Source organism: Antechinus flavipes, chromosome 2 (genome assembly GCF_016432865.1).
Source record: "Antechinus flavipes isolate AdamAnt ecotype Samford, QLD, Australia chromosome 2, AdamAnt_v2, whole genome shotgun sequence".
NCBI classification, from domain to species: Eukaryota; Metazoa; Chordata; class Mammalia; order Dasyuromorphia; family Dasyuridae; genus Antechinus; species Antechinus flavipes.
In genome coordinates, this window is record NC_067399.1 from 501,911,688 (window position 1) to 502,049,955 (window position 138,268).

At 36.2% G+C, this 138,268-nt stretch overlaps 1 protein-coding gene across 3 annotated transcripts; it reads left to right on the forward strand.

Annotated features, from left to right (window-relative positions):
- The first annotated feature begins 32,282 nt into the window (after positions 1-32,282).
- FUBP3 (far upstream element binding protein 3) lies at positions 32,283-111,896 on the forward strand. 3 transcript variants are annotated; one of them, XM_051980201.1, is made up of 19 exons: positions 32,363-32,548; positions 45,362-45,470; positions 80,297-80,330; positions 82,824-82,873; positions 83,320-83,391; positions 85,052-85,109; positions 86,733-86,895; positions 89,338-89,436; positions 91,724-91,828; positions 92,281-92,383; positions 92,926-93,026; positions 97,576-97,717; positions 102,367-102,527; positions 103,335-103,408; positions 103,756-103,836; positions 104,040-104,116; positions 108,024-108,095; positions 109,096-109,223; positions 110,487-111,896. In XM_051980201.1, exons 1-19 carry the CDS (start codon positions 32,462-32,464, stop codon positions 110,493-110,495), a joined length of 1,725 nt encoding a protein of 574 aa, XP_051836161.1. In that variant the 5' UTR covers positions 32,363-32,461; the 3' UTR covers positions 110,496-111,896. The 3 variants fall into 3 exon arrangements, with proteins under 3 accessions (XP_051836160.1, XP_051836159.1, XP_051836161.1); XM_051980200.1 differs by lacking the exon at positions 110,487-111,896 and having other exon boundaries at positions 32,283-32,548; positions 80,300-80,330; positions 109,096-110,480; XM_051980199.1 differs by lacking the exon at positions 110,487-111,896 and having other exon boundaries at positions 32,289-32,548; positions 109,096-110,480.
- Positions 111,897-138,268: the final 26,372 nt, after the last annotated feature.

The window sequence follows — 138,268 nt, forward strand, 5'->3', positions numbered from 1 at the left end:
TATTTGCAAAAAATGTCCAACACCAGAGTTGATCCTGAAGCTCAACCTTGCCTAATTTAGCATGTAATCACCATCATCCCCACCCCCACATACTGCAGGAAAAGGGGACAGAACTTTGGCATGTTATTTTGAAAGGTTGCCAACCCTTGGCTTCAACCCATAGCACACTGCAGCCATATCTGTCCTAATTCTTCGTTCTGCAGTTTCAAGCCCAATATTTTTGCTGTTCTGTTCTCAGTGATGACACAAATCAGCAGGTGACCATCCTCAGTCTAATTACTCCCCAAAGTTTGGAGATTGTTGTTAAGATCATGAGGATTACAAGTTAGTTGTTAATGAAAGAGTTATTCTAACAATAAAGAGCAAGACTTTGCATGGCTATTATTTAACAATTATAAGACTGTAAAACTTTTTATTCCTGTTAGATTGTCCCTGTCCTTCTCATTGAGCCAAGCACAAACAGAGAGATATACTGGAAATAAAGAATCTGCCATTTCCTAGACAAGCAACTCAGGGAGGCTTTAGCCTTTTGGGAGAGGAGGGTTGTTTAAAATGCTGGAGGGAAATTCATAAACTTTTGGTTTAAGCATGGAACTTCAGAAATCATGATCTATTTTCAGTCAATCCCTCCAAGGTTTCTCCCTCCCTCCTTTCATCACATGTTCAGTTTTCTGAATCTGAATTCCCCTGAGGCATTTTGGTGGTTTAACATGATTGAATGGAGATGTTGTGTTTGAAATATCCTATTATGACATCTAACCTGTCTCTCTTTCTAGATGACAGTATGAGATGCCAGTTACAAACACCAGTTGCCCCATGGGGGCTGACTCAGACCAGTGGTTCCTCCTCTCAACCTCTGAACTTATGGGCAGCTGCCAATTTCCTGTGCACCTGCTTTGGAACTGAAAAGCTGCCTCTTGCCTCCTGCCTCCCTGTCCATTTGGCTAGAAGTCAGTTGTAAACCACCAGGAAAATGAGGGGAAAAAAACAAACTCTCACCTTGATCTCCACCTACATCTTAAAAACGCGGAAGACAAATAAAAAGCATGATGCATTATAACTTGGGAATATGGCCTCTTTCCATTACAGTTTAACAGACCTTTATTAAGGGCTTGCAGAATGTCAGACAGTCAATAAACATTTATTAAGTGCCTGCTATGTCTCAGGCCTTGTGCTTGGTGCTGAAGATACAAGGACAAAAAAGAAAGCAGTCTTTACCTTCTAAAAACTTACATTTTACTGGGACAAATAACAGGTACACAGAGAAGCAAATAAAAAACAAAACAATATCACTGGGATTAGGGGAAGAGCACATAGATCTGAGGGAATTAGGAATTAGGAAAGGCTACTGTTTAAAAAGAGTAAAGCAATTTTTCCTAACTGCTAGTTTGGATATCTTTGAAGATTTAACCAACAAGTCTCCCAGCCAGTTGTAGCCATCATTTCCCATGTCAGGATGGAATCCAAATCCAGCCTCAGACATTTATTAGCTATGAAACCCCTGGGCAAGTCAGATCCCCAACTGTAAGATGGGGTTAATAACAGCACCTACCATATAGGATTACTATAAGGATCAAATAAGATGCTATTCATAAAAAGCATTTAATGCATACATAACTTGTAGTAGATAGTTTGTCTTAGGGAGAGGAGAAAGAAGAGAAGACAAAAATAGAAATCAAAATCTTATAAAAGTAAATGTCAAAAACTAATAAATTTTAAAAATAAAATTGTATTCTTATTTTGTAATTTACAAAATATTCTGATCAGTTTGGTTTTTCATTAAAAAAACATTTAGTGTAGCACTTGGAATATAATAGGTGCTGTAGAAATTCTTATTCCCTTTCCCTTCTCAAAAATGGTCATACCATTTGTTACAGCAATTCCACTGTTAGGATTTTATCCCAAAAACCTTATGAAAAAGGAGAGAAAAAGACATATTTATTGGAAAATGTTCAGTTCTCTTTTATTCATAATAGCAAAAAAATCTAATTTAGCAAACATTAATCAAATATCTTCTATGTTCTTGAGTAGCTAGGCATAGCAGAAGGGAGGGATGTTGGGGAGGGGAACAAAAAACAGACAGTTTGTGTCCTTAATCAGTCAACTAGTTAATAAGCATTTATTAATTACCTACTATATGCCAAACACTGTGCTAGGAAGTAGAGATATGAATAAAAAGACAGAAACAATGTTCTACTGAAATCTACAGTATATACTTAGGTAAATAAATATAAGAGATACAAAAATAACCATAAAGAAATTTCAGGGGGTATTAACAACTGAGATAAGCAGGAAAGGGGTTTCAAGAGGCCCAGATGAAGAAAAAGATTATTATTGTGAAAGAAAAAAAACAAGCCTCCTAGATTGGTCAGAATGTAACATGTGAAAAAGTATGGAATGCTGGAATGTTCAATTAAAGATTGAAAAGGATTTAAAAGTCCAAACAGAATGCTGACTTTTATCATTGTGGTAGCAATAAAGAGCCACTAAAACTTCTAGACATGGAGAGTAACATGGTCAGTCACAGTCAACCTGGAAGCCTAATGATGGGATATTAGGATATTAATGAATTAGAATGCTGGAAGTACCCAGACAATAAATATGAAGAACATAAGGAAATATGGAAAGCCTTAGATGAAGTGACAACAAATGACCTCAACAGAATAAGAACAGTATGCCTATTGACTACAGAAATATGAAAAGAAAAATAAGCCAAAGGCAATGAAGATTTAATACAAAGGGACAGAGAGCAAATATTTTTTGCACTTATCTACCAATCAGCAAGCATTTATTAAGCACCTACTATGTGCCAGACACTTTGCTAGTTGCTATGGATACAAATACAAAAAGCAAAATATTCCCTGCTTTGAGGAGCTCATGTTATATCAAGGAGACAATGTATACATACAAAATGATACACAGGATAAACATATGTAGAATAAATGTAAAATAAATGTAAGATATAATTATCTTGTGAAGGATGGACCAGCAGTTAGGGGAGATGCTAGAGATTATAGGGAGGCACTAGAATTGACTGAATAGGCTAGGAGGAGTCAGATAGTGAAGGGTTTAAATGTCAAGCTGGGTTGTTTGCTTTTATCTTAGGTACAGCAGGAGCCACTGAAGATTGTTGAATTGAAAAGTAGCATGAACAGATCTGAAAACAAGAAAGATTATTTTGACAGAGTTATGAAGAATGGATTGGAGGAGAAAGATAGATAAGATGACTGCAGCAGTTTGGATAATTTGCTCTGGGCAACCAGGTGCCAGTCCTGAACACAGGAAGTCTCATCTTCATGAATGTAAATCCACCTCAGACATACATTGGCTGTGTGAGCCTGGGCACGTCACCCTGAATGAAAGACCAAGTCACTCCAGTATCTGCCAGGAAAATCCCAAGTGAAGAGTCGGATACGCCTGAGCAACAATTAATGACATAGTTTGGGCAAGTATAGAGGGTATATTGAAGTGGTACCAGTGGGAAAAAAGAGAAGGTGTGGTGTTCTTTTTCATCTTTAAAATATATAATATGATGATTCTCTCTGTGAGAGAAGATTTCTCGAGGAGATTTTCTGGAGGCAACTTTAGTATCAGTTCAGATCAATAATTACCCCAAACACAGCCAGGTGCTGAAAGTTCAGATCTTTTATTGTCTCCAATATAGCCCGGTTAGCTTAGAGGCCTATCTCTCTGCTTGGTTCCAAGAGCTCCTCCAAATGTCTCCAAATCCAAAGGTTTGTCCTTCAGTCCTCCAGCCAGCCAAGTGGAAAATGGAATGGATCTCTCTTGCCTGGAAAGAGGACTTCTGACTCTCAATCTCCAATATAGCCCGGTTAGCTTTTCTTAGAGGCCTCTCTCTCTCCTTGGTCCTAAGAGCTCTTGCAGCTTTGTCCTTTGCCTCTGCTCCCTTCAGCCTCCAGCCAGCACCAAGTTGAATCTGTCTTGCCTCCAAGGAGCTCTTGCAGCTTTGTCCTTTGCTTCTGCCTCTGCCTCCATCCAGCACCAAGGTAAAAGTTGTAATGAATCTTTCTTGCCTCCTAGAGAGGGCTTCTGGCTCTCCCAGAGTGCTCCTCTCCAATGTAATTCAGCTGAACTCTCTTCTGCCACCAGCCAGCCAAGTGGAAAATGGAACGAATCTCTCTCCAATTGGGCCTCTGCTTTCTTCTTATATATCAGAGAGAGGGATTATGGGTTTTCTCCCACAGTGCTCTCTGGCCCTAAGAGCTTCAAGGGAGGTGTGAATTCACAAAGTTACACAGTTAACTTTGTGAATCTCCCATACTTGTGAACTCCAATGAGTAAAGGTGTGAACACAAGCATTGTATCAATTAGTTCTACTTAGTACCTTGTTTCAGGTTCTGGCCCAAAACATCAACTCTAATGAGTTAGCACTTTGTAAAGATTCCAACAAGAAGGGAATGAGGTTTGAGTGTCTTAGCAAAACATACTCTATGATGTTGGAAACAGTTCCATTTATTGGCCAGTGTCTGCCAATTGACCAAGATTCCCAATGAGATGGGAAACAGAGTCAGCTCCCTCTTCTTTACTCCTCCAAACAACTTGATGGTGGCACCTCACACGATGGGACTTCTATCATATAACTTCATATCATGTCTCTTTTTCTCTGGCTAAGCTCCCACAGTGCAGTTCTTTCAAACAGTCTTCATATTGTATTAACTTAAGGCCATTTGTTTATCCTGGTTTCCCTCTTCTGAACTCTCTTCAGCTTAGCAAGGTCCTTCTTCTAGTATGTCATACAGAATAAATAAGTATTTCCAATTTATCCTGCATATCTCTTTTGTTTGTACATAGTTGTTTGCATGTTGTTTCCCCCATTAGTCTGTGATCTTCTTGAGACCTTTCTTTGTATTTCAGCTCTTAGCACAATGCTTGGCAGAAAGTAGGTCCAGAATTAACTGACAATACTACACTAGACATTGATGAGTGCAGGGTACAATAGAATTTTCATCTCTCTAAACCTAAACATAAACTAAGATCACAGGCTTTTTTTATTTTCTGCTGTCATATGTTTCTATTGATTCTTAATAAATTTATAATCCACTAAAATCCCCTGATCATTTTCAAATGGACAGCCATTTAGTGGAACTCCTTTTTCTTGTACCTGATAGGTTGTACGGTTTGGTTTTCTTTTTTCTTTTTCTTTTTTTTTTTAAAGCCTAAGCATAAGACTTGGGGGATTGGAGACACTGTTTGGGAATTGAAAGAGGTTCAGGGATCACCCCAAGGCGATCCTTCCTATATCCCTCTCTTCATACACAGCCACCTCTCTGTTTTGAGGTTTTATCACTTTTCATTTGAACTACTGCAATTGCCTTTTAATTGCTCTCATTGATATGTTCAGGGTAGCAATTCCTAGTTCCAAATAATGTGCTTGGGGTTTAGCACTAAATGATGAGATAGGCACCAAAAGCTGGAGTTCAGTCATAAGAAGAATTCACAATGGCAATTCTCTTAGGCAAAGCGTAGGTTTATTTAGGAAAAGTTACAGACAAAATGAAGAGATACAATTGACACCAGGAGTGGGAAATATGAAATAGAGTTAAGAGAACATATGTTTAGATGCCAAATAGTTTTAACCATTGACAATGGAAAAGACAAGTTCCCTAGTGGCACTCACAATTAACCAGGAAAAAGGGAATACTCCATGAGGAAGGAGCATGCCCTTAACTGGGAGGCTAAATCCATTAAGGAGTTTAGTATCCTAAAACAGTTACTTAGCTATAAGAAGGAGAAAGACACCATGAGGTATGGGGGAAGGGGAAGGAGAGATGAGAGAAGAAAGATAAAACAAGGCAGAGTGGCGTGATGGGCTGTAACCCCAAAAGGGATTCAGCAAAAATGGTATGGGTCATAGTCAGATTTGTAGGGGAAATTTAACCTCAGGAGTTTGGCATAAACTGGATTTCTGTCTGGATACAGCAAAGGGAGGCTACCCAACAACCTCCACAGGTACACTAAGCCCCATCAATATCCTTATCTGCTTACTTCAGGAAGTAATTTTATCAATACTTCAGGCTTTCTCTGCAAACCTCACCTCAAAACCCAAGACCTCATCATTATGGCCTCAAATCTCTTCCCATTCCAATCTACCTTCCATATAATTGTCAAAATGATTTTCCTAAATTGTAAGCCCGATTTAGCTTCCTTCAAGACAACTCAAATCCTATCTTCCACAAGACTGTGTATGTGTGTCTGTCTCTGTCTCTCTCTTTTGCTCTGTCTCCTGTCTCTGTCTCTGTCTCTGTCTCTGTTTCTCCCCACTCCTCATCCTTCACAAACAATCTTTAGTGTTAACACTTAGTTTCACATTTGGGGGAAAAGTCAAAGCATCAGAATGACTCCAGTCATAGAGAAAGGCCTAAAAACTAGCCAGGTATCAGACTATTAAACAGGGGTCTAACCAGCCTGGGGGCTCATTCACATGTGGCACAGAGTAGATGTCTCAGAGAAGTGGGCCCCCTTGGCTAGAGTCCAGATCATGCAGCTCCATTAAGGCCTGGCATAGGCCCTTCTTCAGAGTCTTTGTATCCAGGGTACAGCCCCTCTCATCTTAGGCAGATTTCCACACAACCTGGAAGAAGACTGGGCCCTGAGGTTTTCCTTTGCCATATTTTGAGAAAAGCCCTACACCCCCAGGGAGGGTGAGATCATCTTGGCTGAAATAAAAAACTGGGAACAAGTAGGAATAAGAGGCCCAGAGGTGAGGCAGGTGAGAGCAGCCTTAGCCTCAGGGGAAAAGATGTGGCAGATCTGGAAGGTGGAGTCCATGGCAAGGGCCGGTGGCAAAGGAGGAAGCTTGTCCCTGAAGCACAGGGTTGGCTGCCAAGGAGGCCATGTGTCCCTGAAACAGGAGACTGGTTGTGAGGAAGGGACTGCTTCAGAAAGGAAGCAAGGAAAAGGCAAGTTGAGATGACTAGTCTCAGAGGTTGGCTAGCAGACAAGCTGAGATACCTGGCTTCAGAAAGGTAAAGGTTTGAAGCAGAGAGATACACAAAGAGTAAAGACTGAGCAGAATACATTATGCTTTAACTGAATGTACCTAGTTATTTTCATGTTGTCTCCCTTTGAGTTTTTGCCTTTCCTTGTATCCTAGGATTTAGCACAGTGCTTATTTAATAAACTCTTGTTAGTTGATGATTCAAAATAATTCCATTTAGGCCCTTCATTTTACTGACGAGGAAACAAGCCTGGAGAATAGGAGCAATTTCCCTCCCCTAGTCCAGAGGAACAACTCCTTTGGAAATTAACTGAAATTCTTGACCTCACTAACATCAAACACCAACTAAATGCCCCAAGCAGGAAGATATACTTAGCAGAGGCAGCAATCTACCCTTTGGGAGAAACAGGAGGTATGTGCCAAGCAGGCCAAACCATCACCCAACTACAGCCACCGTTTTCTTTGTTCCAGTGGAGCTAGCCTCAGTATCTTAGGCCCCAAAGCCTCTCAGATAGTAACATCCTTGTCTCTGGCCATTGACCAAGTTTCCAGCCAAATCTCCTCAGCCATTACACAGGGGAGCACCTGTTAATTGTCTCCACAGCCACAGCTACTAAAAACCCAGACCAGAAAGCTCTCTCCATCAAAGTCCTTGGCTCTGTCAGTGATTCAACACTAGAAATGGACATTGTTCTATCAATGGAATGATTCTATAGAAGATAAGTTTTGCCTCACAGCTGCACTGGCGGGACCACTGGGCCCAACAGCTAAGCTCTTGTTATGCCACAGTTCTCTTTAACTGTCCTGACTCAGTTTCCTTGTACAAGTTTCCCTTGTCTCAGTCTCCCTAATTACTCCCCTAAGCTGTAAATCTCCCTCTGGTCCATGAAGGCTGAGGACCAATTAGTCTAAGGTTATAAATTGTTAGCCCAAGCAAGATAAATAAGAGAGGAGACCTCCTGATTATCTTCTGTCCTCAAGAATTTATTATATCCTTCTAAAATATTTCAAGATATTTCACTGACATCTTTATCTCTGGGTATTCAGACATCCTGTCTCTGGGTTTTTTTTTGATTTATAGCCTTTTCCAGCTGGACAGTGGCTTTCCCGTTCTTTCCCTCTTCTTTGTCTCCAAAAGGTATATAAAGGTTAGAGATTCTCCCATTCAGCACTGGATAATTTGAGACAAGAGTCCTGTCCAGTCAATCTTACTCTCCCATTAATAAAATATTAAAAACTCTCTAATCTCTCTCCTGCCTCAGTTTCTCCGGCATTACACTCTCTTACACGAACTTCCAAATGAACTTCTTGAGATCAGGGACCCTTAGGATGAACTTAGCCAATGAGTTTATCCAAATGATAAAATGTCCTTAAATTTCTGTGGCATATGTTGGGGGAATTGAAAAGCCACCTCCTACTGCTGAGGAGAAATGAACTTTTCTTTGGAAGCCTCTGAAACTTCCTGCTTTCAGTGTTTAGTTATTATTCCTATCAACCAGTTATTGTCTCCATAGCCTCTAGGTCTTGAGCAGAGCCAAACATAACAACCATTCTATGGAGCAACTACAAAAAGTATATCAGACATCATGAACTAAAATACACCAGCTAGTCTTTATCTGAGAGTGTTGGCTAGACTTGTGCCACTAGGGTTATGTGTTAACGTCTGCATCTCTATTCTGACTTAACAAGTGGAAACTCCCGCTTTACAGAGCTTCTGAATCAGAGCTGAAAGGACCATCAGAGGTCATATAGTCTCATCCATATCTGAACAAGAATCCTTTTCCCAATATACCTGACAAGTAGCCACAAAGCTGTTCCTTAAAGATGGAGACATAATTAGGCATTCATACAAATGGTTCATTTGAGAAAGGAGGAAAGCACACTCATAGACACTTGTTTTGAGAAGACAGTCTGTATCCCAGAGAATTTATTCCCTTCCTTCTCCTTCTCCCCTTCTTGTCCCACCCCCAGGGGTTGGGCCCACAGAGAATGACATCAATACATCAAGAAGGCCCTGAGGATAGTGATCAGGAAATGATCATGCTATGTTTGACCTAGACCACAAGGCACGACAGGGGCATGATGGTCTCTTCAGGAAGGAAGCATATCCTCCACACTCCTTACAGGTTATAGCTCTATTAGAGCCTAATTATGACTTTGTTTGATGCTCTTTAGTGAGGGGAAGCCTACTACTACTCACTTCTGAAGTGGTGATTTTAGAGGAGTTTCCAAGTTATTAGGTGGGAGAGGGTAATTTCAGAATAATGGTTCAAGAGATGTGAAATAATCATGAAAGACATTTATCACAGGTCACAAAGGTTGCCATTTATTATGCGAAATAGCTCAGGGGTTCGAACACATTTGACTAAGCAAGAAAGAATTCTATAGGATTTAACAACATTATTCATAGGAGAAAAAAGCAAGGGCAGGTCTAGGGAATAAGGAGGATTGGGGAGGAGTTGGGGAAGTGCCAGGATGGAAAGCCTGGGAGGAGCCAGGGAGGAGCCTCGTTGACCATCTAGTGATCTTGACTGGAAGAAATAGAGTATGCTCTTTTAGATAAGTTAAAAGGAATTCAGCCTACATTTGTGTAATACAATTGGAAAGGTATGGGTAGCTTAAAGTTACTGATTAAAGTTCCTCTTCTAGCTACTACTTTCTGAAGCATTCCATTCTCTTATTGTACAACAAGCCCACACCTACATTTCTGAAGTTTCTACCCATTGCTCCTAGTTCTAGAATATAGGGCCTAGCAGGAAAAAAGAAAGGTTATTCTTTTTTCTACCTGACAGTTTTTCAAAACCTAAAAACAGTTATCATTCTGTTCTAAATTTTCTTTTCTCCAAGATGAGCATTCCCAGTTCTCTCAATCAGTCCTTATATGCTATTGCCTCAAAGGTTTTCACATCCCAATTCAAATCTCACCAACTCCTCTTCCCAAATTCTCTTTTAAAACAATTTTTTTTGGGGAGGCAACTGGGGTTAAGTGACTTGCCTAGTTTCACAGAGCTAGTAAGTATCTGAGGCCAAATTTGAATTCAGATACTCTTGACTCCTGGACTATGGCAACAACCCCTCTTAATTGCAGTGACTTCTTTTTGTTAATTATATCCTATTTTTCCTGTACATAGTGCACTTGTTTTGTTTGCATATAGTCTCTCCCATAAGATTGTAAGCTCTTTGAGAGCAGGGACTTTTATCTTTTTGTATCCCTAGCACTTAGCACCAGGTCTAGTACATAGTAGGTGCTTAATAAATGTTTATTGATGGATCCTAGTCCATGCTAGTTTCTTAATAGATTTCAGTTTATCAATTTTCTTCCTAAAATATGGCACTCAACTGAATGCAGTAGGCATTCCAAACGTCCTCTAATCAGAATGATGTGGTGCAGCCCTTAGGAAAGATATAGCAATAACCTTCTGAAACTAGTGGAGCAACAATAATGTGATACTTAAAATCAGGCATAGAATAAAATTGGGTGCCTACCACTCAAGCTAGTGATGTTCCAGGCCCAAAAATATACCTCCGAAAGGTCTCCTCCCCACTTCTTCTCTTGAGCTTTGCCCAGAAAACTATGGGCTGCTCTTGTGTACAAAGTCAGAACCAGATTACTCCTCAACTCTACCTCTAAGCCACAGAATTATCACTGACCTAAAGCACTTGGTTTCTCTAACTTTTCCCTATAAATTTATTTTCCTACTCCTAGTTCTTTGCAATTTGGGGGGAATTTAGCTCACTTTAATTGGCATTACAATTATAATAAACTTTGCCCCTTAACTTGGAGATGGGTCTAAGCCTGCAAATTCTTTTGAAACAACTTGTGACACTGACCCACATTTTTGGGGTCCCCCTTAAGCAAGAACAGAATATAGCTATACGATTGTCTTCCTAGTCTAGGATAATATGTTTATTTTAGAATATTTTTAAGTGGAAATAGAATATTTTTTTTTGTTGGGGAGGTGGTAGAAATTGGTTGGTTACTCCATAATATCAGATTGATTCAAGGTCGTGAGCAAAACCAATTTAAAAGATAAACTCATTTGTAAAATCTTCCAGAGAAGGGTGAGAATGATTATTTGTAGCATTGCTTATTAAAAGCAGAGAAAAGCTGTAAGATTTAAATACATCTAAATTGTTTTTTTAAAAACCAGTTTAAAGTAAGCTTGGCAAGACCTCTGATTAAGTAATATGATTCCAAGAGTATTTGAAGATTAAAATGGAAGTAGGACAACAAACAGGAAAAATGCAAAAGATCTGCAAAGATTTTTTCTTCTTCTTTTTTTTTTTAAAGCTTTTTATTTTCAAAACATATGCATGAATAATTTTTCAATATTGACCCTTGCATAGCCTTGCTTTTCAGATTTTCCCCCTTTTTCCCCCCACCCTTTCCCATAGATGGCAAGCAATCCAATATGTTATACATGTTAAAATATATGTTAAATCCAGTATGTGTAAACATATTTATACAGTTCCCTTGATGCACAAGAAAAATTAGATCAAAAAGGAAAGTAAATAAGAAAACAAAATGCAAGTGAACATCATCAAATAGAGTGAGAATGTTATGTTGTCATCTACCCTCAGTCCCCACAGTTCTCTCTCTGGATGTAAATGGCTCTCTTCATCACAAGATCATTGGAACTGGAATCAAAAGATTTTCTTTAAAAAAAAAAAAAAAAACACAACTTTTCACCAATGAAGGCAGTAGAGTCATCATACTTGAACTCAAACATATTAATCCTGAGTGTATTTGTAGAGTCAGAAATGGCAATAAAGAAGACAAAGACAGAAGAAGTTGGCAGATTGAACCAAATAAATATAAAGGATTTCCTTGCTGGTGGTAATACTATTGTAAGTGCATTTAGGGGACCCATTCACAAGTTATCAGAAGGAAAGATATCAAAAACTTAGGGGGAAATAAGTCTTTTTATTAATACTAACAAAAATGTTACCAATACCTTCAACTACTAACATATATAAACTACCTTTCTGCTAGAACAAAACCCTTGATGACAGTAATTGTGTTTGTAGGGACTAAAAAGTTTTTTTTGGCAATTGATATGCTTCTTGGAACCACATCTTTATCATCTCACAATTGACCGAAAGATATAGAGAATACAAGATTTCCCCATAATTGTTGTTTATTATTTTAAAAAGGATTTTAGATTCAGTAAATCATAATAGCTCTTTAAAGATTTTCTTATAATAAACTTATAAAAAGATGCTTCTCGGAGCAGCTAGGTGGCATAGTAGATAGAGTACCAGCTCTAAAGTTAGGAGGACCTGAGTTCTGGCCTCAGACACTTAACACATCCTAGTTGTGTGATCCTGGGCAAGTCACTTAACCCAAATTGCCTCAGAGGAAAAAAAAGATGCTTCTCATATGAATACCAAAATTATTAAAGATTGTAATGTTCGGGTTTGGAGAAGTGATGAAGGCAGGATAGCCACCATAAGGCTGATCAAAAAATGAAATGTCTCATTTTCAGTCCTTCTCAGCCCTTAAATACCTTGGTATGATTATATCATTACGGCATAGTAAATATGTGTGAACTAGAGAACCATTACATCACACATGCTAAATACTAAGTATATGTATACTAAAGAACCATCATCTCATCAATTCCACTGAGTTAACAACTTGTTGTAAGTATCCTTGTTTCAAGTATACTTCTCCAGAGTGATTCCTTGGGAGATCTAACAACAAAGATCTTTATATAAAGACCCTAAACAAAGCATAAAACAAGGAAATAAAGGGCTTATCAAGGTACTCTCTATTGTGATAGAGATTTAGTGTAGAGCCCAACTTAGAGGATTCCCTGTATATATGAAATACTCCTGTTTACAGAGGACATTGCGTTAGTTGTATCAAATCCCTGAGCAATGCAGTGCCTTGAAAAGTTCTATGACTATTATGACCACTTGAAAGAGTTGGGCCCAACCTTTGCCATTGAAAAGATCAAGTGGATGACAAGTCTCTCCAAATTTTGGCATGCAGTTGCCATCTATAATGCAGCAACAATCTATAATATTTATCCATGTGTGTATTTATGTGTATGTGTGTATAATATACAGATATATTTATATACATACATGTATGTGTAACTATGTTTATACATTTTTGTATATGGAATAGATAGTATTAATAGATGAATAAGGTCTAGAATTAAATAGGAGGAAAAATGCCTTTGGGAAATTGCAAAGTGTCTTTAATAACCCCAAGCTTCTTGCAGAAACAAATCTTATCTTTTTAATACCAATATTTTGCTGGTATTTTTTTGTAGCAAAAAGAACACAATGGTCTCTGACAAACTGAAAATGAATCTCACAAAGAAGCCAATGAAGAACTTCAGAGAAAAATAAGAGTTTACTGATATCATCAAAATATAATAGATGCTGGACTAGTCATGTGGCAAAGGCAAAGGCTAACAGGTAGGTAACCTGGTGCTCTACTATTGTCTTCATAATATCAAAGGGAAATGAGGAAAACTTCTAGCATGTCAGGTGTGCCTCTTGTGATGAACTTGTGAAGAAATGTGTTGGAGGTCCATGGACAGGTAACAATATACTGGAGGAGGGAACATTTGATCAATAAAATTACATATCACTTTAAGTGTATAACACTGCATCTTCATATTATTAAGTGGCACAGTAGATTCAGTGCTGAATCAGGAAGACTCAAGAGCCAGTCTTGCTTCAGATACTTACTAGCTATGTGACCTTGGGCAAATCACATAACCTCTCAGCCTAAGTTTACTCATCTGTAAAATGGGAATAAATAATAGCACCTACCTCACAATGTTATAAGAATCAATTGAGAAAACATGTTTCAAGAATTTTATAAACCATAAAGTGCTATATCAGTGTTCACCATTATTATGTTGTGTTTTCAGTTCAATAATCTTCCACATCTTTTTTCATATCTGGGAATTTTATTGGATTGAAACAAATAGCTGTGTTTTGTATTTGGGGAGCTGATTTTTCAATTTCAAATTGTCCTCTTGCCATCATCATCATCATTGAAACTGTTCTACCTTCTAATTTATTTCTATACTTCCTGTCCTAGCCAGAAAGCAAAAGAAGCAGAGGATCTTTTCTGAAGCTGTTTTCACCTTTATCTTAAAAAGAGCATTTTTGAAAATAACTTTAATTGTTATTTTGAATGAACTGATCAAATTGTGTTTCTAGAAGTAAAAACAAATCATTAGTTATTATAGAGAGGGCTTGAGGTCACATTGGCTGTGACCTTTATCATGGTCAAAATATTGTTTTAAATTATCTATGGATGTTATCACCTATTTTATTTGTTAGTAAATTATATATGTATATTTAATAATTTAAATGTTTATTGATTCATAGATTTATTGAATCATCAAAATAGTAAAAGATATGAAAAATTACTGTTGGAAAAGGTTTCTCTAATCCAGCAATTGAATTAATAACAAGAGAGTGCAATTTTATTATTTAGAAAGAAAATATCCAAACATATCTCTTGAGATACCCTATAGACTGCACTAACGTAGCCTGAGACTATGAAAACCTTGTCATAATAGAATTATGTGTCTTTGATACATTTTTATGTATATACATTCTCTCATTTGAATATATCCTTCTTGGGTGGGGGCTATTTTGCTTTTGTCTTTGTATCTCTAGCACTTAATACAGAGTCTGACACATTATACTTAATAAATGTTGTTGATTCCTGCTTGATAATATTGTCTTATTCTCATCTCGTTTGATGGAGTTCAAATAGAAACTATACTGAGACAGTTGTTACTCTGCTATTATTCTTTTGTATTTAATATTCTATAGGTGGATAATTTTTAATTGAATAAACATAATTATGTCAGTAATTAAAATGTTATATAAAATATTATATACAATTTATAAATGTAGTATAGTATAACTACAATATTCTAATTGAATTAAAATATTCAAATGTAATCTTATCCTCTGAGAGTTCATTGAAATCATCTTTAAAACAATTCCAAAAGCCAACAGGATAATGAAGATGATATCCTCTTCACACATGATTTTGATTTTAGTCTCTTCTGCTAGGTCTCCACATTTTGAAATCTTTTCATTCTATTTTTCTTGGGGATTATGAATTTTTGGTGTGATAACATCTAATAAAACATTCCTCTTGAGTTTTTTTGGATTGTCATTTTATCTGAGCAATTGTGGATAATGCAAGATTGATTTCTATTGAGGGAGGATGTAAGGAAGGGGTGGGTGAAAAGAGGTAGTAAAGAAAGAAGAGAAGAACAGAGGAAAGGGAGAGGGGAGTTCTAGTAAGGCTTATTTGAATACTTCAGGATATTTTGCAGCATATAGTATAGTGATTCTTGTTTATCAATCCTTGAAAGAGAGCTTTTGGTAGATGATTCTAGCCATTAAGTCATAACTTATAGGTATTTAGTAAATGCTAAATTTTTCCACCCTACAATGATGATAGAGAGTTTCTATCATTTTCTTAGATAACCTGCCTAGGTCTCTATCCTCAAGGATAAGCCTTTTATAATTCATGCTGGTGAGGAGCTAATCCAGAATTGCCATCATAAGAATATTCACAATTTACATTTTTTTTTTGTTAACATTTTATTGATGTTGCTAGAATGTAGATATTGCTCATGGAAAATCTTTTAGCTTTTACTCTTGGATCTTAACCATTTCCTAGGCTCCATTCTGAGGTAAATAATTTTCTTTTGCATTAGACATATCCAATGGTATAAACTTCTTGTTAGCTTTTGGTATTGCTCATTGAAGTCATGACTACTAATTCCAAAAATATTTCCATGGGTTATTGAGGGAGGGGGTATGGCTATACATTTTATTTCTTCTTTTTGTTGACAAGATTTTAATATTTTGAAAATCTATCTTAGGGTTGTGAACCCTGTGTTTTATGAATATTCTATTTTTTTTCTTACAGTACCTTTCAAATCTCTCATTATACATTTAGGAGTTTTGAAAGCATACATTAAGATTAGTATTGCATATATGTTCTGCAATATGTTGTGTTTTTGTTTTTTTTAACATATTCTTTCCATTCAGCTTTGACTTAAGGATGCCAATAAATCTCTTAACATATTAAGATATAGCTTTCTCTTTGATAGCTTTATGCACAATGTGTCTTGCTTGGAACATTAGTATTGCCTTTAACCATTGTTTCAATTTGACCTCAAAAATTATTATTGTTGTTGCTTCTGTTATAGTATCCCCATGACATTGGTTATAAGTATTATAAATACTTATAAATTCTGCCTTATTCCCATCTATGGTGTACACTTTATATGTTCTTAAAATACTGCTGTTTGAAAAAATTGTCAACTTTTAATGGTTTTCTAAATTAAACAATGAAAATATAAATAAAACAACTTTGACCAACAGCAATTAATCCAAGCACTAGAATAACAACCCCTCTTCTACCTACCTCAAAGATTTACTATGAAGATCAAATGAGATCATGCATGCAAAGTGTTTAGTAAATATCAAGTTCTATAGAAATGTAAATTATCATTTACAGTCCCTGGGAATCCTATAGCTCAAATATATAGAAATAGGGCATAGGTTTGTAAAAGAGTTTCTAATAATCTCCCAGAATCATTGTTCTAAGGTCATATTCTCAAACTTACTTTGAAGTTACTTACCAGCAACACCCTTACCTCCCTAAACTGAGGAATACTAAGTTATCCATTGCTGTTCTCTATTTCGGTCTTCTGAGTCATGGCTATTTCTAATCATTCAGATACCAGTTTGGGAATTGGGACTGGGTATTAACTTGGTCTGCCTCCTTTTATTGCTAATTCTTTCCTACTTTATTTTCCTTATTTTCTATGGTCCTAGATAACCAACTGCTTCTCTCTCTTCCTGAAGAAACAAAGTGTTTATAGGATTGGGTTGTAGAGGGCCACAGATAGTAGGGGAACTGTGAGCAAGGTATAAGACCCTTCAGCCCAGAGGAAACCTGCTGACAATGTCTGGTTTGGCTTCCCATTTCCCAATTGTATATAGCCCCAGAAAAATTCAAAGACACATTCCTTTTCAATATTTAGGATATGAAGATGCTTATAGTATAAAAACTTTCTTTAAGAAGAGAGAAGTTGAACACCTTAAATGATTTTCAGAAATTGATAGGAGATATCCAATGGGTATGTCCAGTGTTAGACTTAACTACCTATCAATTACAACCATTATATGACATTAAAAGGGGAGGTGAGAACACCAAAGGGAAATGGGGAACCAAACCAGACATTGTCAGCGGGTTTCCTCTGGGCTGAAGGATCTTATACCTTACCCAGAGTTGCCCCACTATCTGTGGCCCTCTACATCTCAGCTGTTGAATATAGGGCTTCACATCCAGAACCTCACGTCTAGGGTGCCACATTTAGTATCCTATGTTTAGTACCCCACATTGGGCACCAAAATGCAGTGTTCAGACTAACTCTCTGGAGGATCTTAGGACCAGCCTTGGTGTTAGAGGAGTGATGAAGGAGGCAGGAGAGCCACCAGGAGGATGGTCAAGAATGGAGTCTTTGTTTTAAATCTTCTCAGCCCTTAAATACCTCAGTATAATTACATCATTACAACACACTAAGAATGTGCCAACTAAAGAACCATTATCTCATAAATCACACTAAGTGCTAACTATAAGCACCCAGCTGCAAATATTTCTTGCTTCAAGTAGAACACAGGTGGTCATGCCCTCCTTGATTTCTCAAGAAGGGAGGTGGGCACCAAAGGGAAATGGGGAGCCAAACCAGATATTGTTAGCAGGTTTCCTCTGGGCTAAAGGGTCTTATACTTTACCCAGAGTTCCCCCACTATCTGCGGCCCTCTACATTGGCTAAAGAGGAAGCTCAAGGGAATTAGACATATAGTTTCTTTAGGTTCTAAATTCTTGATCATATGATAACCTACTATGTGCACATTGCTGGGCATACACAAATGAAAAAAAAGTACAGTTTCAGGGGGCAGCTAGATGGCACAATGGGTAGAGCACCATCCCTGAAGTCAGGAGGACCTGAGGTGTTTAAATCTGGTCTCAGACAGATAACACTTCCTAGCTATGTGACCTGGGCAAGTCACTTAACTCTAATTGCCTCAAAAAAAAAAAAAAAAGTAGTTTCTGTTGGAGGGGATGGAAGTATAACATGTTAGACACTTTAAATTATAAATACAAAAGAGGATAAGAGTGGTTTGAAATTTTTAATTGATTTCGACATTTAAGTCTCTATTTCAAATGTTTAATAACCATCAAGTTCTATTTAAATATAAATTATCTTTTAGGATTCTTGGGCATCCCAAAGCTCACTGATAGTGAAATAGGACAAGATTTTGCAAAATAATTCCTAATAATTACCCTGAACATACTAGGCATATGCTAGATGCTAGAAATACAGAGGGGAAAAAAGAAAGAACTGTCCTTGTTCTTAAAAGGATTATACTATATTATATGAAGAAGAGGCGAGGAATTATATGTTTATATATGTGTGTGTATATATAAATATAGAGTGTATTCAAAGGAATTTCAAGTTGTAGAGAAGAAAAACTAATACCTGGAGGGATCAGAAGATAAATAAGCTGAGAATTGAAGGGAGCTAAGTTACATGAAGCAAAGAAGAGAGAAGAGTATGAGGAACTGGAAACTTGATTTTATCAATGGAGCCCCATCTTCTGCTAAGGTGGAGAAGGGAGATAAAAGAAAGAAGTTTAGGAACAGTCATTGTTGGAAGTGGTAGGAGAGAGCTGGTCAATCAGGCAAAAATAAAAATATTGCTGTGTAGCAGTGAGGATTAAGTTGAGATCATTTAACATATATTTTCTATAAACCTAGGCTACATGGTTATATGATTCTTCCCTTTCTTATGTTCAATAGTACCTGAGTAGAAGAGGAAAAAAAAATACTAAGAATAACTCAAGACTAAAAGGGTTGTCAAGAGCTTCAAGAATAGAGGAAACAGTAAAGAGGTGACACAGTTAAAGAATAGGGAGAATTCAGATGTAAATCCATCTGGTCCTGGGGTTTTTTTCTTAGGGAGTTGATTGATAGTTTGTTCTATTTCTTTTTCTGAGATAGGAGTGTTTAGGATATTTACTTCTTCCTCTGTTAGTTTAGGTAAGCTATATTTTTGGAGGTATTCTTCTATTTCATTTAAGTTGTCGAATTTATTGGCGTAAAGTTGGGCAAAGTAACTCCTAATTATTGCTCTAATTTCCTCTTCGTTAGTGGTGAGTTCTCCCTTTTCATTTTTAAGACTAACAATTTGATTTTCCTCTTTCCTTTTTTTAATCAGATTTACTAAGGGTTTGTCTATTTTGTTGGTTTTTTCATAGAACCAACTCTTAGTTTTATTAATCAATTCAATAGTTTTTTTACTTTCAATTTTATTGATCTCTCCTTTTATTTTTTGAATTTCAAGTTTAGTGTTTGATTGGGGGTTTTTAATTTGTTCCTTTTCTAGCATTTTTAGTTGCAAGCCCAATTCATTGACCTTCTCTTTCTCTATTTTATTCAAATAGGCCTCTAGAGATATGAGATCCAAGAGCAAGAGATACAAAGAGAAATTCCATTCAAAATAACTGTTGATAGCATAAAATATTTGGGAATCTACCTACCAAAGGAAAGTCAGGAATTATATGAGCAAAATTACAAAAAAGTTTTCACACAAATAAAGTCAGACTTAAATAATTGGAAAAATATTAAGTGCTCTTGGATAGGCCGAGCAAATATAATAAAGATGACAATACTCCCTAAACTAATCTATTTATTTAGTGCTATACCAATCAGACTTCCAAGAAAATATTTTAATGATTTAGAAAAAATAACAACAAAATTCATATGGAACAATAAAAAGTCGAGAATCTCAAGGGAATTAATGAAAAAAAAATCAAATGAAGGTGGTTTAGCTGTACCTGATCTAAAATTATATTATAAAGCAGCAGTCACCAAAACCATCTGGTATTGGCTTAGAAATAGATTAGTTGATCAGTGGAAAAGGTTAGGTTCACAAGACAGAATAGTCAACTATAGCAATCTAGTGTTTGACAAACCCAAAGATTCTAAATTTTGGGATAAGATTTCATTATTTGATAAAAACTGCTGGGATAACTGGAAATTAGTATGGCAGAAATTAGGCAAGGACCCACACTTAACACCACATACCAAGATAAGATCAAAATGGGTCCATGACCTAGGCATAAAGAACGAGATTATAAATAAATTAGAGGAACATAGAATAGTTTATCTCTCAGACTTGTGGAGGAGAAAGAAATTTGTGACCAAAGATGAACTAGAGACCATTACCAATCACAAAATAGAAAATTTTGATTATATCAAATTAAAAAACCTTTGTACAAACAGAACGAATGCAAACAAGATTAGTAGGGAAGTAACAAACTGGGAAAACATCTTTACAATTAAAGGTTCTGATAAAGGCCTCATTTCCAAAATATATAGAGAACTGACTCAAATTTATAAAAAATCAAGCCATTCTCCAATTGATAAATGGTCAAAGGATATGAACAGACAATTTTCAGATGAAGAAATTGAAACTATTACCACTCACATGAAAGAGTGTTCCAAATCACTATTGATCAGAGAAATGCAAATTAAGACAACTCTGAGATATCACTACACACCTGTCAGATTGGCTAAGATGACAGGAAAAAATAATGATGAATGTTGGAGGGGATGCAGGAAAACGGGGACACTGATGCATTGTTGGTGGAGTTGTGAACGAATCCAGCCATTCTGGAGAGCGATCTGGAATTATGCCCAAAAAGTTATCAAACTGTGCATACCCTTTGATCCAGCAGTGTTTCTATTGGGCTTATACCCCAAAGAGATACTAAAAAAGGGAAGGGGACCTGTATGTGCCAAAATGTTTGTAGCAGCCCTGTTTGTAGTGGCTAGAAACTGGAAAATGAATGGATGCCCATCAATTGGAGAATGGCTGGGTAAATTGTGGTATATGAATGTTATGGAATATTATTGCTCTGTAAGGAATGACCAGCAGGATGAATACAGAGAGGCTTGGAGAGACCTACATGGACTGATGCTAAGTGAGATGAGCAGAACCAGGAGATCATTATACACTTCGACAACGATATTGTATGAGGATGTATTCTGATGGAAGTGGATTTCTCTGACAAAGAGACTTAACTGAGTTTCATTGGAGAAATGATGGACAGAAACAGCTACACCCAAAGAAGGAATACTGGGAAAGGAATGTGAACTATTTGCATTTTTGATTTTCTTCCCGAGTTATTTTTACCTTCTGAATCCAATTCTCCCTGTGCAACAAGAGAACTGTTCGGTTCTGCAAATATGTATTGTATCTAGGATATACTGCAACATATTTAACATATATAGGACTGCTTGCCATCCTGGGGGGGGGGGGGAAGAGGGAGGGAGGGGAAAAAACGAAACATAAGTGATTGCAAGGGATAATGTCGTGTAAAAATTATCCTGGCATGGATTCTGTCAATACAAAGTTATTATTAAATAAAATAAAATTTAAAAAAAAAAAAAAAGAATAGGGAGAAGATGAAGAAGGATACATTTAGAAGGAGTAAAGAAGAGAGAGAGAATACAGAAAAAAAGTTTGTAATCAGAGAAAAAATATGAATATCTTAGATCATGGAGGTTAAATAGTCATGAACGATGATAAGATCAAAAGCATTTTGATTCCCATTCCAATGAGGAAGGAGGGAGATATTGGATGGGGGAAGGGAAGTAAAGATAAAAATCATGAGGTTTGGAAGGGCATGACTGGCAATAGGATAAAAAAGTAAGAGATTTCAGAATATAAAATTATATAGATTTGAAATAGTTCACCAAGGAGTCGATATAGGGAAAGGAAGGGAGTGCTGGAGTAATGCACTGGGAAATACAGATGGGGTAAAAATGGAAAACATATAAGGGGAAAAAACAGAATTAGGGGTCCTAAGGCATTGGGAAAATGGAATCATAAAAGATTATGATCAGATAAAGGAATTTTGGAGTTTAAGAAAATAAAAATGTTGAAAAGTTAAATAGGAGCTGACTTAAGAAGGTGGCTAAATTGAGAGACCTGGATGTTTGAGGAGAAACAGCATGTATTCTGTTCCCATGTAGAAAACACAGCAACAACAGGGATAAAGGTGGAGAGGAAGACTGTGAATCAGACACAGTGAGTTTTTTTTTTTTTTTTTTAAGGGAGATTTTTCTAGGAGACTGCTAAACAAAAGCAACAAAGTTGCAGGTAATCCACTGATAAGTGGATGAAGTAAAGCTCCAACTACCTTCAAAGTATAAATCATACATAATTTTTCCCACGAGACCTTTTCTGATCCTGCCAAATTTTCATACTTTCTTGAAATTATTATGTATTATTTTGTATATACTTTTTGTTTATTTATTTGTATATATGTTGTATTCCCCAATAGAATGTAAGCACTTCAAGGGCAACAATTGTTTCATTTCTGTCTTTCTAGTCCCATCAAGAGAAGATGTTGACCTACATTGGTATAGGGAGTTTCTTTACCTGGAATCATCTACACCAATAAAATTACAGGTCTGGTCCCTATCCCTATTCCAGTAAGCAGGAGCTCCACCTAAACTGAGCTTTGTGGTAAGAGAGTTATGACATGCTATAAAAGGGACCAACTTGAGCAATAAGGTTCCCTTTAGAGACTAAAATTAGTTATCTATATGATCAAGATAAGGCATCAAGACTTAGAATCAAAGGAACATTAGAGAACATCCAATCTCTTTGAATATGGGATTCCTTTTTAATATCAACAAATCTTGTAGATCTCAACATTATTTATAGTTATTGAATTATTAGCATCCATTATCTGAGAATCAGTCAGTTTTCATATTCAACTTTTTGTGACTTCTTTTTGGGGGTTTTCTTGGTGAGGATACTGGAAAGATTTGCTATTTCCTTTTCCAGCTCATATTATAGATGAGGAAATTGAGGCAAATAGGGTTAAATGACTTACTGAGGGTTCAAGGCCAGATTTAAACTCAGGAAGATGAGTCTTTTCTATCCACTGTGCCACTTAGCTGATAATTAAAAGTTATCCAAAACTCAAAGATTCTTAAGTGAATTTATATTTTTCCTTAGTCCTAGAGACCCAACTATTAGGCACATGACACCAAAGATGTCAAAGACAAAAAGATACACCAACACATTAGACCATATATACCTGAGTGACCTTGTATACTATTTTGGTATAAATGTGTATGCCATATACACTAAAAATGTTCTTAGCAGCATTTTTATAATAACAAAAAACTAAAAACAAAGTAGATGCCAATCAGAAGAGAATTAAATAAGTCATGCTACATGATTATAATAAAATTATTGCATTGTGAGAAATGAAGACTATGAAGAATTCAGAGCATCATAAGAAGACATATGAAATGATACAAAGTAAAGTAAGCAGAATTAGGGATCCACACATAATCACTGCAACAATATAAGTGGAAAGAACAAAAAATAAAATAAAAATAATTGTCATCATCAAGCTTGATCTTGCAAAGATAAGGGATAAAGAGGTACAGGACATTGATATATCCTATCAGATTCAGTTGATGTGTCAGTTTTACTGAACTTTTTTCTCTTTCCTTTTTAGCTTCTTACATGTTTTATGCATAATAATAGATAGAATTCTGCATAGAAGAGGAAAGGATATGTTTGTAAATAAAAATGATAGATAAAAATATCAAAATTTTAATAATATTTACTATTTTATTAATTATAAAAGCATCCACATGTATTTGGAAAAAAATTTTTTAATATGTATATGTATATATACATATCATTGTTTATTTAATCTATGTTAAGGTATATCAGCTTGTATCTCACAGCAAATATTTTGTTTTGAGTTAGAGATCACATTTACAGAATTTCATCATCTATAAAATTATTATCTCGACTCACTTCTAGCTCTAAATCCTAGAATCCTATAAGTTTGATATGCATATGGATTCATAGAAAGTGTGCAAGAACTCTCTTTCCTAACATAATCCCCTCCTTTTACAGAGGAAACTGAAACCATGGCTTTCTCAAGGTCATAGAGAGCTAAGACGCAATACAATGTTTTTTTTTTCTAATAATCTTCCTCCTATTTTACATATAGACTCTAGAAATCTTCCCCTATGATCTAATACTGTCTGTCTGGGCTCCTATCAGATATTTCTCAGAGATGGAAGCTGCTAACTACTCCTTACAAAAAACACACACTAAAAAAATATCTCTGGCTCAGAGATCAGAGTCCAGTTTAATAGTTAAAGGCCTGTTAGAGAGGCCTCTGACACTCTCAGGTTGTGTCATGTTCTTTCTATAAATATTTATACGGAGCTACCTGAACTTCAAACATTGCAGCAGAAGGAAGATGAAGGAGAAACTGGCTATTTCTATCAATCAGCAAATCGATTTTTACTGAGTGCTTGTTCCGTGCCTAGCACTGTGCTGAGTGTTGTGAAGGAAACAAAGTTCAAAACAGAAGAGAGATCACTATGGGTTAGAATGGTCAGGAGGACCTCATGGAGAAAATGAGACTTGAATTAGTCCTTGAAGGATACAAATAAACCAAAAGGAATGAGAAAGTAATTCTAGCGTGAAAAGGGAAAATATGGCCTAGGTCACAGACAGGAAAGTACAAGATATTTCTGAGAACTCTAAACCAAAGAACCATACATTTAAAGCTGACAGAACCTCAGAGGTCATTTTCTAGATAAGGAAACTGAGGACCAGACATGCTAAACAATTTCCCTAAATACTACCATGCAAACTTTCTAGGTTGCAGAAAAATGTTTGTGAAGTATAATAACAAGAACTAATATAGCACTCTGAAGTTTGAAAGCACTTGACTTACATGATATCTCAATTGAACCTTACCGTAGCCCATTATTATTCAGTTTACAGATAAGGAAACCAGTTCAGAAACATTAATTGATTTGCTTAGAGTCACACAGCTAATGACTATCTCTGGGTTCTCTTAAGTTGGAGTTGAGCTCTTTATCTACCAGGTCCTCTAGAATTAAAGAGTTGAGCACTTATATCTACCACCTTATCCTCTCTCTAAGATGCCTTGGGGCCAGATTGCTGATTAAATATCAAGTTTAAGGCCATAAATAAAGGCATCAAAGAACCAAAGATTGTATTCTTTTCAAAGCACAGACTGAAATAGAATTAAAGTGATTGTGAGGAAAATGCTCAAAAATACTTCAGCATTATAAAAATGTGAGTTGTTATTCTTATTCTCAGGGAAGGAAGTGTACTTGTCTTGCATAAAGACCTTTCAGTGTTGCATCTACTGATCAAATACTCTATTCCCACACTTGCTACCCACTAATTCAAACTGAACCCACTTTCCTGTTGATAAGAAACAGATCAATTGGCCAAGCTCCCCATTCTTTTACTTTTATTTCCCATTATTCTCTTTTAGATTTTTAAAACATCTTGTGTGTTTTACAATGCTTACAAGCACTGTATCAAGTGTTTTTGCTGAACTGTTTTTCTTTGCTACAAAAGAAGACTCAATTTATAGGGTGCCATTTCCAGAAATGACTGAAGTAAAAACATAAGGTATAAATAAAACTTATTGACATAAAAAGTATGTATAAAAGGTCTGTGATCCATAATTTAGTAGGATCATATCACAGAATTTCCAGCTAGAAGGGTTTTAGAAATAATTTAGTCGAACCCATGACTTTATTGGGAGAAAACCGAGGCTCAGAAAGGTTATATTAACTTGCCCAAGACCACACATGTAGCCAGGCTTCAAACTTAACATAATGTACTTAATTTTTTAATTAATTGGTTGAACTAGATTTTCTGACTTCAAATACACTTTTTTAATGATTATACTACCCTATTTCTTTTATTATTATTATTATTTATTTTTTAAAATAATAATAGCTTTTTATTTTCAAAATACATGCAAAGAGAATTTTCTTTGCACAATCTTTTGTTCCAAATTTTTCTCCCTTCCTCCTTTTACCTCTATCCCCTAGATAGCAAGTAATCTAATATAGGTCAAACATGTGCAAGTCTTCTAAACATATTTCCACATTTATTGTTTTGCACAAGGAAAATTAGATCAAAAAAGGAAAAAATGAGGGGAAAAAAAGGCAAGAAAACAACAAAAAAGGTAAAAATGTTGTAATGTACATTCAGTACCCATAGTCTTCTTTCTGGATGCAGATGGCTCTCTCTATCGCAAGTCTATTAGAATTGCCCATCAAAACTGATCATTACATAATCTTGTTGCTTTATACAATGTTCTTTTGGTTCTACTCACTTCACTTAGCATCAGTTCATGTAAGTCTCTCCAGTCCTCTCTGATATCATCCTGCTGATCATTTATTATAGAATATATATTCCATTACATTCATATACCATAATTTATTCAGCTATTTCCCAGCTCATTGGGCATCCAACAGTTTCCAGTTCCTTGTTGCAACAAAAAGGGTACATGTGTGTTCTTTTTCTCTTTTATGATCTCTTTGGGATATAGATCCACTAGAGACATTACTAGATCATTGGGTATGCATAATTTGAAAATCCTTTGGTAATACACACTTTTTTATTGTTTACAAGATAATCTAGTATGCTTCAGGGAAATTCTAGATGTGGCATCAAGGGGCTTAAATTCTTATAATTCTGCCACAATCACTTATTACCTATATAACACTGGAGATATTATTTCCCTGCGCTGTGCTCCTTTCTTATAAAATGAAGGGATAGGCCAAATTGACCCTTGAGACCTCTTCTAGCTCTAAATCTATTAAAAAATTAAAAGATGTTAAAAACATATTTTAAATTTCTTCAATCATTTCACATTATCAAACATTTACATAACAGTACAATATCCAAGAAAGATTACCTAAAGTCATGAGAAACCTAGGTTTGAATCCCACTGGGGATATTTACCTCTTGTGTGATCTTAGGTCAGTTTCATCATCGGGAAAATTGAGCTTTTACCTCAATCAATAAATCAGCAAGCACATATTCTATCCACCAAGTGTTGGGCACTGTGGTAAATAATGGTGATATAAATATGAAAATGAGTCCCTCAAGGGACTTACATTTTATAAGAGGAATAACACATTCAAGGTAAATACAGGCTATATGCAAAATGAATTATAGAATGATGGAACTAAAAGGAAGAAAAATTTAGAAAAGGCCTCTTGAAAGAAGTGGCACTTGAGAACCAGAAACTAAGTGGATGCCCATCAGTTGGGGAATGGCTGAATAAGTTAATGTACATGAATGTTGTGGAATATTATTGCTGTATAAGAAATGATCACCAGGATGATTTCAGAAAGGTCTGGAGAGACTTACATGAATTGATGCTAAGTGAAGTGAGTAGAACCAAGAGAACATTGTACACAGCAACAAGTTTATGTGATAATCAACTGTAATAGACATGGTCCTTTTCAACATTGAGACAATTCAGGACAATTACAATAGACTTGTGATGGAGAGAGCCATTTGCATCCAGAAGGAGGATTGTGGGGACTGAATGTGGATCATAACATAGTAGTTTCACCTTTCATGTTGTTGTTTGCTTGCTTTTTTCCCCTCTTTTTAATTTTTTGATCTGATTTTTCTTGTGCAGAATGGTATGTGAAAATGTGAAAACATGTTAGAAGACTTGCACATGTTTGACCTATATTGGATTACTTGGGGAGGAGGGAAAGAGAAAAATTTGGAACATGAGATTTTGCAAAGGTGAATGTAGAAAACTATCTTTGTATGTATTTTGAAAATAAAAAGTTATTATCAAGAAAAAAGGAGAGAAACATCAGACACCAAAAATGTTTAATGATATAAAGTTTGCATGGAGAGAGTAAAAAAAAAAAGTGGCATTTGAGCAGATACTCGAAGGGATCTAGGGGTTCCAAGAAATGAGGAGGGAAAGCATTCCAGGATTGGGGGGGGGGTGCATCCTAAAGAAAGGCACAAGAATCAGAATTTGAATATGGAGAATCATGTATGGTGTATGTATATGTGTATATATAGAAAGTCTGAGGGGAAGTACTATATAGTTATCCTAAAAAGCTAATCTAGAGCCAGATTGTAAAAGGTTTTAAAAGCCAAAGTTTGAACTTTAACCCAAAAGCAATGGTAAGCCACTAAAGTATTTTGAATAGAGGAGTAATGTGATCAGACTTGTGCTTTACAAATATCAATATGATAACTGTGTAATTAATAGGGAAAGACTGGGAGACCAATTAAAAAGCTATTAGAATAGTCTAGGTAAAAGGTGATGAGAGCAAGTCTTGAGTGGTTGTAGTATGAATAGAGAGAATGGGATACATGTGATCTTAAGAAAGGGGAATCAACAAGTTTTAGTAACTGATTGGATACAAGGGTGGTGACCACAGCAGCATGTATACTGATCTTGGAATCAGAGGGCTTGGGTTCAAATCCCATTTTTAAAGCTGATTGCCTTTAAAATTTTAGGCAACTTCCCTGGGCCCAGATTTCTCTTCTAGAAAACGAGGTCCTTTCCAGCTGTGGATTTACAAACCTATGCCTTCCATGGTGTAAGCCTTGGTGATTAGGAAGTCAGCAATAGAAACAGGGAAGTTAGAAGGAGGAAAGTTGGATTGAGGGATGGGGATGAGGAGGATGGGGGAAAGGGAGGAGAGATAATGATTTTGGTGTACAATTGATGAATTTTAGATATCCATGGGAATTCTAGATGAAGATGGATTAGCCCTTGAGATGGGGGGGGGGGGGAGAGAGAGAGAAAGAGAGAGAGAGAGAGAAGAGAGAGAGAGAGAGAGAAAGAGAGAGAAGGGAGCAAATTTGTTATCTAACTGCACAGAGATAATTGAATCTATAGAAGATGATTAGATCTCCAAAAGCTAGTAGAGAGAAAAGTAGAGGGAGCAGAAGAGAGCTTTAAAGTACAAATGAAACATGATAATGAACTAGCTAAAGAGATTGAGAAAGGATCAATTGAAAAAGATCCACAACAGATGTGTCAGGAAAATTCAGGGAAAATGCTTTATAAATCTTAAAGTACTATATGAATAAGTACCATTACCAACTGAAATATTAAAGTAGCATATGAAGGTTGGTAATTTGGGTCACTATAGGAATTCAAAATTTTTATATTCAAGCCCTTATGCACTCTTAGGCAATCAAGAAATACTAAAGAGAGGATCATAGTAATATGTTAGATACTGAATTATCAGCTTTGGCATTAACTAGCTTTGGGACTTTAGGTTATTTCTCCTTTTAGGCCTCAGTTTAAAAGAATTGGACTACATCAAAGATTTTTAATCTGGGTCCACAGTCTCTTTGGAGTTCAAAGAAAGATTTCACTTTTCTACAATCTGGCTTCTAACTTCATCATTCATTCAAAACAGCTCTCTTCAAAGTTAATAATAATCTCCTAATGCTAAATATGGATCCACTGGAGAAAGAAATGGCAAACCACTCCAGTAAAATCCCAAATCCCAAAAGAGGTCATGAAGAGTCAGACATAATTGAAGTAATTGAACAAAAATAACAACATATTGCCAAACCTAATGACCTTTTCTCAAATCTCCCTCCTTTTTGACCTCTCTGCAGCCTGGGATATTCAATATTTTCTCCTGGTTTTCCTCTTTATTAGAGTTTCACCCCACTCATGCAAAGTGACCATGGATGTAATACTGGCTTCTGCCTTAGATGCTTTAGATTTCACCTGCTCATTTCTTTAACTCTCGTGGATTCAATTATCATGTCTGGGCTGATGATTCCCAAATCTATTTATCCAGTTCTACTCTCATTACTGACCTCCATTTCAAATCTGCAACTGTTTATTGGACCTACCTGTCCTATTGATATTTTAAACTTAACATGTCTAAAACTAAATTCATTATCTGTCTCCTTAAATCCTACCTTTCCTGTTAGTATTGCAAATATCACCGTCCTCTGAGAGTCAAAACATAGTTTCAGCTTTGACTCCTCACTCCCTACATCCAATCTATTGTCATGACCAACTTTGATTTTACCTGCATAACATCTTTGCCTTCTCTCTTTCTGATACTGCTACTACCCTGGTGCAGATAATCAGCACACTGGTTGGTCTACTTGCCACAAGTCTCTCCTTATTCCAGCAGTACATTCTCCAATAAGCTATCAAAGTGATATTCTAATGAATAGGTCTGACCATGTCACCCTGCCCCTTCAATAAATTCTACTTTATTCCTTATCATGCCCAAAATCTAATATAAAATCTTGTGTTTGGTTTTCAAAACCTTTTGTAATGTGTCCCTCCCCCTGCCTTTCTAGTCTTATTACTTATATCCCTCCACATCTCTGTAATTTAGTGACGCTGATCTCCTTCATGTTCCAACAAGACACTTCATTTTCCCAACTCTTGAACATTTTCACTGGCTGTCCCCCAAATTCAGGGTTCTCACCTTCTTCATCTTTGCCTCCTCATTTCCCTGTTTTCTTCAAGTCCCTGTTAAAATCCTACCTTCTACAGGAAAGGCTTTCCCATTCTTCCTAAATCCTAGCACTTTCTGTTTATCCCATATATAGTTGCATATTGTCTCACATTAAACTGTGAACTCCTAGAGGGCAATATCTTTTTTTTTTTTTTTAATTGCCTCTTTGCAGCCCAAGGGCTTAGCATAGTGCCTGACTCCACCCTAGTGCTTAATAAATGTTTGATTTCCTATACCTGAGAAATTCACTAACATTTGAGGTCACCTACTTCAGTTGTGGACCACTCTGATTATTAAGAAATTTTTCCTAAATTGATGATGAACTAAACCAGCCTTTCTGAAACTTCTATCCCTTGGTCTTTGTTCTGCCTTCTGGAGTCATATAAATGCTTCTCTTTTAGCTCTAAGTCCCTTTTCTTATCTGTTGAATCTATTTTGAACTAAGTGAACTTGGATATTTTACTCTAAGACTATTTACTCTAAGGCTCACATCCTGAAACCTTTGTCTAACAGCATTTTGATTCAGCATAGAAACAATGATCTTACTACAGTGTTGAGTGTTCATTAAGAACTCATTGCCTGTGAAGAATGTGTAAAAGGAAACCAGCCCTCTTCTTGTCTATGGTATACTGTTTCTTTGTGATGTCATAGCTCCAATGCCAGTGACATTCCTGTGCTGTGTTGCCAGGCAACAGCAAGGAGTGATAGACAACAATCCCATCTCAATGCAACCCAATCATGGTGAAAGAATTCAGGCTTTTAGAAGTTCTACATGCCATAACGGCTCAGTAGAACCCAGACAGAACCACAGAACATAGAACTGTTGGCTGGATGTTAGAGACCATTTGTCCAAGTCCCTCCTTTTAAAGATAAGAAGATATTCTTTCAGGAGAAGGGCCTTTGTTGAAATTTATAGTTAGTGGCTAAATTGGAACTAGAACTCATGTCTCCTAGAGATCTTTCAAAAAAAAAAATCTGAGTGGTCTTCAAAAATTACTTTGTAGGTGTGTTGTAGTGAGGATTCTTTTTCAGGCATGAGCTAGACTCTTGTCAAGTCTCAATTTCAAATTGGATTCTGTAATTAATCCAATGTTCTTTTCATTTCACCAGGCTGCTTCCAAAATTTAAGGCGAATTGGCTGGAATAATATTGGTTTTTAGTAAAGAATTCATTCCCTGAACCATCAGTTCATCTTTTCAAACTATTCCTGCCCAGTTATTTAGTTGTAACAGAAGGAGCCAGTGTAATACAAAAAGCACTTGTGCAAGAATCATAGAAATGGAGCTTTTGCTGCATTTTTCATGTTTTCTATTTGTGTGGCTTAGGGCAAGTCATAACTTCTCTTGATCTATGTCCTTTTTTAAAAAAAATTTTTAATAAAGCTTTTTATTTTCAAAACATGTGCAGGGATAATTTTACATTTACCCTTGCATATCCTTGTGTTTCCGATTTTCTCCTTCCTCTCATCTCCTCCCCTAGATGGCAAGCATTATATCCTTATTTCCAAACTGAGGGAGCTAACTTGAACTAGATGGTCTCTGAGCTCTAAATACACCTGCTAAGTAAACAGTTTATTTCAAAATATAGGCCTTCGAAAGAGCCAAGCCTTTGGGACAACGTCATGCCCACCATGGCTATTTCACCAGGTTCAAATTAGTCATGTCATAATATCTTATCGACAGGAATAATCACGCTATCACCATGTCGTAACACTATGTCGCGACAACAACAGAGTAGAAGGTTGAGTCACGACATGCTTCCTCCTTAAAAAAGGGGCATTTCCTGGAACAGTTCTCCAAACCTAATAGGCCACCGTCCCCTTGCCGGCCTAACCACCTGTAGATCTTCCCACCCCCAGTCTCGTTCCGGTCCGACCGAGATCACGTGCCTGTGACCCCGCCCACCGTCCTGCTCGAGTCCAGCCGAGGGCCCCCTTGCTTCCTTTCCGGCGGAAGTGGAGCGATTTTCCCTTTCCGGCTACGGGTCCCCAAGCGGAGCGAGAAGCAGGATTGGGGAGCCGAGTGGCGGCGGCGGCAGCGGCGGCGGCGGCGGCGGCTGTAATGGCGGAGCTGGTACAGGGACAGAGCGCGGCTCCGGTGGGGATGAAGTCTGATGGCTTCGTGGACGCTCTGACCCGGGTCCGGCAGGTACGGCTAGGCGCGGACTGACGGGGAGCGGAGAAGGCCAAGGCGGGGCCGGGGGCGGGGGACCGGGGCTAGGCCGCGGGGGGCGGGCGGGAGCCGGCGCCCTGACGGGGCCTGGCTGCTCAGCGTCCCGCAGAAACTGCAAAATACGGCGCCGAGGCCTTTGGTGAAAGGAGGCCTGAGCCCTGGCCTGCTTTGTGGGAGTCGACTGCTTGATGCAGCTAAAAAGCCCCTTGGGGTTGTCTCCTGCCCAGCAGGACTCAGGTTCCCTCCCAGGGCCGGTAGCTTGAGGTGTAGACCTCTGCGGGAGGCGGGAGTTCTGCGTGAGAATTTGGGAGCCAGAAGATTTTAGGAACGGAAAGAATATGGGGCTGGGAGAAGAAGTAGAACAGAAGAAACAACAAATATTATCTGCAAGTCTCAGTGTTATAGTAGAAATAGTTTTAGAGTTTTTAGACTAATCCGAGAGAAGCAGTAGGATTTGGAGCTTGGAAAGAACCTTGGTGATTTCTAGTACTGTGTTTTTATTTTATAGTTTCTTTTCTCAGGCTTTTTCCATCTCTAAATCCTATGATTTCATAGCCCTGAATCTGGAATGATTTTTCCCGTATGATAGAAAGAAAAGGGAAGGGATTGTTTTCGGAATGGGAGGGGCAAAAGTATGTAGGCAACCCCTCAGGTAGGAATTTCCTATGGCATTGTCCCCCTACTTAGTGGGAGAGTTTTGACAAGATCAGAAATATCGGTGATACTGACTCGCCTGACCAGATAGTTTTTTGACAACAACGTGCATCTTGTCAGTTAAGAAAACTCATTTTATGAGATGAGGAGGCATATAGTTTAAGTTATAGATGCCTCAGTTACCTTATCTATAAAAAGAGGGGAATTGCATGATAAATTCTTAAGAAAATCTTCTTACTCAATATCCAATAGATGAATGAGCTAACAGCCACAGATACTGCTTGACTTCTTTTAGGATTCTTAGAGCAGAATGTGTTGTGTAAGTGTGTAAAATTGCCGTACAAGTTAGCCCTAATAATGGAATTTCTTTTTCTGAGTGTCTTTCCTGTATATTCTTCACACATTCATCACCTCTTCATATTTAATTGTAGGTGCACTAACTGTTACTTTAAAAGTTGGGCTAAAACTGATTATTGCTTGGTTCCCAACAGAAAGCAACAGGACTCATTGTGTTAGAAGAATGTCTCCACTCTGGCGCTTGAAGATGTGGTCTTTACATCTCTTTCCAGTATTCCAGGGGAGGGAAATCTTCCTGTTTCCCAGATATTGACTTTTCATTTTAATGTTGATGTTCCTGTAGACATTATGTCGGATCCCAGAACTTTCCAACCCTGTGGTTCCAACTAAAAATTTATCTGGTGCACTGTTGCTTACTGCCTAGTCTCCAACCAGTAAAGTAGTGAGTATTCATTTTGCCTAGTCTACAGAGCAAATCAGTGGCTGTCATGGATGAACATGCCATCCAACTCCCTTTTCCTTCTGCCTCTTTCAGCTTTGCCATCAAGTTGCAGTGCTCTCATCTGCAGTACAGGGTCCTGAACCATGTTTCTCACTGGCTACTAATATATAATGGCTTTCACTCTGTGCTGATGTTTTGACAGCCACCTTGTTGGCCTTCTGAGTTCGGGAAGATTATAGCCATTGCCCTAAAGTGCTCAGAACCTCAGGTACAGAAGGCCTGTAGTTGAACTTAAAAAGCATTTTGAACCATTGAGAAGACTTTCTGCCTCTCTTGAGCCAGTGGTTGAGCTTTTATTCTTGGACAACCTGCTCAAGAGGGAGACCCTCTTAAATGCTGACCAGTTATGGACTGTTGAAGCAATGTTGTTTACTACTAGCAATGAAAACTTCATTGGAAATGTTCCCAGCTCTGAAATGCACCATTGACTGGAGTAGTAATAAGCCCAATGGAGAAAATTGCTGTGAATGTATTACTTCTGTATGTTAGCAGCTGAAAGTCGATACTATCTCCAAGGACTTGCTGACCTTTAAAAAAAATAAAACACAGGTTTGTGGGTCATTTTAAGTTTATTTTAATAGATTTGCATTGGTCAGGAATTGAATGTTAGAAAATCAACAATAATATGTGGCTTATACTAGATTTTGCCTTAAAGAATTTTATGTCTTTATGTGCATCTGGTCTGTAAGTATTCCTGACTGAAGCACAGATAGGTCCATCTAAGGAAGACGTGATTTCACCACATGCCACCCCCATTTTAGAGCATGGGGGGAAAAAAACACCACAAGTTTCCTTCAATTTTGCCATAATTTTTTTGCTAAGTAGCTATGTAGTCCACTGGTAGAAACTAAATTCTTAAGACTAAGTCCATCTAAGTAAATTCCCTTATATGTTTTATCTGCTGGAATATGGGAGTGGGGAAGAATAAGATTCATGCTCTGCTATGGTCTGTAGGAAGTTTCAGTATATCAAACCTAATAACTCACTTATTTGGCACATTTAAGGTTTCTTAGAAATCATTTGTACCCTTTCTTCTAAAATAAATGAATTGGTATCCTGTTAGCTCATTTTTAGGTCTTTAGGTATACTTTGATACCATGTTTAAAAAGTGTTATCCAAAATTGTCCATATTTAGCTAAGTCTACTAATTTAAATGAGTCACATTTGAGGCAATTTAATCATTGTAAAGAGAAGTACTGAAGTATATTACTTGATTTAGTCGTTTTTATCAAGATCTCTATTTTGGCAATGATATTTGTCAGTGATTGTTAAAATTATCTAGATGCTCAAAATAATCTATTTCCATCAGATTTTGCTGGTTAACTAAATTAGAGTAAGATACTAATGAAGTCATTGTAATGGGTTCATCCCAGGATGGCTCAGTTGGCTTCTTTGAGCTCCATGACCACAAATTGTGTTTCTAACCCTGGAAATTGCTACCTTACAGAAATATCTATTGGTAGTCATAAGGCAAAGGCATACATTTTTGTATGACATAAGACCTTGTATGTATTGCTACAAATTTGTTTGTTTGTTTGTTTGTTTTTTTAGTGAATGAAAGTCTCAAAGCATGGCAGTATCAATAGGTCTTTATGTACAAACAATAACAGTTACTAATTTAAAGTTGTGATTATCTTATAATAGAGTATAATACTTTTCTATGTACTAGTAATCATTCATATTGTAGGAATTTTATTTGGAAAATTGAATGGTTCTAAAGATTTATTTGTACAGAATCTTAGAATTTTAATGAGTCTTAGAGATGATCTAAAGCATAAATCTTGTGTGTGCTACTAGGTTAGTATTTATAGACCACATTGACTATAGTCAATCTTTCGTTGGATTATCATCCAATGAGCAAGAGGCAGAAACCTTTTTTTTTTTTTTTTTAAAGAAAATAACTTCTTTGACAAAGTTATTAGGTAATTCGGTTTTAGAGTGTAGTTCCTGTGGAATAGAACTTTAAAATTCATGGAAACTCTAGAGAAAATGTAGTTGAAACATATTTGTTTTTCTTAGAGAAAACAAGCTCATAGAATTTGTGATGATGTTTAAGGTTGTTCATCTAGGTAATATCCAAGTCTGAACTAGAATCCAGTTGACTCTTAAGGTGTTTTTTCCCATTAAGTTATACTGCTATTCCTAATTGACATATTTCTTTCCCCCAATATTAGTTAGAAAAGTTGATTTGGAAGGGAGCTGGAGTCTAATTCAAATAGAAACATGGCTGGTGCATGTTGACTTAGAAAATCACAAATTAATATTGTGTTGTGTATTTATTTTATCAAACTTTCCCCGTTTCAATTTAGCCTGGGGCTGGCCTTATCCTGCAGACTTCTAGTTTGACACATCTAAACTAAGTCTTTTTTTTTTTTTTTTTTTTTTTTTTTTTTTTAATTCTGCAGCAGCACTTTTTTTTTTTTTTTTTTTTTTTTTTTTTTTTTTTATAATAAATTTTATTTTATTTAATAATAACTTCGCATTGACAGAATCCATGCCAGGATAATTTCTACATGACATTATCCCTTGCAATCACTTATGTTTCGTTTTTTCCCCTCCCTCCCTCCTCCCCCCCCCCAGGATGGCAAGCAGTCCTATATATGCTAAACATGTTGCAGTATATCCTAGATACAATACATATTTGCAGAACCAAACAGTTCTCTTGTTGCACAGGGAGAATTGGATTCAGAAGGTAAAAATAACTCGGGAAGAAAATCAAAAATGCAGATAGTTCACATTCATTTCCCAGTATTCCTTCTTTGGGTGTAGCTGTTTCTGTCCATCATTTCTCCAATGAAACTCAGTTAAGTCTCTTTGTCAGAGAAATCCACTTCCATCAGAATACATCCTCATACAATATCGTTGTCGAAGTGTATAATGATCTCCTGGTTCTGCTCATCTCACTTAGCATCAGTCCATGTAGGTCTCTCCAAGCCTCTCTGTATTCATCCTGCTGGTCATTCCTTACAGAGCAATAATATTCCATAACGTTCATATACCACAATTTACCCAGCCATTCTCCAATTGATGGGCATCCATTCATTTTCCAGTTTCTAGCCACTACAAACAGGGCTGCTACAAACATTTTGGCACATACAGGTCCCCTTCCCTTTTTTAGTATCTCTTTGGGGTATAAGCCCAATAGAAACACTGTTGGATCAAAGGGTATGCACAGTTTGATAACTTTTTGGGCATAATTCCAGATCGCTCTCCAGAATGGCTGGATTCGTTCACAACTCCACCAACAATGCATCAATGTCCCCGTTTTCCCGCATCCCCTCCAACATTCATCATTGTTTTTTCCTGTCATCTTAGCCAATCTGACAGGAGTGTAGTGATATCTCAGAGTTGTCTTAATTTGCATTTCTCTGATCAATAGTGATTTGGAACACTCTTTCATGTGAGTGGTAATAGTTTCAATTTCTTCATCTGAAAATTGTCTGTTCATATCCTTTGACCATTTATCAATTGGAGAATGGCTTGATTTTTTATAAATTTGAGTCAGTTCTCTATATATTTTGGAAATGAGGCCTTTATCAGAACCTTTAATTGTAAAGATGTTTTCCCAGTTAGTTACTTCCCTACTAATCTTGTTTGCATTCGTTCTGTTTGTACAAAGGCTTTTTAATTTGATATAATCAAAATTTTCTATTTTGTGATTGGTAATGGTCTCTAGTTCATCTTTGGTCACAAATTTCTTTCTCCTCCACAAGTCTGAGAGATAAACTATCCTATGTTCTTCTAATTTATTTATAATCTCGTTCTTTATGCCTAGGTCATGGACCCATTTTGATCTTATCTTGGTATGTGGTGTTAAGTGTGGGTCCTTGCCTAATTTCTGCCATACTAATTTCCAGTTATCCCAGCATAAACTAAGTCTTTAGAACTATTATATTTCCTTTAAATTTTCTTTAAAATGTTAATACATATTTTGAATCTATTACAGCCCATAATTAGTGGGTGTGTTGTAACTTTGGACAGATTTAAGTCTATGGTACCTAAACTTCTTTTTGCAGTCACCAAATTTTCTTTAAAAGAGCAACATGGATATCTTACAAAAAGCTTCATTGGCCTTTAGGTTTGACATCTCTATAATGTCAAAATTGATGACATCCCAGTAAACTTAAGTCTTTAGTCCTTAAACCCTTAAATTTAAGCCCTATTAAGAGCCATTGGTTAAAGTGTGGATAAGTTAGAATTACTCAGCACTTCATGACCAAATTGGCTCCTTACTGTTGTTTTTCACATAAGAGTTTAAAGAAAAGTAAGTGCTCTAGAAAATCCATGGTATTCATCTAAGATTTTATTCTAGGCTTGTTTGCTATGGTAGAACCTTGTATAATACACAGTGAGATAGCTTAGATCATTTTACATTGGCAAAGGCACCAAAACACCTAGTTCCATGTTGAGGAATAAATGTTAACTCCACAAACATTCCAATAATAATTAAATTCAGGAGTTTCCCATAGCTAAAAAATACATTCTTCCTACTTTGTATAGACAGCTCATATGAATTTACCATGTTTTTAATTCCTGCTGAACCTTTAGTTTGTTGAGCCTTTTAGACTTAGTACCATTCTTCATGTTTTTCAAAGAGCAAATATCTGCTATATCTAGGGTTTGGTGTAATAGCATGGGAAATGTATGCAGATCAGGAGACCTGAGCTCTAAACATAGCTCTGCCACTGTAGCTGCCAATCACTTTCTGAGCCTTAAGTTTTCCTATTTTCTAAATCAAGGGATTCTACTTGATCATCTCTTGAACCTTTTCAGCCCAGACATTGTCTATGATACTTGCTAGATTGGATTTGAAATCATGCAGGTATCTCATTTTGAGTCTTTCCTCTTTATTTACATGATAAATTGGTTTTCTACCCAAACCACCCTCCAATCCTTGTGTAGCATTTTCATTCTTTTGCTTTGCCCTTCAGTCATCCCACTTAGAAATGTTTTGCATCTCAAAGTTTCATTATGAGTATATTTAGAAAAAGAAAAGATATATTACTTTTAGGAACATGATCAAGTATTTTGTCCTGATGATAGATAATAAGAAACCATTTGAAAGACTGGCATGAATGCTTGTTCCTTAGAGCTTTTTATAAAAATAGATAGAATGATGTTTTAGTACCTACTCAGATTGAGAAATGTAGCTAAGTTTAAAAACCAATTCACTGTAGTGATCACATTAAATTTTTTGGGGGACATAAAAGAACCATGAAGCACACAATGCATTGAAGATTTAGAAAACAAAAACCTATTAAAGTCTTTTAAGACTTTGGGTAAAGCACGCCTGGCTGTAGTATTCCAGATTTAAAACTAAGGTTTTCTCTGTAGTTAGGCTTGTTTAACTTCCAGATGGTTGTCTTTATAGCATTTAGTCATTCTGTTTGCCTTACAGATAACTCGATTTGTCACTAGAGATTAAAAGACCAAAAATGAGTTAATTGCCACTCTCTTAGAAGTTAATGTTATTACGTATGATAGCATGTATATGTACAAGTAACTGCATATGGATGAAAACATAGAAATACAAACTCAATCCAGGATAGTTAGGGAAGGAAGATTGGGATCAAAAAAAAGTAGAACTTGGTACTTGAATTGTATCTTGAAGTGCAGGATTCTTTTGAGGCAGAAGTAGGGAGGTGAGTACATTAGAGGCCTACAGGACAGACAGTACAAAGACACAGAGATAGGAAGGTGAAGTGCCTGCCGTGGGTGAAGAACAGGGAAGTGGTATATAATGAGGCTGAAAAGATAGGTTGGAGCTAAGTTGGGAAGGACTTGAAAAACTAAATAATTTTTATTTAGTCCTACGAGCAGTAGGGAGGTTCTAGAGTTTTTTGAGTAGGGGAGTGATAGATAGAATTATACTTAAGGAAAAATCACTTTGTTATGTCATAGATGAGTTAATTAGTAACTGAAAGAAAATCAAAAGACAAAATGAGTGGAAATTGCCTTGAATGTTATTGTTGCCTTGATTGCCAAGATTGACACAAACTAATAGTAGAAGAGGAATGGGCTGGAGTCAGCAAAAGTGACTCGTTCTTGGTATGGGGAGGCTCAGCTAGTTGGCTATGGCCATGTGTTGAAAATTTTAAGACTACTACTTGGAAGAAGGGTGGGTATTGAAGTCATAGTGGACTTACAGCAGAGCAAAAAATGAATGCTGTTGTAATACCATCTCCAAGTCTTTGGGTGGTGATACAAACTCATTCTTTAATTAACTGTCAGTACACCTTCACAGGGCCATAGGAAAGGGAGCTGCAACATTCAGTAACATGGAACTAGGTCCAAGACTTGATTCTTTGGCAGCTTTTAGGGCCAAAGAGGTGGAAGAGGCTCTTGATTGTCTTTGCATATGTCCATCATATATAAGATACTATCATGAAAATGTTTCACTTTTTGTTTTAATGAACTATGATAGGTTTGTGTGACAAAATGATAACATAGCCAACTAGTCCATTTCTTTTAAAGTTGAGAAAATGTTAAAAACAGGTTGAATAATCTGCTTAAGGTTATGTAAGTACCAAGTGACAGAACCCGAGTAGAAGTCACCTGGTTCCTGTCCAGTACTCTTTATGTTATATCTAGTGTTGCAACTAATCTCTGCTGGCTCTATCAAAAAATAATAATAATAAAGATGTTTTGGAAATTCTATTTTTAATACAAATTAAATGTCTATTAGTAGACAATTTTTATATGTTTTCAAAAATCCTTGAAATGATACGTCATACATCAAGTCAAGCATTTATTAAGCTTTTACTATGTTTGAGGCACTGTGCTAAACACTGAAGATACAAAGAAATGGCAAAAAAGAGTCCCGACTCAAAGAATTCACTCTAATGGGAGAAGACAACTTGCAAACAACTGTTAGGAAATTGGAAATAGTTTTGAAGGGAAAAGGCCCTAATGGATCAGAAAAAGTCTCTTATAGGTGGGATTTTAGCCATATTATATTTTAGTAAGATAAGATAACTTTACTATTAGTTTTTTCTGGTGGTACAAAGATGGCACATACTTATACTTGTTATTGACCTCAAAAGAAAAAAGGGTGACATTCATAAAGCACAAAAGCCCAGTAATATGTAATCAAGGTCATTCAGTTAGATGAGAATTGAATGCTACTTGGATTTAATATATTCTGCCTTCAGTGTGTCTCAACTTAGCTTCTGACCTATAACTTAATAAACATGAACTTGTCCTTACTTCCCTTAAGTGTGGTGATTTATACTTATTGTCAGCTACTGCATATAAGATATAAGATCATAGAATTAACCAATATGGTTTTCCTGCTGGTGGGAATTGTTTAGACCTGGTGCAATTGAAACCAAAAGACTTCTGATGACTTGAATTGTGATCAAAAAAGTTTTTAAGCAGCAAAATGCTATGCATTTTAATCTATTTAATTAAGTAAATAGCTTAACTATATAACAGTATAAACTGAAATATTAAATCAGAAAAACTTGTGTTCTTGCATCAAAAGACTTTTATAATTTTTTTTAAAATAAAATTTAGTGTTCTTGTCTTTAGGAAACAAATACGTTGAAGAAGGAGTGGTTTTGTATTTGTGACTCGTGTTTTGGATTAGATATTTTGATTCCTGGTTGTGAATTTGTAATTTTTTAGAACTTCATTGATGTCTACTCTCAAAGCTCTTGTCCTTTCTTGGTTTTGGAACATTGAACTCTTTGTAGACTGCTGTCTGCCATGTCTTTAAGGACAAAGGCCTGCCATCGTTATCACTAACCCTTTTACTTCCTGATTGTTATCTATAATATGTGGTTCTTAATGAAAGGCATTCTAATCAGAAACTAGATATTGAAGTGACCATAACTCTTAAATTCATATTTTCCTGCCTTAAGTCTAAAAGGTAGCATTGAAATAATCATCTTTTTTATTATAAGTGGTCAGATATCCATATGATTTTTTTTTAATTTAAAAGAAGATAGAATGCTATAAAATTAGAAATACATATTATACATCTTATTTTTATTAGATATATATATATATATTTTTTTAGAGCAAGTATAATTATTGCTCACATTTGGATTCAAGGTGTATTTTTCCCCCCTGTGGTCCATATTTGTACCATAATTGCCTTCCAAACTTTTTTCCATAAGTTTTAAATTAACTTTAAGGAGATTTTTATTGATTTATCTTGTTTTCACATCATTTCTATTTTCCAGTGTGTCTGAAGCTATTCCTTATTATACTGTGTCTGACCTGTCCCTTATAGGAATTAAAGAGGGAGAAACATTAGCAAAACTGACTAACAAATTGATGTCTGATTATCTGTAGTATTCTATGCTTATGGTTCCTTACCTTTGCACAGGGAATAATGGTGCCTTCTCATCTCTTCTTTGGGCCTAGGTTTAGTCTTTACGATTTCACAATATTTTATTTCAGTTGTTTTGTTCTTATATTTACATTGAACTATTCATGTATATTATTTTTTCAGATTCTGCTTTGTATTTTTTTTTTATCATTTCACATAAGTCATCTCATGGTTTTGTATTTGTATTCCTCCCTTCTTACAGCACAGTGATATCCCACAACCCTCCAATCATTCTTTCTGCCACAAATCTTTCCTCACTAATCCATTCACAGAGTTGCCAAAGCAGTTTTAGTAAAGCACAAGTCTGTGCCATTTCCCTACTCAGTAAATTCTAGTGTTTCCAGAGTCAAATGTAAAGCACTTCATATGGCATTTAAAGTTCTTCACAACATGGCCTCTTTCTTACTTTCAAGTCTTCATACTGTCCTGTCATACTACCGTAGTTGTCATTTGCATATGACATTCTATCTCTACTATGTCTTTGTATTGGTTGTCCCTATACCTCTAATGTGCTTTCTCCTTATTTATACCACTTAGAATCTCTCGCTTCTTTCAAAACTCATCGAAAATTCTCCCTTCTGCAGAAGGTCTTTCCCCATTTTTCCCAGCTACAGAGCATCCCTCCTCAGATTATCTTCATCTACTTTGTATGTACTGTACATGTTCTTTTTTATATACATATTATCTCTTCTATTAGAATGTAAGCTCTTTGAAAGCAGAAACTGCTTCTTTGTATCCCTGCATTTAGCACAGTGCCTGGCCATAGTAAATGCTTAATAAATGTTTCTTGATTAACTGGTGTTCCACAGCTTGTTTATTCCCCAGTCAATGGGCATTTGCTTTTTCTTTACTTCTTTACTATTACAAAAAGCTGTGCTATGAATAGGTTAGTGTATGTAAGACCATTGTGTCATTGACTTCATCAGGGTGTATGCCTAGCAAAGGAATCTTGAGATAAAGGGTATAGACATTTTAGTCACTTTAAAATTTCAAGTTGCTTTCCAGAATCATTGGACCAATTCACCAACAGTGCATTAATATTTTGAGTAAAGCAGTTTTTAGAGGAACCTATTATTCATACTTCTTTGTTCTCAACACCCAATTTGCTTTAATGTGGGCCTCTTTGGTGACATGCACCAATCTGATCTGACCATAAAACTGCCACCAAAGACAGTTTAATGTGTTGAATAGGTGCCTCAGCTGGTTGCTTAATCTGTTTGCTATGCTTACCTAAGTCAGATTAATCAACATCACTAGTTTTAAGTATATTTTCTTCTGCTTAAATATAATTCCTAAGTTAAAAAAAAAAAGTATGCTTAGTCCAATGTTAGTAAAATAATATAGACATTGTAATATAAAGATGAAAAAAGGCTATCAGTAGGGTTGACATTTATAAATAAGTGTAACATTGATACCTGTTGCTAAGAACTAAATAGCTAGAACAATGAGAAGCCTTGTATTTCTAAAATTAAATATTATACTCCATTATAATTTTGTAAACCCCCAACCTTTTTTTTCTTTTTTCTTTTTTTTTTAAGATGATATTTTCAGTCAGACATGTACTCTCATATAGGGCTATAGTCTAGCCCCCCATACAGTGCAATAATCTTTACTACAGCATTCCTAAAATTGATCCTTTCCTAAAATACTATATTAACTTGCGCAAATCACTTTAACCTCTCTAAGACTCCAAAACTCCTTCACTTTTATACCTATGATCCTATCCATTTACTGCAGCATAGTAGCTTAATACTTTTTACACATCCCTAATAGAATATCAAGGGAAAATTTTTATTAGCAATTTTCTTTAATTTTTTTTGGGGGGGAGGCAATTGGGGAAGTATTAAGTGTCTGAGACCAAATTTGAACTTAAATCCTTTTGACTCCAGAGCTATTCACTTGACCATCTAGCTGCCCCCCACTTCCCTCTCCTTGCCTGTCCCCATTCTCCCTCTCCCTTCCCCCCTCCCCCCAGTAGAATATCAACCAATATTCTTCAACATATGTGATTGGCTCCTTACAGGCAAGGACTTTTGGGGTCAGGGAAAAGTCTTTAGTACAAAGTGTACACTATCTGACATATGGGTCACCTACCATATTAAGTAGTGTGCTGTGTTGCTCGGGATACGTAAGGAAAGTAAAAGGTTGAATTGACTTGAAATTTCTATATATGCTTTTTCCTAATTCATTTCAGTAAAACATTGTGCAAAAAGATAAAAGATAAATGGAAACACTACCTCCGTTCTAAGAGTTTATAATCTTTGATAGAGAAAATCAAACACCTGTAATACAAAAAAAAAAGTTACGATACTAACAAAATTCTGTAAGAATTCAAAAAAGGGAAAGTTGGCCACATGGGAACTTCTCTTATCTCTCACAATGCTGGGAGTTTTTCACATAGGGAGATGAAGAACTGTCACTTCATATCTGGGACAGGGAACATATGAACCCTGTGAGGAAGCCTCTCAGCAGAGCCTATTAATTTTGGGCCCTTTGGAATGATGTAAGTAAAAGTTAGCTTCAACAGATGTGTTTCCTAGAGAGTGATTTTTTTTTTTTTTTTTTTTTTTTTTTTTTTTTTGTGTGTGAATCAAGTCATTTTAGATATGTCTGGGGAGTATTGCAGTTTTTGAAAGAAACTCTGGTAAATATTTTTGTATTAAGAACCACTACTCCTTAATGTTTTATGTTACATGCTTTAAGATACCACATTTCTAAAAATAATAATTTAAAAGCTATGGATTCCAAAGTATAGCATAATAAACATTAGAGGAAGATTCTCTTTCCCACTCCCTCCTTGAGCTACATGTTCAATAATAGGAAAAGAAAAGCTAGCTAATAATGATTTTTTAAAATGTTTATACCATTGTGGCATTTAGCCTTAAATAAAAGAGAAAAATAGTGTTTTAGCAGCCTTTTAAGAAAGACTTCATTTATTTCCTTAGAGGTAGACATGATTTTAGATTATCTGACTTAATTGTTAATTTTCTTCTCGCTACAGATTGCTGCCAAAATTGGAGATGCAATTCCTCACTTGAATAATTCCGCACCTCTAGTGGACCCTTCAGTTTATGGTTATGGAGTACAAAAACGACCTTTGGATGATGGAGGTAAGTTGCCATTTATAAGGTAGTGATCCTTTCAGATTCTTGTGAATCTTTTTGAAATTCCTATTTTTAAATGTTACCTTAACCTTTTCATTTTTATTAGGAATAGTAGAGGAAGTATTTGAGATGAAATTCTAAGAAGCAAATGTGACTTTTTTAGTCAGTAAGAAAGTAGTTTGTTTGCCTTCATAAGATAAAATTTCTTTTTAGGTTTGACTTATCTTTGAAATGAAGATTTTATTTAGCTTTGAAAATCAGTTTTGAAGTAGTTTGACAAAGGCAGTGTATTGGTTGATTTAGTCTTCCATCCATTTAGTGAACACATGTGAGTTTAATCTTCTGAGAACTTGAATGTTGGAATATAGATATTTTCAGAAAGATAATCTCTAGCACATCATCCATGTCAGGAGAGACAGGAGATAGCAGCAAAGTAGAGGAATACTAAATGGGACCATGTACAATGGAAACTTCATATCCTGAGAGGGCCTGTCAAGAACCCAAAAAAACTGGCAAGTTGGATTCTGCTGCCACATTGATTGGATTACTAATATGACTGCTCCTAAAAAATTAATAAGAAATAGGAAGGGTGCTATATTTTGCTGACTGGCCCTATTCAAGATTTGGTATCACAAGGAAACAAGCAAGATACATTGGAACAAATGAGAAATAATTGTCAGCATCTCACCTGATGGGCTATTCAATGCAGCTGGTTCTGACCACTAAAATGGGTACATCATAAGTGTACATGAAATGGACCAAAGCTAGGAATACTTCAAGTTAGCAGTACTATTTACAGAATTGCAAACATCTTAACATCTATAAAATAGGGGTTTATGTTACTTTTGGTCGATGATATGCTTGGCTCCAAGTCACATGATATTTGCCAATAATGGCAAAGTAAAGGGCCAACACAAAATAATAGCTTTATTTCTCAGCTTATATTAAAATAAGAGATAAAATTGAGGAACTACTAAAATCAGAAGAGGGAAAAGTTAAAGAATCCCAGATCATTGAAAATCTTGACAATGTTAACCTCAGAAATTAGACCTAATAACAACAGATGAGGTAGATGGCAATACTTAGTTTCAAATACTGTAATTTCAAAAAGTCTTTTTTGCACTTGATGGCATGAATCTAACTTGAAAATCAATGATAACAAAACAGTAATTTTTAAAAGCTACTATCTGCTATAACCATTTAAAAAAACTGAAATCCACTGTAACTATTTTGAATCAAGAACTTCTTTCACAGTATTTGACAAAGTATAAAAACATTTCAGGATCTGCCCACAGCAGTATATGTGGTGGCTGGCATGGTAAGAATCATAAGAGAAAAAGTAAAACTCTTAAAAATGCCCTTAAGAGCCAGTGTCAAACCATCATGGCAAAAATACCTTGAGAAAGCTATTAGATAGAGATATATGGAAAGACACTGGAAGATGGCATTAATATCCAGTTGGTACCCAGAATAAAAACTTTATTGCTCTTTTACTCAAGTAAAGAAAATTAAAAAAGAAACATTCAGAAAGGAATCTGAAAAAACAAAAATGTATTAGAAATTCTAGATTGCTGGAATTAGTCAAGAAGCATTTTTTAGATGTTTACTATGGGCCAGTTACCATGCTAAGCACTAGAATTACAAAAAAGGGGGGAGGGGACCAAAAACAATTTTCTCTCCTCAAAGCATTTACAGTCTAGTGAGGAAGTAACATGCAAACACCTATACATATAAGATAAATATAAGATGTACAAACAGAGTAATTGGAAGTACTATCAGAGCACTGGAGGGGGAGAGAAGGTTTCTTCTCTTGAAGGAAGACAAGAGGCAGAGATGAGGAGGGAAGGCATTCTAGGCCTGGGAGAGAGCCAGTGAAAAGCAAATATTAGATAATCAGGAGATAAAGAATATGTGAAAAGGAATAGCAAGAAGACCGGTTTCACTGAACTGTAGAACACATGAAAGAGAATAAAGCATAAAAAGACTGGAAAGATAGGAAGGGGCCAGGTTGTGAAGAGCTTTAAAATAGGATTTTATAGTTGATTTTGGAAGTGATAGAGAACCCCGGGAGTTTATTGAGTAGGAAAATAAGATGGAAAGAACTGAACTTTAGGAAGATCACTTTGGCTGCTGAACCAATTAACTACCTAAAGAAAAAGCCAGTAGGTTAGATGATTCAGAGAATCAGAGCACCCCTGAAAACTAAACAATTCCCACAGTGTTCAAAAACTATATTATAGATTCTTGAAAAGATCGGATGAGAGAGAATCTTGGAAGAAAGACATGTTCATTGGAAGTTAGATCAAACAGGAAACAGTTTACATATCATTAATAAGAGATTGATATAATAGATACATCAAAGGAAGTAACTGGAAATTTAGCCCCTCTACAAAAACTAGAAAATGCTGAAGTATAGTAAGATCCATAATTTTTTAAATGCTTCCAAGTGGCAACTTAAATTTCCATTAAAGCATCTTAAACTTCTCAGATTTATGCCTGATTCTGTCTGTCTTGACAGAAAATATCATTATCAAAAGATGACAGTGCTAGCAAATAGAGACCAAGCATTTCCTTGTAAACTTTATACCAAATCATATGAAGAAAAAAAATCTGTAATTTTAAGAAAACAGTCCGTTGATTCACAAACAGTAAGAATTCTAAGAAATCCAAGTGATGTAAAGAGCAACTTCTTATCATTCAATTTGACCCAAAAAACTATAGCATGTATTGTCTGTTAATTATCACAAAACATTTGACTTGGCCCTCACTTACTAATTTATTCACATACTGCTAATATATAAAATAAACCCAAGTGTAGTAAAAATGCTGAGTATTTAATACTCATATGGAAAACTCATTTTCTTTTTAAAATATGCCACCAGCACAGTAATGTCAAGAATTAACATAAAATAATCTTTTGCAGAGAGACAATTTAAGACTTATATTTATAGTATGTTATCATTTTTCTTAAGTAGAATGAAGTATGATTTCCAAGTTAAAGGAGTTAAATAAGAATGTCATGTGTATGGAAAAGATGATATCAAACTCTATAGCTCCATCACAACACACTTTCTCCATTGATATCCGAATGTCATTTGAACTTGATAGGTATAAAATTCTTAATGTATACCAAAGAAAGATGGGAACTGATGGCTTCAAGCTTAAATATCAGTTATGGTTGAAGTTGATAACTACAAAAACCTTAGTCTCCTATATGCCAAACATATTAAGTATGAGCATATATTAAAGAAACTTAGTGGCATTCTGAAATCATAGCTAACAGAGAAAATTGAAAGACTATCACTCTTGTTGCCAGTATTACTAATAATTATGTCAGTGGTAGTGGTAGTAGGGGTAGTATAAAACTTTTGAATTGATAAACAGGTCAAAAACCTATTGAAAAACTTTTAGAATAAACACATGTCACTTTAAGGAATAGTAAAATAAAATGGGCACAAGTATTGGATCAAATGTAACTGGAAGAGGCTTATCTCTAAAATGAATGAGCAATATTTCATCAAAGGAACTAGACTTGTGCATTTGGTGGGGTGGGGGGAATGTCAGGACTATGTCATCACTACCAGAAACTGTTAAAACTTCTTAAGGAGTCTAGATTTAGTGTGTTCAGTATAGATTATATATGGGAATGGTAGAGATTATGAAGCATATTATTATAAATTAATAAAATTTAGTGCATTATATGGATTATAAGTAATAACAGTCAGCAAGTATTTGTTTAGCTTTGTAATAGGATTTGTCTAAGCACTGAGCATGCAAAGAAAGATAAAAACAGTCTCTGCCATCAAGGGGTATTCTAACAAATACCCATATTAAAAAAACAGCTTAATATCATCAAGAACTTCACTAATAAATTATACTGGAATCAGAGCATCATTACAACCTGAATTAGTATCCATAATTAATATAATATTGTTGTAAAAGAACAGCATTCATTATGTTAATGATGAGAAGTGGTTTTTGTTTGACCTAACTTAGATTTTCATTGTATTGGACTTGTGAACTTAGAAATGATTGAAAAAAATGTGTACATCCTCCTTCCAAGGTTCTCAGCTCTTAGTCCTTTACTTCCCAAACCTCAAAAGTATATATTCAGCTTTTTATTATTATTGAATTGCTCTTTGAACTGCTTTGACTTCTTTTAATGCCTTAATATTTTGACTTTCAGTTTTTGAGATGAGAATCTTTGATATTCTTTTTAAATCCAGATTTCTTTCTTTTTTTTTTTTTTCCTTTCCCTTAATTGGGTAGTATGATGTGTGAGTTAACATCAATATCTTGTTGATTCTCTAGAAAGCAAATCTTGTGAAAAATTTGCTTTCATTATTTGGTATTTGGTGTTCTATATACTAACCCTAACCCCCCCCTCCCCCTCTTCTTCCCCTTACCCCCCTCAGCAATTGAGATTAAGTGACTTGCCTAGGGCCCTACAGCCAGGAAGTGTTAAGTGTCTGAGATCACATTTGAACCCAGGTCCTCCTGACTTCAGGGCTGGTGCTCTCTCCACTACACCACCTACCTGCCCCTGTTCCATATACTGTTAAGGAATGATAGTGGGTAGTTGTCATGGGCCAGAATTCTGTACTTGAAACAAGAATTCTTACAGGGTGCTAGGTGGAATTGATAATACAATGGTTATTTAGGTTATCATGGTGATCAATAGTTCTCTAGTTCAGTATATGTACTTAGTACTTAATATAGTTCTACAAGATTCATACCTATGATGATGTAATTAAAATAGAGCATGTAAAGCTGGGACAAACTCAGCCAAAGACATTCCATCTTTGATCAGGCTCCTGGTGGCTCTTCTTCCTGCACTTTGGGAGAGACTGGTTCAGACTCACAGGGATTGAGAGAGAGATTCATTCTGTCTTTGGTTAGACTCCTGGTGGCTCTCTTGGGGGGGGACTAAGAGGCTCAGAGACAGACTCTTCTCAGAGAAGACAGAGAACTGGAGGATAAGATAAGAATTGCTGTAGTTTTCAGATTTCTTACACTAGTCTTTATTCTAGGTGTTACTGTAAAGAAATGTGATTGTTTATTTGAACATCAGAATGTTCAGAGTAATAAGGTTCCTTCAAAGTATGATTATTTTCCTGTTGAAGCATCTTGATTGAGAACTTAAAGTATATGAGCCCTTTGATCTCAGAGGTGAGATGAATGAGGCAGGAGACTCATAGAGTATAAAAAGAGCTCCAATTTATTATGCTGTACAGCCTTGTTGATAATACAGTTTTGCAAGCATAATCAGCATGTGAACAATAAGAAATCCCCAATCACCATTCAGAGAAGCAGCTTGTGGTCTTTGCGTATGCATGGTATCTGCCAATGGGAGGAGAGCCAATCCCACTATTCCAGCAAGGTGTCTTGCTCGCAGGCGAGAGGCCCTGTCAAGGCATCCCTGCTTACAAGCAACTGCGCTGTGACCCTCAGACCAAACCCTTTCCTATATCACACATCACTGCTCCTTGCTCAACAAGGACATTTCTGCAATGTGGCAGAAAACTTATTGTGCCCCAAAGGTTGAGGTGGCCTCTGTACTCCCTCTCCGCAGGGTCCCTTACCCTAGCAATCCCTCCTTTTTATTTTTTAGATAAAAAGTGTTTTTTTTTTGTTTTTGTTTTTGCTGAGGCAATTTGGGGTTAAGTGACTTGCCCAGGGTTACATAGCTAGGAAGTGTTAAATGTCTAAGGCCAGATTTGAACTCAAGTCCTCCTGACTTCAGGGCTGGTGCTCTATACACTTCACTACCTACCTGCCCCTTAGATAATAAGTCTTTTCTTAAGCTACAATCTTTGAAACCACTTTCATCAGAATACATCTTCATACAGTATCATTGTTGAGGTATATAATGATCTCCTGGTTCTGCTAATTTCACTTAGCACATGATTCTAATTTTAACCTCTACAAAGAAATATTGTCAAACCAATGTATGATTTTTTTTTCCAGCAGTTTTATCTGGATTCAAATCTTCATGAGAAGCTTTCTCTATGTCAGATGCTACTTTATATAAACTTTCTATGTCACCTTCAATTGTGTTAGAGAAATAAGCCATTCAAATACCTCTTGATACTGTCCCAACCATAATCTTGTCCTGTATGATTATACAGCAGAGGGATTACACAAAGCTTTGTATATTTGTAGTCACATTGTAAATGAGCCTGGAGTTTCAATAACTCAACTTCTGCTCCTATTTTCAATGATACTTCTCTTAAGTCTTTTATCATCTGATACAATTGTTTCTCTATCTTAGCCTGTTGGTAAAACATTCCTAAATAGTTCCTCTATATATCTAGTTTTTACTATGTTGTTTTATACATTAGATATGGGTTTTGCAAACTGATGAAATTATAAGTGAAACCAACAGAATGATACCTAATGTGACACAGCTGATACATCGCTTTTTTCTAATAGGACTAAGGTCTGTTTCTTTTCTATTATGATCAATCTTAGTATGATACCATTTCTCACTTTTTATAGGAAGCATTGATACTAAGCTCTAGTGACAAATACAGTTTGATTTTCAATTTCATTCTCTAAACAATATGGACAACTTTGAAATGTCTAGTGGGAATCCACTGCTGATGGTTTTCTTCAGTGGAGATTCAAGCATATCCTGGTCCCTACAGTAGAACCTTAGAAGGTCCCTCCCATCTTTCAGGATCCTTTTTTATTACGATGGTCTTGGTCTTAAGGGGCTTTCTTAATGAAGATTGGATGTTATTTTTTATTTATTCTCTATTTTCACCAGAGAGTATTTCATAGCTGGACTTAAGTCATTTGAATCAAATTTTAAATAATTTATTGTGTATAGTGCTTTATGTCTTTCTGAGGGACCCTACCTCCATCTCCCTCTTTTTGTTTTTTTGATGATTTTTTTCAATTAGTCCTTTCTACAATGGCCTGTCCTGTGGGGTTGTAAGGAATCCCAAAAGTATGATGTATGGAGAATTCCTGTAGGAACTGTGTTTAATAGTTTTGAGGCATATGAGGGCCCATTATCCCAGACTATCCATATGAGAATGGATATGCAGAATGTAAAAAGGATGGACTCTCATTAAAACCTCCTGAAACAATGAGAAGATAGGTCCTGTTTGAGCCTTTCTGTATGCTGTCTATTCTCTGGACTACCCCACTCAGTGAGTGCTGGTTCCTTCTTGCCCAGGGCTGCATTCCATAGCACAGCTGGACCTGGTGTTCTCATTCAGTTGAGGTTCACTCAGTCTTCCCAGACTCAAACCCCCACTTGACAAGCAATCCAGTAGGTGAAAGTGTTTGAAGCGCCAGTCACACCTAGCTAGCCTGAGGGATATCAACTTGAGGTTTCTGTAGAGTTTGTGAAATAATATTGATGGGTTTGTCTATTTTTCAATGCTTCTTTAATGGCATATAGTTCATTTTGCTGTATTGAGATGTAAGGTATAGTGTATACAGTAGAGATGCCTAATTGTGGGGAATATATGGCCGCTTTATTCTGCTTGGTGGCATCAGTGAACACCTTAGGGCCTTTAAATGGGTGAGTTGTTGTCTTTGTGGGAAATATCCATTGTCATTTCATGGAATGACAATGGAGCCAGGATTTTTCCTGCTCTTATCTCTCCTAACCCTAACAAAATGGTCCAAGTTTCCTGAGTAGCTATTAAGCTATCCAACCTATCTTTGTTAATTGGATAATTCTCAGCAATGTTTTCCTCTCTATTTCTACTGCCATGTCTAAGTATAGTTTTAGTAATTTTTGTCTTTGAATTTTTTTCTGATGATATTATTAAGCCTAACTATTTTAATTCTCTTTCTGTCATTTGTAATTTCTTCAAATCCTCAGGCTGTGGATGACCAGCCAAGATATCATCTATATAATGGAGGATGACTGCATCGGTAGTGTTTCCTTTTTTTGCTAATAACTTTATCAACATTCCATTGGCATGTGGGAGGGCTGTTTTTCATACCTTGTGGCAATGCCTTCCACTGAAATCTCTTCACAGGTCCTTGAAAATTATATGTTGGTACTGAAAAAGCAGATTTAATCCTGTCCTCAGGGTGAAGGGGAATAGAGTAAAAGCAGTCGTTAATGTCTATTATCCATAAGGGCTATTCCTGGGGATCATGTTTGGGGATGGCAAACCTGCCTGTAAAGAACCCATGTCTTCCAGGACTGAGTTTACTTGTTTCAAATCCATTAACATTCTCCATTTATCAGATTTTTTCTTTATAACAAATACAGGAGAGTTCCATGGGCTATTTATTTCCTCGTAGTGTCCTACTTCCAATTGTTCTTGTATTAATTGATCTAGAGCTGTTGTTTTTTCTTTGGTCAGAGGCCATTGCTCCATCCATACTGGTGTGTCTGTAGGCAAAGTCATTTTTGAAGTAATAGAAGCCGCAGCAGCAGTGACTCCTCCTAAAAAGCTATGGTGATTTTCATCCCTAATTAATGTAAAATATCCCTGTCCCATTAATTAACATGTAAGCCATCTATTATTAAAGGAAAAATGGTTCCTGTTTTTCTGTCTTTTTGCCAATTTACTGGTTCAGCGGACATCAAAGCCTCTTTACTTTTTCCTATTCTTGCCACTAAGTTGCTTAAAGTATAAATTTGCCCCTGGAGCAACTTGAGCACCAGTCAACTGGTTCTGTTCTAAAATTTCTGTCATCTAAATTTCATTCTTAAGCTTTATATAAGGTGGGGCCAAAGGTGGAGGCCATTCATTATCATCCTCTTCAGGCACAGGAGAGGGACATCTATTACTAAGAAATAGGCCTGTCTGTGTTCTGACTGTAAATTTCCTGACCTCTTTCTAGTTCTGATTTCAGACTTTGTTTTAATGAGATTATATACGGTAAAATGGATTTTTTTGTATTTCTCCTGGGCATTGCTTATCATAAGTGGTGAGTTGTTCACCGAAAACAGTCCATCTCTCAAAATTGTAACAGCCTTCCTCAGGTAACCAGGGAGAAACTTTGTAAGCAATGTCTATTAATTTCCTAATATCTCCTAATTGAACTATGCACCTCTGCTATTTTATACATTTATAGATAGTCTTGACATATGTTTCTCTGTCTACAGGGAATAGAGTGCCTATTTTCTGCCCTACATTAAATAACTTAACCTTCTCTGCAGCACTCTGCCTGATCCAGAAACAGTGCAGCTTGATTCTCCTTCTGAAGTCCTCTTGGCAGTTTTCTTCACCAAGCAGTGCTTGACTGTGTAGTGATCACTCTGGCACCTTTTAATTTCAAGTCCCTGTTCTTGGGCGCCAGTTGTTGGGGCAGTCTTGATTGAGAATTCAAAGCACATGAGCCCTTTGATCTCAGAAGTGAGATGAATGAGGTGGGAGACTCATAAGAGTGTGAAAAGAGCTCCAGTTTATTATGCAGCGCAGCCTTTCTGCAAGCATGATCAGCACGTGAACAATAGGGAATCCCCAATCACCATTTAGAGAAGCAGCTCGTGGGCTTTGTGGGTGCACAGTATGGGAGGAGAGCCAATCCAGCCACATCAGCAACTCGCAGGCAAGAGGCTCCTTCAAGGCATCTTTGTTTATGATCAACTGTACTGTTACTCTCAGGCCAGTCCCTTTCCCAGTTGCACATTACTGTTCTTTGCTCAACAAGGACATTTCTGCAACATGGCAGAAAACTTATTGTGCATCAAAGATCAACGTAGAGGTGGCCTCTGTACTCCCTCTCGGCAGGGTCCCATACCGTAGCATTTTCCTGATCTTTCCAGTCTTCAGAACATTTGTGGAATTCTTCTTAGAATGTCTTGAGAATCCACAACATAATGTTTTGACTATCTTCATTTTTGATGTTTTTAGCCCTGGAGAATGGTTTTGATTTTTGAAAATAGCTAGGGCATTTAAAGTTGTCTGTTCAAGAAGATTGGATGATTGTGCTGGGTTACAAATTTTTGATCTATGAAGAAGTGTGACATTAGGATTAGATTTTCCATCTCAGAAAGCACTAACAAAAGAGGAGTTCTAGGGTAAAAAAAAAAAAAAAAAATGTGCTCGGTCTTCCAAGTTGGTTATTTTGAAAGTAATAGTACTCATTTCAATGTCCATGTTCTGGTTTATTTCTTAAAATAGTTCTATCCTGTTGGAATCTTTACAAACTGCTAACTAATTAGAGTTGATCTAATCTTACAAGAAGATTTTGGCCAGAACCTGAAACAAGATACTAAGTAGAACTAATTAGTACAATGCTTGTGTTTACACCTTTGTGTTCACACCTCCCATAGTGCTCTCTGGCCCAAAGAGCTTTAAGGGAGGTGTGAACTCCCTTGAAGTTAGAAAGTTTACTTTGTGAAGCTGGCATACTTGTGAACTCCAATGAGTAAAGGTGTGAACACAAGCCTTGTATTAATTAGTTCTACTTAGTACCTTGTTTCAGGTTCTGCCCAAAACATCTTCTTGTAAGATTAGATCAACTCTAATTAGTTAGCAGTTTGTAAAGATTGCAACACTATCCCAGATAGGCTAAGTCTACCAATTGAACTGAATTTATATATTCCAAGTAATGGAGAGGAGACAAAAAGTATACCAAATAAAAATATACAAATGTCTTTGACATACCAGCGGGATTCCATTTCATAGATCTGTAACTAGAAGGGACCTCAGAGGTTAAACAAATCCCTGTTTTTCAGATCAGGAAATTTAAATCAGAGGGACAGAGAGATTAATGTACTTGACCAAATTAAGACAGGTAGTAATAGCACAGTTGAAACTGCCACTGGAAAATCAGACTTTACTGGGTTTTTCTGTTTGCTTTTTGGGGGATTGAGGGGAGGGGAGAGGGGCAGTAGTGCAAACATATAGGAAATTCATGTTTCATTTCTTCCCACATGGTACCACTCTAAACGTTGTATTCACATAGGTCTTTTAAATGGATGGTCTCTCTGACCTACCATTTCTAGAACATCAATATGGCACATATAAAAAAGTAAACTTTGTTTTCACTTCTTGCTTTATAGTTAAAGCTATAAAAACATGTATGTGATGTATTAAATTGTTGCTCTTATAGCCTAGTGGATGGGGTGCCTAGGGCACATTGGAATGAAACTTCTTGATGGCATTTCTTGAGACTCAGATTTTTTCTGCTTAGTTTGCCCATTTTGAAATAGATTATTTCAGTGTTCCTATTTTGCAGGTGAAAAAACTAGGAAACAAATAAATCCAAGTGACAGCCCAAGAGTATTGCTCAATGCAATAGGTAGTTTTCCTTCCTTCGTGTTTCTAATGTAATGTAATATGATTTCATGCATACCTTCCACTTTTGGCTAAATCTTTTTTAAAAAGAAAATGAAAACTTTCCCATTTTACTTCCAAAAATTGAATCTGCTTAATGTTAGAACTATTTTAGGTATGAATCATAGCTAAATTCTTGTGTGTTATAGAGAAATTCTGTATTTTAACAAGAAATTCCCCTCTAACTTTTTTTGTCCATGTATTGTTCTAAAAATATGCTGAATTTCTTTTGGTTAAATTACAGAATTAAACAAAAATGATTTATGTCTGTTTTGAGTGGAGTCTCTTAAATTATGAATTTTGAGGAATCATTCTAATTTGCTATGGAGTATATCTTATGCCCCAAAATCAAAGTCAGATTTCTCTTTTACATAGATTTGTCCTAGATATGTAGATTTTTATTTAAACTTTGTTAGAATATTGGGTCTGACAACATCATTTCATTATTTATTTTCTTGGCGTGAGCAAGAGATTATAAGGTCATGGAGGTAGATGTTCCATTTTCTTGAATAAACATGTAAGATACATTTTTTAAAAAGAAGAAGAAACAGCATTCATGTTTACTTGACAGCTCTGTTAGGGTCAAAACTTTGTTTTTTCAAAATTCATTAAAAGTTTAGTAATGCAAGAACTAATGAGAATGATTCAGGCATTTCTTAGTATTGCAGCAAGACTGTTGAATTTGTCAGTGTAATAAATGAATGTCTATAAAGGCAATTTTTAAAAAATACTAGGTTTTTTTATTTTCAAAATTCATGCAAAGATAGTTTTCAGCATTCCCCTTTGAAAATCTTGTGTTCCAAATTTTTCTCCTTACTTTCCCCTACTCTTTCCCCTAGATAGCAAGTAATCCAATATATGTTAAATATGTACATTTCTTCTATACATATTTTCATATCTACCATTCTGTACAAGAAAAATTAGATTAAAAATGGGGGAGGGGGAATGAGAAAAATAATAAAAAGCAAGCAAACAGTGACAAAAAAAATTGAAAAAATATGTTGTGATTCACTATTAAGTCGCTGTATTCCTCTTTATGAATGCAAATAGCTCTCTCCATCACAAGTCTATTGGAATTGACTTGAATTACCTCATTGTTGAAAAGAGCCACGTTCATCAGAATTGATCATCACATAATCTCGTTGTTGTTGTATACAATGTTTTCTTGGTTCTGTTCACTTCACTTAGCATCAGTTTATGTAAGTTTTTCCAAATCTTTTTGAAATCATCCTGTTTTTTATAGAACAGTAATATTCCATAACATTCATATACCATAACTTGTTCAGCCATTCTGGTCATTCACTTAGTTTCTAGTTCCTTGCCACAACAAAAAGAGCTGCTACATTTTTAAACATGTGACTCCTTTTCCCTTTTTAGTGATCACTTTGGGATACTGGCCCAGTAGAAACACTGGATGAAAGGGCATGCACAGTTTGATAGCCCTTTGGGCATAGTTCCAAATTGCTCTCCTAAATGGTTGGATCAGTTCACAACTTCACTAGCAATGTATTAGTGTCTCAATTTTCCCACATCCCCTCCAACATTTATCATTATCTTTTCCTGTCATCTTATGATGACAATATAAGAGGTGTGTAGCAGTACCTCAGAGTTGTCCTAAGCAAATTTTTCTTAAACTGTTTTGTTAATAATGATTGAGGCTCTGAATATTTCAGAAAAGAAGCCAGCCACTGAGCACTCCTAATTTATCAAAGAAATAATCTTTTCTTTTGACTAGTATATAGCTATGCACCACCTACCTCTATCACCACCATCCACCTCCCATTTCATGCAAATAATGAATGCCCTGAAGTAGTTGGATGTAGAGACAGTTCTGCTGTATTGCAGTATGTGCCTTTCCAAAAAATATCACTATGCAAAATCACACAATAAAAACTAAAGACCTTATGGAACAAATGAGGTTAAAGGATAAAAAGTTCAAAAATTTCATCAGTGATAACATTTTTTTAAGGTAGGTTTTCGTCTGTTTTTTCTTGTATAACTGGACAAATATGGAAATGTTTAAAAGAATTGTACATAATGCAAATATGTTTGTAGCTGCACTTTTTATAGTAGTAAGGAACTGGAAAGTGAATGGATGCCCATTAGTTGGAATGGTTGAAGAAGTCATGATGTATGAATGTAATGGAATATTATTCTATTGTTAAACAGGCTGATTTCAGAAAAACCTGGGAAGACTTATGAGCTGATGTTGAGTGAAATAAGCAGAACCAAGAAAACATTGTACACATTGACAAAAAGATTTATGTGATGATCAATTGTGATGGACTTGACACTTTTCAACAGTGAGGTGTGATTCAAGGCAATTCTAATAGACTTGGGATGGAAAGTGCCATTTGCCACAGAGAGAACTATGAATATGGATCAAACCATAGTATTTTCATCTTTTTGTTGTTTGCAGCTTTTTTCTTTTTTCTGTTTTTTTCCCTTTTGATCTGATTTTTCTTGTGCATCATGACAAATATGGAAATATATTTAGAAGAATTGCACATGTTTACCCAATGTCAGATCGCTTGCTGTCTTGGGGAGAAAGAAAGGAGGGGAGAGAGAGAAAAATTTGGAACTCAAGGTTTTGCAAAGGTGAATGTTGTAAACTGTCTTTGCATGTATCTGGAAAAATACTGTTAAAAAAATATTTAACTTTGATTACCTGATGACTTGGAGAGGGAGAGGTAAGGGAGGGAGGGAGGGATAAAAATTTGAAGCATAATGTCTTACAAAAAACAAATGTTGAAAACTATCTTTACATGTATTTGGGAAACAAAATAACTTTTGAAAATGTAAGAGATTAGGATAGCATAATATCCATTTTAAGTGAAGTTAAGAAATATTTAAATGCTAAAATAAATAGTAGCTTCATCTGAATCCCAGAGCTACTGCTTGGTCTGCTGTTAGGCCTGCCAGTCTCCCATCCTTATATTACAGGTGAGCAATTCCGAGTCTTATTCTGGAGTCCGTAGTTATAAGAGAAGGCAGGGTCTAGAAGTGGGAATAGATATGGAGTGCTCCTATTGTATCAGAAGTTATATAATAAATGACACTTTGCCTTGAACAAGGAGCTGAAATTTGCTTGTCGAGATGGGCTTCTGAAAGATTGTAGTTACTGACTTATTGTGAAGCAATGCTATATTCTTAGTGTTTCTCTAAGGAAAAAAAAAACACACACACACAAAAGCAAACTTGAAATGTTCCCTGATATATCAATTGGGTTGGAACAGATAGACGTTTTTTAAACATATGTTATAGAAAAGCTGACTACATTAAAATTCATACAATTTGAAATTATGGTAAAACTTGGTGATTGATTCCAGTCCAATGGAAATATGCATTGTGATTTAACTGACACAGATGCTAAAAAGAATATGTTACTAGTGAGAATCTAGCTGTACACAATTCTATAGTTCTTTAGCAATGTATAAAGCAAATCATTTTGAAATTTTAAAAGAATTTATTCAACATTAGCCATAAATATGCACATTCTTAAGATAAAATGCATGTAAATGTATCTACCTTTCAGAACATCCTAGTTTACAACTCAGTGAATAAGCTTCAAGGTCATGTCTTTGAGAAGACCAATACCCTGAAATAGAAAAGGAATTTGTTCTAGATCTAAGGAATTTTGGTTAGTTGTATTCAAACATGGAATATGATCTTTATTTAATTACTTGTAGTAGTATTTTGTTTTTTCCAAATATGTATAATTTTTAACATTTATTTTTGTAAAACTTGGTATTACAAATTTTTCTCCTTACCTCTTTCTCTTCCAAGATAGGAAGCAATCTCATATAGGTTAAATAGCTTCAATTTTTTAAAACGTATTTCCATATTTGTCATGTTGTGTAAGAAAATCAGGTCAACTGCAGGAAAACCATGAGAAAGAAAAAAACTACAACAAAGAAGATGAAAATTCTGTACTTTAATTCATATTGTCTTCATAGTTCTCTGGATGAGGATGGTACTTTCCATCATAATTAATCATCACATAATCTTGTTGGTACTGTGTACAATGTTCTCTTGATTCTGCTCATTTCACTCATTATCATTTCCTGTAAGTCTTTCCAGGCTTTTCTGAAATCAGCCTATTCCATCATTTCTTATAGGAGGACAGTGATATTTCATTATATTCATATACCATAACTTATTTTTCAAAATTTTTTTAATTGACTGAACATATGCATGGATAATTTTTCAACATTCTCTCTTGCAATCACTTTTGTTCCAACTTTTCCCTTACCTCCCTCCACCCTCTCCCCTAGATAGCAGTCAGTATCATACATGGTAAACATGTTAAAGTATATCTTAAATACAATATATGCACGCATCCATACAGTTCTCTTGTTGCACAAGAAAAATCAGATTCAGAAAGATAAAAATAACCTGGGAAAAAACCCCAAATGCAAGTAGTCCACATTTATTTCCCAGTGTTCTTTCTCTGGATGTAGCTGGTTCTGTCCATCATTGATCAACTGGAACTGAATTGGATTTTCTCATTGTCAAAGAAATCCACTTCCATCAGAATACATCCTCATATAGTGTTGTTGTTGAAGTGTATAATGATCTCCTGGTTCTGCTCATTTCACTTAGTATCAGTTCATGTAAGTTTCTCCAAGCCTCTCTGTATTCATCCTGCTGGTCATTTCTTACCGACCAATAATATTCCATAATATTTCTATACCCCAGTTTATTCAGCCATTCTCCAATTGATGGGCATCCACTCAGTTTCCAGTTTCTTGCCACTACAAAAAGGACTGCCACAAACATTTTTGCACATACAGGTCCCTTTCCCTTTTTTAATATCTCTTTGGGATATAAGCCCAAAGCCTGCTGGATCAAAGGTTATGCACAGTTTGATAACTTGTTGAGCATAGTTCCAAATTATTCTCCAGAATGGCTGGATGTATTCACAATTCCACCAACAATGCATCAGTGTCTCAGTTTTTCCGCATCCCCTCCAACATTCGTCATTATCTAACACCTGTCAAGATGTGTAGTGGTATCTCAGAGTTTCTTTATTTGCATTTCTCTGATCAATAGTGATTTGGAACACCCTATCATATAAATAGAAATAGTTTCAATTTCATCATCTGAAAATTATATGTTCATTCTTGTGACCATTTATGAATTGGAGAATGGCTTGATTTCTTATAGAGTCAATTCTCTCTATATTTTGGAAATGAGGCTTTTATCAAAATCTTTAACTGTAAAAATGTTTCCCCAGTGTATTGCTTCCCTTCTAATCTTGTTTGCATTAGTTTTGTTTGTACAAAAGCTTTTTAACATGATGTAATCAAAATTTTCTATTTTGTGTTCAATAATAATCTTTGATCACAAATTCCTTCCTTCTCCACAAGTCTGAGAGGTAAACTACACTATGTTCTTCTAATTTATTTATAATCTTGTTCTTTATGCCTAAATCATGAATCCATTTTGATCTTATCTTGGTGTATAGTGTTAAGTGTGGGTTAATGCCTAGTTTCTGCCATACTAATTTCCAGTTTTCCCAGCAGTTTTTGTCAAATAGTGAATTCTTATCACAAAAGTTGGGATCTTTGGGTTTGTCAAACACTAGATTGCTATAGTTATTGATTAATTTGTCCTGTGAACCTAACCTATTCTACTGATCAGCTAGTCTTATTTCTTAGCTAATACCAAATGGTTTTGGTGACTACTGCTTTGTAATATAGTTTTAGATCAATACCATAACTTATTCAGCCATTCCCCAACTGAGGGGCATCTGTTCAATTTCCATTTCCTTGCCATTACAGAAAGAGCTGTTAATAAGCATTTTTGTACATGTGGATCCTTTTCCCTCTTATGATCTCTTTGAGATAGACTCAGTAGAGACACTGCTGGATCAGAGGGTATGCACACTTATATAAAGGGTGAAATAATCTTTTGAGAACTTCAGAATCATTACTTCTTGTTAGAAACTGAGAATCTTTTCTGTGGGGACAGAAATTAAAATAGAAATTTCTAGCTTTCTTATATCCAGTGTTTCTCTGTGTTTGTGAATATACTTGGGCACAGGGGTCCCTCTCTTCTTAAATTTTTTTTTAAACTATTTAACACTTAGTAAAGACTTCATGATCATGTCATCTAAGGACAGAATATGAGTGAAATGCAAGAATTTTCAACTTGTTATTTCATAGATTGAAAATTACCTTGAAAATTATCTGAATCTCAGATTAACTGTTGATGTAAGTGAATGTAAATATATATAAGTGAAATGCAAATTGTAAGATGTAAGTGAAAATTGATAGAAAATAAATGTTGACTTATTACTTTAATAATTAAATATATTAGACATTCCATCAATTTCTTAGATCATTAGATAGGATCATAGATGGTAGGCAATGTGGTGTCACAGAACACTGGACTTAGAATTAGAAGTCCTGGGTTCAAGTCTCAGCCTTCTACATTTACTATTAAATTTTTCCAAATATATTTTCCCAGGGCTAACCTTAGTCAAGCTTTGAATCTCTAAACTTGAAGGGAATAAAGCTTTTAAGAGTTTAGAAGTTAACTAATCCTAACTTCTAAACCACTTTTAAGTGATTGACTGTAATAATAAAAGTTCAAATTGGAGTGATAATGGTTTTCCACTAAGGATATTTAATTCCTTGGTGGTAAAGTAGATAAAACATTGGACCTGGATTCTGGAATACCTGAATCCAAATCCAACCTTAGTAACTTAGTAGGTTTGTGATCCTGGGCAAGTCATTTAATTTCTGATTGCCTTGATTTTCTTAATTATAAAATGGAGATAATAATAGTACCTCGAAGGTGATTTTCTGAGTATTGAATGATGTATTTGTAAAATGTTTAGCAAAATACCTAATGTATAGTAGGCTCTTAGTAAATTGCTTGTTTCCTTTCTTCTTTCCTTTCACCATTTCACAAACATCCTGCTCATCATTTTTTGTTGAATTCCATTACATTCATATAGCCATTTCCCATTTGATGGAGAGCCCCTCAATTTCTTTGCCACCATAAAGTTCCTATATTTTTGAACCAATAAATCCTTCTCTTATTCCTCCTTAAAAATTTTTTTGAGGATACAGACTTAGCAATGGTATTGCTGGATCAGAGGGTTTGCAAAATTTTCCCTTTGGACATTAGTTCCAAATTGCTCTCCAGAATAGTGAGATCAAGATTTGTTTTTTTTTTTTTTTTTCACTTGGTACTGCTATAATAGAATTGAAAAATATCTTATGATTACATTATACCTTTTATGCCACATACATCTTTATTTTCACATGTTTTGAGTTGTGAGAAAGTACCTGTAGAAATAGATAATCCAATAAATGGTGTAGGAAATGTTTTTGTCTTGGAAAAGAAAGCTGGATGAGTTGACCTCTTAAGAGTTCTTCTAAGATACTTAATTTTATACAGTTAAGCACTTGGTTAAAATTACAAGTTGATTTTGATTTTGTCATGTAGTCATGTAGAGTATAGGAGTTTATAAAGATTGAAAGCCTATTGGACAATGTGACATTTAGTTTGGGGCATATTTTGTTCTACATATATGTCTGATTGAAAATGTCTCACAACTATCCCAGTGTTTTTACATTCAAATAAAATCAGGCTATATATTTGCTGATATTTGAGAAAATCAAAGTGATCCTTGATTAAAACATAAATGGTTTATTATTAAACCATTGGTACCAATGGTATATTATTAAAACATAAAACATATGATAGTCTGCTGCTGAGGTCATCAGAGGGAGCCACCCAAAGTTGGTCATGGTAAGCTAGATATAGCTCTAAGTGTTATCAATAATAGGTTGCGTGGATTCCATTTATAAGAAATCAGGTTCATAACTCTTATTAATGTGAACTTAACTTTGTGTTTATGGTCAACCATTTTAACTCCTAGAATAAAGGATTCCTAACCTTTACCTTGTGACTTTATAAAGTATCTTTCTAGAGTTACCACAAATAGCATTACAAAATTTACAAAACAGATTTATTTTTGTATCTATCAGTTTAGAGAGGCAACTATAATACAGAGTGCTGATTTGAGGTCAGAAGACTTGAGTTCTTATCTAGCTTTGCTACTTATTACTAGCTCTGGAAACTTGAGCAAATCAGTTCATTTTTCTGTGCTTTGATTTTCTTGTTTGTAAAATAGGAATAATCATATTTTTACTGCGTTGTTATGAGGATCAAATAAGATTATGTACAAAGTTCTCTGGAAATATTAAAGCAGTATATAAATATGAGCTGTTGCAATTTTTTATTTTCAGCTGACAAATGTTGATTATATATAATATGCAGAGAATAGTAAGAGATAACAGAAAAGATAGATTTTTGCCCTAAGGACCTTATAGGATATTTGGAGAGACAGTACCCTATTCTAATTGAATCTTGTCTATCCTATGTGTAAATCCCCCATGCTGGAAGTCTGCTCAATATTCTAATGACTTTAAGGGGTTCTTGGGGTTTTTTGGTGTCAGAGTTACTGCATTGCCAGAAGCCCATACCATCTCGAGTGTTCAGTGACAATTAACATTTGGTTGTGAGGGTTTGCCCCTCAAATTGCTGAATCCTTCTCAAGGCTATTCATCTACCTTTGGCTCCAAGAAGCTATGTAGCATGCAAAGTGCCCATACCTGTAAATCGACTGGAAAATGAATAAACCCAGGTTTGCCTCAGATCCATCAGTCAGTTTTTTAAGTTGAGGAATATCTACCTCAAGCAGGTAGACTCTCCCTTGCAGGATAGATATGTGAAAAGAGTTTGTTCCAGTGGCCATGAAGGTTGCTGAAGCAGGCATTGTGGAGTATTAGACATTGAAGACTCTCAAGGTCATCCACTGAATCTTAGGTCATCACCAGTTATCCTGACTTTTGTCTTCCTACTGGTCTCTTATGACTCTGGAAGGAAAAATGAGAACTAAGAACTTTTTGTGATTTATTTTTTTTTTGTTGCTTAAATCCTGTTCACATGCAAGTTAAGATATCGCCCAATTGTGGTATCATTAGTTCTCTTTGAAAACGAAGGATGAACTGCATCATTTCCTCTGGAGAGAGCATGTCCCTTTTCTGCTGTATCATTTCCCCTATCCTCCTGGTGATTTGTGGACCAAAATATCTTTCCCTAGTCTGAATGTGCCTGGGAAGTAAAATCTTTCTTTTCCCATTTTTAATTTTAGTTAGTATAGAGCAGGTTACACAAGGTGAGCAAGTGTATAGGTTTAAAGAGTTATGATCTGCATCACACATCTCATTACATTATCTTTTCTCTCAAACCAATTCTTTAGAACTTCACTGTTTCTCTTGAGGATACCAGTAACACTTAGGTTCACAATGTCAATGTCATTCTTGACACTCCAATTGAGTATTTCATCTATCGCAAATAATTGCCAAATTTTATCTTTTTTTGTCTACAATATATTGAACATAGCCCTTTCTGTCTATTGTTATAAGATACTAGTCTACTTCATACCCTTGGCACCTCTTCACAGATGGTGTTCACAGATATTTTGGGCCTTCCTGGCTCTTACTTCACCCCACTCCAACCTTCCCTTAACACTACTACCAAAGTGATTTCCCTAAAGGACATATCTGTTGCTTCTTTCTCTCTTTCCTCTCTTTCTCCTTTCCCCCATCAAGAGTTCTTTCTTCCTCATATCCATAAAAAAGCATAGCTAAAGTATCCATTTGAATTTACAAGTCCTCCCTATCTCCAGGATATCCACAGGAATTTTTCTAAAATATTGAAGCATATTTAATCACACTGCTCTGACCAAGCAATATTATATTTTTAGTGAGAGTAAAAAATGTTTTCAGTATTTAAAAAAAAATTAAATACTGTTTCATCTTCATCTCATATTATTTCTTCTTCTTCTTCTTTTTTTTTTTTTTTTGATAGTTGACAGGGATTGTGAGAAGTTAAATGGTTTGCCCTATGTCATTATAGGTAGTACATGTGAGAGGCAGGACTCCAAGCCAGCTCTTCTGGCTCCAGGGCTCTGTTATTCTACACTGTATGTTTTATCATGTACATAATGTGTATTATGTGTACATATTTTATATTATTAGATATATATTAGTTTATCATGTATGCAAATATATATAATTTATAATTGTTTTGGAGGTTTATGATAAAAACAACTTCAAAATTCATATCATTTGGATTCAAGTCTACCATCACTCTCACTCCCTAATTGCCTACAAATATGCCCCTGTGTCTCCAATTTCATTGTTCATCTCTGGTAGCTGTTGTCTTATATCTCTCCTCCCATTCCTAGGCAAATTCCTTGAGAAGACCACTTATAATGGCCCTTTTTTTCCTTTTCACTCTCCTCTTAAGTTAGAGGCAGCTCAGTGCACAGAGAAATAGGAAGACCCGAGTTCATATATAGCCTCAAACACTAAACTAGGTTGGCAGCTGTGGGCAAGTCACTTAAATCTAAGTCTACCTCAGTTTCCTTGATCACGAAATGGGGATAATAGGATTACGTCCCAGGATTTTTGACAAGATCAATTGATATTACAACAGTAATAAAAAATTGCTAACATTTATATAGTGCTTACTATGAACCAGGCACTGTGTTAAATGCTTTACAGTTATCTCATCTGGTTTTCACAAAATTCTGAAAAATAGTACTAATATTCTCGCCATTTTACTGCTGAAGAAACTGAGACAGAAATTAAGTGACTGATCCAGGGCACAGATCTAATAAGGGTCTAAGGCTGGATTTTTAGAGACCTCATTACTCTGAATAATAAGATTGTGAAGAGTTTGTTTCAGTACACATACAGAAATTAAAACGAAGATCACCATGATTTAGCATGGCTTTGTCAAAAACAAGGCATCCTAGATAAACCTTATTAACTTTGTGATGGGGATACTAGAACTGGCAAACTAGGAGAATACTGTGAATATAGTGTACCCCAATTCTGGCCAAATAGTTATAAAGATTTTTATGCTATTCTTATTGAAAAGATGGAGAATTAAGACCTATATGATAATATAGTTAGGTAGATTTGAAACAGCTGAACCCAGAGTCATTGAATCAGTAAAATGGTTCACATGCACCTGTACATGGATCTCTACTGTTGAACAATTTTATTAGTGACTTAGATAAAGACATAGTTGACATGTTTAGCAGAATCTTCAAATGACACAGATCTGGAAGGGATATTAACATACTAGAGGACAATTAAGAGTCCAAAAAACTTGACAGGTCTGAACTTTAAGCCCATTCCAATAAGCTGAAATACAATAAATGTAGTCTTTCATTCACAGGTACATAATGGGGACAGAGAAGCCCAGCCAGACAATAATCCATCTGTAAAACATCTAGGGCTACAGATTTTAGTGAATTGTATGCTCAGGAAGAGTGATAACCAAGAGAGTGAGTGCAGTATTTAAGTTTCATTAACAAATAGATAAATAATATCTAGGAGTAAAGAAGCTTTAGCCCATCTATACTCTGGTCAGACTTTCATTTAGAGAGTTGGAGCAGCAAGGTGGCTTGGTAGTAAAAGTGTTGAGCCTGGAGTTAGGAACCCATAGTTATTGTGTGACCCTGGGCAAGTCATTTAACTCCTATTTGCCTCAGTTTCCTCATCTGTAAAATGAGGATAATAATAGCATCTACATCACAAGTTGTGAAAAACAATGAAAATTATAAGTGTTTATCGTAATGTTTGCCACATAGTGCTATATAAATATTACCTATTACTAGTCTGTATTACACATCCTAGGAAGGTTGTAGATAGTCCAGGTCCATTAGAATGATCAGCCTCAAATTTGTGCTTTATAAAGATTCGTTTAAAAACTGGGGAAAATTGTCCTGGCAGAGGAAAAAAATATTCAAGGATATGAGAATTTCTTCACAAACTTGAAGAACTATTACTCAAGGAAGAGTGATAGGTTTGTTCAAGTTTTATTCTTATTGTTCCCAAAGAGCAGAACCATAAAGATGCAAATTGAGGGTACAATACATTCTCTCACTACAAAGAGGAGATGGTGTAATGGATAGAATACTAGCCCTGAAGTCAGGAGGATCTGAGTTCAAATGTGACCTCAGACACTTAACACTTCTTAGCTGTGTGACCCTGGGCAAGTCACTTAACTCCAAGTACCTCAGCCAAAAAAAAAAAAAAAAGAGGACCCTTTTTAAGGTATATGTTGAATTGAAGGCCTCTGAGGTCCCATCTCATTCCAGAATTCCATAATAAACGCAGGTAAACAAATTAATAAAATAAGGTGATATATGATAACTCTGTAATATGAGAAGCAGCATTGCAAAGTTGATAACGACAGCTAAACTTAGAATTGAATTAGGAAGACTTCATTTCAGATTCTACTTAGGTCCTAAGAAGCTGAATGACATGAGACAAGTAATTTAATTCTTCGAGTCCTCCAGGCCATGATATTGAACTCAAATAGAAATGGGTACATTTTGACTTAACAAAGCTACAAAGCTCTACTCTGTCACTTTTTAAAATATTAAGCTATATTGTTAGAGGATATGTCCTCTTCTAGGATTTCTTTATATCAATGAAATCATAGGTCCTGAACCTGTCCTTTATATAATAAATGCTTCCTTCATGATACAATAACTGGTAAAGGACTTGACAGGTTTAACTTGAGTTTTAGTGAGTTGATATAAGTTAAGGAGGACAAGCTATCTCAGAATAGGGGGAATGGTGGGTTGGTCAAGAGTAATGATTCTCAAAGTATGGTCTAGAAAATCCTGGGGATCTCTGAAACCCTTTAAGAGGGTTTACAAATTCAGAAATAGTTTTTATTTCCAATATGGTAAATGTCTATAAATATAACCCAGATAAACAAAAATGCTTTGGAGAGATCGTCAATAACTTTTAATAGGATAAAGATTCTGAAAACAAAAGTTTGAGAACCACTGATCAAGAGGAAGATTCACTGAAGAATAGTAGTAAAGTTGCAAAAGTATATTGATGCCTGATAGTCAAGAATTTTTTTCTTACCTTGGAAGCTGTGGGAAACAATGAAGAAAACAGTGGTGGCAATGTGCTGGGTAGATTGGAGAGAATATAGACTGGAGGCAAAGAAACCCTTACACCAGCTTACTATGTCTTGGACTAGAACAAGCACTGTATTAGGCCCAGAGGTTACAAAGATAGATACAGAGCAATCTCTGCCTTCAAGAATGTTATATTCTACTGGTAGAAACAAAAAGGACATAATAATTAAATACAAAATAGAAAATTATGGGATGAAAGAGTAGGGAAAGAGCACTAAAAAGAGGAGAAATGAGGAAAATCTTTATATAAGGAGTAATTCAAGCTGAGTCTTACAAAGATCAAGGGATTCCAAAAAGTGGAAGGAGATTAGGGAGAACATTACATTGTATTAAGGACAGCTTGTGCAAGCAGCAGTGGGGTGAAGATGCAATGTTAAATAAAGTAAATATCAAACAGGCCAGTTTGGCTGAAACACAGAACAAATTGACAGAGGGAAAAATAGAATGGAGCCAGATTGTGAAGGGCTTTAAATGTCAAATGAAGAACTTGTTTTATCTTGGAAGCAATGGAACACTCCTGAAACTTTTGCGCTTTTTCCCCTAGGTTCAATTTTTTTCTGTACTAGTTTTTTATTTTCAAACTAAATGCAAAGATAGCTTTCAACATTCACCATTGCAAAATGTTATAGTTCTAAATTTTTCCCCCTCCCTTTCCCCTCCCCTAGATATTGAGTAATCCCACATAGGTTAAAAATGTGCAATTCTTCTAAACATTTCTGTATTTATTATACTGCACAAGAAAAAATCAAAATAAAAAGGAGAAAAAATAAGGGGGGGGGGAAGCATATAAACAGCAACAAAAATGGTGAAGGATACAGATGGCTCTCACCATCACAACTCTATTGGAATTAGATAGTCTGAAGCACTTCATTGTTGAAAAGAACCAAGTCCATCAGAGTTGATCATCACATAATCTTGTTGCATAGATTGTTCTCTCTCTTTTTAAATTTATTTATTTTTAATATACATTGCTTTATGAATCATGCTGGGAGAGAAAAGTCGGAGCAAAAAGGAAAAACCATGGGAGAAGGAAAAAAAAGAAGTGAACATACATAGCATGTGTTGATTTACATTCAGTCTCCAAACATCTTTTTCTGGGTACATTTCTGGGTGCAGATGGTATTTGCTGTCCAAAAGTCTATTGGAATTGCTTTGTGTCACTGGATTCACTGAGAAAAGAACCAAGTTTTTAATAGTTGATCATCACACATGCTTTTTTAAAATTTAATTTATTTGTTTATTATAGCTTTTTATTTATAAAACATACACATGGGTATTTTTTCAACATTGACCCTTGCAAAACCTTCTGTTCCAGCTTTTCCCCTCCTTCCCCCCACACCCTCCCCTAGATGGCAGGTAGACCAATACATGTTAAATATATTAAAGTATATGTTAAATACAATATAGGTCATCATACATTCGTGCTGTTATTATGTATAATGCATTCCTGGTCCTGCTTGCTTTATTCAGCATCAGTTTTGTAAATCTTTCCAGGCCTTTCTAAAATCAGCTTGTTCATCATTTTTTATAGAACAATAATATTCCATTATGTTCATATACCACAACTCATTTAGTCATTCCCCAATTGATGGGCATTTACTCATTTTCCAATTATTTGCTACCACAAAAAGAGCTGCTATAAACATTTTTGCACATGTGGGTCCTTTTACCTTCTTTATGATTTCCTTGGGATACAGACCCAGTAGTGGCACTGCTGGGTCAAAGAGTATGTACAGTTTGATAGCCCTTTGGGTATAGTTCCAGATTGCTCTCCAGAATGGTTGCATCATTTTACAACTCCACCAACAATATATTAGTGTCTGTTGGTAGAATTGTGAACACATCCAGCCATTCTGGAGAGCAATTTGGAATTATGCTCAAAAAGTTATCAAAATTTATCATACCCTTTGATCCAGCAGTGTTACTACTGGGCTTATATCCCAAAGAGATCTTAAAGAAGGGAAAGAGACCTATATGTGCAAGATTGTTTGTGGTAGCCTTCTTTGTAGTGGCCAGAAACTGGAAACTGAGTGGATGCCCATCAATTGGAGAATGGCTGAATAAATTGTGGTATATGAATGTTAAGAAATATTATTGTTCTCTAAGAAATGACCAGCAGGATAATTTCAGAAAGGTCTGAGAGACTTACATGAACTGATGCTGAGTGAAATGAGCAGGATCAGGAAATCATTATATACTTCAACAACAATACTATATGATGGTCAGTTCTGATGGACGTGGCCCTCTTCAACAATGAGATGAAACAAATCAGTTCCAATAGAACAGTAATGAATTGAACCCGCTACACCCAGCGAAAGAACACTGGGAAATAAGTGTAGACCACAACATAGCATTTCCACTCTTTCTGTTATTGTTTGCTTGCATTTTTGTTTTCCTTCTTAGGTTTTTTTTACCTTCTTTATAGATCTTATTTTTCTTGTATAACAAGAATAATTCATAATTCCTCCCTTTTCCAAAGATCTAATAGATAAATTATTCCTTGCTTTCCTAAATATTTTTAATGGTGGTATCATTTATGCCCAAGTCATGTATTCATTTTAACCTTATTTTGGTATGACATGAGATATAGGTCTCTGCCAAGTTTCTGGCATTTTTACTTTCCCCTGCAATTTTTGTCAAGTAGTGAGTTCTTATTTTAAAAACTGGAGTTTGGGGATTTATCAAATACTAAGTTATTATAGGCCTTGATTTTGTGTCATATGTATCTAATCCATTTCACTGCTCTATTACTCTTTCTTAGCCAATACCAAATGGTTTTGATGACTGCTGCTTTATAATTTTAAGTTTGGTACTGAAAAGCTACCATCCTTTGTATATTTTTTTTCAATAATTCCCTTGATATTCTTCCTTTTGTTCTTCCAGATGAATTTTATTATTTTTTCTAGATCTATAAAGTAATTTTCTTGGCAGTTTGATTGGTATGGTACTGAATAAGTAGACCAATTTAGACATAAGTTGTATTTTTATTATATTAGCTCAGCCTACCCATGAGCAATTGATATATTTCCAATTGTTTAGATCTGACTTTATTTGTGTGAGAAGTGTTGTGTAATTGTGTTCATATAGTTCTTGGATTTGTCTTGGCAAGTAGACCCCCAAATATTTTATTTTGTCTATGGTTATTTTATTTTTTGCTAAGACAATTGGGGCTAAATGACTTGCGCAGGGTCACACAGTTAGGAAGTGTTGTGTCTGAAAATCAAATTTGAACACAAGTCCTCCTGACTTCAGGACTGGTGCTCTGTCCACTGTGCCATCTGGCTGCCCCAGTCTATGGTTATTTTAAATGGAATTTTTCTTATCTCTTTCTGATGGGCTTTGTCAGTAATATATAGAAATGATAATGATTTATGTGGATTTATTTTATATCCTGCAACTTTGCTAAAGCTGTGAATAGGTTTTTGAATGATTTTCTAGGATTCTCTATATCATCATATCTTCTGTAAAGAGTAGTAATTTTATGTCCTTATTGCCTATTCTAATTCTTTTAATTTCTTTTTCTTTTCTTATTGCTAAAGCCAACATAGAATGTTTTCTCTTGATTCTGCTCACTTCACTTAGTATCAATTCATGTAAGTCTTTCCAGGCCTTTATGAAATTGGTCTGCTGATCATTTCTTACAGAACAATAATATTCCATTGCATTCACATATAACTGATTCAACCATTTCCCAACTGATGGGTGACCACCATAGTCAGATTTAGGAAGAATATTTTGGCAACTGTTCGCAAAAAAGAATTGGAAAGAGGAGAGACCTAACGCAGGGAGACCAATTAAGGAGGTTTTTGGAATAATATAGGTGAAAGGTGATGATAATAATAATAATTATTAGCATTCATAAAGCATTTTTAGATTTGCTAGGTGCTTAAAATGTTCTCATTTTAGCTTTTAAAACATTTTGTAGTTGAGAAAATTGGTTGAGAATGATTAAGTGCCTTGCCTCAGGTCACACTAAGGTAAGATTTAGGTACTAATCTTCTGATCACAGGCTCAGCCACCTGCTGTGCCCTCTGCCTCTAGGTAGCCTGCTTGATTGGTCTGACTTGGAATGATAGAAGTAGGCCTTAAAATAGGAATGGCATGGTGAGATTGAAAGCACAGAGGTCGAGAATAGAAAAGTTGGGGAGGGGGTCCTTTCTTTGGGATTAGGGAAGAAAAGTGAGAGTGCAGATAGGATGAAGACATATTAAGATTCAGTAGAATGAATGGACATGTTTTACTGTCTAAACTAGGAGATAAAAACTAGGAGATGGTGAGTGGAAGTCATGCTAGAATTGAGTGCTAGAGATGGAGCTTTAGAACAGCAGCCATAAGGACTAAAGAATAAGTAAGAAATCTTAATTGAAGGAAAAATACATGAATTTGTGGTGATCTGTTATTTACATGGAGAATTTGAATGATAAAAGCAGATAGAGCTGTTCAAGGTTTACAGGAGAGAGAGTATCTCAGTTATTATAGATACTATTGAAGTTACCAAACATGAAAGCCTCACCTGGATAGGGAGTCAAATATTCCTTTAATTCTAGGAGGTAAATGTAGGGAAAGATCAAATAATTAAAAGGTCAAAGAAAGGATTTTTCAAATTTCCAAAAAAGTCTAGGAGTCATTCTTGGGATATAGAATACTTATATAGCTTTTCAGACCAATTTTTTAAAAGATTCAATAATTTTTGTCACTATACAAATATAAAATTTTATTTTAATTATGGTGTGTTCATTGCTAAAGGTCAAGAAATCCAGTGAGTGCCTTTGGTGGAGAAAAAGTATTTTCTCCAAAATATGCACATCTTGCCATGTTCTAACTATAGAAAAATTTCTATTGCTTTAGACAGATTACTGAGCTTGATTTTTTTCCTCTTAAAATGCTATTAAGTTTATTTTTTTGTTTATTTATTATTATTTTTAATAACTTTTTATTGACAGAACCCATGCCAGGGTAATTTTTTACAACATTGTCCCTTGTACTCACTTCTGTTCCGATTTTTCCCCTCCCTCCTTTCACACACCCCCCCCCCCCCCCATGGCATATACATGAACTATACATGTTAAATAGGTCACAATATATCCTAAATATAATATATGTGTGCAGAACCAAACAGTTCTCTTGTTGCACAGGGAGAATTGGATTCAGAAGGTAGAAATAACCTGGGAAGAAAAACAAAAATGCAAACATTTTACATTCATTTCCCAGTGTTCTTTCTTTGGGTGTAGCTACTTCTGTCCATTCTTGATCAATTGAAGCTGAGTTAGATCTCTTTGTTAAAGAAATCCACTTCCATCAGAAGTGGTCATTTCTTACAGAACAATAATATTCCATAACATTCTTTTTTTTTTCCATAACATTCATATACTACAATTTACCCAACCATTTTCCAATTGTTGGGCATCCATTCATTTTCCAGTTTCTAGCCACTACAAACAGGGCTGCCACAAACATTTTGGCAAATACAGGTCCCTTTCCTTTCTTTAGTATCTCTTTGGGGTATAAGCCCAGTAGTAGCACTGCTGGATTAAAGGGTATACACAGTTTGATAACTTTTGGGGCATAATTCCAGATTGCTCCCCAGAATGGTTGGATTCGTTCCCAACTCCACCAACAATGCATCAGTGTCCCAGTTTTCCCACATCCCCTCCAACATTCATCATTATTTTTTCCTGTCATCTTAGCCAATCTTACAGGTATTTAGTGGTATCTCAGAGTTGTCTTGATTTAATGCTATCAAATTTAAATAAGAAAAACAGACTGGTATAGTGGTTTTATTTTGCCTTTTTTGTATTAGAAAAATAGGTATACTTTTTGAGTAGTGGGAAGCAATTATCCCACTATTTTTCATATAAGCGAATTCTTCATAATTGATCTGTGGTCTTAACTTTTTATTATATTTTTAAAATTTGTATCTTTATTTTTACATCACCTAAATTTCCTGAAGTATCCCTCCCCTTCCCTACTTTCAAAGAGCTATCTCTTGTAACAAAGAATATTAAAAAGAAAAAGATAGAAAAAACCAGCAGTCAGTACATTCCTCTCCCCCAAAGTCTTCAATATCTCCACGTTGGACTCTGCAAAGGAGAGGGGAGAAGTATAAAGTGCTGTTTATTGCTCCTTGGGGCATGTAATTTTGTAGCATTCATTTTCTTTTGTTTTGAAATGTTTTTCATTTACATTGTACTAGTCGTCTTGTGTTGTTTTCTTAACATCAGTCTTCCCATGCCTTTCTTTAGTCTTTAGAACACAGTAGTAATCCATTTTATTTATGTAATGGTTTGTTTAACTATTCCACAATCAGTGGATGTCTAATTTGCTTCTAGTTCTTCACTACCACAAAAGGTGTTGTTATACATATTTAATGTTTTTTTAATCAGTGAACTCCTTGGGGTATATGTGAGTGTAGTAGGAGAATCTCTGGATCAAAGGTATGAAGGTTTAGTCACTGTTTGCAAAATCCCACCTTACTTTCCCTAAATGATCATACTACTTCATAGCTCCACCTACTTCTCCAATATCAGCTATTCCTATCCTTTGTCATCTTTGCCAATTTACTGGGCATCATCTCAGGGTTATTTTGATTTTTCTTAATGACTTGTGGCATTCTTCTATATCGCTATTTATTAATAGTTTGACATTTTTTTGAGAACTACAGGTTCATGTTCTTTAATCATTCACCTAATGAAGAATAGTTTTTGGTCTTATTTCTGTTAACTGTCTATATAACTTGGGTACCAAACTTGTATATGAAAATTATGATGCAATATTTTTTCCATTTAGCTGCTTCCCTTCTTAGGCTAGAAGCATTGATGTTTTTGAAGAAACTTGAGTTTCATGTAGTCAAAATTATCTTTTATCTTTTTGTAATTGTCTCTAACTGTAAATGTGAAAAGACTTACTGTTAAAGGAAATATTTGACACATAATATGCATACTTTTTGTATAGAGATTATGCTTTCCTTAGCATCGATGGTATGGCTTGTTTTTACAGAATGAAAAATAAATTTAAAACTTACTTTTTTATAAGTGAGTGCTAGAATTCAGTTAAGGTAAACCTTAAAGCAAGATGAAATATTGTCAACCAGCAGGCACCATTAGCAGGAAATGGGACTGATTTTTATTCAACATTCTTGCTTTTTTGCAGTAAAATGACTGCAGTTACAGTTAAATTGTGTTCAATGGGTGCACCTATGCATGTGATGAGAAAGGGGACATTGCATGGCCTCCAGAGTTTGACCTCCTCCCCATCATTAAGGATATGGATAGATGTCTTTCTTGTGCCTGGAATTATCAGTTTGCAGTGCTTCAACATATGCTAGTACCTTTTTCTCATCTAACAACTAGCTCCCATTTTTAGGAGCTAAATGGGAATGCCTCAGAAAGAATGAAACTTTAAATCATATGTTTCAGCCTTGGTCTGCATCCATCTACATGAAGGAAGAAGGTATTTGACATTTTTGAAAATCAACTCAAATGGTTAAATCTGATTTTGAACTTGAACGTAGACTGTATTCTTTTATTTTGGTGTAAAAATGGGAGTCTTCCATGTCTTTGTGAAATTGTGTCTGCAGTTTTATTTTCAATATTTATAGACATCTCTACAGCGAAGCAGTTAGTCATTCAAAATTATAGTGTCCGTAAAACTTAAGGCAAGTACTTGGCTATCAGAAGGAAGTTGTTTTGATAAAATGATTTGTGAATAACAAGTCTACTTTAATGCTAATATCAATCAAGTCCCCTAAGAATTGACCATCATGTTTTGGCTGTGATAAACTTTTTCTAACACCTCTTAATGCATTGCCCTTGCTTATGGTCAACATTAGTTGATGTAGAAGCTGATCTCTTGGCTCAACATATAACTAAACTATCTGGCATTCTGTTTTGATTTGTCATGCACCTGTGTTATTTTAGTTTTTACCTTTTGCTCTGCTGAGCAGGTTTGTTCTCTTAAACTATGGAGAGCATATCAAGAGAATTATGAAATCATAAACATTATTTTCCAGTTTGGCAGATGAGAAAAGAGAAGCCTAGAGAAGAGGAATGCCAGAATTAATCATTGTAAATAGCACTTACCTCCCTGAATTGTTGTAAGGATAAAATGATAGAATGTTGCTAAAGCACTTTGCAAACATTAATGCACCACGTAAATTACTGTTGTTTTTGTTTTTTTATTATCATTTAAAAAAAAATTTTGGCCTATAACAAGGCTGTTGAGACTTCATAAAACATTTCCACCATTTGTTTAATAAGTGACCATTTGTTTCTTTTTTTCCTTTAATAAATTACTTCTGGGTTCTTTAAAGACAAATTCTGGCTATGGATATGGAGAATTAGCTAATAAGAAGTTCTAGCCATGACTTGAGGGACCTGGCCTACAAATTACTCATTTTTGTGGCTTGATTCACTTATCATTCCTGTCTCTTAGGGGCATAACCCTAAGAAATTGAGATATAATCCCAGACCTTTTATTAGGCTTTCTAATTTAATTGCACATTTCCTCCCATCCCAACTATCACAGCACCACAGTCTAGCCAAATTGGCCTCGTCTTGGTCCTTACATGTGGTCCTTCATTTCCTATGTCCATGTCTTTGTTTGCATTGATTGGTCCCCAGATCTAGAATGTACTGCCTCCTCAGTGAAATCTCAGAAAATCCATTTCCATCTAGATGCAGTTCAGACAATCCTTTCTACTACCTGGTAATACCCTTCCTTCTTAGTACATTATATTCAAGTATTTTGTGTTTATCTTTGCTTTCTATATACATGCATATGTGTATATCATATTCAAATTTGTTTTCTTAATTAAAATGTAAGAAGTTTGACTGCAGGGATTGTTTCATACTTAGTGTTTATATTCCCTAGGCCTACCAGAGTACCTGGCATATAGTAGAGGTTTTTTGACTGATTTGGTTCTTCTTTAAATTTGTTGTATTTGTCTGGCTTTCACTTAGAATTGGTTTGGCATCAAGGATACCACCGAGGCAGTTGTCTTTCAATCCAACTTCTCTACAGATATTCTGAATGAATTTAGACCAAAAATATACAAAAGACAAAATTAAGAGAAATTAAAATGGCAATTCTCTTACCCCCAAAATAGGCATGTTGAGTTTCCTAATGATGGCTTGTTATTTAACTATTGGTCCAAAAGAAAATACTTGTGACTCTAGCCTTATTTCTTTTACTTATTTTTTTTAAACTTACTTTTTGAAAATGCCATAATCCTGTTTTCTTAATTTCAGGTCAGAGACTGAGGTTCATTGTGTAGAAATATCATTTGAGCATCTTGGATTTGAGGTGCCAGTGGGTGCCCTTCCTCTTTTATCTTAAATGATATATTTACATGATTGCTCACATATATTTCACTCTTAGGGAGATGGGAAGTGGAGAGAGCGAGAAAATTTGGAAGACAAAATTTTAAAAAATGGTTTAAAATTGTCTTTACATGTAGTTGGGAAATAAAATATTTTTTAGAAATATTTGTTCTACAAGGTTTTGCAAAGGTGAATGTTGAAAACTATCTTTGCAACTGTTTGGGAAAATAAAACACTATGTTTAAAAAAAAATGTTCTTGACCTGTCTATCTTTAGTCTGTCTATAATCATTTACCCAAAGTTCTATTTCTGAATTCTTATTAATTCTATGTAAAGATTCAGATTGTTGCTTTGTAATAACTTGAGTTTTATATTTTCTAAGTTTATGTGTTGGATAAGTAAAAACAGATGTTATTTGGGGGGTGGGGGGGACAGGGAGTTGTAGCTGGAAAAGAAGAGACATTTCCAACTGACTGAAGCATAAAGTGTGGCTGAAATGCCTTTAGGAAAAACTTGATTAAAGGGTTGCTGTAGTGAGAGGAAGTTTAGGGTTGTTTTTGGTTTTTATTTTACTTTTAAAAATGACTTCATTTTAAGTGAATTTGAATGATAATTTTTTATCTATAGCATTTATCCCCTATGTATTAAGCATGGCATAAGAGTCTCTTAAAAATGAAGCATAAGGCTTAGCCCCTGCTCCTATAATGCTTATCATCTTAAAGAAAGAATTTTTAAAAGTATAAATGAAAGGAATATATCTATATATACATATGCATGTATCCATAGTATAGTGACTGCAGCGGTCACTGAATGATCTTTAATAATGCCTTGAGGGAAGCTAAATCTTTACATTTGGCTTAAAAAACTTATCTTCTTCATCCTTGCACGGAGTTTTAAATTAGGAACTATGAAGGAGATGGTGAGTTCGAGGGATTTGGGAAAGAAGGATTTTCTCCCATGACTCTCAGCATGGATATACACAGATCAATTTCTTATCCTGTGTTCAGCTGGACACTAGGTTATAAACTGTGTTGATCGAGACATCCCCTCCTGTTTCATATCATATAACTCATTCATTTCAGCCACTGAGCCTAAATTACTGTTTGCTTTTCTTTCTTTCTCTGTATTTTTTTTTAATGATAAGAACTTGTATGGGGATGAAGTTAGTTTATCCGTGCTAATGCTTTGATTTTTCTTTTCTCTTTCTCTTTGCCACAGTAGGTAACCAGTTAGGGGCCCTGGTACATCAAAGGTAAGCGGTGGGTTATGTTTTATTATTTATTGATTAATTCTAATTGTTTATTGATCCACCATCTGTACTGGAGTGTTAGTAAGTCAGAGGTTGAGAATGTAGGAAAACTATAAGGCTAGATTTCTTTCAAAGCAGAAGTTTTGGGGTTTTGGGAGTTTTATGTTTTTCTTTAATAACCCTTTCAAGAACTTCAAAGAATAAATTCAGTGTTTTTGAGTGTTAAAAACTTAAATATCATTATGCAAAACTATTGGGCTATCAGAATATCAGAGGTTTTCTTTCTCCTGATCTTACATTGAATAAAAAAAGAAATACCAAATTTTTCCAATGCTTTAGAAATCTGTAGCCTTTTCACCTGAGAAAAGTTCTCCTAGAGTAAGTAGTACAAGATGATACTATAGTAGACAGGCAAATTCAGTGGTTATTACATGGCATTGGAAAGCTCAAAACCCATATTTTGCTGGAACAGACACACCAAGTGACTTTAAGTAAATAGTCACTTAATTCTTTTCTGCTGAAATATCATTAATAAAAAATGTTTTCTGTATGCCTCCCCAAAACAATTAAGATGGAAGAGGACAGCACTGGGCCTGATGTCTGGAAGACTGATGACTTCCTGAGTTCTGATCTGGCCATAGACACAATATTGGGCAATTCACTTTAACCTTTTTGCCTCAGTTTCCTCCTCTGTGAAATAAGCTGGAGAAGGAAATGGCAAACAACTTCAGTATCTTTGCCAAGAAACCCCAGATAGGAGCATAAAGAGTCGGGCATGACTGAAACTCTGAAGAACAGCAACAAAAGAAGGGCCTTTGAAATTATTATTAATTACTACTGATTCAAGAAAGTTTCATTCTAGCTATGCTTAAAAATATTTAATTGAAGAAACCACTAACAATTAAGATTTTTGTTTGGATTTAAAAAGACCGACTTATGTATAGTATTTTTTTCAGCCAGAACTATACTGGTTGAAAAAATGTTTAAAACCATTCTGACCAATTTATTCCAATATATAGACAATTATTCCTAATGTGACTTTGTACTTTTATTCTACAAAGAAGCCCAGAGCCAAAAGTGTACAAGAAGAATACTAGAGAGGGCTTGTGAATTTTTAGGTTGATTTAACTTTACGGGTTTGTTTTTTCCTATGTAAAACCCCAGTAATACCCACAGCAAATTGACTTGTACCATATAAACAGTTGATTTTGCTGTAGCCATCTGACTTTACTGGGAATACATTTTTGTAGTTAACATTATCTTCCCTATTGTGACAAAGTCTAATGGGAAAGAAAACCATATCTTTTAATGTGTTTATGAAACTCAGTCTTAACATCAATATATCAGAAATAGTTGAGAGTCCCAGAATTACTTATTTTCAAATAATATTTGTAAATATCAGAAATTATTTGTGTATCTACACACCCTAAGGATGTACATTACAATAGAAGAATCTCTCCCTGTGTTTTTAATCACAGTTGTATAATGGGAAGAGCTTTTAACTACTGCATCTCTTCTAACCATAGCACTTCTCACAAAAACATGTACTTTATTCAACTCTTTCCATGGTAGTTAAAAATCTAGCTGAGTGTGAGGTGTTTAAAAAATGGCAGGCTTTTGTTGCTGGGGGAGGGAGAAGAGAAGGAGTGGAGCAAGGATGGAGGATAGTCTATAACTACATTTAACTTCCCCCTAAGGTAAATATTGAGATTTAATTGCTTTCCATGGTATTGCACAAATTGGACATTGTCCATAATATGGTGTATGGGAAGTTAGGTAGTATTCCTGTTGGTTAATTTGAATGAGTCAATGCAATACTTGTCTTCCAAAGAAAGAAAAGGGGGGAAAATCCCAAACTAGATTGGGTGCTTTCTAACAGGAGTGCTTGAAAAAAGAGTGAAGTAATTATTCTTTTCTTTTCAACTTTCAACTTAATTAGACCTTGGAAAACTATGTTCAGTTTAGGGCCATTTATTTTAAAAGCCAGAGGTAAATTGGAAGGAAGCCAAAGAGTAGTGCAAAGTTTGAAAAAAAGACATACATAGAAAAGTAGAATGGTATTTGTTGGATCTTAAGAAAGGAATGCCAGAGGAGAAGTGCAAAGGTCACCCAGTATAGAAAAAAATGTTACTAAGTAATCTATTATTAGTCAAAGTGGGTAAAATAAAATATGTAAGAATTAGGCAGCAACAGGAAATGTTCAGATTAAATATGAAGAAAATAGCAATTAATAGAAACTTTGTAATTTAATAAATTGTTAGATTATTCACTTATAATGGTAAGAATAGCAACTGACTGGGTACTTTTTTCATTTAAGTTGTAAGAAACAAGATGCTTCATCTGAGTGACTTCATATGATTTTAGGTTCATTGTCAAAGCGAATGTGATCATGTATTTAAAATTTTAGGCTTTCGATATTGTCAGGTTAGGAGGGTATTAAGAATGAGAGTTTAAAATTATTCATTATATTGACTTTGAAATCTTACTCATTTTTAGGGCAGTAATAACGGAAGAATTCAAAGTGCCTGATAAAATGGTTGGGTTCAGTAAGTATCTGGATTATCCAATTTCCTAATCCAAAATGACTAATCCGTTTAGTCATCCTTTTTGTCTTATTCAGAACTAAATGTTTACTTTTTTAAGAGACATGTTACCTCTTCTGAAACTAACCTAAATTTGGTAACTTAACCTCCTTACTTCATGCATTAGGACAATGACCATAGAGACCACTAGAATCAAAATCAAACAAGGTTAGAAATCATGACTAAAGTGGCTTAAATCAATGTTCCAAAATAGTGTGATTTGTATTATATTTTTTCTATTAAATTAAGACTCTCAGAAAGTTAAGAGTGATAAAGGGATAGTAATTGAGTCCACTCCCACCCCATTTTACTAAGAACCCCAGTGGAAACTTAAAAAGTAAGTAGCTGCTGATTACTGGGGAAAGTCAGGAATGGGTGGTAAATTCTGACCCTATTCAATCTTTTTTCAGTTATTGGCCGGGGTGGTGAGCAGATTTCACGAATTCAAGCAGAATCTGGTTGCAAGATTCAGATTGCACCAGGTAAGAGCTTTTCTCTCTTATGACCCTATATGTGCATGTTTTAAAGTCTAATTTATTTATCATCTAAGCTTATTGCTTAGAATTTATAGGTACTTGATCAAAGCCTTTCCTTGAAACTCCAGAAGATAGATTTACTCCCATACAAAAAACAAAAGTAATATTTTTAATTGTCTTGCAAGTAGAATGGAAGAAGGGGATTTAGTGGGGGGTAAATTTCATTGGGCTTTATTTCTGGACCGGCAATGCAAAATAGACCTATGACATTTTCATGTGCAACTATAGCTTTTCAGGATTTCTTTTAGAGTATATTGACTGACTCTACAAGGCGTAAGACAAATCATATGGTCCTATGGGTTAGTAGTGATCTCCTTGGTTACAGAACTTTGAAGATCACCACTCTGGACCACAAATTTTCATTATTCTTATCACTAGTGTTCTGGTTTAATCCATATTGGCCCACATCAACTTCAGGAATACCTCCTTTTTACTGTGAATAGGTTCCTAGCAGTATGCCATATATTCCTTATTTGTACCTCTCTTTTGAGGCTTATCACATTCTACCTTCTATCATAGTTATTTGTATGCTTGCTTATTCCCCTACTATATCTTAAGCTCCCTAAGAGTCATGCAGGCCTTTGTACTACCTTTCTTTTCATTTTATTCATTAGCTAATTGGGAGGGGGATAGAAAGAGAGACAGATCCTCCTAAAAGAAAACATTTTTCTACAAAATATAATTTGATTTTATATCTGATTAATATAGTCAATGAAGGACAGCAGGGATAGACATTTGAATGGAGGAATGTTTGTTAATGAAATAAAATTATTATAATATTTTAAATTAATTTGTTTCCTAAAATCTTAGATAAAAATAATGTTCTTGTATAGAATATGCTTTTCATCATACTGGAAGAAAACTTGGATTTAATTGTGCTATATATGCATTCTAAGTACATGTAAACATATCAGTATATTTGATAACTTAATGAGACAAAATAAAATGTACCTTATATTGGGTTGTCAAAAGGCTAAATATTTATTATACAGTATCCCAAAGATAGTCCCTTGTATTAATGATTTGTTAGATACTTATGTAATTAATATTGGTGACAACTGCTGTGCAATTCATTGGGCTTTTCCTCGGGGTCTCAAAGCACTTTGCAAACAAATTGTCATTATCCCCAGTATACATGGGAAAATTGAGGAATAAAAATAATCACAGGATCAAAAAACTAAATCTGAAAGTACCCTCAGAGGCCTTTGAACTCCTGGGAAGTTAAGTTATTTGCCAATTATATAGGTAGTAAGCATCAAAAGCAGTATTCGTAACCCAGTCCCCTCCAAAGGCAATGGTCTTTATATTTAACTAATCAAGTGACATATTCATGTATCACAATATGAGAGAAGAGGAATGAAAAATAATAACTAGTGCTGACTCATAAATATTAATGGGTCCTCTAGATTTTCTTTGTTAAAAGACTAATCTGCCAAATTGATATCCCAGCCATATATGAAAATTGAGAATCTTTTTACCAAGAAACTGGGATTTTTGAGGCTGCCTTAGATAACCAAGCATAGAAACTGAATCTATACACAGTACTAAAGATGCTTAGTTGCCAGGCGCCCACCAATACACCTTATCTTCTTGATTCTTCTTGTAGAGAGTTCTGGGATTCCAGAGAGGCCCTGTGTACTTACCGGAACCCCAGAAAGTATTGAGTAAGTTAATTTTGTTTATTTTTTCCTTTTACTTTTCTTCCCCCTTCCCTAAAGAGGGGAGAAATGGAAGGGCAGAACTGTTACTAAACACTGTTAATTGATGCTGTGTTACTAAACCACAACCAGCAAGTGCTGATGTATATAAAATTTGGGGTTGCCATACTATGGGCATTTCTCTGCTACCACATATTTAGAGTGTCATGAAGGCTGTGCTGAATTTCTTATAGCTATCATGATACTTCCTTTATGAACTAGGTTTTCAGGGTATGCACGACACAGTTTCAAGTTTTCCATTCTAAAAAACTCCTATTGGGATGCTCAAGTTAAATCTTATCTTTCTGGGATTAATATGGTACTTCTTCCTGAAAAGGTTGTTTTGAAATTATCTAGGTGACATTGCATAGCGTCATGGTATTCATATTATACCCTAAGGTCAATCCTGTTGCCTCTTTTTGATCCAAATGTATTTGGATCTCTGATCTCCTCTTTCATTCAAAGAACCATCTGGGTAGTCTAGAATTGGGGGGAGTGACAAGAATAAGGACCTGTAGTAGCTTTAAGAAAAGAACTGTTTTCCATTCCTGTTACAAGTATTTAAACTTCACAGACACCAGTTTTCAGTCTCATGGAACTGAAGATCATTGTGGAAAGAGTTGTGCTAATTTGGGGGAATCTCTCTCCTTTTTTCTTTTTCCTCTCCTTTTTTTTCTAACTCTTATCTCCGTTTCCCCTTTCAATCTTCTGTGTCTATTTTTCTTTTCCTTCTCTGTGTCCTTTATGTCTTTTCTCTCCTCCTCTGTGTATGTGCGCGCATCTGCATGTCTCTCTCAGTCTACAGTTATGATTGGTTTGTGGACAAAGGTGGGTTCCAGATTATATTTCTCAGTAGGCAGACTTGTTTCATTATTGCCATTGCTCACAGATTCATAGAAAAGTTTAAATTTATTTTACAACATTGCAAGCAGTGACCCAGAATAAGTGTCACTGGTGAGTATACATTATAGGGCAAACAAAATGATTTTCCTGGGAACAAGGCATTTTTCATACAGCAATGGTATTTCAGAACTGAAGCAAAATATTAAAAAGAAGCTGTACTTCAGGAACATGTGAGGAGGGGAGTCAACAAGCAGATTCTCAGCACTAAAAGTTTATATCAGACAACTGCTCAAAACCAGAAACCAAAAGAAGGAAACCTGAATTAAAAAAATGTATTCTTATTACTCTAACTGGACTTTTCTCCAGATTCTTGTTTCAAAGTAGTAGCACATATTTGTAAAAGTAGGAAGATAGTTGAATTTTCATAGCTAGAAAGTTAAGTAACTCTAAGGTTACCAAAAAAGAAGAGATGTGGGGAGAGACAGACACTGCTTCTCACCACAAAAAAACAAGTTGGTGCTTCCCAATCCCAGCAAAGAAGTCAAAGTAGTTAAATGAATTAAAGAAGAATTTGAAATTTATGAGTGAATCATACTAATAACTTTAACTCTTTTCTTCCTTTCTCTCTTTTTTTTTTATATTTCTTGCTCTGGATCTCTTTTCTTAGCTCTATTCTACTTCTTTCCTTCTTTCTACTACACAGACTATTTTGCTTAATTATAATTCTCTTTTGATCTTCCCTCAAAGACAAGCCAAGCGACTATTGGGACAAATTGTTGATCGCTGTCGGAATGGACCCGGATTTCATAATGATGTAGATGGGAATAGCACAATCCAGGAGATTCTTATTCCTGCATCTAAAGTGGGACTAGTCATTGGCAAAGGAGGAGAAACAATAAAGCAATTACAGGTTTGTGATGTTAGTAGATCCAGAAACTTATTTCCTTCCTAGGAAATGTTTCTCTAAAGCCATTTTCTACTCTCATAAGTATTATTTTTTCTTTTTAAAAGTTTTATTGACGTTCTTTGGGGTTTTTTATGTTATCATTTTTCCTCTTTCATCCCACATAACAAACAGTATTTTTTTTTTACAAGACCCCCCCCCCAAAAAAAAAAAAAAAGAGGAAAAAAATAATACTAGTCAATATACTGAAAAAGTCTAAAAAATATGTACATTATGCAGCACCATGGATTAGAGAATATCTCTTTTGAAACATGCATATTCTTTATAATTTTGCAACACTCACTTGATTTGTGTATTCTTGTATATATTGATTTCTTGGCTCTGTTTATTTCATTGTATATCAGTTCATGACATACTTTCCATGCTTCTCTGTTTTTATCACACCCATCATTTGTTGCAGCCCAGTAATATTCCAATATAGTCAACAATACTACCTTATGTTTAGCCATTTCTTAGTTGATATGCATCTACTTTCCAATTTTTTTACGCTCTCAGATAGTGCTGCTATGAACGTATATAAAGACTTTTCTTATCAGTGGTCTTCTTGGGTTGTAATTTAATATAAGTTCAGTAATGAAACCTCTGAGTCAAAGGGTATGCATAGTCTAATCACTTTATTTTCATTCCAAAATAGTTGTACCAATTAAAAACTCCTCCAAAAAGCAATCAAAGTATTGCCTTCCAACAATCCCTCCAACACGGACTATTCCCCTCTATTGTCATACTCACCAGTTTTCAAGAGATAAGGTGAAATCTCACTTGTTTGTTTTGATTTATATTTCTCTGATTCAAAACATTCTTTCATGTAGTCAGTAGTTTGCAATTTTTCTTTTGAATGATGTTTGTTCATATCTTTTTACCATTTATCTGTTGGTCTCTAATGTATTTTTAATTATGTATATATCTTAGATACCAAATCCTTTTGACAAAATTTTGATTGAGATATCTTTTCCCCTGTTCAATCACTACCCTTATTCTATTTGCATTAGTTTTGTCTATATAGAATCTTTTTATTTCCATATAATCACAGTTGTTTAACTTTTGCAATTTCCTATATCTCTTTTTTGATTAAGAATACATCTCCTAGGGGTAGTTAGATGATGCAGTAGGTAGAGTGCCGGCCTTCAAGTCAGGGGGACCTGTGTTCAAATCCGGCCTCAGACATTTAATACTTCCTAGCTTTGTGACTCTGGGCAAGTCACTTAACCCCAGTAGTCTTGGAGTGGGGGGGAGGGAGGGGGATTTGAGGGGATACATCTCCTAGTCATAGTTATGAAAGGTATGATGTGTTTCTCTTCTAATTTTTTATACTGTGCTTTTTAATATTAAATTCACATATATTTTAGATTATATTGGACTATTTTAAAGATGTTGTCCTAAGCCTAATTTCTGCAATACTGCTTTTGATTTTCCCCAATGGTTTTTAGTTATTAAATAGAAGATTCTTTCCTAGATATTTTATGTTTTGGGGTTTATTGAACACTTAAGAGATTGAATTCTGATGTTTTTGATTCTCCCTTATCCAATCTGTTCCATTGATCCACCTCTTTTTTTTTTTTTTTTAAATCGACACCAGGTGTTTTTGATAACTAGTACTTTATAATATAGTTTGAGGTCTGGGAGTGCTATTCCCCTTCATTCCTATCTGGTAGATTTTTTCAAGGATATCTGAATCATAGTGGCTGGAATTCACTGGACTCCAAATATTTGTTTTTCCACACATCTTAATGTTTAGAATGCAAAACCTACCAGATAAAAATTGGAATTCATATGTACTGGCAGTGTTTCATGTGCATTTTTTAATACAGTCATTTGGAGAATTGAACTTTGTTGATACTGTCTTAATGTGTTGATGTTCACCAGATAACTCAGATTAATTGTGTTCATATATACTATTTAGATGCCCTGAGGAGGGGAAAGAAATCAAAGGAAGAAAGGTTTTTAGATATAGTTTGGCTTATCCCATTGTCTTAGATATTTTATACTTGAAAACTGTCATAAAAATGGAAACATTGAATCATAATTGATTACCAAAAATCTAAATGTTACTTGAGTGGTAAAGTCAATGCTAATTATACATGTTGATTATTCAGGGGAGGCATAATTGTATAGTGAAAAGAACATTTGATTTAGAATCAGACAACCCAGGTTCAGTCTTCAGCTCTAACATTTACTTTGGACAAGTCACTTGCTCTCTCAGGACCCTTACTTTCTTCATCTGTAAAATGGGAATTAAATGTTGGCATGACCTACCACTTAGAAAGATAGAAAGGAAAGCATTTTGTAAGTCTTATAGTGTTATATAAATCTATGCCATTATTATTATTGACCCCAAAGAGGCTTTTTTTGCACTAAAGATCATTTTCCCATGCTATGCATTCTTCCTAGGAGCGAACAGGTGTGAAAATGATAATGATCCAAGATGGTCCTTTGCCCACTGGAGCAGATAAACCCCTTCGTATTACTGGAGACCCATTCAAAGTACAGGTAAACATAAAAGGATAACCTTTTTTTGGGAGGTTATTATACAGTGGTAATATACAACTTAGCTAATTTCTATTACTCTTGAATTTTATTATTTTTATTTGCTATTTTATAAATGTCTTATTTGTGAAAAGATTCAAAGTTTCATACAAATATGAGATAGAATTACTGCTTTTATAACACTAAGTTGTCTCTGATAATAAGTATTCATTTATCCAGTTGGACTGTTCTGTCATTGGATTTGAGAAATTAGTTGTGGAAAGAATTTTAACAAACAGTGTTTTGGACATCATAAGACAAAAATACTACTAATCCTGTTGCAGCAAGATGCAGGCTTTTATTCAATTTTCTGCTATTTGAAATGGATTTATTCTATGTTCCCATATCCAGGTATATTATATGTATTATATGTAATCTTATATATAATCAGTGGCAGATATTTGCAAGGCACTTGTTTAGGGCTGTGGTTGTGAATTCTTTGGCTGTAAACCACCGCAAAGCAAAAAAATCTGTGTAGGTATTGAGGATATGGCCTTGGCCTCAGCAATGTAATACTTTACTGTTGAACAAGTAGCTTTAGACAGTAAGATGATATAATGTCGGAGAGTGGCAAAGCCGAGTGTTTAATTACAGAATAGTAAAATGAATCTGATCTAAAACTCAATGAAAATTTTTAATTTGGTTTCCAAAGTGTTTCTCAGAATCTTTTGGCATTGGAATAAGGAAAGCTGACTGAACTTCATAGAAAACAAAGCAGTTTTTGGAGATAGCATTAAGTTGGAGGGACACTTGCTCCTAAGAGGTTAACTATGTTACCTTCTGCCCACCAGAGGCTTCAGGAAGCAACAAAATTTTATTTAGAACAAAGGTTCTAACTTTATTAATTAATCTTGATATATCGATTGCTCACTGCACAACTCTTTTTCTTTGAAGCATTGTCACAATCCAGTAGAAGCAACCAGTCCCTCATTAAATTTGTTTACTTTGTGATCCTACTACACAGTTAAACAAAGATTTATGAAACTAGTAGTTTTTCATCAAGACCAGTTGCAAGACAAGGTGGAATAATTCTGAGTAAACTGTTTTTCTTCCTTAAGCTCTAGTTAGGGTCATGAACCTGTCATTTCACTTGTCAGATTCATAAACCATCTTAAAAACCAAAAAGCAGTAAAGTTTCCATTTTAAGAGCTTGCTTTTTCATTGCACGTAATCATTTGTTTTGCTGCTTTAGAAAAATATTCTACTGAGGTATATGTGTTATCTATCTATGTTAAAATTATGGGGTGTTGAAAGATCAAACTTGATGGTGGTTAGTGCTTTTTTAATGTTTTAAGATATGAGAATTCATATCAAGCACAGTTAGGTGGTGCAATTGGTAGAACACTAGACTTGGAGTCAAGAAAACCTGAGTTCAAATATATCCTCATATACTTCCTAACAATGTAACTCTGGGCAAGTCAATTAATCCTGTTTGCCTTAGTTTTCTCTTTTGTAAAGTGACTTGGAGAATGAAATTGTAAACTATTCCAGTATCTCTGCTATGAAACCCCTAAATGTAGTTTCCAGATGTGCTTGAAAAGACTAAACAAGCAACATTTCTCATTGCTCAACAGTACCCTAGGGCCTGACGGACACGTCTGTGCTCATCCCTGGCTTTGGGCCTTACACCAGTTCTCTAAGAAATATAGAGAATTCATTTCATCAACTCTTCCTCTCCATGTGTGATCCTTTTATTGTAATTATTGTATGAAAAAGAGCCTAAGATCAATTCATAGATAGAAGAGTTCATGTCACTTGTCTCGCTGCCACCAACTTATACATGTACATTAATTTTTTTAAATATACATTTCTTTATAAATCATGTTGGGAAAGAAAAATCGGAACAAAAGGAAAAACCACAAGAGAGGGAAAAATAAAAAACAGAAAAAAGCGAGCATATCATATGTTGATTTACATTCAGTGTCCATAAGCTTTTTTTTTTTTTTTTAATGGAATTGAAGTTTTTAGTTTGAACCCTCAGCTATCTCAGGGAATGATCATTGTCATACAATGTGATCCCTATTAAAATACAGGTATTGGGAAACAAATACAAATTTTAAGGTAAATTGTATTTTAATTTCTCAGGTCTGATGAGTATCTGCTTCTTTCTCCCCTTTCCCTCAAACTCCTTACCCCAAATTTCTTGCAAACTATTTGAACAGTAGTTTGGAAAGGCTGTCAGACTTTGAACAGATATTTCTGCCATATGTCCCTCTTTCTTAATGTACTTGTTGTTTGTATGTTTATGCAGCAAGCAAGGGAAATGGTACTAGAGATTATCCGAGAAAAGGATCAAGCTGACTTCCGAGGCGTGCGCAGTGATTTCAGCTCCCGAATGGGAGGGGGCAGTATAGAGGTACACTTGAATTAGAAATTGTAATTGTTTATTATCATGGCAAAAGGAATGAAGAGGGTCTCCTAGTGGGCATAGTAACAGTCAAATCGTTCCCAGTAGTTATTTTTCAACATTTTCAGCAAATATTGCTATTCACATCTCTTGTTTATGAATGTAAGTAGGTGGTATGTTTCTGTGCATAAACACCTTTCCCTGATTTCTGAGATGTAACAGGAAATCTAGGCAGGCAATTCTTTTTGAGTGCTACAGATTAAGTATTCAAGTTCCAAAGAACCTGTTAAAACTATTTCACTAATATGATAGAGTAAAATAGTCTTTGGGCTATGGTTATAAAATAATAATGTAAAAATCAAATCATTCCCCAAGTATGTTTCATGGCTTCTGCATCTGCAGTTCATGCTTATGTTTTTCTCCTAGCTTTGTTGAGATTTTGTTTCTCTTCCTTCTCTAAGGTATCTGTGCCTAGGTTTGCCGTTGGTATAGTAATAGGAAGAAATGGGGAAATGATCAAAAAAATTCAGAATGATGCTGGTGTAAGGATTCAATTTAAACCAGGTTAGTTATTGTGTCATTTATCTCTGGTTGCCAGACATCTGGCAAAAAGAATGTGTCTTCCTTCCTCATATGCATCCTTTGACTGATTAAGATGTTTTGTTTTTTGTGATATTTTTCACAGTTAAATTATATTTAAAGTTGTCATTATGTAAAATATTGATTAGGGATTTTTTTTCCTTTGTTGTAAGGACTTGATTACATCAAAAACCACTTATAGAAATAAATGCCCAAGGCTTTGCCTATCTACAAATTGGTCAGTTAATTGGGTATTTTTAAAGAACCTACTGTGTGCTAGCCACTTTTCTAGGCTCAATACCAAAAAAAAAAAAAAAAAGAAGAAGAAGAAATGGAAGCAGTCCTTACTTGCAATGAACTTATGTTTATTGGAAGGAAATAACAACTATATATAAAAATATATACAGCCGTGAACTCACTGATATTCATTTTTGATAGTTTTAGTATAAATGTTTACATATCGGATCAATTTTTGCCTCTCTTGGAGTTGGGATTTTTTAATTTAGTCTCTACTTCTTATTCCACAGATGATGGGATTAGTCCTGAAAGAGTTGCACAGGTCATGGGACTTCCAGAAAGGTGTCAACATGCAGCACATGTCATCAGTGACCTCATTCTTACAGCACAGGTGGGTTCTAGTCTTTGGGATTAACCATTTTAACAACATAAATGGAAAATGATCAACATTTCTATCACTGAGCTAAACTGCATTTTAGAGGCTTCATTTAAAAATACCACATTGTATGAAATGAATTTATTTTTAATTTAGGTCTCCACTTCTATCTTTTCTATAACCCCTTTATTTCCCTTTTTCATGCAAAAAAATGTTTTTCCTTTATGTAGTCAATTCTTGGTTATCTAGAATGGTTGAGAAAAACTATACCATGTATAGTATATCTATTTCTAAACAATTAAAGCCTAATATACTTAATGCTATAACAATATAATCTTTGATTAAGGAAACTTCATAACTTTTCCAGCTCTCAAGGAGTTTATCATTTAAAACATAGTTTAAATTGAGTAGTCAAAGAAAGATAACTGTTTTGTAAGTCGCAAAATACTCTACAAATGTGAATCATTGATACAGTTTAACAGATATTTAAGGGCCTAATTTAAGGCATTATGAACTGAGAACACAGGCAAAAACAAGAAAACTTGCCCTACATTAAATGAGTATACAAAATACAAGGTAATTTGAAGAGGAAGATAGCATTAAACCTGGGGAGAATTGGCTTAGGCTTCACAGAGAGCATGGTGTTGGAACTGATAATTAAAAGGGAATATAAGGATTCTAAGGAAAGAGAACATTCTAGATATGAGGGACTGCTTGTATAAATGAGTAGACTGAATCTTTGGGTCTATAATATCAAACAATTAATTTTCTTTAGGTGGAAGTTAGTATGGGTGTAATAACTAGTCATTTCACTTCTTTATGGTTCAGTTTTCTCAGTTGTAAAATAAGAGAATTGGAAGCACTGGACTTAAAGTCAGGAGGGTTGTGTTATAGTCCTGGCTGTGCGTACTATCTTTCCATGTAACCTCTCTCTGGGCCTCAATTTCTGGGATTTTTTAAAATGAAGGCATTAGATGTGTGGACCAGAAGGTCCCTTGTGCTCTTATAGACTGTATTCCATATTTTATTGCCCAAGTCACTATTAAAGAAGAGAGAAGTATAAAACATGGATATTCAGTTATGGAATTTCTCTATAATAGTTATCTCTAGGGGCTTCATGTTGTCTCTAAGGTGAAATATAAGCTTTCTATAGACTTTAGAGGTTCTAAAGTCCTATTTCACCTCCCCTTAACTTAATCTATATTCTCATCTTTATTGGGCCTTAGTCTATCAGACTTATCAGTCCAGCCAAATTGGCCTTCTTTACAGTCCCTCTCTTGGCTTCCCACCTTTGCACTGTCCCTTCCCTATATGTACTCCCTTATGGAATATACTTTTTCCTTTTGTTGGCCTGATGGAGTCCTTTCTTCCTTCAGTATACAACTTGGATACCACCTTCTGCATGAAAACTTTCCTTATCCTCCCCAACTCCTAGTATCTTCCTCCTTAAGTTATCTGGTATTTAAGTACTTTGTATATGTATTTGGATTTATTCACTTTAAACATATATGTGTGTACGTATACACATGTATTTACAACTTAGAATTGTTTCATTCTTTGTACTTGTACCATAGGGTTTGGCACAGGGTAAAAACTTGAAAAACATTTGTCAATGATTGAAGTATTTGTTAAAAGCACACTGGGGCTAAAATGGAATGAATGAATGAATTAAACAATCCCTACTTGCAAGGTGTCTACATTTTAACGGGAGAGACAACAGAGACATATAAGTATATATAGAGTAACTACAAAGAGAATAAAAACAAATAAATACAACTATGTTTGAAAGAGGGAAAACAACAATTGAAGAGATAAGTAAAGAATTTTTTTGAGTTGATGTCAATATGAGAGTCCATTACAGATGTTAGGAAAGGGCTAGTATAAAAGCACAGAGTTCTGGATAGGGAGTAATGTATAATGAGGGTGAGAATATAGGTTAGGGCCAGTTTATAACCTAAGCTTAGAGCAGTAGGAACTTTAGGCAGTAAGAACCCCCTGGGCTTGATAAGGTAGGCTTCATCCTTAAAGGAAAAGTACTTTTTCTGTAGTATGGATGGGGTAAAACAGAGAGAACAATTAGGAAGCCAGTGTAATAATCTAGGCAAAAGATAATGAGGACCTGAACTAAGGTGGTGTTAGTCTTACAAAGAAGGGTTTCAGATACAAAATGTCATAGAAGTAGAAATGATGAGATTTAGCAACTTATTGGCTCTGTGAAATGAGAGAAAGTGAAGAGACAAAGATAATGGCAAGGTTATAAACCTGAGAAATTGGAAAATAGTGGTGCTTTTATCAGAAATTAGGAAATATAGAAATGAGATGAATTTGGAAGGAAAGATAATGAATTCTCTTTTGACATGTTGAGTTTGGAATGTTTCCAAAATATCTTGTTTGAAATGTCTACTAGGCAATGGGTGATACAGTATTGAAGCTCAGATTTAGAGACTGATTTTACATATGAAAATCTGGGAATCATAAGAATGAAGATGATAAACTGATGGAAGCCAAGAAAACAGAACTTAAGGTAGTCTTGAGATATCTATCTGATGAACCAGCAAAGAAAACTGAAAACATAGGAAGGGATAGTGTTATAGTAACCCAGAGGAGAGAGTGCAGAGATAGAAAACATAGGCTACAGTAAATATTGAGAAAAGGCCTTCAGATTTGTTAATTAAGCCAAAACATGCTAACTTTTAAAAGGGCAATTTCAGATAAGTGATTTTGAAAGCCAATTTGCAAAAGATTGAGAAGTGAATGAGTGAGAGAAAAGGCAATGGTTAATACAACTTTTTCAAGAGACTTGACTGGGAAAGGGAAGCTGTGGGATCATAATTTGAGGGGATGCTAGGTCCACTGAAGATTTTAAGAATAGGTATAGCAACTTGAACATGTTTGAAGGCAAGAGGATAAGAATCAGTAAATAGAGAAGTGGGAGGAGGGAATAAATTAAATTTGTAATCTGGAGAAGACAAGATGAAATAGAAGAGATCAGTGCTGGCTTTGGAAAGGAGAATGGCCACCTCATTATCAGATACTTGAAATAGAAGAGGAAAAGAATTAGGAAAGGATGTCAGGGAGTTTTAAGTTGAGAAGATTTTATATTTTGAATGGCCTCAGTCTTCTCAATAAAGAGGTATTAGGTCCTCAGCTGAGAAGGGTGGGGAAAGGAATGTTGGAAGCTTGAAGAGAAAAAAGTTTTGGAAAATCTTTTGTGAAGAGTGAGATTAAGAAGCCTTCTTGTTTGTTGTTCAGTCATGTCTTACTCTTTGTGACCCCATTTGAGGTTTTCTTGGCAAAGAGTAGTTTGCTCTTTATTTGTCCAGCTCATTTTACAGATGAGAAAACGGAGGCAGACAGAATCAAGTGACTTGTTGAGGGCCACACAGCTAATATATCTGAGGCCAGATTTGAAGCGAATCTTCCTGACTCTAGCTGATTAGGGAGTCAGGAAAGAATAAAAAGACTGCCTTCAAGAAAAATTACTGATAATCAACTTGCCTATTTGCTATTTGTATCTTTCTCACAAAAATGACTATGAAAACAAAATCAACTTACCTGAGTTGGAGGCTTTCTAGATAAATGTACAGTTTATCCTCACAAGTAGAAGATTTTGTCAACAATGGACTTTTTTTAAACACTGTCCTGAATTGATTTGGTAAAGCAGCTCCCTCTCATGAAGGAAAGAAAACTTCAGGCTGACTGCATTTGTTTCAATGTCACCATTTTGAAATGCTGCAGGACCAAAGTGACATAGTAGACAGCGATTGGAATGGGATTTGTGCACTCTGAATGTTAAAAGAAATCTTCTTCTGTAGATGCCTGCCTTTGCGCACTGTTCTGTGATCACTGAACAGTGTGAAACTGTGTTTCAGAGAAGTCTTCTCTTCAGCATCAGGCTGTGGGTAAAGGGGACGGCTCTTGTCCCTTTCAGAACTGGCCTTCAGTGGTCACTGTTTAACACATCTTTGTGCTGGCCCTTGGGAGTGGCATCGCAGATAAAAAAAAAATAATCCTTTGATTCTTTCTGCTTGTTAGATTGCAAGGTCTTCTGAATCATGGAGCATTGTCTGTATGCCAACCTACTGGGGGGGGAGGGCTAGAAACCATAAACTGTCACTCAGGCTTCACTTTCAAATGCCGATAGCTCTTTAGCTTCTGACTTCTGATAATCACAGCATGTGTTAGCCACAGGAAGAAACTCTGGGTTGGATAAAACCAGGCTCTCAGTTCCAACAAATTGGGTCCAGCAATTAAAACATAGGAACAAGGTAGTTGAGCATTTAACTTTGGAGTTTATCCAAATACTTATTTTATTTAGATATATTTATAGTGTTTATATAACATACTTGTCTACTTAGTTCCTTTTTTGATAATGCTTTAAATTAATTCCATTTTTATGAAATACTTAATAGTCAGAAATACAAGAAAGTACCCTGCTGCTCCAAACCTAGATGTGTGGCACTGATTATTAGCCTATCATTTAAATTCACTTTCGGTAGACTAAAAATTAGTGGTGATGGTGGTTGTAGTGAGAATTGTCACTAAATTTTTGCTTTCCTCCCAGGAACGGGATGGTTTTGGAAGCTTTTCTGTACCCAGAGGAAGAGGTCGTGGCCGAAGCGATTGGAGTGTTGGGGCACCTGGAGGGCTGCAGGAGGTAACCTACACAGTCCCAGCAGATAAATGCGGCCTTGTTATAGGCAAAGGTAATAAATCCCTGCTGGATTTCCACTTCACACCTATTCCTCCAGAATCTGAGTTTGCCTGATTAATTCCATTTGCCCTCCTAAAGTTGTCTAGTCTAGCCCTTTCGTTTTACTGATCAATCTATAGGTATTTATTAGGCACATTACCAAAAGCGAGACCCTGGGTTACAAATACAAAAGGGAAACGGGCGCTGTCCTTAAAGAACTCACATTTTTGTAAGGAACCCTTGCCAACATTGGCAGCCAAGCCCAGCATCAAGTCTTGTGGCTCCACATTTTCCTGTACCACCCAAGGTTCTGGTTGTATTGAGCTGGTTTGAAATGTTAAGAAAGTGGTATTGAAGTTATTTTCAAATAATTTGAATCATTAAGTATTAAATTTTTCTCAAATGAAGACCTCTCCTGAGTGATGTCACAGCTACTTAGAGAGCATGAAACCAGGAAGTCCTGAATTCAGATTCTGCCGCTAATATTTATTACCTGTGTAACTACAGCTGGCAAGTTAGGCTTTTAAATCCTCCATTTCCTTGCTTATAAAATTGCAATACTTAATACTTAGAGAATCTGCCACACCGGATTGTTGTGAGGATCAAAGGAGATCATGTTCATAATGTGCTTTAAAGTGCTACAGCAACCTCAGTTGTTCTTAGACCATTGATGATTAGAGGGAAGAGTGCAGTATCTTCTTTTGATAGGTGAGGAACCCAAGATCCAAAAGTCTAACAAATAACCAAGGACTGATTTAAAATTCCGTATTTCTGACTCGTGCTTTTTTGTTTTCGACCATATTGCTTGTCCTAACTGGTTTTATACTATTTTGGCTTTTTAAATTTTTTTTCTTCACTTCTTAATAAGTTATTGTCGAGAAAAATGAAAGTGGATGGGCTTGCTTTGTGACCATTTTTTAAAAGAACAACTAAAATCCAAATGAGTAATTTGGAATCTTCTTATCCTGATCCTTTAGTATGTGTTGTGGGAAATATGTATAGCGTATTGAGGAGACAAGTTGAAAGGGGCAAGAGGGATTTAAATAAAAGTCTAAAGAATATTCTTGATGTGAGCCAGGTACTTGGAAGCTTCTTTGAGATATATATATATATATATATATATTTTTTTTTTTAATAAGCCTCCATCATTGCTTTATTAGTGGCAAGAAATAAACATAGAGGGTTGAGTTTCATAGATAAAAGGTTTTATTATCTATTCAAATAAATTAGTGTTTAAAGAAAGAATTCATGTAATTCAATGTAAGAGGACCAAACTTTAAAATTGACTTCTTATGATTTACACATCTACTCTTAAGGATTGAATGATATACTTTATGTGAAAAGAAATAAACTTAATTTTATCTTTAATTTGTTATTTGTCATTATAACACTTTTCAGAGAGCAGCATTAGTGAGTTCTCTTTAATTTCTGGGAGGTAAGGAAATAAGGATGGTAAAGGGGAGCTTTGTCTCAACCCACCAGGAACATGATGTCAGAGCACCACATAAATGGGGGGTGGTAAATATCCCAAAGCCCTTTCTAAATGAGTCTTCCTTTAACTATTCCTTTGCAATTACAGAATAATAGTTATTCTATTATGTTTGCCTTAACATTTATTTTTTAACTGTTTGGTCCATCTAATTATCTTAGATTATAAACTTTAAAAAAAGTAGAAACTTGTAATCTCTTTTGTATATCTGACCGGCGTATCCCATATTAGTATGTATGGTTCATTGACAATAACAAGTTTGATATCCCCCTCTTCTCTCCTGCCATTTGGATGATTTGAGACCGAATCTTATTGATATCCATACGTTATGAATTATTATTGATCTTAATAGTCTAAGACTTTTAAAGAGCTGTAAAATTGTATTTGATTTTTTTTTTTTCCCCTTTAGATATCAGTGAAGCTTCTATGTCTTTATCATTTGGGTTTCTTACAGTTGACAAAAGAGCAATACTTTAGAATTACCACAAAGTTCTTTGTCTTCTTGCAAACTATTCTGAATCAGTTGGATGAACTAAAATGAATAAATGGAACGATTTCTCTCTCATTATCTTTTCCTTTTCCCCCCATTTTTTTTTTCTTTGAGAGATTGGCTAGATATGGTATCTTATTCTCCTTAAAGCTGTTTGGGGTGTGGTTGAAGAAGGGCACCCATACAAATGTCAGGCACTCCCTTTGGGAGTTGGTGCTTGAAAACAAACTGCAGCCTCTTTGGGCCCCTAGCTGGATTTCCATGATAAACACAGCAATATTGACAGATAATGTGGCCAGCCTGGCTCTTGTCAGCCCAGCCTTTTAGCAGGTTTGATTAATTGCTTTACGATTTCACGTCCAGCTGGGGGGCCACTGGTGGGTCGTTTCTGCCCCCCATCAGGTGGAACAATGGAGCAGGCTGTTGAATCAGTCTATAGACAGCCACCATGTGCCAAGCTAGTGACCTCATTTTGAAGGAAGATGAACTTAAATTAACTCCTTCCGGCCCCATGTAGTATAGTGTTGACTGCCTTGCCTTATTAGCATGCTCCCTAGGTCTAAGCAAAGAATTCTTAGGGCTAGGGTTGCAAATGCAACTGTTTTCTGAAAGCAAAGAGATATTAGCTGATTGAAGACTGTGGGCCTTTGAGCTTTTAAGATGCACTGTTTTATGCATAAACCTTGAGATCAAATTATCTTGACACAGGAGGGAAATGGTACTGGCAAGGGCTTGGTGAGCTGATGAGTCTTGCAGAACCATAGGTTTCCTTGAAAGATGACCTTGTAGTCTTTCTTGTTTTAGTACAGTAACCTGAAAACCAATTGACAAATGAAGCTGTTGTCCCATTTTGTGGGTCAATGAAAAGAAAATTCCATGACTCTTGAATGAAATGTGGTAGTTAGCAGTACCAAGAAATGAGGTTGTACTTTACCTATAAACAAACAAACAAAGCTTAAAGGATATTTAAAGTTGTCATGTTGTTGCTTATAATTTATGTAGAGAGTAAGGGAAAAAATGGGAACTTTATACAAATCTAGCACTTATTTAAGAAAAGCCTGAGAGTACTCAAAATACCTACTTGGTAAATTGCTGTTTTGTTTATTTAAAAGTACTTAGTATAATGTACTACTCCAGCAAATAGTAACAGAAACTTGTAACACAGTACCAGTTCTAAGTTTTATAAAATAGTGAATGACCTTTATTTTCAGCATACCAGACTATAGATGTGTTATTGTCAGTTACAAAGGCAAGGTTTAGGGATTGGTTTATTTAGATTGCCTTGCTAGAGAATGCAACATGCTATCTCCCAAAATGTCTTTGAAAACCTATTTGCTTGGGGAGTTATTCTGAAATCATATTCCCTCCCTGAGTATGGGGAACTGTTGGGAGTTGGGACGAAAGAGGAAGCAAAGATTGGAATGTTAAAAAGGTTAAGAGTATGTTACAAATGAACAAATATAGCCCCTGTCCCATGTAAGGTGTTTATTGTTTTGTTTGGTTTGATTTAATTTTACATGAGAATAGGATATGGGAAAATCTCAAGAAATGTTTAAATATCATCTTAACTGCTTTACATATGGACTGGAGACAGTTTCTGCCCTGTAGCAGTTTTTCAGTGATTATTATCCTCCTTGATTTACAAGACTGATGCTATAAGTTTTCCCTCTATTCTTCCTTCTTCGCCTCCCCCCCCCCCCTTTTTTTTTTTCTCCAGTTGAGTGGAGCTGATCTTTAAGTTCTGTGAAATTTCAAAAGAAGAATTGAACCATTGTAATGCTGGCTGGATCTTTTGTTAAGCAAATTTCATTAAGAGACTAGGACTCTCACAGGTTTTTCAAAAAGTCCAACTAAATTTTCATTAGCCCTGCTCCACCCAGTGTTCTTATGTACACTGTCATGGTATGGCTCTCTGTCTAGATCTATTCCCTATGGATGCAGTGACTTTAGAAGTGACAGGATGGTATATTAAAGGCCTTAGTGGGAGCCAAGAATTGCTCGGGTCTTTGCCTGGCCGTTTGACCTGTGCAGGGAGGGGAGAGCGGCTGGGGTGGCCTGTGTATTTTGGTTGAAGGACCCCATTGTACAATGGAGGAGCTATCAGAAAGTCATTCTTATACCAAGAAAGGAGATTGTAACTTATCAGAGGGAGAGTTAAGGACTAAACACATAGTGTTTTTCTTGGGCCTAGAGTTCTGAATGAGGATGATATTGGAGAGCAAACAAAATCCAAAAATATTTATTGAGCACCTACCATGTCATGCATTATAGTTATATTAGTTCTTGGAATTTGGTACAGTTTGGTTTTAGATAGCAAATCTCCATTTTATATCATACATGTAGGAAACACGTATTCTAATAATTGAGCATTTCAGTGCCAATAAAGAGATGTTCTGATGGTCACTTTCTTGCTGGTTTTACCCATTAGTGATCTTAGCATATTCCACATAATCAGCTTATTATCAGCAAGTGTTCAAGCTCCAACAAGCAAATGGCTGCCTTTTTAGCAATATTGTTCCTTAAAAACACTTAAATGTTTCTATTCTGTATATGTCTTGATGCATAGAAAACATTTTTCTTGTCGGTGCTAAAGGATGTAAAAGAGAAAGAAATGTCTGATTTGTTAACAAATCAGAATCACACCTCATTTATTTTTTCCTGTATTCTTTTTTTCTACCTACAGGGGGTGAGAACATCAAAAGCATAAACCAGCAGTCAGGAGCTCACGTAGAACTTCAGCGGAATCCACCTCCTAATACAGACCCCAGTGTACGAATATTCACCATCAGAGGCATACCACAGCAGATTGAACTTGCCAGACATCTCATAGATGAGAAAGTTGGTGTACGTACAAGGCCCTTTTCCCCACCTTTGGGCTGTTATTAGAATATTCTATTGGCTGTCTGGTGCCTTCCCCCTGCTTCCCCAAGAATCTTTGTATTTCCTGTGCCATTCAGCAGTTCCTCACACTGTTTTGGTGAGCTTGGTTGGGGCAGATGGGTTATCCCCATTTTACTGAGGGTGAAGTCTGAGGCACAGAGGCTGATAATGGTCATGGGACCAATGAGTGAAGCATTGTGGATGTTCCAGCTCCTCACCACCCCAAATCTATGCCTGTTTTCCAGGCTAGATGGGGCTAATGCTTTGCACCCAGCACTGCCCGCCTGGCCTCTTGTTGGCATTGTACTGGTAGCCAGACATGCAGATGGTTTTCATTGACTCTGGCTTTAGTTTCAGGCACCTCAAAGCAGATAAAGGGAGTGTTGATGGAGGAAAGATTTGCCACTGCTCACCTCAAAGGGGACATAGAATTGCAGAAAGAGACTTGGGCCAGCCTTAATTGACGGGAGAGTCAAGCAGGTTGGTCCATATACACAGGGTGATAAGCTAGGTTTACTGTGGTGTTATCATCCATAGACATGGCGGTACCATTATTTGCTGTTCTGTAGTATTGTTCACCTGAGGGTGTGAAACCATTCTGCAAATAAAATTTTCTGTGGGGAAGAAAGGATAGATTTAGGGTTATGAGGCATTTTTGTTTCATTTATTTATTTATTTTGACTTTTAAAGCTGATTTGGAATGGGAGGGTTTGGGCACAATTTAGAAGATAAGTGAATAGGAAGTTAGAATTGTCATTATGTCTGTGACAGGGTACCAATATGGGCGCACCTGGAAGCTTTGGTCAGAGTCCTTTCAACCAAGCACCTGCTACACCTCATCAAAAGTGAGTCTTTTACCTGTGTCTTTGCAGAGAGTTTTCTCTCAAGAATTCCTTCTGCCCACAGGGTCCCTTTTGGGGACTCCCAATAAAAAAGGTGAACATTTGGTAAGGGCATTGCAGTCAAATAATGTCTTAAATTGTGTCACCATCCCCTTCTCTAATCTTGGTCTTGGCCCTTAATGATGATTGATATCAGGGCTTTTCCAGACTAGTTTGGGAGTCCTCTTTTCTAACACTAACATTAAAAAACTAACACTTAGCCATGCCATTGCTAATAGACTTCTGGGCCAGTCTATTTCATACTTTCCACTCCTAGCATTTTTATTTATTTATTCTTGCATCCCATGTAGTACCTTTCCTCCGAGGAGCTCAGGGTGCTTTCCAAACATTGCTGCTAAAGTGAACGGTAACCCTCACAGCAACCCTGTGAGGTAGGTAAAACCAATTATTTCATTCTAAGTCTCTTGTAGTAGCAAAGCAAGCTTAATCTTAAAAAGTTTAGCTTTCAGATTTTGAGAATTGGGTGGGAGGTATGGAAAAAGAATTTTGAATGAAAGAAAATGTGAAGGGAGGTGGACATGGAAGCTGAAGAAGGGGCATGGATCAGAAAGAATGAATGTTTTGTAATCCACAGTGGTCCTCAGGCATTTATGACCCAAGGCTGGGGTAACACCTATCAGACGTGGCAGACACCTGCACAGCAAGTTCCAAGTAAGTGACACTTATACGTCTGATGAAGCAAAATGCATATTTTCTTACATGATTTAAGAAAAATAGATCAGTGAATTCCTAGAACCCTTTCAAGAGTCTAAAAGATAATGAAGCCTTCCTATAAAATGTAAACATAGCCAGTCAAAAGGTGATTGGTATGAAAAAACAGCTTAGATCTTCTTCATTCTTCATGAATGTGTACCTTATGGGTATGTTACTGCAGACTGGCTACATAGAGCTTCAGATCTGATGCTTTTCTTCATCATCTGCCTTTTCTATTCCAAGATATTGATTGACTACTGTTTCCAAGAACTGGGGAGCAATGAGGGCCCAATTGCTCCTTCTATTGGATCACACAAGGGCCCATTGCCCTTCCTTGTGGTTGACTACAGTCTGCAGACAAGTAATGTGATAGGAGTTGTGAAGAAGGAGATGAGAAGGCTTAGAAAAGAAGAATCGGCATCTCTCTTGATGCTGCTCTCTGGGGTGGGAATTGAACTGAAGCCTCTCCTACTTTCTGTAGTCACTTTCCAGGTTTATTGACTTGATTTCATTTTGTTTAATAGTCACCAGGCACTTGTCCCTCATGAATGGGTCATAAATATCCCATTTCACAAGGCCTTCCTTTGGACCAAACTACTCTTACACTGTTGGTACTAAGCCAGGTTTCATGATGAAAAAACTAAAGAAACATATAACACCCCAACATCACTAACTCTTTATGATTAGTCTTCTTGGGTTCCTCATAGAGCTTTTCTCTTTGATCTAGATGACAATACTTATCTCTGAATATCTCTGAATCTCTGACAATACTTATCAATGAATTCTTTTCATCCTCTATTACAAATGTGATGTAGCTTTTTTGGGGGGGAGGGGGGTTGGGGGCACTATAGAAAATGATAATCACTAAGCAGATGTTTAATTTTCCTTAAATTACAGGGGGAGCATTCTGATTTCTTTGGTAGAGAGTTGTGTAACTCCTTTTTGAGAAAGCTTGGAAAGCTTGCCCAAGGCTTCTAGTCTATATTCTACCCTTGTTGCTTCCTTAATTGGTTGTGGCTAAAAAAAGGCCCTTTTAGAAATTCTTTCTTAGTGTCTGGAAACTAAAATGACTCTTTAGACTTAAAATTCCTCATGTTTTCAGTTCAGAGTCATATGAGTTCCCAAACCAGAAACTAGCTTTATCTGTTTTAATTCTTGTGTTTTATTTAGAATGTGTTGTTAACTCTTTTCAGTTATTTCCAGAGACTTTTCCCATTTAATCATCCTTGTTAAAAACCCAGATTTCTTTGACATATTGAAAAATATAACATGTTTTTGTTTGGAAAGGATTCATTTTGTAGATTTTATGACTTGTAGCATACTTTTATATTCTATTAAGTACCAAGTGAAGTGGGCTCTGCACATTGGAACTAAAGGAGTCCTGATTCTATAGTTATTTCACAAATAAATCTAGATGTGAAATGACAGAACTAGAAGTCAAGTCCTAGATTCTAGTATTGATTTCTTCACTCTCTAACTTTATTATGGATGTCAAGTCACTTCCCTGCTCTGAACCTCTTAAATCTTATAGACCCCTTCCATTTTTAAGGTTGTAATTCTGTTATTTTGATTGGTTCATTGCTCAATCAGATGTTGCCTTTTTTCATATACCTCTGATGATGGGAAATCCTTAAAATACCAGAAAGTTAAACTTTTTTTTGAATGATTGTAGCTTGACTAGCAAAGAATAATCTTTGGGTTAATTAGTGTCAAGAAAGAGCCTAACTGAACATTTCCCATTCTGTGCCATGGTGAAGACAAATGCTGAGCACAATCAGAAAAGTAGATGTGTTTTAGACTGATTACAAATCAGTTCTGATTTTCTCCCCTTAGAAGATTGAGAGAAATAAAAATGTAGTTGAGAGCTTTGTGTTAGCCATTGAAAGGTCAGATGGTAGGTTTTTTTTTTTTTTAATTTTTAATGATAGCTTTTTATTTTCAATACATGCAGATAATTTTCAACATTCACCCCTGCAAAATCCTGTGTTCCAAACTTTTTTCCTCCCCTAGACAGCAAACAATCCAATATAGGTTTGTGTTTCTATATGACATATTTATATACAACTCTTCTAAACATATTTCCACATCTATCAAACAAACAGTGCAGTTATTAAAGCAGACTTAAAACTGCACTACTCCCTGACTAAAGATCAGAGTGGTTCCCTGATCTCTCCTCCTCCTTTCCCCCAAGGCCTGGGAGGATTACTACACAGAAACTACATAGATACCTACAACTGAAAAATCTTATTTTCTACATCTTAAATGTTATTTTGTTGTTGTTGTTGGTTAAATTTTTAAAGGAAATCTAACTGGAGGTGTGGGGGAGGGGGATTGTGACAGGGTGGAGGGAAAGGGAATATTGATTCCACTATCTTATTTATCCAGTAATGTATTTCTGCCTGCCATCCAACTTCTTAGTCCCCTTCAGAGAACAGATCATTCTACTGTCAACATAAAATACTTATCAAAAAATTGTCTTCTCAATCCTTCCTTCACTCTCTTTCCCTTGGCCTTTCCTTCTATAATGATGGGAGTGGAAAAAAGAAGACTCTTTTCCTGACCCCCACTCTTAATCCTGCATGCATTTGAACATAATGACTCTGTCCTCCTCAAATCTGTCTTCAGTCTTAAATTAATTAATTAGAAAAACATTTCACTGAAATGTGTTAAGGCTGTGTCATTTCAGCCTACTTTGGATTCTTAATTCTGATAAAATAAAAGGCATTCAGGGGGTCCTTTCCTTTGTTGGTATTAGCAGGTGGACCCTCAAGTCAGCCCTGACCTCAGCAGAAAGAAAGGTCCTGACTTATGGCTTTGGTCAAGTCTTTTAACCTTCTTTCATTTCCTGGGACAGGATGCTACTGCTCTGTTCCCTCCACCCACTTTACACTTGAAATGTATTATGTTTAACAATCTCCTTCTCCCACCCTCCAATCCTTACTGATTCAAGTCCTTTTGTAGCTTATATTGCACTATTATAGGACATCTTAGGGTAGGAGAGAAGGGACAATTAACAATTAACTTTATTTCTCCCCTGTTCACTTTCCCTTGTCTCTAGCCTTCCATCTCCTTTCCCCCCAAAAAAAATTTGGAATAGATTAAGAATTTAATGCATATATTGGCTTCTGGCTAGAATTATAGACTTTGCAAACTGGTTTCCATAATAATGAATGTGTTGGGGAGCACAATGAAGTGAAGTTAAGATTGAGCTTCCTTTCTTTCTTAGATTTTCTTTAATTTCCTATGCTCAGTTTAATTGAATGTTTACAAGTCTTTTTGTTCGGTTGTATCTAGCCTTTTGTTTTCAAATAGAAAAGAAATATCAAATAAATTGATGCTATTATTTTGCTCCCTGTCTGAAGTTCAGTTGATCCTGTAAGCAAAACCAACTCTGCCTTTCGTGTTTTTCTTAACCTCTTGTCTATTACATAATCTTCTTGTTTAAGATATTGAATGCCAAGTCACCTCAAGTAGTCCACAGCCAGTATCTCTGAAGCCCCTTCCTTGGACCGTTTCATTAGAGCTTCTTTGCTCTCTTAACAGTCTACCCTGTTTCTGTCTTAGAGGGACCCTCTTTGTACCCCTTCCCCACACAATCAGGGGTCAAAATTGTTAATGTATTTCTTGGGTGAAGGTTCACATTTCGCTCTTTTCCTCTTTTGTCCTGTCCTCTATCCTTAAGTCTCTTGCTTCTTTCCCCCCAAAAAAACTAAAGCTCCCAAAGCATCATTGTGAGGTGTGTATCCCACAGGCTTATTGGTGTGGATAAAAAAATACACTAAGAAGTTCTGGGTGGTAGCTGGGCAGGGAGGAAAAAAACCCTCCTTTCCTCACTGGCCTGATTGTTTTTGTCCTCTTCAAACAGGCCAGCAGAGCCAGCAGCAGAACAGCCAGCCTGGTTACAGCAAGGCATGGGAGGACTATTACAAAAAACAGAGTGAGTGGCTTTCTTCAAAAGCAGATGACCAATGACAAAGTGTCTTTTTGTCTCCACTGAGCACAATTTTAATCAAGTGTGGACAGAGCATCTTCTTTTCCTTGCCCTTTTCCCTCAGGAACTTGATGCTAGTACCTCAACTTTGTTCCCCATTTTTTTTTCTTTTTGCCAGAACAGAGCTATAACCAGCCAGTTGCATCTCAGCTGGTTTAGAAATGCACATTACCCTTTTTCTGTGCTGATTTTTATACTGCTGATTCTCATTGAGCAGCAGTAGACTAGGTGAGAGACAGAATGTAGAACTAGATGTGTAGTACTGGGTTAAATCTTTCTGCTTAATCCATATAACTGAACCACAAGCTAAATCAATATTAAAAACACCTAGATATTCAATTCAAGGCAGAGCTAAAATTGGTATTTTTTTTACATGGTTGAGTTATATGAATTAAATATTCTGTAATCTGAATTGAGATCTCATTTAGTTTGAAATCTTGATTTCACAACACAATAGTTGTAAGAGCTCAGGTTGAAGGTTGGTGAGGTTGGATAAACTAAAAGATCTAGGACTTAGGCATTTTCTATGAAGGGAAATGATACTTCTTTCCCTGTCATTGAGAATTTGTGTGTGTGTGTGTGTGTGTGTGTGTGTGTGTGTGTAAGTGAAAGTGAAAAGGAAAGAGAGTTACTAAGGGGGAAGCTGAAATGATGTTTTTATTAAGAATGGTTCATAGTGAGGCAGCAGTGGGAATAGTGGAATTTTTTGTTTAAGTGTTTGTATTTTGCACCTATCAGCCAGCCAGCCACACTCAGATCCTTATGACTATGCACCTCTTGAAAACTGAAATAATCAGGCAATGTAAGCTATATTTCCTGAAGTCCACCAACACTTTAGAAAGGGAAATACAGGTTTGAGCACTGTTTTACAATTAATATGGCTTGACTTTGAATGTACTGGTAGAGGTACCTTTGGATAATCTGTTTTTCCTCTTCTGTCAATCAGGCCATGCCGCCAATGCAGCTTCTCAGGCAAGTTCCCCACCGGACTACACAATGGCCTGGGCGGAGTATTACAGACAGCAAGCTGCTTACTATGGGCAAACATTAGGGCAAGCTCAGGCCCACAGCCAGGTCTGTATTTCCCTGAACACAGCAGCATGTACCTCTGTCCTGTTCCTTCTTCCCCCATCTAAGAATATTTTAGTGACTGAATTGAAAATTGGCATGCCATCCCATTGAAGCTCTTGACTTTAGCCAGCCACTATCTCCATCGTTCCCTGTTTTTCCTCCATCCTTAAACATAGCTGTCTAATATTTGGGTCTTTGTAAAAGTTGGATACAAGCAAAAAAGCAAATATTAGTTGGGATACTTAAAGTAGCTAGGAAGAAGTCCTATTAGCCACTCCTGTTTAGAACTCTGCTTTCTCGCTTTTTCTATCCAATGAATCCTTTGGGCCAAGGAGAGCTGGAGTTAATTTTATAATCTAGTGGTGCAACTCCTCTGTATGGACTAATAAATTGCCATCAATTTGTCAGTTGTATAAAATATAATCCAAAAAGCACGTAGGCTTTCTAAGATACCTCCACATGGGGAGTGTTGCCATTCTGAACAAGTTGCCACTCTATGATGTTTTCTGATATAGGGAAGCCGGCTATTGAAATTGCTGTCACTTGGCTTAGAAAGGTGCCTAACAAGGACGATTATCTAGCCTTGTCCTTTGTTTCAGCTCCATGAGGTACCTTCCAGATCACGTAAAAGAGGGTGTGAAGTAATAGCTACTACTTAGAAGGCAGGACCGAGGGGCACAGAGCCAGATTTCCTCAGCCTTGTATATTCCCAGCCCTATGAACAAGAAATCGGCCTTCTAAAGCTTAATCATTAGCCATTTGATAGGTATTGAGGCCAAATTATTAAGCAACTAAAGGAAAAATATCCATAAGTTTTCTTGTTAGCAATGCAAACCATAGTGTCCAATGACTTAAATAATGGTTACCCAAGCATGCTGCAAGGAGGACATCCTCAGAGCTGCCTTAGAGGCTCAGCAGGAATAGGTAGCTGAGCTTTCCAAAAGCTAACAGAATGGTCATAGACTAAGAAGTGCTAGTACTTCTCTCTCCCCATTCTATTTCTCCGTTTGGAAGAAAAAGTCTGTAACATCCCTCCTAAAAAAGATTTTTTTCTTGCCATACCCTATAACATCAGTCTCATGGAGGGGGGGGAGGAGATATTTCTTTGTATATTGGCTCTGTTGTCTATTTGGATGCCTGATTACAGTGCCCGAGGGAGAAAAAGTGTGACCTGTCACCCACCCTGGGGAGAACTATTTCAGAAGTACGTACTTTTAAAAATCTACCAAGAAATAACTTTTCTTCTTTTCTTTTTCCCCTCTGCAGGAGCAGTAGAACAATGTCCTTATGGCAGTTTTTTTTTCCCCTTGAAATCATTGTGAAAGAAAACCTTTTTGTAACAGAGGTTTCTAGATTTGCAGCCTTTTGATGAAGATTTTTTTGTTCGTTTTTGTGAAACACTAGTTGTAGAATAATCTATACTGAACTTTTCTAAGAATCAGGAAAAATTAGTAATATACTAAACTTCATGAAAATGCTGGTAATCTTTTGATTTTGTTTTTTTGGGGGGGTATTTTTTTGTTTTATTGTTACTTCCAAATTTGTAAACTTTGGGGTTCTTTTTGGATCTAGGCACCAAAATGTACCCCAGAGTAGTGACATTTCAAACATGGGAATTTTTTTTTGTTTGGGGTTTTTTTGTTTTGTTTTTGTTTTTTTCTTGGCGTGTTTCTCTTTTTTCTTTTTGACTTTTCTGTTGCAACAAAGTGGCTTGGAAGTCTTAGGTGTTATGTAACAAATCCTAAAAAAAAATTTTTTAAACAGTATTTAAATATTCTTAAATATGTAAATGCATTATTAAATGTTTTACTTCTAATTTCTTTTATTTTGGCTGTCTGATTTTATTGCATTTTTTTTAAAATACTACATTATGTATTGTAATTAATTATGTGAATTCTGTATTGAGACAGTTAACTGTCGGACAGGTTAGGGGAGGGGGGCATTTTGTAGGGTTTGTATAATTTCTAGAGTCTAAAGGGGTAATATAAAAACATGTAATTTTTTTTAGCAATACTTTTTTTCACATGTCCATTTTGGGTTGCATTTGTGTATCTAAGACCTCCAAGCTTATTTTAAAAAATTTTAAAAACCTTCCTCTAAACTCTCAGAAATATAAATACTGTTATTTTTAATATTAAAAATAAATCAGCTACTAGTAACTTTAACAAACACTGTGGAACATTAAAACCATATATAAGGTAGTAACTATTTTTTAATTCCAAGGTGTTTTTTGCTTTTTTTCATTTTTCTTTCAAATATTTTCATATCTAATATTTGTCAAATTACTTAGAAAAATAAATGATTCTAGTATTAACCACAGTATGCGCTAAATAATTTTGATTTAATAAAAAGGATAATATGATTTCTTATGTTTAGTGTTTTCTTGTACAGATAACTGTATTTTTAAAAGAAAAAAACGGAACTGAAACTATTTTTTCTTGCATTTTTAATTGACCTGAGGGACATTCCGTTTTGAAATGTACTGAATTTACTGTTTGTTTTTTTTCTCTTTCCTTTTATTTCCCTATAATGCTTGAAATGTCTAACTATAAAAAATGCAATTAAATAATGTTGAGCATGGTGTTTAAAACAAAATGTTCTTTTTATTTGACTGACAGTTGCATTTTACACTCTATATAATAAAATTTCCACAAGGCTTCTTGTGGGTGAAGTGTTTTTAGTCTGTTTTATTTTGCATTTTCTTGGTACCTCCCCTTCCCGTTGCCACTCCAAATGGAAAAAGGTCAGAAATGCTTGCCTGCTCTTAGACAACTGACTCACATTGCATTATCTCCAACTTAGTTGCTACACTACATAGACTTATATCTACTTCGTTAAACTAATTTCATTTTAATGGCTTTGTATAATTTGATGTTATTGACTTCAGAGCCTTAATTACAATCAACCCCTCTTACCTGTCACATCTAAGCATCTCTTAAAATGGCATGACACTGAGAAGTTAATAACTAGAGTTTCCTCATATGGAAAGACGCTGTCATTGTAAGTGGGTCTTGAAGATTAATTTATGGGAGTAATATCAAGGGGTTTTGATCCAATCCTCAGCTGTATAAACACACTTTCCTGTAACTAAGTCAGCAAAGCCTACGTGGTCTGCTCCACATTTTCTACTAGCCGATCCATACATCATCATGATTGTGTATAATGTATCATTTTATATACAATCATGTGATTGTGTATACAATTATAATCTGAATTTCTGTAGTTCTAGTCCCTGTGAGTGCTGCCGTTCTTGTTCTCAGAAGTGACAGATTTGGGCAATGCTTCCAGCTGGAGGTGGTGCTACACATATAACATTGATCACTGCTTAGGGCTAGAAACAGGTCTCAGAGACTACTTTGGTAGAATCTTCCTTATGAATGGTTCTATTCAAGTGATGAAATATATAATCGCAGCTAGAGGCCAAATGCTCTGAATCAAGAGAGTAGAGCAGTATAGTGAAAGAATAAATACACTTCTGCCTTTTATTTTTTTTAACCACCTGCTTTTCTTCCTATAATCAGCAGTGACATAGAAGTCAGGTTTTTATACTTAATATTTGAGTATGCTGTCACCCTCTTTGTCTTTACATAGGAATCTCTTCTTGATCTAGATTAGATGCTCCTTAATCAGCTCCTGAATAGAACTCTCCTATCATGATTATTTACAATTCCTCTATTTTCTTTTCTGGGCCCCAGACTTTTCCTTCTCTCCCCCTCCCCGAAAAAAAAAAGGCATCTGTGGCCCAGATAGGTCAGAAAGGGGTGTAGAGAGAATCCCATCTGCAGCAATTTTGAGGCATATTGAAAGCCGGAAGAAAAAATGGGGATATGGCATCTTTAAATACACCTCTAGAGAATCGAGTTTGACGTTGAGAGATTGAATAGTAAAAGCCACTTGGAAAAAAAGAAGGGAGGGGGTGAACAAGAGGAGGGCATAAACGCTGATGATGGGAATGGGAATTGGGGAGAGGGCATTACAGAGAAGACTTCCTTCTAATTCATCTTCCAAGCTCTGTGCCAAAACAGCATTTGGCATGGTTCACAGGGAGCAATTGTGTGATAATGAACCCTAAGGTGTCCCTTAATTGAAGACTGAGTATTGCGGCTTGTGCCAAGAGTCATAAATGGCACAGGATTGTGGGAGGATGCATTTTCTTAAATGTATCTGTAAGTACAGCTTAGCGCTTTTCCCCAGTGAAATGCCCATACTATAAATTATGGAAATATCTCCTTCTGATGCAACCTTTTATTGAGGGGGTGGGGTAGGGTGGGGTGGAGGGAGGAGGGGGAAAAGTTTGCAAGCATATGAAATTTGGCCTCTCATTAAGATGGCGCCCACAGAATATGGGTTTTTTCATCAGCAGTCTGGTGTCTTAGAAGGCTAAAGTGCTTGAAATGCACCAACTTCAGCGATTGTTTTCCATTAAGAAAGCTGCATGGTCATCACTAAGGACTTTGTGTCTATGGGGGTGGGGGCTTCTCTGACCTGTGTTTGAAACCCCCATTCTCAGAGGCTTCTGAGTATGAAGAAGTTGGATTGGCAGTGCCAGAGACCTTACAGACGGTTGAGGCGATGTGCTCCTGACAAGTCTTTTCTACTTGGTCTTGGTCCCTGTCCACACCCACAGGCTTCTCAGGTCATGGTATGCATTACTCTTCCTGCGGCTGTAATTTGTACAACTTGTGAGTTATGTCCCCCCATCTTTGTCCTTTTTGGAATGGGAAGGAAAGTGGGGCTAAAGATTGCTAGCTGATGGGTTCAGACTCTTCATAACAGGAGCAGTGTCTACGGGGTTTTCTTGACAAAAATACTGCACTGGTTTGCCATTTACCTCTCCAGTGAATCGTCTTTTGTCAGAACTCTACGATGACCTGTCCAGCTAATCCTGGGGTATTGACATCTGCCTTTCCTGTTTGGGGCAGTACCTCTGTGCCATAGACTCACTCAACGCCCTGATATCTGCTGGGATGTTACAGACAGGCTAACACAGATGGTCCCAGTTAGAGCTTACCAATTAATGGACAAGAAGAGTGCCTGAGACCGAAATCTGGGGAAAGAAGTGGGGCACAAGGGATATGCTGAGAAAGTGGGTGCCAGGCTGAATATTCTTATTTGGGTGGAGGAAATAAGATCTGAGCCTAAATTAAACTCGGGCTCTTAGAATAGGCTTTCTGCCAGGTTTCAACACTATTCATAAACATTTGGCTTCTTGACCTCTGAGATTTTTCATTCCGGGCTTTTATGCCCAGAGGGAGGATGTAGAGGAACCTTTGTTTTCCTTTGTATTTCTGCAGAGAATCACTGCCCAACTCTTTAGTAAGATGGTGGTGAGTCTGAGTTCTCCAGGCTGTATCTGAGAATAAGTTTGGGCAGGCCTTACCAGGGCTGAAAAGCTATAGGACTGGAGACAGACTGTGTAGCTGGCATCTCAGGACTAGTGCGCTAGACTTGGAGTCGGGAGCAACCGAGTTCCTATTCAACCTCTGACACTGGCTGTGTACAGATGGGCAAGTCTCAGCCTCCCTAAACCATGAACTTATCAACCTCACAGGATTGTCAGGATCAAATGAGAGAATGATAAGGCATAACACATAAAGTGTGTTACTTTACATATATAGGTATTAATGTTGTTATTCCCATCTTCTCAAGATATCTAATTTCACCTGAAATGGTCCTGGTAACAGGTCTGAAAGTGTACTTCAATAAAGGGAGTAACTATATTTAAAGAATAACTCCACTTACCTCCACTGAAGTAATATTTAGCAAAGTTCCCCATTCCTTTTGCCCCCAACAGTTCTATGTCTTTATCCTCTCAAGAATTCCAAGTCAGCTATTTGGAAAGATCAGATGGAAGAACAACTCAGAGATCCAAATGGGAAAGGTGAAATAATGTTAGTTTCCCAGTACTTTGTTGTTCTTCTTTTTTTTTTATAATAGCTTTTTGTTTTCAAAATAGTTTTCACCATTCACCCTTGCCTTGTGTTCTAAATTTTTCTCCCTCCCTTCTCTCCACTCTAGATAGCAAGTAATCCAATATGTTAAACTTGTGTGATTCTTCTAAATATGCTTCCACATTTATCATGCTGCACAAGAAAAATCAGATTAAAAAAAAAATGAAAATGCTATGTTGTGATCCACATTCAATCCCAATAGTCTTCTTTCTGGATACAGATGGATCTCTCCATCACAAGTCTATTGGAATTGGCCTGAATCACCTCAACTATCCATCACAGTTTATCATCATATAATCTTGTTGTTGCTATGTACAGTGTTCTCTTGGTTCTGCTCACTTCACTTGGCATCAGTTCATGTAAATCTCTCCAGGCTTCTCTGAAATCATCTTGCTGGTCGTTTCTTACAGAACAATAATATTCCGTTGTATTCATATACCATAAGTTAATTCAGATATTCTCCAACTGATGAGCATTCATTCAGTTTCCAATTCCTTGCCACCACAAAAAGGGCTGCTGCAAACATTTTGAGGTTCTTTTCCCTTTTTCATGATTTATTTGGGCTACAGATCAAGTAGAAACATTGATGAATCAAAGGTGCACAGTTTGATAATTCTTTGGGTATAGTTCTAAATTTCTCTCCAGAATGATTGGATCAGTTCATAACTCCACCAACAATGTATTAATGACCCAGTTTGCCCACATTCCCTCCAACATTTATCATCTTTTCCGTCATCTTAGACAATCTGAGGACAGGTGTGTAGTGGTACCTTGGAGTTGTCTTAATTTGCATTTCTCTAATCAATAGTGATGATTTAGAGTATTTTCTCATGACTAAAAAAATTGTCTCAGAACTTTGTTCTTATAAAAATGTTATTTTCAAATTACCTACTGCATGACAACCAAAATTTGGAGTATGTCTTTGTGTGAGTGATAAGTAGAAGGGATCTATCTTTTTTTTTTAAGCTTTGTTTTTTTTTTTTTTTAATTAAAGCTTTTTATTTTCAAAACATATTCATGGATAATTTTTCAACACTGACCTTGCAAAACCTTGTGTTCCAAATTATCCCCTCCTTTCCCTAGATGGCCAAATAATCCAATATATGTTAAACATGTTAAAATATATATATTAAATCCGATATATGTATACATATTTATATAATTATCTTGCTTGCACAAGAAAAATCACATCAGAAAGGGAAAAAAATGAGAAAGAAAACAAAATGCAAGCAAACAACAACAAAAAGTTAAAATGCTACGTTGTGTTCCACACTCAGTTCCCACAGTCCTGTCTCTGGGTGTAGATGGTTCTCTTCTTCACAAGATCATTGGAACTGGCCTCAATCATCTCATTGTTGGAAAGAGTCACATCCATCAGAATTTATCATCATATAATCTTGTTGCCGTGTATAATTATCTCCTGGTTCTGCTCATCTCACTCAGCATCAGTTCATGCAAGTCTCTTCAGGCCTTTCTAAAATCAGCCTGTTGATCATTTTTTTAATAGAATAATAATATTCCATAACATTCATATATCATAATTTATTCAGCCATTTTCCAGTTGATGGGCATCCACTCAGTTTCCAGTTTCTTGCCACTACAAAAAGGGCTGCCACAAACATTTTTGCACATGTGGGTCCAGAAGGGATCTATCTTGCATAAATGCCCTGCCATTTCATTATCATCTTTTTTATTAAGGAAATCCTTTTCTATCCTGAAAAAAGTAACCCTTTTTAAAAAAAATTAATTTCTTGTTTCTTCTGTCTCTAACCCACTGATTATCCTGTCCCCTCTTACTGCCCCACCTTCCATGATCTTAATTAGTCAAATTCCCATTAACCCAGGAGAATTGCAGGAATCTGTACATGGCCTATCACTGGACCACAGTGCAACAGCACATAATGAGGCCTGGAAGGTAATAATATAACTGTACTTTGAGCTGAGCTACATTTGTGATGTTAAGTGGTCTATTTTAGAAGAAAAGTGAAAAAGTGGGACAATAGGTAGGGAAGGGGCAAGAGAAAAGTCATGTTAAGAGCAATAGATAGAAGGCCTGGATTGTAGTCTTGGCTCTATCATTAACCTATTCTCTGACCTTGATAAAGACTCTTCACCTCTATCTCCACCTATTACCTTATTCACCTCTCTGGATGTCACTCATTTTCCTCATCCATAAAATCGGGTTTGTGTTAGATGGCCACTAAGATTCCTTTCAGATCTTATCTAATCTAGTGTTCAGAGGCTGTGTTCTATGATCCTTCCATCTCTTAACATTCCATAGTCTATTTTATATTCTGTGATATAGCTGAGGGCTATGGTTCTTTGGCCCTTTCTTGGATGGAGGTCTGTTTTCTGTCCTTCAAGAAGTTTAGGTTGAGCTTCCTTAGTAATGGGTTCAATTCACTCTTCCATGTGGGAATTTCATGCCAGAGGAAATTTTTCCATTTGCTGCTCTATAGCCATCCATTTGGTATCATGTTTCTATCTCCCATGGGTCAGTGGTTTCTAACTCAAATAGAAATGATCTTTGGATTGACTTAGAAAACTAGAAGTTAACATTATCTATGCTGTACTATATTTTTATTTATTAAACATTTCCCAGATATAGTTTTATTATGGTTTGGGCTTCACAGTGATGTTTGACACCTCTGCTATGGATAAAACCAAACTTTAAATTATTCAAATTCAGTTGGGTTTAGTTTTGAAATGTTTGGGAGTTTATTTGGGGACTTTTGAAGGGTAAAAAAGCTAATGAATTTACCTTAGTAAGTACTCCTTAATAACAAGTCTGTATTTCCCTTGATTGCACAATTGAATGCTGCAACCAAGCACCTAGCAAATTGTAAATTTAATGAGATGATAGAATGGTGAACATGAGATTGTTGCTTGACACTCAACTTTTAAGGCAATCATTCAACAATTTATTAAGCACCAAACATGTGCTTTAAAAGAAAGAAAAATAAAGCAACCTAAGCTCTTAAGGTGTTCCCAGTCTAATAGGGAAATCTATATACATGCAAACTATATAAAAATAAAATGTATGTATAAGATAAATGGGAGATAATCAATAAAAGGAAGGTACTGGCTTTAAGGACTGAATGCTGAAAATTTAGGAAATCAGAAAAACCATGCTTAAAGAGACAATTGATACAGAGGATAGGATGGAAGGAAGAACTGAACTTGGCATCTGAAGTGTTTTTAAATTCCAGCTCAACATTTAGCACTATATAATGTCATTTAAGTTCTGAGCCTCAGTTTCCTTGTCTGTAAAATAGCACTGAAAATAATAAGTAACTTTTTTATGCTATTTTGAAGTTTAAAAACACTCATCACAATTTTTACATACTGAATGTTTCAGAATTATTGAGAGTTTCTTTTGTAATTATACTAGGACAACAAAATGTGAGCAATTCTTAAAAATTTAGTATTTTTCCCAAGTCATAAATTAAAACAATGTTTAACATTCAATTTTAAAACTCTTGAGTTCAGATTATCTCCTTCTTCTCTCCCTATATCTCCACCCTTCCTCATTAAGAATGCAAGCAATTTGATATAGGTTAAACATGTGTAGTCATGCAAAACATTTCCATAATATTGATGTAAGAGAAAATATAACCAAAACCCTCAAAAAAGTCAATTCTTTCTCTGGATATGGATTCTTTTTTTTTATTTTAATCATAACTCCTTCAGAGTTGTCTTGCAACTATTTATGCTGAGAAAAAATATATGGCAGTACATTTCATTGTATCATGAGCTACTATTTTTCCTAGTGATAAACAGTATAACAAAGCAGATATGATTGCTGAGCTTGGAGTCAGAAAGAAGACCTGGGTTCAAATTATATATAAATTATATATAAATTAGCTATATAAACTAGTCATTTAAGCTTTCAGTGTCCCAAGAAACTATAACACTGGACTTCTATGTCCAAAGGGTTATGAAACTATGTACACCCAGTGTCTCTACTGGGTCTATGTCCCAAAGAGATTATAAAAAAGGGAAAGGGACTCACATGTTCAAAAATGTTTGTGGCAACCCTTTTTGTAGTGGCCAGAAACTGGAAACTGAAAGGATGTCCATCAGTTGGGGAATGGCTGAATAAGTTATGGTATATGAATGCTATGGAATATTACTGTTCTGTAAGAAATGACTAGCAGGATGATTTCAGAAAGGCTGGAGAGACTTATAGGAACTAATGTTCATATGAGTAGAAACGAAAACATTATACTCAGCAACAAGAAGTTCATACGATGATCAATTCTGATGGCTCTTTTTAACAGTGAGCGTGATTCAGGTCAATTTCAACAGATTTGGGATGGAGAGAGCTATCCACATCCAGAGAGAGAACTATGAAGCTTAAGTATAGATTGAGGCATATTATTTTCACATTTTTGTTTTTTTTTCTTTTTTGTAGTTTTTCCCTTTTGTCCTGATTTTTCTTTCACAATGTGATTAATATGGAAATAGGTTTAAAATGATTGTACATATAATAATTTATATCAGATTACTTGCTGTCTTAGGGAGAGAGGGGAGATAAGGCCCAGAACAAGAAATCTGGTGAGGAAGCCCTTTCAATGGTGCAAGTAAATATTAGCAATCTGTCTGATCACAGATTTAGAATTGAAAGATACTTTTGATGTTATGTAATACAAGCCCCTCACTTGACAGTTAAAGGCCCAGAGAATTTAAGAATCACACGGGAAACAAATGATAGAGTCAGAGTTTGAACTTATACTCTTGGACTCCAAATCTGGTAGAGGGAAATGGCTTTTAAAAAGACTACGACACCATATAACTACCTAATTCCCTCATTCACTTCCTGATTCCACAAAGTATCCTTATCTAGACAGTGTAAATACTTTTTCAACTAACTGGTTAGTTGAGAGTTATAGATTACAAGGTTCAGAAATGCACAGGCCATTTGTTTAGTGCCCAATTCCAATAGGGGCTCACAGGACCCTAACTCATGGAAAAAAGGAAGATAACATTTGTTTAATATCTTTACTGATTCTGAAAAGTTGACTCCATCCGTATAAAAGCTCTGTGAAGCTGATTAGATAATGCAGCCATCATTAGACAATGCATAGATTAAAAAATTGAGACTCAGAGGAATTAAATGACTACCCAAGATCCCTCAACATTCCAGTCTTATATCCAACTCCTAGAATTGGAAGGATCTTTAGAAGTCAGTATCCCATTTTTTCAACAATGAGGTGATTCAAGGCAATTCCAATAGACTTGTGATGGAAAGTGCCATCCACACCCAAAGAGAGAACTATGGAGATGGAATGTGGATCAAAGCACAGTATTTTCACCTGTTTTTGTTGTTGTTGTTTGCTTATTTTTTCTTTTTTTGTGTGTGTTTTTCCCCTTTTGATCTGTTTGTTGCACAAACATGTTGAATTTGTTGCCCAGCATGATGAAGATGGAAATATGTTTAGAAGAATTGTACATGTTTAACCTATAGTGATTGCTAGCTGTCTTGGGGATGGAGGAGAAGGAGAAAGAAGGGGGGAAAATTTGAACATAAGGTTTTGCAAAGGTAAATGTTGAAAACTATCTCTGCATGAATTTGGAAAAATAAAATACTATTTTTTAAAAAGTCAAGTAGTTCGAATATTTAGCCAAGTTGAAAATATCAGATAAGAATGTGAAATATTCTTATATGGGGCTCAAACATTCAAAGTAAATTACTCTACTCTAGCTAAGTCCACTAAGGTTAATAGTTACTTCTAGGGCTGGCAGTCTTACCTTGGTCTAAAACCGTATTTTCTTTTTCTCCAGGAGAAGCCATAGGGAAGCCAATTTTTGAATGTTGAATCTTTTGCATCTTTGTCCATTCAAGAGAAAACTATATGCCATTTCTAAAAGTGGCAATTTTTAAAAAATGATAATAAATTAAAGCATGCATCAAGGGGCACAATAAAGGGTCTAGAAATCACATTTTATAAAAAATGATTTGAGAAACTGGGGGAATGAAGGTTTGGAAGAGAAGGGAGAATGAGAAGACACATGCTTGTTGACTTCAAAATCTGACCATGTCACTTCTTCTCTCAGGAAATTCTAGTGCCTTCTTAATTAATACTTGTAAAAAAAAGATAAAGTCTTTGGTTGGGCTTTGAAAAGTCCTTCACCTATCTTTTCAGTTTTAATATATAATTATTCCCCTTTATGCTGTACTATGCAGTACAAGCTGATCCACACATGCTGAGAATGCTTTTCCTAGTCACCCACCACCACTTAGCTTGTTTCAGAACTCAACTAAAATGCTGCTTCTTACATGATATTTTTCCTTATTCTCTCAGCTACTCTTACCTCCCCTACCAAAAGATCTTGCATTTTGTTCTGTATATACTTAAATTTGTACATATTGTCTTTCTAGATAGAACATAAGCTCCTTGAGGGCAGGGGATAAGTTTCACTTTTAGCTTTGTGCCTAGTGGAATGCCTTGACACATAATCAAAACTGAATAAATATTTGCTGATTTGAATGAAACTATTTGGAAAACATTCAGCACAGTGCCTGGCACATTGTAGGTGTTAAATAATTGTTTATTCCATTCCTTTCCCTTCCCTCTCCTAATTTTTCCCTATAATTGATTTGTTCATTCCTAGGATCATAGATCTAGTCTTGGAAGGGACCTAAGAGGTGATCTTACTTGGCTCTCTGTGTTATAATTGAGGAAAGGGAAAATTAAGGAAGTGTAGATAGAAACAATCCTGCATCAGGGACAGGATTTTATGAATGATTAACTTGCTATGTTTGAAGGATTGTCTTATAAAGAGAGAGTAGACATATTCTGTTGCAGAACTAAAACCAAAGAGCAAGGCATGTGGAGAGATATGTTCATTAAAGTTTATGAGATCACTACAGCTCATCATCATCATTATCTCCCTACTCTGAAGAACTTTTAACTTGAACTGAACCACAACTGACCAGATTGCCTCAATTCACAGTCATTCTACAGAAGATGATATCAACTCTGGCTTCTGGCTATACCCTTTATGCTTTGGGAAGAAAGCTGTGAAATAATGGCAAAGGTATTGGATTTGTAATCAAAAGAGCTAGGTCCAAGTTTCAGGTCTGTCACTAACTGTGTGACTTCAGATTACTTCTGTGGAACTCATTTTTTTATCTGAAAAATAAGAGGTTGAGATGATGACCTCTAAAGGCTTTCCTTCTACTGTTATCTTATGAATTCCCCTGCAATGAAACAAGAAAAGCTAAATTAGCGATGCACAAGCTTTTCTTGCCTTTATACACTGGGTTCTTTAAAAAGCAATACTAGAAGAAGAGGAAAAGGGAGGTAAAATTCGTTAACTTACATCACATGAAGAAGCAAAAAAAAAAAAAAAAAAACCTATTACAGTTGAGGGAAAGAAGGGAGAGAGATGAGCATTGTTGGAACCTTAATCTCATCGAATTTGTCTCAAAGAGGAAATACCATGCATATTTAGTTTGATATAGAAATTTGTCTCACCTTATAGGGAAGTAGGAGGGAAAAGGAGAAAAGAAAGGGGGAAACTAATAGAAGGGAATACAGAAGTAGAAGGGGAAAGGGATAAGAAAGGGGGAGGAGCTGAAAAAGGAGGTGTAGATTGAGAGAGGTGATCAAGAGCAAAACACTGGTGAGAAGGGAAAGGGAGAAAAGAGAGAGAAAAGTATAACTTGGGAAAAATAGGATGGCAGAAAAGAGAGAGTAATTTTAACTTCTGAATATGAATGGGATGAATTGTCCCATAAAACAGAAGCAGATAGCAGAGTGGATTAAAAGTCAGAATCCTACAGTATTTTGTTTATAGAAACAGAGATTAAAGCAGAGAGATACATACAGAGTCTAGGTAGAAGGCCAGAGAAGAATCTATTATGCTTCAGATGAAATAAAATAAAAGCAGGATCTCAGATCAAGCAAAAGCAAAAATAGATCTATTAAAAGAGAGAAGGAAGGAAACTACTATATCTTGCTAAAGCATACAATAGATAATGACGTAATATCAATACCAAATATATATGCACCAAATAGTATAGCATCCAAATTGTTATAGGAGACGTTAAAGGAGCTGCAAAAAGAACCGGACAGCAAAATTATTCTAGTGGGGGATCTCAACCTCACTCTATCAGAATTAGATAAATTGAACCTCAAAATAAATAAGAAAGAAGTTAAGGAAGTGATTAGAATTTTAGAAAAATTAGGTATGTAAGACCTTTGAAGAAAATTGAATGAGAACAGAAAAAAAAACCCTTTTTTTCTCAGTGGTACATGGAACTTACACAAAAATTGATCATGTATTAGGGTATAAAAACTTCAAAATCAAATGCAGAAAGGCAGAAATAGTAAATGCATCTTTTTCAGATCATGATGAAATAAAAATTACATGTAATAAAGGGCCAGGAAAAAATAAACCAAAAATTAATTGGAAACTAAATAACTTAATCCTAAAGAATGAGTAGGTGAAACAACAAATTTTAGGAATAATTGATAATTTCATGCAAGAGAATGACAATAATGAAACAACATACCAAAATTTATGGGATGTAACCAAAACAGTTCTTAAAGGCAATTTTATATCTCTATATGCTTACTTGAATAAAATAAAGAGAAGATCAATGGATTGAGCATGCAGCTAAAAAATCTAGAAAAAGAATAAATAAAAAACTCCCAATTAAATACCAAATTTTAAATTCTGAAAATAAAAGGGGAGATTAATAAAATTGAAAGTAAAAAAACTATTGAACAAATAAACAAAACTAAGAGTTGGTTTTATGAAAAACCAAGAAAATAGATAAACCTTTAGTTAAGTAGATTAAAAAAAGGAAAAAAGAAAATCAAATTGCTAGCATCAAAAATGAAAAGGGTGAACTTTCCACCAATGAAGAGAAAATCAAAGCAATAATTAGGAGCTATTTTGCCCAACTGTATGTCAATAAATTTGACAATCTAAGTGAAATGGATGAATATTTACAAAAAATATAGATTGCTCAGATTAACAGAGGAGGAAATAAATTACTTAAATAGAAAAAGAAATTGAATAAGCTATTAATCAGCTTTCAGAGAAAAAACTGGACAGGGCCAGATGGATTTGCAAGTGAATTGTATCAAACATTTAAAGAACTATTAATTTCAATAGTGCAAACTATTTGGGAAAATAGGAAAAGAAGGAGTCCTACAGTTATGGTGCTGATACTTAAACCGATTAGGATCAAAATAGAGAAAAAAAATTATAGACTAATTTCCTTAATGAATATTGATGCAAAAATCTTAAATAAAATAATAGTAAAGAGATTACAGCAAGCTATCACCGGGATAATACACTATGATCAACTAGGATTTATGCCAGGAATTCAGGGCTGGTTCATATTAGGAAATCTATCAGCATAATTGATTATATCAATAACCAAATTAATAGAAATCATATGATGATTTCAATAGATATAGAAAAAGCTTTTGATAAAATCCAACATCTATTTCTATTAAAAATATTAGAGAGCATAGGAATAAGTGGACTTTTCCTTTAAATGATCAATAGCATCTATCTAAAACCACTCAGCAAACATCATAATTAATGGAGATAAACTAGAAGCACTCCCATTATGATCAGGGTAGAAACAAGGTTGCCCACTATCACCATTACTATTCAATATTGTGGTAGAAATGTTAGCTTAAGCAATAAAGGAAGAAGCAGAAATTAAAGGAATTAGAATAGGTAATGAGGAAACAAAATTATCACTTTTTGCAGATGATATGATGGTATACTTGAAGAATCCTAGAGAATAAACTAAAAACTACTAGAAACAATGAACAACTTTAGCAAAGTTGCAAGATACAAAATAAATCCACATAAATCATCAACATTTCTATATATTACTTATATCATGGGGACAGCTAGAAGGTGAAATAGATCACCCATAGTCAGGAGGACCTAAGTTTAAATCTGACCTCAGAAATGTACTGGCAGGAGCAGCTAGGTGGTACAGTGGATAGAGCACCAGCCCTGAAGTCAGGATGACCTGAGTTCAAATGTGACCTCAGACACTTAACACTTCCTGGTTGTGTGACTCTGGGCAAGTTACTTAACCCCAATTGCCTCAACAAAAAGAAAAAGAAAAAAAAAAAAAAAAAAAAAAAGAAATGTACTAGCAATGTGACCCTGGGCAAGTCACTTAACCCTGATGGCCTAAAAAAACACAAAAACTCATACACACACCCCAAAATAAACAAACAAGAAATAACCAAACTACATTGTGACTTGCTGCCTCTTTGTTCTACAAGGACCAAAGGTAATTAAATTCAAATGAGATCTAAGGAAAATAAATTTAAATTTGATCTGCCAATAACCACTTGTAGGCATTTCACCTGTTACTTCAACTGTAAAATGAGTTAGATTAGATGGCTTCTGGGATCTGTTCAAGCTTTCAAAAGATAACATAAACCATGAATATCAGGAAAACAGAGAAGGTGGAAGAGAGGAGGGAGGAGGGAAGAGGGAGGAGGGAAAAAGGAGAAGGCAAAAGGGAGAAGGGAAGAAGGAAGGGGGCTTCGAAAAGAGAGAGAGGGAGCTGACATTGAAAGGGAGCTGCAGCTGATAAGGTTCCAGGCAATTGTGGAGCATTCAAAGGCAACACAAATGATTAGAGCACATCCTCGGGCCTGCTGCTGGGCCCATGTAATGGGGTATTGTGGTATATTGTGGTTGAGACTATACCTTTCTCCAAGATGTTTGATGAATGAGGAGAGGGGGAGGGAAAAATATCAAAGTCACCTTTTCCAATTTGAAGTCATCAAAGCTTATTTTGGGAATTAACTGTCCATCTTGATTTGCCAGGTCAAATAGTCCCACAGACAAAATATTAATGTGTTTCCTTTGGCTATGGCCTTGCCAAAATACTCTTAGACTATACAAAAAGAAAGGGAGGGGAGTATGAAGAAGCAAGCACAAGAGAAAGGACAAGAAAAGGAAACTGCATCTCTTTTTAAATCCCATGCCCCCTACTCTATTCTGTGAGTGGAACCATGGAAGGGACTTACCCCCTCCTCTCCATTCTAAGCTGGCCTCCGGTGTGGGTGCACATGCACATGGCTTTCAGCAAGGAACTCCATGGTCTCAATGAGAAATCAAAATTATAAAATCAACACACCACACACGACTTCTTCAATCCCCCATCTCAAAGCAAACCCCTCAGCTGGAAGAAGTGATAGGCATCCAGATGCATTTCAAAGGTTCCTTTATTCTGAGTATCTAAAGGAGGGTCAGGGGCACAGATCTCAAGAGAAGTCTAAGTGAATTTCCCAAAATGCCACTCACTTGAGAGATTTTAGGTTTGGTTTGGTTTTTTGTCTGGTTTCTATCTTGATCCTTGAACAACAGGACTGGCCAAGGGAGTAGGAAAAAAGGGAATAGATATGAGATTGTGGAGAGAATTCACAGCACTTTTCCCCTAGATTGGATAAGGGAAATAAGAGAGAGACAAGATAAGGGAGGATGACCCAAAGTTTGCCAGTCTTGTGACTCAAAGAATAATGGTTCCTTCAACAGAAATAGGGATGTTGGACAAAGAACATGGGGAAAGACCTATGTCTTATAGTGAGGTCTGTTTGAGACATGTTGAGTTTGAGAAATGTCCAGTAGGAAGTTGGTGATGTGGAACTGGAGCTCAAAAGAGATACTAGGTTTAGATTATATAGATCTGTACAAAAATTTCTATCAAGAAGTGCTGAATCTCAGAGAGAGGGAAAAGAGATAGAGAAGAGAGATGAGTTCAGAATAGAACCTACACATAGGAAACATGACATGGATGCAGCAAAAATGACTAGGGAGTGGCCAGACAGGAAAGGGAAAGCAGAGAGACAGAAAGAGAGACAGAGACAGACAGACAGACAGACAGACACACACACACACACACACACACACACACACACACAGAACCTCCCCCTTGTCCAGTATAGATTTGAGATCCAGGAATTATTAAACATTTACAAGGTGACTCACTGATGAAGATCAGGGTTGCTGTGAGAATCAAAAGAAGTAACACATATATTTTGCAAACCTTAAGTCTCCATGTAAATCCTGGTGGTGATTTTTCCCTTTATTTTCTAGGGTAGCTGCAACTTTTATTGTTCCTATATTTGACTATTTCATGATCCCACAATTTTTAGCCATATAGTATGACCAGGAGAATGTTGCTGTTTTTTATTCTCTCTTCCATGATAGCATTTGATATTTTTAACATGAATTGTCTTTATCTGTGTCCAGAGCTTCTCTACCCTACTAAGCTGTGAGTTTTGCAAAGCTTCCCACCAATGAAACAGTTAATATTTCTTAAACACTTATTTCCAAGGCATATTTTTGGGTAAATTGTTGTATTTTAAACTTTATAGTGAGAAAAGAAAAGAAAAACTGCTATGTACATAGCAGACTATAAGAGAGAATTCAATATAAAATAACAACTTTTCACTTCAAAAAAACCTATATAATAAATGCTATACATTCTTTTAAAAACTGCCGAGCCTTTCTTTTCTTGTGAGTTTTTTTCCTCCTGTTTCCTCATTTATTTTCCCTTTTTCCTCTCCCAACCACTCTAAAGAAGGCTACACTTAAGCATGGTTATATTCACATATACATAAATATCTAAACATTTCATATACCGTGTTTCCCCGATAATAAGACACTGTCTTATTATTTTTTTGGACAGAAAACCGCCAGAGGGCTTATTTTCAGGGGAGGGCTTATTTTAATGAACATTGACAGCAATTTTAATAAACAGGTAAATGTGAACAAAAAAAAGTACCTTTATTCAATAATGATGTCATCTTCTTCAACAACATCGTCATAAGTGTCCATACCCTGAATTCTGTCCTGGATCTCTTGCACCTCTATTTCCTTCAGAAGAAGTGGACCCAATCCGTCATGTCCAGCAATATAGCTCTCTTTAAATGAACATGTCTCATCATTTCCTACACCACAGTTATATTCTTTTTTTATTAAAGCTTTTTAATTTTCAAAAGATATGTATTAACCCTTGCAAATCTTTATGTTCCATTTCCCCCCTTCTTCTCCCACCCACTCCTCTAGATAACAAGTAATACAATATATGTTAAATCCAATATATAGATACATATTTGTACAATTATCTTGTTGCACAAGAAAAATCAAATCAAAAAGGAAAAAATGAGAAAGAAAATAAAATGCAAGCAAACAACAACAACAACAAAATAATGAAAAATGCTATGTGGTGATGTACACTCAGTTCCTACAGTTCTCTTTTTGGGTGTAAGTGGCTCTCTTCATCACAAGATCATTAGAACTGGTCGAAATTATCTCATTGTTGAAGAGAGCCACGTCCATCAGAATTGATCATCATATAGTATTGTTGTTGAAGTATATAATGATCTCCTGGTCCTGCTCATTTCACTCAACATCAGTTCATGTAAGTCTCTCCAGGCCTTTCTGAAATCATCCTGCTGGTCATTTCTTACCAAACAATAATATTCCATAATATTCATATACCACAATTTATTCAGTTATTCTCCAATTGATGGGCATCCACTCATTTTCCAGTTTCTGGCCACTACAAAAGGGCTGCTGCAAACATTCTGGCACATATAGGTCCCTTCCCTTCTTCAAAATCTCTTTGGAATATAAGCCCAGTAGTAACACTGCTGGATCAAAGGGTATGCACAGTTTGATAACTTTTTGAGCATAGTTCCAAATTGCTCTCCAGAATGACTGGATGTATTCACAATTCCACCAACAGTGTATCAGTGACCCATGTAGAAGGGCAAGGTTACGCTATACAGTCCCCATTAATTGGAGAAAAGAAGCATTTATATAGTGCTTACTCTGATTCAGATGCTTTACAAATGTTATTTCATTCCATCTTTACTACAATCCTGTGAAATAGATGCAATTATTATGCTTATTTTACAGTTGAGGAAACTGAGACAAACCGAGGTTAAGTGACTTGTGTAGTGTTACATAGTTACTAGGTATCTGAAGGCATATTTGAACTCAGGACTTTGGGAAAGGCTCAGTGCTTTCTCCATCATGCTACCTTGCTGCTACCTCTACTAGGACATCTGGATTAATATCTGGAGCTCCCTAGCCTTGATTGTGGGTATTTGGTTCCTACCAAAGTCCTGGATCAAACACAAAGAAGATAGTGCTCAGAACATTACAGAGTAATCAACAACATAGTTTAGTGAAAAGATATCCAAGAGTTAGCAGTATACGATTGAAATAGTTGCCTAATTTATTTCTATAATTTCTGTCTCTACTCTCCAATCCATTCTCCTGACACCTGCCAACACAATATTCCTAAAGGATAGCTCTGACCATTTTCTCTCCAAGTTTCTGACTCTTTAGACTTTCTTTGTCTCACTCTGGAAATTCATTCTGCTCCTTCATCTGACTGGTTAGTTTCTCTCAGAACCTCCATTTTAGTTAGTTCAGCGATGTCTTTGTTCTTTTCTGGGCTCTACTACTAGCTCTCAAGAGTTTCTCCATCATGTCCCTAGAAAAGATGTATCTTTTCCCCTCCTCATTAGCTTCCTTTAACGTGTTGTCCTATCCAACTTGAATGTAAGCTCCTTCCTTGAAGGTAGACTCTGTGTGTGTGTGTCTGTCTCTCCTTTTGTCTCTGTTTCTGTCTTTGTCTGTCTTCCTCTCTGTCTCTCTCCTGCATATGATATGCTCAATAAATGCTTCATAATGTTGGCCATTTCATGTCCCTACTTAAGAAGCCAATTAGTTCCTATCTTCTCTAAAATCAAATCCTATTTTGTCCCTCAAAGCCCTCAGGGATCTAGTTCCTGCCCACCTTTCAAGACTTATTTTACATTATTTACTTTCACTCATTCTATATTCCAGCAAGTTAGGTTGACCTACTTGCTGCTGCCGATGTATTTCATTCTATTGCCATCTCCATGCCTTTATACAAGGTATCTCTTGACCATCCTCTGGTTTCCTTTAAGGCTTACCTTAATTGCTACTCCCTGTGAGGGGGGCTGTTTCATATCTATTTCTATGGTCACATGTTATTTCTCCAGATAGAATGTAAGGTCTTTGAGATCTGAGTATTCCTGGGATCTAGCCCAGTTCCTAAAACAAGAAAATTAATGGATGCTTCTTGATTGATTGATTGATCTTAAAGGAATAAATGAAATGATAAGGAGACCTGGTTCAAATCCCAGCTTTTACTGAAGTCGTATGTCAACCTGGATAAGACATGCAACTTCTCTGAGACTAAGTTTCTTCATCTGTAAAATGGAGATAATAATACCTATGTTACCACCCTCAGAATTATTGTGAGGAAAGAGCTCTAAGAGTACTATATAAATGTGAATTGTTGTTACTATGGTGATTTCTTCTTTTTTCAATGGAGTTCAGATAGAAATGGTCCTGGGACAAATCAGTATCCTATTATTATTCTGTAATATTTAACATTTTATGGATTATTTAGCAGGTAGAAAAGAACTCTGCTTTTTGTAGTTGAATAAAAGCATTAGGAGGTGAGTTCATCTTCTGTAGGCACTGAAAGCATCTTCAGCACAACCTCAATAGCAGATAGGACAACAGAAATTATATGACCTCAGCCTGTTCCCACAAGGTTTTGATCTCCTCTGCAAGGTTTCTACATTTTGAAAGCTTTTTATTCCATTTAGATTGGAAATGATGAGTATTTGTATGGCATTATTTATTAAAAAAACATTCTGAAGTTTTTACAGATCTATGTTATGTCTTGGAGATTGTGGGCAAGAACTCTGCCGATGATAATGTTCTATTTCCAGTACATTTTATTGGTAGAGCTCCAGAATATCTTAAGACTTTGTTTTAGACAAAGGGGAAACAATTACTGAACAGCTATTATGTATAAGGTCCATGTAGACACAAAGTTGCATATAGTTCACAGGCTTAACTTTTAAGAGGTTTAAAAATCTAATAAGGTGATGATAAAGATAAACTGTTTTAGAGTCAAAATGCAAGGACTACTAGAGGGCATGACTATTATTTTGTTGTGCTTCTAAAAACATTTTATTACTATAGAGGGTTGTGCTAAACTAGATGTTGTTATACTGAAAGAAATGGCCATGAAAAGTCTTATTGCCTTTACTCCAGAACAGTAGAAATGCTTGCTTAATTTGCTGTTAAACAAATATCTTACTTTTTCCTCGGAATATTCCTCTCTCTATCCTTGGCCACTGACTTTATTTTTGATATGTTCATTAATCTCCCAAATTATATACCTATATGATTTATGATGAAAAATGCTATCCACCTCCAGAGAAAGAATGGATAGAACCTGAATGCAGATCAAAGCATTCTTTAAAAAAAAAACTTTATTTTTCTTGCTTTGTTTTTTGGTCTGTGTTTTCTTTTGCAGCATCACTAATAGGGAAATATGCTTTGCATGACTCTACATGTATAACCTATATAAAATTACTTGCCTTTTCAATGAAGGAAATGGGGGGATAGAGAGAATTTAGAACTTAAATTTTTAATAATGAATGTGAAAAAATTGTTTTTTAACATGTAATTGGAAATATATATATGCATGTATATGTATGTGTGTGTGCACTTTAAAAAATGTATACATTCATTTATGACTTAACTGAACAAAGGATTACTTCTCTAATTTGGAGAAGAAACTATTTTACCTCATTGAATCTGTGTCAGTATTGGATGTTTTCTCCTTTATGACCATGAGGAAAACAACAATAATAACCAAACTATATCCCAATTAAATAGAAATCACAGAACACTTGGTCAGTTCTTTAATTCTGTAATTTGTGCCTTTGGAGATTATTTTGGTGATGGCAAAGCATATGAAATATTCATGGTTTGTTATGAACCACTCTCTGGGTGAGGCCACATTGTATCTAGTGATAGATGGGAATATAACAGCAGGTGTTCAGAGTCCAACAGCGTCCGAGTCAGTCAGTCAGTCAGTCAGTCAACAAACATTTATTAAGCATTTACTATGTGTTAGGTACAGCAATGATATAAAGAAAAGCAAAACCACAGTCCTATTCTCAAGGGGCTTGCATACTAATGGGAGACAAAACAGACCAAAATTAATACATAAAAGATATGTATGTACATGTATTCATAAACACTGTTTATAGTCACATATGTGTACATACTTGTCTGTGCAAATATATGTTATATATTCAGGGATTCTTTACTTTGTATCAGAAGAGGTAAGAGAAACAGGATAAGATTCCTTTAGAAGGCAAAATTTGAGATAAGTCTTGTAGGAAGCCAGGGACATCATTAGAGAGGGGTGAGGGAGAGCATTCCAGGACTAGAGAAAAGGGACAGGACAGATGATAGAGTGTCTTGTGTTTAGAACAATAAGAAAGCCAGTTTTACTGGATCATAGAATATATGGAGAGGAATAAAGTGTGAGAAGGTTGAAAAGGAAAGAAGATTATAAAGGGCTTTAAGATTCTAGAACACTGGAGTTTACTGAGTAAAGAAGTGAAGTGGTCAGACTTGTACTTTTAGGAAAATAACTGGCAGCTTGGAGGAAGATATTCTAGATAAGGAGAGACTTAAGGCAAGAAAACCAGTCAGAAGGCTTTGGCAAAAGTAAGTAATGAAGTCTTTACCATATTAGTATAGTTGCTGCATATGAATGCAGAGAAGATAGCAATGGCTACCTGGGTTATTGAAGATCTCATGGCTCTAGATTGGTTTTTCAAAAATATTTTTTGATTATTTTTATATCATTAGAATTTCTTCCATTATCTCTCATTCTATAAAACAAAACAAAATTTTTAAAGAAAAAAAGAGAAAGAAGGGAAAAATCAGCAAAACTGATTAATACATTGAAAAAGGATGAAAATATATTCAATTTACCCACACTCAGAGACTTTCTACCTTTGCAAGGGAACGGAGTAGGAGGTTCTTCTCACATCCTTTCTTTGGAGCAATGCTTGTTCCCCATAATTTATTGCATGGATCTTTAAATGGACCACAAGAATTAAAAGATGTCTTATGTAATCTAACTACCTCCTTTTACATATAGGGTTTGGAGAGTAGAAAGTACTAGCCTGAATAGTAGAAAATGGAGTGAATCAGAAACAGAGAATTCTGTAAAGAGAAATGGCCATTTATAGTAAAGGGAATCAATGGGGAAAGATTATACATCTGACAGCTCCAAGTCTCTGGCCTGGGATAGCAGAATTCATGTGGTTGGGTCTGGGGAGAGGATGCAGGGATCTCTTGCTTTAAATTAATCCAATTTAGCAGCTTATATAGCTATCCAATGTCCACTGAGTAGATAATTCTTTAAGATTCTTGTATTCCAAAGATTCCTTATATCCTTTTTATTATTTATGAATAAACTCTTCCCTTGGGAAGAAAGCCTCATAAAACTCACTTGGATCTGACGAGGAAGCCATTTGTCAAAATAGAGAACAGGAGTTAGTCTGGAAGACTTGAGTTCAAATCTTGCTTCAGACATTTACTAACTAGTCATGTAACTCTGGACAAGTCACTCAGCTCAATTGGGTGGGGTGGGGTGGCGGAGGTGAACCTTTCCATGTTGAAAGAGCCATCCCTCTGTCATCATACAGTGTTAAGTGTCACCTAGGGCTTTAATAGTTTCTTCTTTCGCTCTATTGGCATCCTCAATCCAGAACAGTAAAGCCAAGAGCAAAGGCAGCTTCCCAGAGGGATAGTAGGAAGATGAGAAGAGAAACTCCTTTGACGATGTTAGAGCTCGGTAAAGTTTGTTTAGCCTTCTAGTCCCTAGATGTTCATCTCCCTAGCTCTTCAACCAACTGTGCACCACCAGTGAGTGTTCTTTTTATCAGTCTCTCTAGCTTATTTTAGCAACCTTTCCCTGCCTATGTTTTCTAGTTCAGTTCGATTTTGCCTCTATTTCTGTTCTCTGCTTCAGTGTCCATGTCTCTTGTCATCATCTTTATTTCTCTCTGTGTGTTTCAAGCTTCCCATCTTTTTCTCAGCCTCTGCTTGCCTCAGTCTCCCTATGTCCCAGTCTCTCTCAAATGTGTGAGACTTCGGCATACTGTTTCTTTCTTTCTAGACTTTCTTGCCGCCTCACCGATCAAAGTGGGAATCTGGGGTCCGTGCTTTGAAGATGTGGAGGAGGAAGCTGCGGAGTCTCCCCCACTAAATCCTACCTCCAGGACCTGACTATCTGGGACCTGCTGGCTGGGGTGCGTTCTTCATCATCGCCCCAGCCATTCCCGTCTTCCCCCAGATAGTGTGGAGTAGGCCCTACCTGCCACCTTAGAACAGCGCTTTGTCGCAGCAGGGAGCAACTCTCGCTCCCGAAGGGGCTGCCCCCAGCCCCCCTCCCCTTCAGCTCCGGGCGGGCACGACCATTGTCCCCAGCTGGCTCTCCGGTCGGTCCCAGGTCGCTGTGGTCGGACGCTGCGCGCGCAGCGCCACCCCATTGGCTTGCACTCCGGGGGCCCCTCGCGTGCCAGCCAGTCACCTGCCCGGCCCCCGACGGCGCCGGTCTCCCCAGACCTTTCTCTCGGCGCCTTTTCTGTTTTGACTTTTCCCGGAGCCCCAATTTCCAAACGAGCTTCAGATTGGATCCATATTGAGTGCCTTTTGTCTTTCAAGGGCTGTCCTTTGCTAATTAAATTTGATCCCAACAAACACCCCCCTCCCCATCTCCCCATTAAATCTGCGCCGCCTTTCAGCCTGCAACCCTCCGCTTTCATCGCTCTTGTGTTGCGCTCTTTCTTCTCCAGCTCCTGTTTTTCCTTCCCGCCTGGGTGCGGGGGGTGAGGATATAGGGTATGGGGGTGGGGGGGAGCACAAGAGAGAGAGAGAGGGGAAAGAAAAGTGCCCCTCATTGAGTTAAAGCTATTGAAAACATTGGCTGATTTCTTTTGTGCGAGGGTCCGAGAGCCCGCTCTCCCTTCGGGCCTCCCCCCCACCCCTGCCGGCCCCCAGCCTCCTGCAGAGCCTCAGCTCTTTGTCCGCGCGCGTCAAAACGGCGGAGAAAAGCCATTCTGCCCTGCACGTTGGGGGCCGGGAGAATTGGGGCGCTTTTCGCTTGCCTGTCCCCAATGACGCCCCTAAGCGGGGGTCTAGAAAGGATGGGGGAGGCGCTCTTCCCTTCTGTCCTGAAGTGTGTGTGTGTGTGTGTGTGTGTGTGTGTGTGAACCCGGGTGAGTGGATTTGTGCGCCTATGGAAGAGACCGAACGTGCTTCCTTTTCACTTGTAGCCTCTTCTTTGAAAAGACTTGGAGGTGGGGGGAGCGGAAGGGAAGCAAAGACAGAGAAGAGGCAAAGAAAACGGAGAGGAGATGGAGGGAGAAAGAAGATAAAGAGAATAGAAGAAAGGGGAAGGAGAGGGGACAAGAAGGAGAGAGAGGAGAAGAACAAGAGGAGACAGAATAGAAGAAAAAAATAGAAAAAGAGGAGAAAAAAGGGAGAGAAGACAGATCTGCAGACAAACAGAAACATCAATTCCTCTAACATCCTATGACTCTGTGACATACAGATTTCAGGTGAGAATGGAATAAAAATTCATTCTCTTCCTCCATAATCTCTGAACCTCTATCTTTAACAAAATTGACTGATTTGGATGGAGCGCTGGAGGGTGGGAAAGACAGAAGACAGAGATGGGGCAATGACTTCATCCGACCAAAGTAATAAGAAGAAATTAAAAGACACAAAGACAGCCGGTCCTCCTTCTTCGTTACTGTATTTAAACTGAGAGAGAAAGCCAGGGACTTCAGCCTTTTACTCTGTTCAAACTGGAGCTAAACCACATTCTCTTCCCCCCCCCCTTCTTTTCTCCCAGTAATGATCTCGGTAGCTCTCTGTCTTTCTCTCTCTCTCTCCCCAAACTCCCCCTCCCCCCCGCCCCCAGCTCCGGATCAGCCCGGCTGATCAATACCTGGGATGGACTTTCTCAAGTCTCCTAATATCTTTTTAATGAGTTCGAGGGGTTTAAAGGGAACAACAGATCTGCCCTCTAGGGTAGATTTTCCCCAAGCAGATGTTTAAGGAGTTGGGAGGGGAGGGCGGGAGGAGGGGTGAGGAGACGGAAAGGAAATCTATTCCCTCCATGGGGTGAGAGTAAGAGACTTTCTTCTAAAGTTCAAAAGAAAGGCGGGCCTTCACTAACTCCAGAAAAATGTATTTATTTTTCTGACAATGGGCCCCATTCTGTTCTTGGCTGGTCCGGCAGCTTCGCCATCGATTTCCCGGCATCTTGGGGGGGGGGGGCGGAGTAGGAATATTAGAGAAATTCGAAATCACAAGCCGTTCCCTTACCCCTAGTGGCTCGTCCCTTCCCTCCATTACTTTCTATGTATTCTGTCTCTCTGTGTGTATGTATGTATATGTATATGTATATATATATGTTGTGTGTATCTACTTATTTATACATTATCTCCTCTTTAGAATGTAAGCTCCTTGAGGACAGCGATTGTTTTTGCTTTGTTCCTATACGCAGCACCTTAGTACCTAAAAAGCACTTAATAAACGCTTGTTGACTAATTTAACTGCCTTGGAATAAGGACTGAAGCATGTCAGGACCTTCCTCCCGGACTAAGGAAAAAGAAACAGTCAAGTATCAAAGGGAATCCAGTCCTCAAGATCACAACACCTTGTTTCTTCGGAGCAGATTCCCCTCAAAACTTCAATCCACACTGTAGTTCCCCAAAATTGACCCGGCTAGCTCCGGCTTCCACGCACTGAGACAGACAAATAGGTGGTTGAGGTTTTTTTGATCCCCGACCCACTCCTTTCTTCCCGGTCAGACTCTCCGAGAGGTGCTGCCAAGCAAGCTCTTTTTAGAGGACAACTAAAAGGAACTCGATCAGGGATACAATGCAAACGAATAATGGGACCGGAGCCCGGCGGAAAAGGAGAGCGGAGTGTGGAAAATTCACCCGGATTACAGGAAGGAGTGAAAATATCCTCTGTACGATTCCCGAGCCTCCAATCCCGCATTCATAAATATGCGAGTCCAAATCCATAGCTGGGAAGGGTTACCGAAAGGAAAAGAGGGGAAAGCCAGAATTTTTGTCTTAGCTTTTCAAAATGTCCATATGCCTGCGGCCTCCCTTAAGTCTCCCTCCCCAAAAAGTTAAATGAAAGTGAATCGAGTCCAGTTTTGGCCAGTTCTGCAGGTCGGATTCCCTGACTGCTACTTCATTTCGGAGGGGATTCTGGGAGATTAGCCCTGACAGTCTGATCCTTCCTTTGGCCCCCTAACACCCTCCCCAGTCCCACTAGTTCCTCTCCGCTCTCGCGCAGCAATAAATGTTCGGCAGCCATAAATATAAATCAATCTGAGGTCTTTCCAAATCCTATTCATCTAGAGGGAGACGAGGTCTGACAGGGGCGCACCCCCCTCCCCAACTCCCACCAACCCCATGCACAACCCCCTTCCCCAAAGCAGCTGTTGGTCTCAAATCCCCTTTCTTGCAGTATCAGTCAGCCCTGAGCCTTCCTCTGTCCCCCATTCCCACTATCTTTTCTTCCCCCGGCCCCTTGGCCGCCCCTAGTCTCCCCTCCTCGGGCCCCGACGTTGTCCGGAGCCGGCCATCCCCTCGCGGGCTCCGGGAAGAAAAGCGGAGCCCCTGGGTGTCAAATTGACCTCAAAAGGAGCGTGAAAGATTGATTCGTTCCACTTTTCTCTGGCCTGCCAGCGCTCCAGAGCGCCGTGAATGGGGAACCAGAGAGGCTGCGGCTGGGATAAAGATGTTCTCTCTGGAAGGGGGGCTGAGGAGGGAGGGGGGAAAAAAGTCACCATTCACTCCTGGCCCATCAACCTTGGAAAACATCTCCAAAGAAAGGGGAACTGGGGCTATTCAGAGGAAGAGCAATACGAACACTTCCCCACAATAGCCCAATATACTAAGGGCCTCTCTATTAACACCCATGAATATTAAAGTGCTCTGGGGATGGGCAGAGAGGAGACTTTGGAAATATGCAGATGGCAATACAAGCCAGCCCATGGTCTCTCTCCTTCCATCGCCCCCCCCCCCCCACCAATCCCACCGCAAAGACAACTCACAACAATGTCCCCAGCAAAGGGGAAAAGTTTCTCTTATTAAAAGCTATGAATATTAAATTGATTTCCTTTAAAAATTAGGAGCC

Excerpts from the sequence above, each read along its gene's own strand:
- FUBP3 (XM_051980199.1), top strand. The coding sequence starts at position 32,462 with ATGGCGGAGCTGGTACAGGGACAGAGCGCGGCTCCGGTGGGGATGAAG. Across the intron at positions 82,874-83,319 it reads TGATAAAATGGTTGGGTTCA|TTATTGGCCGGGGTGGTGAG; the intron begins GTAAGTATCTGG and ends ATCTTTTTTCAG. Across the intron at positions 93,027-97,575 it reads ACCTCATTCTTACAGCACAG|GAACGGGATGGTTTTGGAAG; the intron begins GTGGGTTCTAGT and ends CTTTCCTCCCAG.